Source organism: Candoia aspera, chromosome 6, assembly GCF_035149785.1.
Source record: "Candoia aspera isolate rCanAsp1 chromosome 6, rCanAsp1.hap2, whole genome shotgun sequence".
Classification (NCBI taxonomy): Eukaryota; Metazoa; Chordata; class Lepidosauria; order Squamata; family Boidae; genus Candoia; species Candoia aspera.
Window position 1 is genome coordinate 39250521 of NC_086158.1, and position 128690 is coordinate 39379210.

At 40.8% G+C, this 128690-nt stretch overlaps 1 protein-coding gene and 1 long non-coding RNA gene across 2 annotated transcripts; both read right to left on the reverse strand.

The window, feature by feature from the left end:
• Positions 1–17551: 17551 nt before the first annotated feature.
• Positions 17552–20560, reverse strand: LOC134499454 (uncharacterized). The gene is made up of 2 exons (XR_010068146.1): positions 20426–20560; positions 17552–17794 (listed from the first exon to the last, which is right to left on the reverse strand). It is a non-coding gene; the product is annotated as an uncharacterized LOC134499454 (long non-coding RNA).
• A 509-nt stretch (positions 20561–21069) lies between these two features.
• Positions 21070–101681, reverse strand: SLCO2A1 (solute carrier organic anion transporter family member 2A1). The gene is made up of 14 exons (XM_063306796.1): positions 100968–101681; positions 60659–60796; positions 54573–54735; positions 50617–50829; positions 47742–47840; positions 44836–44969; positions 40609–40687; positions 37742–37906; positions 36047–36236; positions 33658–33814; positions 31184–31353; positions 30415–30479; positions 26169–26292; positions 21070–23145 (listed from the first exon to the last, which is right to left on the reverse strand). The coding sequence occupies exons 1-14, from the start codon at positions 101160–101162 to the stop codon at positions 23025–23027; spliced, it is 2013 nt and encodes a 670-aa protein (XP_063162866.1). The 5' UTR covers positions 101163–101681; the 3' UTR covers positions 21070–23024.
• Between the last annotated feature and the right edge of the window lie 27009 nt (positions 101682–128690).

Sequence of the window (128690 nt, forward strand, 5' to 3'; positions counted from 1 at the left end):
GGCCTAACTGCTTCTGTCGCCTCTCATTCATACCCAGCTGGTGTCCTCCCTCCCCCGCACCTAAACGGCACTTGCTGGACTGAGCAGGTGCGACGGAAGCCACAAGTGTATCTCTTGAGTAGGAAAAGGCAGGCAAATTGGCTGGCTGATGATGAATTTTCCCCACCCACGGACTTGGCACTAAACAATCCGGAATTCTAATTCTTTTCTGGAGGTTTTAGCATCACCAGTTGCTAATGGAGATTCACACTATCTTTGAGCATCTGCCTACCTGTGTACCTCTCTGTCTCTCTCTCTCTCTCTCTATCTCAGGAACAGGGAGCAAGAAGTGGGCAAACGGGTGTATTGGTAACACTTAGTAGCACGCCTGGAATTGCCTGGCTGTATTATAGTTGTTGGGTGTAGCAATAGAAATTAGAGGTAAGGGAACAGACCAAGAGATAGATGGGCTAGTGACCTCATGGATTAGGGGGTAATGCTTTTTAAATACATGCACATACTTCTGTACAGCCTGTTTGAGTACTCATATTTTATAACCGCCCAGAGTCCCCTTTTCGGGAGAGATGGGCGGTGATAGAAAATTGAAATATAAATAAATAAATAAAATATTTGTCCAATGATATAAAATCCGTTCACATTTTTGCAATCAAGTAACATGAAATAATAACCCTATATTATTCATAATGAGATCCAGTCTGGTGTAGTGGTTAAGGCACCAGGCTAGAAACCAGGAGATGGTGGGTTCTAGTCCCACCTTAGGCACAAAGCCAGCTGGGTGACCCTGGGAGAGTCACTCTCTCTCAGCCCTGGGAAGCAGGCAATGGCAAACCACTTCTGAAAAATCTTGCCAAGAAAACTGCAGTGACTTGTACAGGCAGTTGCCAGGAGTCAACACTGACAGCCTCCCCCCCACCCCGCCTCCTCAAAAAAATCCTAACTAAGGAAAAGAGACTGGGCAGTATTTTGCATTTTAATAGTCCAAACTGACTCAAAGTACCTGCTTTATTGAACGTGATGCACTAGAGAATGTTCTTCATCAGCTACATAAAGTTTTATTTTGCAATTGGCAGATATATGTAAAGATGGTTTGGAATCACCTGAATACAGAGTCCTGTTGAAACTAGTCAGCTATAATATAGTTGCAGCTATAAAATAAGTTCAGATGTTAGCTCACTTAAGCTTGCTTCAGTGAGTTAATGGTGGCAACCAGAAGAAATCAGAGTCAGGTCAAGTATGATCTGTAAAATGATGAAAACATGGAATCAGCAATATCTAGGACTGATTCAGTGGGACTAGATTTTGTATTCTTATACTCACTTGTGTGGGAATAAGACCTACTCCATAAGGCTTCTGAGTAGATATGCATAGGGTTGTACTAACTAAATCTGGATCCAACTGATGGATATGGAGGGGAAGGTGTCTAGTCTTACTGATTGTACTTAAGGTGGAAAATGAAGTAGTGGCTACAGAGGTGAAGATAGAGACCCAAGTATCATAATACCCTTTCATATCCTTTTTAGAAAGATATATCTAGCCTGAAGTCTATGTTATTAAGAAACACTTTATATGACATGGTGAACACTGGCTGTCTACATAAATGGGTTTTTGTTGATTTGGTGAATTCCTTAGTAAAGTTTGGTTTATTCACACACTCCCATGTGCATCAACACCATGCTGCTGTTTATGAGAAAGACATGTCTATACATATTCATTTAGTGGTTAGAATCAAGCCAGGAGCCTTTTAAAAAATCTGAAAGGAGGCAGGAGAAGAGTGAGAATGATCATTTGAACCATACATGCATATTTCCCCACTTCATTCTTTGGCAATCTGACTATTTGTCAACTGACGTTAGTCCACCAGGATAATGTAGTGTGGTGAGAGAAAGTATCAATCTGATTATTTCAAATAATCATACTCTGAATGGGATCAACTCCATGCATTGAGTAGGGCAATTATTTAAAAAGCCCAAGTCCAAATCTGTGAGAGCTGGTATATTTTTTCATTATATCTCAGTGGCATGTGTGCGTTTGTATGTGCACGTCTATCTATGAAATTAATCCTAAATTAAAAACACAAGTCACAGCAATGATAGCATGTGCTTGACCTAGGTGATCTTGAAAAAGCTAAGCTTAGTCAGACCTGGTTAATATTTGGATGGGAGACTACCTGGCAATCCCAGGGTTATAGACTAGACAGAGATGTTTAAAAAAAAAATCTCTGAAGAACGTAGAAGAGAAACCATTTCCATATGGTTGCCAAGAATACAACACAGACATGACCATAGAGCAGGTCTGCAACTAGGGGGGAGCAACCGGGGCATGTGCCCCGGGCGCTGTGCTGGGGGGGGCACCAAAATGAGCGCTGGGGGGGCACCTAAATGGGCGCGGAATCCATGTTTGCCCCAGGTGACACAGACCCTAGTTGCGGCCCTGCCATAGAGTCACCAGGAGTTGAGTTTGATTTGAGGGAAATGTTACTTCTAAGTGCAGAGCTCACTGAGTCCAGTTCTGTGCTATCTAAAAGTATTTGAGCCAAAGACAGTTGCGATTACTATATAGATCCCAGACTTATGAAATAGAACAATGTTTCTCAACCTCAGCAATTTTAAGATGTGTGGACTTCAACTCCCAGAATTCTTGGCTTGGCTGAGGAATTCTGGGAGTTGAAGTCCACACATCTTGAAACTGCTGAGGTCAATACCAACACAGATGAGAATCTTGTGGGATATTTTATCTTTACAAAAAATTATTCATAATTCAGAAGTGACATGCACTTTTTTAGCAGAGTGAAAACATGGCCTATGTTCTGTATCTATCCATGAAACCTTGGCAGTCTTACCACACTGGGCAACAACTAATAAAAAAAAAGTATTTTAACAAAAGGTGAATGCTTCTGGATAATGGACAATTTATCCAATTAGTTTTAGATACACTATAAGAAAATCTAAGTGGGAGCAGTCTATGCCATCTGAAGAGAGTTAATGGATCTCTCTTTCCAGTAAATGCATAGAGAGGGCCAATAGATATTTTCCTTCATTCTTTTTGTGAAACAAAAATAGTTTTGTTTCCTGCAAGTGAAATAACAAATAAAAACTTCTTAACAGAAAAAAAGCACTAGCCAACATATAAGGAAACAATATTGTAAGGTAATCTTATCTGCAGTGAGCATAAGAGTCCAACATTTCTGAGCAATGTTTCAGTCAGTATAATTGGAAATTGATTGAGTGATCATTCCTCCACCCCCACCCCAAGCCTCTTGCAGACTGTGTTCAGCGGCTTAAGTGAATTTTGGAGCCTGACAACAAAATCCAGGATATTCACCTTAACGAGAATTTCTCCCCATTATCACTAGTGCTGCATCAGTTCTAAAGTGCCTTGGCCTTCACCCTATGTGTGGGCTCAAAGGGGTGCAGTAGAGCCCACTAAGCAGACAGGAACTGGGGAAACAACAAATCCCAGTTATTAGAGTGTTCATTAATATTTTTGTGACTCATAGGCCCCATAATTCCATTTTTTTTAAAAAGTATGCCATTTGTGGGATGATAACAACAGACAGGCACCGAAAATTCAACTCTGTCGGATATCCTAACCACTGCATGCTTCCTATCCACATTCTGATTATCCTTTCCTTTTTTTAGGTATCCAGATCATTTCCTGAAGTATATGAAGGTGCATCCTCAGTCTGTTGGATTTCATACCCTTTATGAACTTTATTTACTGACTGGCAAGATGACCATAGAATAGTGAAAATGTATCAAAAGGAGGCAATAAAAGAGAGGAAAAAGTGCTACTCTCAACTTCTTTTTAATATTCCAGCTTAGAGTTAAAAGGAAAACAAGAATGTGAAAGAATTTTAATTTCTAGTACTGATTTGAAAGCCAACAATGGGATTGATTATTTCTTGCAGACACACATAGCAACTTTTCTCTGTTCTTGCATGATTGTATAACAAATTCTGTTTGACATCAGGAATTACAATTGGATCTGTATTCTATTAAACATAAGTGGTGTGGACTGCATAAGTAATGGAGCTCTGTGGTTCCCACCTAGGTTGCTGAACATTTTTTGTGCTTTCTTCTTCCTTCCCTTTGGTCACTGTTGTCCTTCTATTGTCTCACCTGCTTCTTTTCTTCAAAATTGTTGTTGGAAGGGAGCCACCTACTAAGGAACCAAAATAAAGTATAGGTGAAAGAAATATGGTGGACTTCAAGAAGTGTTTTAATACAGCTTCCCTTCCCTCAGTCACGTGTGAGGTTTTTTGGCTACTGAGCTTACTTATTTCCCACTGGGCGTCATCTGGGGTTTCTCCCCACTTAATCTTTCCTTTCAAAGCATTTTTGTATTTATAGGGCTTAGATGCAAAAATTCCATCAGTCTGAAGGCTGCAACATATCTTGCACAAGTGTGTTAAGGGATGGGGTAAGATCTGAAGTCTTCAGCAAAGGATCATTACCTTGTCATGGTGCTGGAGCTTGAGCACCTCAATGACACCATGAGCTAAACTGTGAAGGGCCACCCAAGATGGGAAGGTCATGACAGACAGGTCAGACTAAATGCGATCCCTGGGGAAGGTAATGGCAACCCACCCCAGTATTCTTGCCGCGAAAACTAAAGATGAGACCCCCAGGTCAGAAGATGGTCAAAATGCTACTGGGGAGGAACAGAGGATGAGTTCAACTAGCCCCAGACATGATGATGCAGCTAGCTCAAAGCCGAAAGGATGGCTAGCGGCCGACGGTGCTGCTGGTGAACGGCGAATCCAATGTTCTAATGATCAACACACCATTGGAACCTGGAATGTAGATCTATGAGCCAGGGCAAATTGGATGTGGTTATTGGTGAGATGTCAAGATTAAAGATAGACATTTTGGGCGTCGGTGAACTGAAATGGACTGGAATGGGCCACTTCACATCAGATGACCACCAGATCTACTACTGTGGACAAGAGGACCACAGAAGAAATGGAGTAGCCTTCATAATTAATAGTAAAGTGGCTAAAGCAGTGCTTGGATACAATCCAAAAAATGATAGAATGATCTCAATTCAAATTCAGGGCAAGCCATCTAACATCACAGTGATCCAAATATACGCCCCAACCACAGATGCTGAAGAAGCTGAAGTAGAGCAGTTCTGTGAGGATCTGCAGCACCTACTGGACAACACGCCTAAAAGAGATGTTATTTTCATCACAGAAGACTGGAATGCTAAGGTGGGCAGTCAAATGACACCTGGAATTACAGGTAGGCATGGCCTGGGAGAACAAAACAAAGCAGGACATAGGCTGATAGAATTTTGCCAAGACAACTCACTCTGCATAACAAACACTCTCTTCCAACAACCTAAGAGATGGTTTTATACATGGACTTCCCCAGATGGACAACACCGAAATCAGATTGACCACATCCTTTGCGGACATCTATACAGTCAGTACAAACAAGACCTGGAGCTGACTGTAGTTCAGATGATGAACTTCTTCTTGCACAATTTAGGATCAGACTCAAGAGATTACGGAAGACCCACAGATCAGCTAGATATGAGCTGACTAATATTCCTAAGGAATATGCAGTGGAGGTGAAGAATAGATTTAAGGGACTGGACTTAGTAGATAGGGTCCCGGAAGAACTCTGGACAGAAGTTCGCAACATTGTCCAGGAGGCGGCAACAAAATACATCCCAAAGAAAGAGAAAACCAAGAAGGCAAAATGGCTGTCTGCTGAGACACTAGAAGTAGCCCAAGAAAGAAGGAAAGCAAAAGGCAACAGTGATAGGGGGAGATATACCCAATTAAATGCAAAATTCCAGAGGTTAGCCAGAAGAGATAAGGAATTATTTTTAAACAAGCAATGCGTGGAAGTGGGAGAAGACAATAGAATAGGAAGGACAAGAGACCTCTTCCAGAAAATTAGAAACATTGGAGGTAAATTCCAGGCAAAAATGGGTATGACCAAAACAAAGATGGTAAGGACCTAACAGAAGAAGAAGAGATTGTAGTGATTGCCTATCCTGATATACTCAGACTCACAAGCAGATACTTAATGAAATCTGATTTATTGGTAGAATAGTATGCAAATACAGAGAAAGCTGAGAATGACTAAAAGCGCGCCAAATACAAACTAAAAACCCTTGGCTCCAAACGTAATCCCTCCCCTCGCCCGGCCATAGCAACCACCCCCCTCCCAGGTGCTGTTAACCGTTTTACACACATCCTGGGAAAGCAACCTTGAACACATGAGATAACCCAAACACATTCCAACCCAGCAGCCAAGACATTCCAACCCAGCAGCCAACAGATAACAACTCCCCAAAGAGGAATCCTCCCTCCCGAGACCAAACACATATCAGGCAAATGACATGCGAAACGTTACGATGTACCAGGAACATCGGAACAGTGAACATGACATACCGCCCCCCCCAAAATACTAAGGAGCAGGTTTTAGAGGATAAGCAGCGTGAAAACGCCTAACTAGAAGAGGAGAGTGAACATCGTGGGCAGCCACCCACTCAGGGTGGGGGAAATGCTTCTAGCGTATAAGGTACTGCAGGGTATTACAAAGCCTGCGGGAATCAAGGACCTCCTTCACTTCAAAATGCTGTTGTCCCTCAATCATAATGGGTGTAGGGGGTGTAGGTTGGAGATGCCAGCGATCGGAGTGGTGAACAGGCTTGAGCAAGCTGCAATGAAAAACAGGATGTAAGCGTTTCAGGTTGTGTGGCAGGTCCAATTTGAAAGTAACAGGGTTGATAATTCCAACAATGGGAAAAGGTCCAACAAACTTAGGAGCCAATATCTTAGAGGGCTGAGGAGATTTAATGAACTTGGTGGAGAGGTAGACCTTATCGCCAACTTTGAAGGCAGGCCGAAGCGCTCGCTTCTTATCAGCATGCAGTTTGTAGGTCGTTTGGGCATCTGCCAGCGCTTGTTGAATTACCGGCCAGGAATCGCCCAGGTGCGCAGCCCGGTCAGGAGGGGGAAGATGGTGAAGTGGGTTGAGGCAGGTCAGAAATGGGCACGAAATCCCGCCCAAACACAGTACGGAAGGGGGTGTGTCCTGTGCTTTGATGTACTGTGTTGTTGTAAGCCACTTCGGTGAAAGCAGAAGATCAACCCAATTGTCCTGCTGATAGTTTACAAAGGCTCTCAAATATTGTTCTAATGTGGCATTAAGAACCTCCGTAGATCCGTCAGTCTCAGGATGCGACGCAGTGGACAGCGCCTGTTTGGTGCCCAGCAGTTTTAAAAATGCCCGCCAAAACTGGGAAGTAAATTGTGTCCCGCGGTCTGTGACCAAACGGGCGGGGCATCCGTGAATTCTGTACACGTGGATTAGGAAGAGGCGGGCTAGCTGCTGAGCCAATGGGATAGAGGCACATGGAATGAAATGGGCTTGTTTAGAAAAGTAGTCTTTCACAACCCAAATCACAGTCTTTCTCTGGCTTGGCGGCAAGTCGACAATAAAATCCATGGAGATTTCCTCCCAAGGATGGGAGGGGCTGGCCACCAGCTGCAGCAGCCCTTGCGGTTTACCCCCCTTCCGTTTTGACATGGCACAGACAGGACAAGAGGCAACATAGCTTTTACATCACGCCTCAATGTGGGCCACCAAAATTGGTGCCACACCAGGTGTAAGGTTTTTACAAAGCCAAAATGACCAGCCAGTTTGTCATCATGAGACCTGAGTAGGACCTCCTTTCGCAAACTGTCAGGGACATAGAGACAGTTTTGCTTCCATGCGAAGCCTCGGTCAAATGTAACATTGTCTCTATTTGCTTGCAACCAAGTGTCAGATTTCAGTTTGGAGAGAAACTGTTGTTGCAATTGGGAAGGAATTGAGAGCCTCCCCACAGCTGGTGAAACTGAATCTGAGGGCGGCTGTGCACAAGTCTGGCTGCGAGTGACAGCCTGCATACCCAACTGCGGTTCAGTCCACAATGTACCCACCACGTCCAGCACCGAAGTCGAATCCTGGGGCAGGCGGGAAAGCGCATCAGCCAGGAAGTTCTTCTTACCCAGAATGAACTTCAACTTAAAATTAAAACAGCTGAAAAACTGAGCCCACTGAATTTGTTTGGGGCTGAGCTTACGGGGTGTGCTGAGCACTTCTAAATTCTTATGGTCCGTCCAAACTTCAAAAGGATATTTGGCCCCCTCTAAAAGGTGGCGCCATGCCTCCAAAGCTGCTTTGACTGCAAAAACCTTCTTTTCTCAGACATGCCATCGTCTTTCTGTCTCATAAAATTTGCGGGAGAGATACACACAGGGTTTTAGGCAGCCAGCAGCATCTGCTTGCAACAAAAGCGCTCCAATGGAGAAATCAGAGGCATCCACTTGAACCACAAACGGTTTAGTGGGATCAGGGTGTTGCAGGATAGGCTCAGCCGTGAACAGGCTTTTTAGCTTGTCGAAAGCCACCTGGCATTCAGGTGTCCACTTGAGCACCGCTCCTGGGTTCTTTACCTTGTGTGTGTCCCCCAGACCCTTTGTGCGCAATAAGTCAGTGAGAGGCAATGCAATTTCTGCGAACCCCTGGATAAATTGCCGATAATAGTTGGAAAACCCAAGGAAACTTTGGAGCTGCCTGCGAGTACGTGGGCGCTCCCATTCTAGAATGGCTTGGATCTTTGCAGGGTCCATTTCGATGCCCTTGTCAGAAATTCTGTACCCTAAATAATCAAGTTGAGTCTTATGAAATTCACATTTAGATAGTTTAGCATAAAGCTCAGCCTTCCTCAGTTTGCTGAGCACCTGTTTCACCAAACACTCATGTTCTTCCATCGTTTCAGTGTAAATTAAAACATCATCCAAATATACTAGAACCCCCTTGAACAAATGGTCATGTAGCACTTCACTGATCAATTGCATAAATACCCCAGGTGCCCCCGCCAACCCAAATGGCAACACCTTGTACTGGAAAGAGCCCAAAGGACAATTGAAAGCAGTTTTCCATTCATCCCCCTCCCGTATATGGATACGGAAATACGCCTCCCTCAAGTCCAGTTTTGAGAAGATTTTCCCCTTGGCCAGATGTGTTAGCATGTCTTTTATTATTGGCAAAGGATATTTGTTTAATATCGAAACTGCATTCAATCCACAATAATCTGTACAGAGTCTCAATGTCCCATCCTTCTTTGCTCGGAATAAAACAGGTGCACCCACCGGGGAGTTAGCTGGTTCGATAAAACCCCTTGCCAAATTTTTATCCACAAACTCCCTCAGTGCTGCCAGTTCTTTTTGGGTCATGGCATAGATTTTAGGCTTGGGCAGTTGGGCATTTGGGACCAACTCTATGGCACAGTCAGTTTTTTGATGCGGTGGGAGCTGGTCCGCCTCCTTTTCGCCAAACACATCTGCAAAACCCTGGTATTGCTCCGGTAAGCCTTCTAGTGGGGCGGCTGCAAAGTGCGGAGTTGTGGCTGCCGCCCTCCCCACTGCAGCCTCTGAGGCGTCTTCTTCTTCAGGAGCTTGATAGAAACCATCCCCAAAAGTCAAAGTCCTGTGCACCCAGTTTATATAGGGATTTTGTTGGACCAACCAAGGGATCCCCAAAATGACCAAAGGGCCCCCCACTGGCGCTACTATGAAAGGCAGCCCCTCCTGGTGGCTACCCATTTGCAATGCCACCATACCTGTGGAATGGGTGACTGGCTTCCCCCCCGCCGTAGTTCCGTCCAGCTGGGTAAAGATCGTGGGCCGTTTAAGCAGAAATGTGGGTAGCTCCAAAGCGGCCACCACATCAGGGTGCATTAGGCAATGGGAACACCCTGAATCGATCAACGCCCACACTTCCACCGTTTTTGTATGGGAGCCCAATTTCACCTTCACTGTCAGTGTGGGGAAGTTGCCACTCACCGAAATATGATCGCGCCCCTCCTCTACCACCTGCCCAGCAGCGCCCTTTAAGGCAGGTGGCTGGTGTTTCCCGCCGGCTGGACCAGATCAGCCTCCCCATCATCTCCAAAGAAAGGGATGTCCTCCGTCTTGTTCTCAGCCAGCGCTGCCTTCATCTTCCTGGGTGCGGAGGGGGATTTCCCTGACGACTTGGCCGGACGCTCCTCAGTCTTTCTCTGTGGGCACGCTGCTGCTCGGTCCCATTCCTTCCCACATCGGAGGCATTGCCCTTTTGCAAAACAGCTCTCCTTCTCCTCCTGCCAGGCCGGGCGCCCCGCTCTGCCGGTGGTGCCCAGTGGCTTGGCCGTTCTTGTCATAGCCATTTGCTTAGGACCCTTCCTGCTTTGTGCGAACTTGGCGTGGGCTTGCTCGACATTCCCCGCCAGTTGAATCCAGTCATATAGGGTAATCAGATCTGCTCTTCCCAATGCCCATCTCAGCAACTCGGGTCTCAGTCCATCTTTGAACATTTCTATTAAGGTCGTTTGCAACCAATCGTCCACCTTTGCAGCTAAGGCTTGGAATTCTAGGGCGTAATCGGCCACGGACTTTGATCCTTGGATCAGTTCCCTCAGAGCCACCTTGGCTTTCTCTTTAGCTAACGGGTCAGCAAAATGCAACTTTAGTGCCCACAGGAAGTCTTCAAAATCCTCCAACTCCATGGCTTCCATCTCCAAACCAATCAGCTGCCCTCCCCTTCAGTTTGGTGGCCACAGCATTTATCTTAGCCCTTTCCGAAGGAAACAGCCTCCCAAACTCCTCCATATAGCTTTTAGCATTGGTCAGGAAGAATGACAGCTTCATGGGATCCCCATCAAACTTGACAGTGAAATCCCTGTATCTTGCCCCCTGTGGGCTCCTCTTCCTCTCCTTCTGCCCAGCCCTTCTCCTGGACACCGGGGACCTTTCCTCTCGAGGGGGTGGGAATTCGAAACCCTGACTTTGGGATTTCTCTTCCCATCCCTACTTCTTCCCCTTCCTCTGTCCTCCGAACGCCGAGGGGGCGATGGGTACGCCCGCCAGGGGCTGCGCGGTGGTGATCCCCCCCGGTTCCTCCTCTGGTCCTTCTTCTTCATGCTCAGGGAGGGGGGAGAAATAGATGGGGACGACCGTCTGTAGCGACGTTCCCTTCATCCCCTGTCCTGGCCACCCCACGCCAATGACATCTTCGCCATCATGTCTTCCAGGGACCGTATCCTGGCTTCCCACCCTTGTGATTTCTCAGGGGCCTCAGAGTCCTCCGACCCTTTCTTCTCAATCCTGACCACATTCGGGGACAGCGGATACCTTGGCTTCCCAGACGCCTGGGGCGTTCCTGGTAGGGTTCCCTGTTCCTCACCCCGTGTCACCCGATCGCCCGGCGATTCCTCTGCTTTCTTTACCACTTTGGATTTTACTGCTTTTCCTGTCACTGGGCTGGAACCCGAGGTCTCCAACAGGTCCTCCGATTCCGGAGTGGGGGTCCTTTTCCTTCTCTTTCCCATGGAATCTGGTTCCCCCGCACTGGAACCTTCACTTTCCCCCGAGCAAGGAGTAGGTTCAGTCACCACTAACTTTATTTCCTCACAGATACTCTGGAAGGATGTTAGTGGTAAAAGTTTTAAGTTTCTCAGCTTTATGTAGTGATTGCCTATCCTGATATACTCAGACTCACAAGCAGATACTTAATGAAATCTGATTTATTGGTAGAATAGTATGCAAATACAGAGAAAGCTGAGAATGACTAAAAGTGCGCCAAATACAAACTAAAAACCCTCTGCTCCAAACGTAATCCCTCCCCTCGCCTGGCCATAGCAACCACACCCCTCCCAGGTGCTGTTAACCATTTTACACACATCCTGGGAAAGCAACCTTGAACACATGAGATAACCCAAACACATTCCAACCCAGCAGCCAAGACATTCCAACCCAGCAGCCAACAGATAACAACTCCCCGAAGAGGAATCTTCCCTCCCGAGACCAAACACGTATCAGGCAAATGACATGCGAAATGTTACGATGTACCAGAAATATTGGAACAGTGAACATGACAGAGATCAAGAAAAGGTGGCAAGAATATACGGAAGACCTGTACAGGAAGGATAACAGTATTGGGGATAGCTTTGATGGTGTGGTCAGTGAGTTAGAGCCAGACATCCTGAAGAATGAGGTTGAATGGGCCTTAAGAAGCATTGCTAATAACAAGGCAGCAGGAGACGATGGTATCTCAGCTGAATTGTTCAAAATCTTGCGAGATGATGCTGTCAAGGTAATACATGCTGTATGCCAGCAAATTTGGAAAACACAAGAATGGCCGTCAGATTGGAAAAAATCAACTTATATCCCCATACCAAAAAAGGGAAACACTAAAGAATGTTCAAACTATCGAACAGTGGCACTCATTTCACATGCCAGTAAGGTAATGCTCAAGATCCTGCAAGGTAGACTTCAGCAATTCATGGAGCGAGAATTGCCAGATGTACAAGCTGGGTTTAGAAAAGGCAGAGGAACTAGGGACCAAATTGCCAATATCCGCTGGATAATGGAAAAAGCCAGGGAGTTTCAGAAAAACACTATTTCTGTTTGATTGACTATTCTAAAGCCTTTGACTGTGTGGACCATAACAAATTGTGGCAAGTTCTTAGCAGTATGGGGATACCAAGTCATCTTGTATGCCTCCTGAAGAATCTGTATAACGACCAAGTAGCAACGGTAAGAACAGGCCACGGAACAACGGACTGGTTTAAGATTGGGAAAGGAGTACGGCAGGGCTGTATACTCTCACCCTACCTATTCAACTTGTATGCAGAACACATCATGCGACGTGCTGGGCTTAAGGAATCCAAGGCTGGAGTTAAAATTGCTGGAAGAAACATTAACAATCTCAGATATGCAGGAGATACCACTTTGATGGCTGAAAGCGAAGAGGAACTGAGGAGCCTTATGATGAAGGTGAAAGAAGAAAGTGCAAAAGCTGGCTTGCAGCTAAACCTCAAAAAAACCAAGATTATGGCAACCAGCTTGATTGATAACTGGCAAATAGAGGGAGAAAACGTAGAGGCAGTGATAGACTTTGTATTTCTAGGTGCGAAGATTACTGCAGATGCTGACTGCAGTCAGGAAATCCGAAGACGCTTAATCCTTGGGAGAAGAGCAATGACAAATCTCGATAAAATAGTTAAGAGCAGAGACCTCACACTGAGAACAACGGTCCGCATAGTTAAAGCAATGGTGTTCCCCGTAGTAACATATGGCTGCGAGAGCTGGACCATAAGGAAGGCTGAGAGAAGGAAGATAGATGCTTTTGAACTGTGGCGTTGGAGGAAAATTCTGAGAGTGCCTTGGACTGCAAGAAGATCAAACCAGTCCATACTCCAGGAAGTAAAGCCAGACTGCTCACTTGAGGGAATGATATTAAAGGCAAAACTGAAATACTTTGGCCACATAATGAGAAGACAGGACACCCTGGAGAAGATGCTGATGCTAGGGAGAGTGGAAGGCAAAAGGAAGAGGGGCCGACCAAGGGCAAGATGGATAGATGACATTCTAGAGGTGACAGACTTGTCCCTGGGGGAGCTGGGCATGTTGACAACCAACAGGAAGCTCTAGCGTGGGCTGGCCCATGAAGTCATGAAGAGTTGGAAGCAACTAAACGAATAAACAACAACAAAGACCTGAAGTCGGTAGAACCATTTTTATTTCTTTTTAATTCTTATTTATTGCCTTTATTTTGGAACATTATTCCTAATAGCAAAATTCCCATCTCTCCAAAAGTTGCAACTTTCTTCTGCATTAGTAGAGGGCAATGTAGACTTATTTCAGCTCCTTCAGTGGTTGAAAAAACAGGGGAGGTAGGGTGGCTGTTGTCATCCGGGAATCTCTTGTGGCCTTCAGGGGCCATGCTCCACAAGTGACTGGGTGTGAGGCCCTGTTTTTCAAGATGGGTTCTCAGGAACAGTTGGGGGTGTTGCTAGTGTACCAGCCTCACTGCTGAGTAGCAACCTCCCTGCCTGAGCTGCTGGAGGCCATCTTGGGGTTGGCAGTGGAGTTCCCCAAGCTTATGGTTCTGGGGGACTTCAACCTGCCATCCCTGGGATGGACCTCAGAGGCACCTCGGGAGTTCATGACCACCATTGGCAGCCATGGACCTGATTCAGATCATTCGAGACCCAACTCCTCACCCCAGACTTAGTTTTCTTGTCGGAGCAATGGCAACGTGATCTGAGGGGAGAGTTACAGCTATCCCCACTGTCATGGTCAGATCACGCCCTAGTGAGCCTGAGATTCTCCTATGCCACCCCCCTCCGCAGGGAGGCAGGACCTATTTGATTGGTCCACCCCCGGCAACTAATGGACCCAGCAGGGTTTCAGAGGGAGCTGGGGGTTATACCCAGAGATCTGCTGCACGGTCCAGTGGAGGCCCTGGCTGCCGCCTGGAATAGGGAGGTGGCCGGGGCCTTGGACAGGATCGCGCCTGTGCGGCCTCTCTTATCCCATCGAACTCGATACTCCCTGTGGTTCATGGAGGAGCTGAGGGTTCTGAAGAGGATTAAGAGATGCCTAGAGCACCGCTGGAGGAAGACAAAGACTGAATCTGACCGAACACAAGCTATTAAGGCCTACCTTGTGGCAGTAAGAGGGGTGAAACGCTAGTATTTCTCTGCTCTTATTGCATCCTTAGAATGCCGCTCGGCGGCCCTGTTCAAGATTACCCAATCCCTTTTGGGGAAAGGGGACCTAGAGATCCATCTTCAGGGCTGAGCTGAGGAGTTTTCCAGGCATCTGCAGGATAAAATCGCTCAGATTCACTCCAAGTTGGACTCTGAGTGTGAGGCAGTATCTGGGGAGATACCTGGGGAACGTTCTTACCCTGTAATCTGGGAACAGTTTGATCCTGTTGGACGTGAGGAAGTGGATAGGATCCTCCGGACTGTAAACACCACCACTTGCCAATTAGATCCATGCCCCTCCTGGCTGGTGAAGGCAGCTCGGGAGGGGACATGTGGCTGGGTCCAGGCGATGGTAAATGCATCCTTGAGAGAGGGGGTATTTCTGGTAGCCTTCAAAGAGGTGCTGGTGCACCCCTTCCTCAAGAAACTATCACTGGACCCCAGCATACTGGACAATTTTCTCCCACCTCCCCTTTTTTGGGAAGTGGTTGAGAAAGTGGTGGTGTTGCAGCTCCAGAGGATCCTGGATGAAACAGATTATCTAGACCCCTTTCAGTCAGGTTTCAGACCCAGTTATGGGATGGAAATGGCATTGGTCGCACTTATGGATGATCTTTGGCAGGAGCAGGATGGAGGGAGTGCATCCATCCTGGCTCTTCTTGACCTCTCAGTGGCTTTCGATACCATCAACCATGGTATCCTTTTGGGTCAGCTCAGGGAGTTGGGGGTGGGTGATGTGGTCTTGCTCTGGTTCACCTCCTTCCTCCAGGTCCGGTCCCAGATGGTGTTGATAGGGGAGGAGAGATCGGCCCCACAGCCCCTCCTTTGTGGGGTGCCGCAGGGATCAGTACTCTCCCCTCTCCTTTTTAACATCTACATGAAACCGCTGGATGAGATCATTTGCCACCATGGGATGAGGTATCATCAGTATGTTGATGATACTCAATTGTATATCTCCATCCTGGGTGAAGTAAGTGACATCATGACCACCCTTTCTGAGTGTCCGGGGGCTGTGGGGGCCTGGATGGGGAACAACAGGCTTCAACTGAACCCTAGTAAGATGGAGAGGCTGTGGATTAATGGCACCTCATGTGCCAGGAACTTGTCATCTTTAGTGCTGGATGGGGTTGCACTGCCCCAGACAGATCCAGTGCATAACTTGGGGGTCCTCTTGGACTCATGACTCCTGCTCGAAGAGCAGGTGGCAGTCGTGGCCAGGAGGGCCTCTGCGCAACTTTGTGTTGTGCGCCAGTTACGCCCTTTTCTGGATCGAGAGGCCCTCCGAACAGTCACTCATGCCCTGGTCATCTCCCATATAGATTACTGTAATGCGCTCTACATGGGGCTACCCTTGAAGAACATCTGGAAGCTACAGCTGGTGCAGATTGCGGCTGCTCGGACAATCTTGGGTGCTCCAAGATTTGCACACATAACACCTTTGTTGCGTGAGCTCCACTGGGTCCCAGTTTGCATCTGGGTCGAATTCAAGGTGTTGGTTATCACCTTTAAAGCCCTACATGGCATGGGACCAGGATATCTGAGGGACCATCTCATCCCTATTACATTGACCCACTCCATCCAGTCATGCAGGGAGGGCACGCTACAGGCCCCATCTATAAAAGAATTCCATCTAGCAGGGACTCGGAAGCGTGCCTTCTCTGCTGTAGCTCCCACCCTTTGGAACATCCTTCCCCCAGAGGTGAGACAAGTCCCCTCGCTCCTGGACTTCCACAGAAGATTAAAGACCTGGTTTTGTAGGCAGGCTTGGAATGGGAGGGCAAGTAATTACACCTGGGGATGGCTAGCACCATGTAGTGATTTGGAGGGACCTACCACACTGAAGGACTGTAAGATCTCTTTGCCATGTAGATTTTATTATATTTATATTTTTATTGTATTTTGTAATCATAATGGTTTTATATTTTAATCTTATTTTATTGTAAGCCACCCAGAGTCCCCCCATAGGGGAGAGATGGGCGGTGAATAAATTTATAAAACAAACAAACAAATAAATAATAAAGATGTACAGTAGCCTTGGGAACTGGCAAAGAGTAGCATGTCTGGAAAGGATTGGATGAAAGTTGAGAGATCCAATGTAGGAAGGCTGGAGGAAAGTGGGCAGGTGAGAACTTTGGAAGCAGGAAATTATTGGGCAGGGGTTTGGAGAAACAGCACAAGGAAGATAAAGGAGAACAGGGAACAGGTAGGGAAGCAGCAGAGTAGTAGAAAGGGAGAAGAAAGGGAAAACAGATAAAGTGAGAAAAGAACATAGGCAAACTCAGGGAAGGTCAGGCAGTGAAAAACATGTCAATAAGTGGAGGGAGAAGTGGTGGGTTATGGGGGTATGGCAATTCACTTCAAGAGCATGATGGGTTGTGTGTTGTTCATGGACCACAGTTTTTTGCACTCCTACGAATATTGCTCTCATATTCATGTGTATCCTAGTTAAAATCACCAGCTCATTTTTAACACAATTCTAATGGTTTGGATAGCATGCTATGCCCAAACAAATAAGCCATATAAGCTTATCATGATGGTCTTGTTTGTATAAGATGCTAAGAGGATGGGTGAGTTTCCACATTGCTCTGAACCACAGATTATTCCTTCTCTTGTTGTGCAAACCCAACCTATTAGTATGTAGGCTAATTATGAGTTAGAAGCTGGTCCTAGATGGTCAAGATTTCTAAGGAGGCTGATGGTAGCCTGATGGGAGGATGAGTAAATCAAATTGAAGTCCTGGCCTGCAAAGATTGTAGTAGCCTATGTTTTTCAAAAAGCCATCTAATTCAAATATTAATTCAGACCCATCTAGCTGAATTCTAATCCCTATCAGCTCTGGGCAGAATTGCCAACTAACTGGGGATACAAATTTCTCTAGCTTAAATTATTTGGAGTCATTAGAGTATCTGAGAGAATAGGACTGTGAAATGTGTTATTCTGGATGTTTAAAAAACATAAGCATCAACTGAGTGCACCTGGAAATAATAGCCGTAGGAAATGAGATATTGGCTAAATGTTTGTGTCTCTTTGATTTTATTTCACTTGCTTTGCAGCAAAGATATATAACAGTACTGAGCGCTCATGGGGTGGGAGAGCAGCCATTCTCAAAAAAATCATACAGAGGCAAGTAAATACAAACAAATTTAGACAAGCTAGCTTAACCAGTTCTTTACAAATGTCTAGCTAAAAAAGTTTCTGTGACGCTCAAGAGACAAAACTCTGCTGTTTGGATGTGAAGAATGCCAGTGTCTCACAAAGTCTGAAAGAAAAACCCAGTAGGAGTCAAAAAGTCTACAGTGGCACCTAACCACAGCACAGACCTGCCCTGGCAACATATTTTTTGTGATGTGTTGTTATGAAGTTGCCTTCATCTTGCCCATCTGCACCTGGGGCAGCCTTAAATCATCCTTAGCTGTTTTGATTTTAAAATATTTTCCCCCTTAAATTGGCCACTGCCAAGGTAAGTCCAAGGTGTGAACAATCTGACACGCTTCCCAATCATTTTTAAAACATTTTTTAAAATCCTGCCTTTATTACTTTATAAGTAACTCAAGACAGGGAACATACCTCGTACTCCTTCCTCCTCCTCTTTTTCCCACAACCACCACCCTGTGAGGTGGGTTGGGCTGAGAGAGAGTGACTGGCCCAAAGTCACTCTGTGAGTAGCACAGCCAGGTGACCAGGAGTGGGTACAACTAAACATGTAAGAACTTCCAAGAAATATGGAGGCCATTAATTCCCAGCCTCTTGCATGGTATGTATACTATTAGTTTACTACACTACTAGCAATCACATAGATGCATTTTCTGTTTCCCTCTTGCTAAGCTTCTTCAAGTTGCCTTCTTTCACACTGATTTTCCTTGGCCCATTGTTTGCATGTGACAGAACTGACCTCACTTCCCCCCTACCCCTACCTGCCTGCCCTCTGCCAAAAGCAGGCTTTTGATGGCATGACATCTAGAGAAATTAGATGAGATATGAACTTTTCCTAGTTGGAGGACCACACTTGCCTGTTAAGTGGTATGATGGGGGAACCATACTCTAAAGCAAAGTTTCTCAACTGGGGTTCCATGGAGCCCTAGGGTTCCACAAGTGGTCACTAGGGGTTCCCTGGGAGATCACAATTTATTTAAAAAATTACTTCAAATCTGGGCAACTTCACATCAGTGAGGTAAGTTTCATTCTTTATTTTTAGTTTAAGAACATTGTTAATGTATACTGTACATACAGGCCTACACATGAAACAATAATTTTTTAACTTGTGGCCTGTATTTGAGCCTGAATGTGCAGGGATTCCCCAAGGCCTGAAAAATATTTCAAGGGTTCCTCCAGGGTCAAAAGGTTGAGAAAGGCTGCTCTAAAGAAATGTGGGATGGAGCTAGGACAAAAACTAAATTGTATTTCATTTCATTTCATATTTCTAATTTAAGTTAAATATAATTTGTATGATTCCAGACATGTATTTAATAATTCTTCCTTTATGGCACATTAAAGAGTTATAATTTGGGAACAACTTTTGGAAGTTTCTTTGGACCCACATGATACCTTGAGGTCTCAGGTTGTGAGCTTCTGATTGTGCTATTCTTTGCAGGAAAAAGCATCATGCTCTGCTGTGATGTCACCCACGCACCACTTGTATTGGAGTGTATTAGAGAAAGACACAGGTTTGTCTCCCAGGAGATGACTTCCTCACAGGTCACATTGGAATTCTATTGCTCAGTGTGACCCCCCTCTCAACTTCTAGCATTTGCCAAGTTTGGGAATGAGAAATGTCACTGCCTGCTTGCAACAAACTCCTGAAGCTGCTCCCCCAGGGGCTAGATCAAATGAAAGTCTTCCCCTTAATCAGCTGAACTAAGATTTCTTTGCTGAGCTGGCAGTTTATTTCAGTTACTTTTTGGTTATCGATGAGATAAAAATGGCTCTGCTGAACAGCGAATGGCGCAGTTATCAGGAGAACATTGAAGAAAGTTAACGAAGCACCTTACTGAGCAGACGGCCTCTTATCTTGATGCTACAGACACTTCCATACAGATTTGTCACCTGCAGTTTTATTAGCTCCCTCTGAAATACTCACTGGAACAGGAAAAATATGCTGGATATATATCACAACCCACCCACCCCTCTGGTAATGGAATCATGGATGTTGTAGACTGGTTTGGGGGCCACTGAAGATGGAGGCAGTCCATAATTCTGAATGAACCAGTGGCCAAGAGCTTTCCCCTACCCATTTAGTTTCAACCCCTGACTTTCCCCTTTCACTCTCTTTCATCACCCCATTCTTATTCTTATTCTTTCTCCTCTTCTCTTTTCCATCCCTCCCTCCCTCCCTCCATCTTCTGGACTCAGATTTCCTGTTCCTCACACTACAATCCGTAAAATATGATTTACAGTTGTATAAAGCTGGGGGGGGGGGCTGTTGTATGTTAAAGTGATGGAGAGGGATTGCAGTATAATCAAATTACCTGCTCTCAGACAGCAAACACTTAAAGCATGGTTCCCAACCTTTTTGGCACCAAGGACCGGTTTTGTGGAAGACGATTTTTCCACGGACCGGGGAGTGGGGGGATGGTTTCGGGATGATTCAAGTGCTTCCTCTTTTTCTTTTATTATTTTTTCTTCATGCTGTTTGGAGATAGCAGCCAATGGGCTTGCTTTCTCTGACAGGAGGCAAAGCTCAGGCAATAATGCAAGCAATGGGGAGCGGCTGTAAATGCTCAGGCTGTAAATTCACTTGCTCGCCCACCGCTCACCTCCTGCTGTGCAGCCTGGTTCCTAACAGGCCACGGACTTGTACGGGTCCAGGGCCCGGGGGTTGGGGATCCCTGACTTAGAGGAACAGTAGGAAGACATGAAAAATATAGAATTATGTTATACAACACAATTTAACCTACATGGATGCAGGGATGCTGTTATCTTGGACTAAATTAAGATACATCTGCCAATCCAGTGGGCTTCTATATAGAGAAAGGGAAGGAGCATTGCAGGCCTTTTAGTCACATCTCATATTTACTTGTACAGCAACAAGGTTTAGTTGCAACTTTCTTCTCTGACGTAGCACTCTCTTAATTTCTGCTCACTGAAATCCATCTGGAATCTTCCAATGATCTGAATTTAGAACTACTAGAATTTAGACCTCATAATTTTATAATTTCAGTTCCCCAATCCTCTAAAATCTGCAGTTCAAGCTATTTGCTGCACTTGTCACAATCCAGTTGCAAGAAACATATTCTTGTACTCCTATCTTCAGTAAAACTGGTTTGCTTTTTTAAAATATGATTTAGGCATGCCGTAAGAGTGCAGAAGACTGAGCTAAGTGTGTAATGCTAGAATTATTATAAGCAGTAGCTGAAATAGTGCTTTAGGTGCCAGTTTTAGGAACCCCAAAATGTGGCAAATTGTCAGTAGTTCCATATTCTTTATTACATTGGTTATTATTTAACTTCCCCTCAAATGTCAAAAGTTCCTTTACTGTTTTTAAATGTGTGGATTTTGCAACCATCTACGACATGCAATAAGTAACTACCCAGTTCCTTTGCTTTTAAAACAAATTTATTATGTGTATCAAAAGTGTATGTTGTACATGTGTGTGTTTACAATGGCAGCAGAAGGAATGGTGTACTTGAACATACAAATACAGATAACTCTCCAAACCATCTTCCTGTTCAATTTGTACTATTTTATTTTGCCATCATTGGGTTCTCAAATAAATGTTAAACTTGGTAGAAACTAGGAAAAGGGGGGAGTTTGGGTACAACTGAAAAGCAAGTAATGTTTAAGCACCATTACTCCCACTGCCAACCCAGCACTTAAATCACACCTTCTTATGCCTTGCAAGTTAAAATGGCTCAGGTGCTTTTCTTTCACTGGCTTTGTTTACAATATGTATTTCATCTTCATACTGTTAGTGAAACTGGAAATAAACAAAAGCAGCTATACTTTAAATTGCTCCATCGCTCAGCCTTGGCATACAGTATACAAAAAAGAAACTCTGAGAACGTTAAGCATAACAAAATATGTCTGTCATGAATCAATGTGCCACTAGGTGGTGGTACAACATTTCCTTGCGGTAGGTTTTTATTCTTTTATGCAGATGCTTAAAAAATGGTTTGAAGGTGCCACACAGTAATCCCGGAAATTGGACAAGATGGCCTATAAGTCCTTCTAACTTTATAATTATATAAACACATGCACACAGTTGTTTACCACAGTGTATCTCTCTCCTTAAGGCATGCTTCATAATCAATTTATTGATCCAGTCGTTCATTTGCATCTTTCTCTTTAGTGTCCCTGAGCAGAATAGAGACCCATGAGATAAAAAGTAGAAGTGCCACCTTTGATTATGTGGGTCAAATTTTAACATACCTAATTCGTCATCAGCTAAATAACATATTTAGTGGTTTGTTTTAGATTTAAGAAACTCAACAGATTTTCTCTCTCTGTACCCCCAAGTACTTTTCTTTTTTAGGGAGTTAGGGAAAGACCCAAATAATGAGATACACTTTCTAGTTAAAAAGAAAGTAACATAAGAAATGAATTATTTCTTGATGAAAAGTCATATATTTTTGTTACTGTAATTAAAAGCTGTTGCATTACTAACAAGATTCACAGAATGAAAATTTGGATTAGTACCATATTAAATAATCCCAAAGTCAAACACAATATGCCTATAGCAACAGGGAGGCTTAAAAGCAGGGAAAATATTGGCAAAGTGGTTTCTTCAAAATCTGTCAGTAAAAAAAAAGAACAAACTAGAAAAATGTTTTTTATTTAAATGTCAGCATGTCACAACAATCAACTTTATATACACTGAGTGGCATTTATATCCACTCTGGCCTGTATAGTAAAGGACAAGGAAGAAGAAAAGGCAGAGAGGGAGCAGATTGAGTGGAGTTATAATTTGCTTCTCCCTTAGTTCCCTCCCTTGGCCATGTCTGGATAATGCAACAAAGTTGATTGAGTTGAACAGTCCAAGACCCAGAGCCAAACTGGAATGCTTCCCCCTTAGCAACTTCTAAGCGACTCATAGGGTTCTTTTAACCGTAACAGCTTTCACTTGCCATTTCCATTGTTTTGACATAAAATCAAGAGAACTGGTTGCTTCCTTCCAACTGTCTGTCTGCAGGATGGGAGAGATCCATCTCTTGCCCAGTCCTGAAGTGCTTCAACCGCTGTAGCTTGGGGGCTCCCTTTTGCTGGCTGTGGATGTTTTCATTTCAATTCCTCTCAGTGAGATGAGTTGGCTGTGTAATCTCTTTTAATACTGAGTGGATGTTTGACTCCTTCATTCCCCAACACAAACATGTTCATTTGGCTGGACTATATGCAGCAGAAACAGGTCATGTAGGAGTTAAAGTTCGGCTGCTAATATGAAATGGTGCCTGTATTGTTAAAAAAACATATTATAAAAAAGAAAGGCACAAAGGCCAAGTTAAGTAAATACAACCATGATACAAAATGATGCTTCAAGCTGGTCTTGTAGTGCAGAGCTACACTAGGGCAGCAGCTTTATCTTGCACATTGTATTCCTTGTTCTTGGTCAGCTTCCAGCTGATAAAAGATAATAGCAGGATGCCAATAATTTTGTAGCCAACCTGGAGGCCCAAATACCTGGGTGGGGGGGGGGGGAGAGAGAGAGAGAATGAATTTATTTTGGAATGAAACATATAGAATTTGTATGGCTACAATAACAAGATTTAGTTGAATGACTACTGAGAAAAAAATGAGTGGTTTGCAAACCATCATAAACTAAATAATGCTGAATTTGAAACAACTCATTTTGAACCTAGAACAGTTGCCTGAGTGCAAAGCAAATGTTTCACTCTTGAAATTGGCTGTTTCAATCATTTTTAAGTGTTTCAAAATGCTCTGTTTTAAGCTCTGAACACTTCCAAAACGATTGAAGTCAGTTTTGAATGCAGAAATATGAACTTCAGGAATCTTTAGGTTTCTATAAAAATGTAAATTCCAGATTTGGATGTGAGTTTTGATCTTGGCAAGAAAAGGAGGCATTAGCAGTGGGGGAAGATCCTCTTTCAGGGACAAGAAAATAGTTTCCTTCCAATAGTTTCCCCAAAAGTGTTGTAATATTTCTTCTGGAGAATAAAAAAGAGGTGGAGATAAATAGTAATTTTTCAATCATCTTATGAACTGGAATGTAACACCTGGCTGGTATTAACAAGTCTTCCAGGCTCAAGCTGTACTGAGCTTGCAGAAAACTCCTAGCCATATTATTTTTTAAAAAGAAAAAGGATTGAAGTCATAAGATAACAGCAATAGCTTACAAGTGAGGAGTTCATAATTACTCACGTGGAGCAGTTCCTATCATGGCAGATAGGGTTAGTATGTAATTCAGTGTGCCCAAATATTTTCTGCTGTCTGTGAGTCGTAAGATGTGCAAGCCAAATTAATGATTTTTTAAAAGGCAGGAATATGCCTGCCCCAGACTGGTTTTCCTTTTATTCTCATTTTAAGACAAAACTCCTTCTCTCCTTGAATCCATACAGCAGTCTTCCCAACCACCAAGTGTACTGGGCTCCATCTTCCATTATGTACAAACTGGCCCTCCTAGGTGTTGGAACTGCAAGCTTTAAATTTCTGACAGTTTATGTCCCATCTGGAAGCAGCAAGTTGGAGAAGCCTCCTACAGATGGCTCAGACTCAAGTTCCTACATCCTGAGTAGCTGTTGAACTGTGCACAGCTATTTCTTCTCCTATCAGTTAGCCCTGGCAACTGCTCTAGTCTAGGAAGGGAAATCACCTCCACCTCCCAGTTGTTCCTTGGGAGGAGGAATGAGGGAACAAGCTGAAAATCAGGGTCTTGCCTGAGGCTGTACTCTATGGATGCTTAATTCACTCCCATGGCTGGAATGCTAGGAAATATCTGAGACTCCTTCTGAGGTGAATCTCCTGAGGCACCAACAGAATAGCCATTGGAGAATGTGGTAAGAGATGCCAAAGTGACATTGCCAAGAGTTCCTGTATTGCTGATTAAAGTCTCAAGGTTTTACCAATTCTGGAGTTGCTGGAGCCTTGTTTGGTGAGATGGATTCAGTGAAGGAAAGCCCAAGACATCTGCATCCCAATGAGGAAACTGTGCTAATGTATTAGCAGCCAAACATGTGTTCTTAACTTCACCTAGCCAGTAGCAGGTGTGAGTCAAGGGTAAAAAGGATATGTGTTCCTGCTCTTGAGCCAGACTTCATGGAACAGATTACTGGGGATTCCCTGGAAAGATGCATTCCATCTCTTCTGGTCTATTTGTGTTAGTCAGACTCTCTGTTGAGGTCCTTCTTTAAAATGTGTGCTTGTAAGTGCTGTGCCCTGCAGGAGCTTACCTCCCATGATGATGGCAGGAAGCCTGAGATCAAGGGGAGGGAGCCCTCATCCTCCAAATTAAACTTTTGGGAGTCTACTTTCCCAGCATCCGTAAAGGGCCTGTCTTGGAAATAATTTCTCTTCCCCTTCAAGAGGTGAATAGCCACAGCTAATTAACTTTCATAATGCACAGTACTTTCTTATAGCCTTCAATATACAAACATTTCCACAAAAAGCCAATTTATTTCAAAGTCATGCAAGGGGGAGGGGTGGTCTTCTCTCATTTTATTCAATAACCCTGTCAGATATTTTGAGTCAGGGAGAATGACTGACTAATGTCACCTAGTGAACTCTAACTTCATGTAGGAACATGAATGTGGGTCTCCCCAGACTCAGTCAAATACGTTACCAATTACACTACAATGGCAGTTCCTAAATTTCCTTTGAAGCCTGCACAAATGTGTTTACAAATAAGTGAAAAAGGTAGTATCTTTGAGAAGGCACTAGCCTTTTGCATTAGGATGGGGGTCCTGTGAAGAGTGATATAAGGAGATTGTGCTTACAGAACAGGGATGATGGCAAAAGTTCTGAGAAAGTGGGAGGGGGGAATTCCTGGGCATTCCCATCCTCCTCAAAAGTCAAGTCAAAACAAGTTTTCTTGAAAGATTGTCTCAAACAACAACAACAACAACAACCCTAAGCTGTTATAAAGGAATGCCAAGACATTCACACACTAGGCTGCAGGAGCTCAAATAATTCAGTCTCCCCAAAACAACCAACAAAACAATAAATATACTACCTCTTAAGTGAATTAAACAACAACAACAACAACAGCCTTCACATTCAGCCCATTCAGATGCATAAATACAGCAGCAATCAAAGCATGGGGCTTAAGCATGAGAAGAAGAGCCAAGCAGATCCAGGCATCAGCCACCTTTGTTCACACCTTTGTTCCTGCTACTGCTTTAAGCTTTGTAATTATTAATTTTACTTCTAGTTTGCATGGCTTAAAAGTGATTTTAGTGCAGCAGACTTGCACTCTGATTGCTAAGCACAATACAGAAAATGTTGGGCAAGTTACTCAGTCAGATTAATGTATGCTGCAAGATTGATATGAGCTTATGTTTGGATTAATAGGAATAATAATAATAATTTATTAACTGATACCTTGGAGGGCCCAAAAAATACTGGTTTAATGATAAGATTTATAGAAGGCAAGCAATCCATCAGCTTTTTCTTTCTACCACAGGTAAGAAAAGCCCTCATCTAATTCAAAGAACTAGCACTATTCCCATCTCAAGAAAGAAAAGGGTTACCTGCTGCGGAAGAAGCTATTGTTATAGTAATGGCAGGATCCACTCCTATTGCTGCAGTCTTTCTTCCACCATATGCAGGAGGAGTCAATGAGGATGCCAAAGAAGGTAGGAGCTGGCAACCAGGCTTGGAAAGGAAAAAAGAAAACCTAGCACTTCACACTCCAGGCAAACAACATGTTACACATTTTTCACATTCACAAAAGACCCAAAGGGCCAAGTCTGACTGAAATCGTTTATCTCTTCCAAGGAAAAGAAAATCAAGTTATCATCTGAACCAAGATTGGATCCAGATTACAATTAATTTAATATAACAGTTCATATTGCATTTTCAAGGATATGAAAGATCACACTTTTTAAATACCTTCCTCTATTTTGATCTGAAATTACAGTAAAACAGAACAGTAAAAATTCCCCCAAATCCAGTAGCAAAATGTAAATTACACTGCATATTTAGTTAAATATTTGGAAGCATAATGGGCCATAAATCCCTCTACTTTTTCTGTCTGACTCCCACCCCCTTCCTGATGCTTGAATGAGAATGCAGTGTCCTACATTCTAGAGATCCTGGGAAATGTACTCTTCCCCAAGTATAAGGACTTAGAAAGCTAGAAAAATTACATTTTCCAGAGTTCTTAACTCTCTCTCCCACTATTGCTCAGGAAGCTGTTATTTCAGGTACCTTAACAGAGCTGTTGAATTAATTAAAATTAGGATTAGAGCAGAATTTTAAAGTTATGTGGCATGTAATTTGTATTGAAATTGAGTATTGTGGACTTGAAAGTTCATGTTAAAGGATAATTACTGTATTACACAGTTGAAGGGCAACGTCATAATAGTTAAGACCATTTTCTAAATGTGCTGATTGTCACCTTTATAGCCCTATATGGTATAGGGTCTACTTATTTGAGGAACTGTCTGTCTCCCAGGGTTTCTGCCCACTCTGTACGAACTGACAGAGCTGGCTCATTCCTGGTCCTGTTTATCAAGCAATGTCTTCCAGGTGGACCTGGGAGATGGGCCTTCTCTGTTGTGGAATCTGCCCTCTGGAATTGCATCCCCCTAGAGATTTGCATGACCCACCTTACCAGTCTTTAAAATAGCAATAAAAACACAACGCCTCACCAAGGCCTTGGAGTAGGGTGATTGGGAAACCTTTTTGTCTATTTTTATCTCTGCTAGTGGGGCAGAGAATTGGTTACTGTTCTTTCTGAATGACACTGGGTTTTATTTTTGATTTTATTGTTCACATATGGAACTGGGCAGCCTAGAAATTTGGTAGGTAGGTAGGTAGGTAAGTAAAGAAATATGGGAAATATGAAAACATGAGCTCACTCTTCCCAAAGCAGAGGGCACGTAGTCCATTACATAGGTGAGCGAAAGAAAGAGGTGCAAATGGGTTTGAATACTGAATCCCAGAATCATAGGGTTGGAAAGAACCACTGGAGGTCCTCTAGTCCAAATCCCTGCCCAGGGCAGGAATTCTCAGGCCATCCTAGACAAATGGCTGTCCAACCTTTGTTTGAAAACCTCTAGTGATGGGGCACCTATGACTCCGGGGGCAGGCTGTTCCACTGTTTAATTGCTCTCATAAATAGGGTTTATGCTTAAACCATTCTAGTAGCTGAAATTCATTTTTATGGATTAAAACTTTTCTATAGTAACATTTACTATAATAAACTTTTCTATAATAAAGATTACCTATCAGGAACTTTTGGATTCTTGTGAGCTTGCCTAACTGAGTCCAGTCCTACCTGCCAGATGACAATTACAAATTTTAACAACATCATTATTTGCAGAAGTTAGTAACAAACTGATCTCCCTGGAAGATGAAGCATAACAATGGACATAGAAACAGCACAGCTTTGTCAGACATGTTATCTAGTTTAAGGGACTCAGCTGCACACCCATCTAACCTCCATCAGGGGTTAAGCAACCTGTGGACACTGGGCAGGTTTATGTCAACCTTCATAATAAAGGTGCCTCAGCAAACTTTATTCTGCTCATCCCAACTGAACGCTCTAAAGAGCATCAGTGGTTGGGTTAGGGTTATTGTGTTCAACCATGTTTATTGTGTTATTGTGCTCAACCATGATTTTATGCCATGGCTTGTGTTGGTATATTGTTTTCTGCTACAGAGATTAAGGTTACTATGGTAACTAATCATTCTGGCCAGGTGAAGAGGTCAAATTTAATTGTCCTCAGTTTAGGTGTTAATAGTTGCATTGCCTGAAGGGAGGGCAGCTTGCTTGTTACTTACTTTTTCTTTTAGCCTTGCAGCCAGTAAATAGCTCTCTGAGAGAGCTCTCTCCTCTCTGAGAGCCTGTGAGAATGCACAAGCCTGTAAATATGTTTTTGTGCTTTCTGTAAATAAATTTATTTTTATAGAAATGCCTGGTGTGTGACTTTTCTGATCTCTCCTGGGCCAAATGCTTTCCAGCACTCTGCCAACAGCTTGCTGACTCAGCTATAATGGTCAGATTCTTACATAAAATGTAAGATTCTTTTTGTGTTTACTGGACACTACAGAAAATGTGTAGCAAGAGCTTCAACTTCTGTATTGTTGAAGTGAATGCTTTGGAAGGGGGACTGACTCATTTTGTGCTTATTGGTTTAATACTGCATAAAGCTGATAACAGAGTGCTGGAAAAAGAAATAAGACCTAATTTGTAAATGTGATGTTAAATTACACTGCATAAGTGTGAAATTTATTGAAATATGAAGAATGATGTATTTAATATTAATTGCACCTGATTTAAATCCTTGGAAGTATGCCTTTGCATATGAATAGGCTTTTTACCAATATTATGCATATAGTATTTACCAATACTAATAATATTATCATACTGATAAAATATTATCAGTATGATTTTGTGTGATCAAAATTTAATTTGTTGTTTAAAACTTGAGTTTATTATAACGTCTGTAATGGAATGTGTTCCTGAAGGAGGGAGTGATGTGGTGGAATTTGGTGCTACTGCTGATTCCCAGGAAGAAGTAAATGCATTCCAAGCTGATAAGAGGACTCACAGTTTGGAAAGCCTTGGCAGGGGGTCAGAGAGAGTCAGGGTAGCCCTGCCCTAGACTCTCCTGGGTTATTTCCCAGTAGGTTAGTTAAGACAGCCTTAGTCTGGCAAGATTTTATTCAATGAGAACAATAAAGAACTAGAGTTGGAATGCACTGACTCAGCGTCGTTTCTTGGTCCGGTCCTGACAACATCTATGTTTCAATTTTTGTGTTATTCTTTTTGTGTTGTTGTTTCTTAAAACTTTTGTGGTTAGCTACTTTCCTCCCTTTTATTGGTAGATTAAAGGCAAATAAAATATTAAAAAAAGAAACCTTATCACAGCTAAGTGCAGTGTGTACATCTAGCCAATGAGTCCCTGAGTCGTCATCTTCTCCATTCAGAACACAGTTTTCATCAAGTCCTTTGGGTCCTTTATTACCAATCCTACCTCAGCATTATATTTAGCATAGCAAAGGAAAGGAGAAATTACTTAAGGATTCCCTTGGTAACTGTTGTCCTAGGTAGAAATAATTATGTGTGTGTGAGATGGGGGGAGGGGAAGAGTTATCTAAATGTTGCTGGACTCCAACTGTCATCATCCTGACTGCTAAGCTAGACAATTGTATTTAATTAATTAAATTTATAAGGCTACCCAACCTTACAATAACATTGTATTTGAAGGAAGGTACAACCCAACAACATTTGGAGAATGACAGGTCCCTGTTCTGAACTAAATGTGATGTCTTAAAACAGGAATATGAAATTTCTGCTATCACATTCTAGTTCTATTCAGCCCTGTGGACTGTGGCTGATTTCCTAACACTAGACACAGTTCAATCATGGAATAAATTATCCAGAGAACTCCCTTTTACCTGATACATGCAAGCATATGGCTAGCCAACCATCTGTTTGGAATGCTTTAATTTTGATTCCATGAGTCAATGGAACCCAAAAACATCTGGCGGGCAGAAGTCCTTCAATCCTCATTTTTAAAAATTCTCCTTGGAAAAAAGGCAGATATAACTACTGTAGTGGGGTTTTTTTTCCTTTTTTAAAACCTTAGTTCAACTAACCTGGAATGATCATGTGAACTACATATTTCTGATAAACACCTTCAAATAGAGTTACTGAGTATTACCAACACCTTTGCATGTTTACTCAGAAGTAAATTCCCACTATGTTCAGTGTAGGTTATTGCTTTATAAATATCTTTAGGATGGCAGACTCAGGCTGACACTCACCTAGTAATCTCATCAATAGGAACTGGACTCCAATAGCAAAAGACTTTTCATCATAGGACACCACTCTGTTTACAATCAAAATAAAATATATATCAGAAAGCAAGATATGGGGATCAATGATTTGTTCCTGCTCTGGGAAAAGCTAAGAAGCTTGATGATGATTGTGAATTATTGTGGATGGCCATAGTGGATTAGTTACATAAAAAGAGGATTAAAACTGAGAAGAGCCTATTAATATATAAAGCAGAACCTTTTTGGTGGTAGCACTCCATAAATTCTATACTTTGCATATGAGACCAGATGAAACCTAATCTGTCTTACTTTTAGGAGGCATTTAAAAAGTCTTCCTCCACCTGGGTGCCCGGCTGATGGTTAGACTTCAATTCCAGGATATTCAGCAATAGTTAACTGGCTGACAAATTTTGGAAGTTGGTCCACATATTAATAGAGCACACAGTTTGGGAAAGGCCATATGAAAGCATATTAACGCAAGATTTTAGAATTTATTTTAATTTACTCCATGTTGCTAGGCTACAGTTGGCATTTATGTTTATTACAGAAGAAATGTAATTCTACTAAAATAGAAATAGGCAACATGTAGCTTTCCAGGTATTGTTGAACTCCAAATTCCTAGCCAGGATGGATAATAGTCAGGAATAATAGAAATTACAATGTAACATCATCAGTGTTACATATAAAAGCCAATGATGCCTGCAAATGACAGATATATTGCATGGGATCATCCACTATGGCCCTAGCCCTTTCTTACCGTAATACCATCATGTAGAGAGGGTTGTGAGATAGGCAAGCAATAAATGCAGCAAATGAGATGATGAATATAACAGGCAGCAACAGATGGGCACAGCTAACAGGGCAAGATCCGGTCTTTGCTGAGGACTGTCCATTCTTGGTGGAGATACAGGAGCAGTTTGTGTAGATCTTGTTGAAAGAGCAGAAGGGAAATCAATTTCAGGAAATCAATTCACTTTAAGGTGGGACCATAGCTCAATAGTAGAGCATATGTTTTGAAATCAGAAGTTCCCAGCTTCAGTCCCTGGCCTTTCTAGTTAAAAGGATAGGTACCAAATGTTGAGAAAACCTCTGACCTAAATACCCAACTGGTCAGAATCTACAACACTGAGATGAGCAAACAGTTTGATACAATATAAATCAGCTCCCAGTAGTCTGTGGCTTAATCTCTTCATGGCCAAGGTAGATTTGCTGTTTGACTGCTGAGAGACACGTTTGAAGGAAAAAAGGACAGCATGGAATTCTGTTGTAGTACTATTGTAGTATTATGGACATTGTACCCATCACATTTAAAATTATATACTGATATTACATTTGTGGTTCAGTATCTGAAAGTTTAGAGCAGGAATTAATAAATTATTACAATCACACAAGTAGATTAATAAATTAAAAAGTACAGTGCATCTTGATACTGCATCTTAAACACTTAACCTTGGCCACAAAAAACAATTCTGAATGTAAAGCAGGGCTTCCAAAGCTAACTTAGAATTCTGCACCTTTTGAAGTACATGTGAAAATCCAGTGGTAAACAGCAGGTATTATAAGAAGGCCGTTTAGCACACCAACATACAATCTGTGGTCTCAGGCCTATAACTATCTAAAAGTTGTTATATACTGTAATTTTTAATGTGAAAGAAGGAAGAAATGATTAAATATATGGACAAAAAACATATTTACAATTTTTAATTTACTGATTACTTTTTTAGAAGTGACAAACAAAAGGATAAACTTTACCTAATGGACATACAAAAGAAATCTGTTAAAGTTTTGAACGATTTTTGCCTGATACACAGATGACCAGCAAACTACCTCTGGGACTTTTTTTGGAAGGGGTTAAAGAATAATTTTAAAAGTTCAGGGAAGGTTTATAAGGTTTGTTTGTTTGACCAGGGCTAAAAGAGGAAAATAGTTATATCTGATTGCCCTTACTGGACTTTTGCTGACAAAGAATGATTGATGAAGTGTTTGGATTTTGTTTTGTTTTTTTAATCTAAGAGATGAGCTATGTGAAGAAGAGAGATTATTTTTTATTTACAGACGGTGATAAGGTACAGGTAATCCTTGATTATCAACCATAATTGGGACCGGAATCTCAGTCATTGAGCGAATTGGTCATTAAGTGAGACGCCCACATGAATTCTTTGCTCAACGACCACAATCCCAGAACTCCCAGATGCAATTATTAAGCAATCTCCAGGGTCTCTGCTAAGCAGAGCGAAAGAGCTGCCTGCCAAAGGGATTCCCCTCCCCTCTGCATGGAGGGGAAATCCTTGGTGGGGCTGGAGGAACGAAGCAGAAATTTTCAGGATTTGAACTTTGTTCCTGCGGCTCCATGAAGGGTTTCCCCTCCCCTCACAACCTTCCTTGCCGGCTTCCCCATTGACTTTCTGGGGAAGCTGGCAGAGAAGATTGCAAATGGTGATCACATGACTGGGGCGCTTGGTATCTGGTCGTAAATGTGAGCCGGTTGCTGAGCACCAGAAATGTGGTCATGTGACCACGGCAGAGTGGTACAATGTTTCACGATGGCCAGAAGTGCTTTACAGGCCATAAAGCACCACTTCCAAGGCTGCTGTAACTTTGAACTGTCATTGAGCGAGGACCATCTATACTACAATTGTTTTTACCTGCTGGGTTGAAGGGGGAAGCTATTTCTTTTTTTCTTTCTTTTTTCTTTTCTACACTCCCTCCCCCTCCCTTTTTTTGTTTGTAGTTTTTGTAGTTTGTATTGACTTTTATTCTTTTAATTTATAATTCTTAATAAAATTATTTGGAAAAAAAAAAGAAGTTGGACAGGACTCATCTTGAACCTGGGAGACAATAAAAAGCTAGGTTTCTCTTGATACTACTAGTTAAGCCATCTTACATGCTATTGGATCACCAATTCATATAGTCTTTATTATTTATTTTGAATGGCAGTATTTCTTCACATTCTTTTTCCTGAGAAGTATCTTTTTTAATGAAAATACTCAGAATTAAAATTGGGATTCTCTACATGGAAAGCACATGTTCTTAGACTTAGCAATGAATCCTGCTCTAAACACTATCATTAACAAAAAAGCATCTGCAGCTCATGTAGAATATATGGCATATTGGCCTCCTTACTCACAAGTGACTTGGCCATACTCCCATCCTGTCTACACGGTGCATACTAGATAGATTTGAACTCCATAAACAACCCAATAGAGCCCCTCTGCATCCTTAAGCTCTTACAATTCCAGAGATTGAAGAATTAGAGAAGAAACCAGTACAGCCAGCGTGACAGGGAGAGAGATACTCCACACCATCATCTCCGCAGACTGGATGGAAGAGATCCTTTGAGCAGGAGCACTGATGGTTACATGGATCCTGTTCTGGGGAACTTGATGTACTGCCAGAAAAAAGAAGATGAAATAACATGAAATCAAAATGAGTGAAATATGTTTTCTTGAGTGCACTGGTGATTCCCAGACTATTATTGTTGGGTTCTTGCCATCTTGAACCTTGGCCTATTGCCCTCTGAAGGTGTCACTGATGTTTTTCAGTTAATTCGTTTACTATTATTACACATGCAAATATGCAAACACATGCAGATCATTTGGATAGAAATGCATCTGATGCCTGAAATAATCTATCTGATATAAACCTTTCAGTAGAAATCAGGTGGAAACCAAGGAAAAAAATGCCAAAATGAGACTGTACTGTAATTAAAATGGGAAAGCTTCTAAGGTCAAAGTACATTCTCAAGGCAGGATCACATTCATTGTGTTAAATATTGAAAGCTGCTATCTAAACTAGTACTATGAATCTGGTCTTACAACACAGGTGCATAATCTAAGGCTCAGAGTTTTATGATGCAGCCCTCCAAAACCCTTGGGCACAATTTCCAGGCTGCAAAAAATGGACAGTTATAATTTTTAATGTGACAGAAAGAAGATATTGTTAAATACACAGAGAAATGTAAATGAAGTCAAATCAAATTGTTTTGTTTTTACTCTGACCACTTTCTTACCTTGGCTCAACGTACTTTCTGAATTGCACCCCTCATCCCCACAAAATTATGACCCTTGACCTATAATGATTTTACAGTATGAACCAATGAAATTCATCACATAAGCTCTCTCAAAGACTAAGAGCCACTTTCATCATAAGCACAGATCATGTATTCTGTCTGTGAGTTTTCATCTTTCTAAAATATCATGGGAAATGCTTATTGAATATTGGGATTTGCTTAAAACTCTTCTGGGAAGGAGTTTACAATCTTTTGAATGAATAAGACTTCCATCGTTTTACAGCTTCTCTATGCTCAAGTTCTTGCATGGAGAGTTAGTGAAAATTGATATTGCTTTCATGCCTCCAAATACTTAAAAAAAATAATTTGGAACTTTTTGCAGTAAACAATATAAAAACAGCTCAACTGTCATGAGTGCCGTTGAGCTGAAGACATCAGCACAACGGCACACATGACAATAACGAGGAAGCAGAGGAAGGGGCTCAAGATAAGCATAACAAGCATGACAAAAGCCACAGACCCTAGCCAGAGGATGCAGCCATCAGAACACAAAAGAGAAGGAAGAAAAGACAAAGGCTAGGCGGATCGCGAGGCACACCCAAGCCGTTAGCACGAGCGCAACGGAGATCGCCCAGCTGACAGCAATCACCGGCTGAATGAGGAAACCGATGATGGGCGATCCCGGGGCACCAGATGGGGCCTCGCAACCCTTCACCTACCGGCAAGACAGCATGCAGGACAAAGGGGGGGTGACGTGACCCAGGGTGAGGGGGCGCTGACCGGCGCGGGGTATTTAAACCCCGCACCGGCGCGCTCCCCTCACTCTCAGCTTTTTTCGCAACTGACACTACGTATGAAATAAACCAGAACCTGCTCTCCTAGGAATCAGCGTCTGTGTTTTACTCTGCGGTAGGCAGTGCATGACATCAACTAAATCAGGCCAAAAATTCATCTGAAGCAATATCCGGTTTACCACTGGGAATACTGGGATATTCACAGAGCAGACTTGGACAGTAGCCCTCTTGCATGATTATCCCAAAGCAATTTGCATTAATTGCCATCATGTCCTGGAATTGGGAAGACCAACTTCACCATCCTAACTAACAGTTGCAGCTACCTTTTCCCCATTTTCCTTTTAAAGCCATCTAAAATAGTGGTAATTGCCACCTAATTCCATAGCTTAATTATGTGTAGTCTGAATTTGCACTCTATTGAGAAAAGTTCATCCCAAGCAACATATAGTGCTAGAGGTACAGCCCTATAACATGCAGGAAAGAGATGCGTAAAGCATCCTTGGAAAACCAAGGAGATATTTTTGGTGCACAAAATGATTCAGCAACACGTAGGCTTCACAAGTCAGCACTGTGAACTAGCAAAAACAACAAAACCACCACAACAAAACATGGGCTAAAGAATCCATGTTAGGGTTCATCACCATAATTATCATATTTGTTAGATAAGGAGGACAATGAAATAAAGGTCTGAAGAAGGCCAGGACAAAGAGAGATTGTGAATACAAGATAAAGAGAAATCTCTGTGCCATGATTTTAGAGCTTATGGCACTGAGTTCTAGCTTCCACAGAATACTGCAGGAAGAATAGAGCATATTACCTGAACAGATGAATTCCAGCCACGTTCTGCGAGGAGCAGCCCATAAAAAAGAGAGGAAGATAGCAAAGGGTGGAGAAAAGTAACACCACAATGGTGAAACGTGGGATGGTTTTGAGTGAGAAACCAAAACGCTTCATGAGGAACCCTCCAAAGAGCATCCCTAGTGCAGCTGCAGGTAAATTCACAGATCCTGAAAAGGAAAGGGTGGAGTTGAGGATTGTTATAAATCCTTAACAATTGGAGACAGCACTACATAACTTAAGACAAAATCTCCTGATGGCAACAGAATGGAATCAGTCTTACAATTGGCACAGAAGGGACTGCATGTTCTTTTTGCATACAAAAAACATCCTTTCTTGTTATTGTGTAGGACTGAATAACTGATTTAGGTTCCTAGCCTTTGCACTTGGAAATTTCTATTGGGATTTTTTTTTCTGCATACAAATCCTGCATCTTGCACACTAAAGGTAGACAATTTCTAGAGGAAAGGCAGCTGCAACACGGGGTGGGGGTAGGAGGCGCAACTTTTTTGCAGACAATGCTGCACTTATGTTTACCCTTCCAGGGTTGCAGGTAGAGCTGTTCTTGTTTTCATGACATTACTAAAAGGTGATAAAGCAAAAATGTTAGCTCTTCCTTTCCCCTCAAAGGAGGGGAAAATATATGTGATTTTTTAAAGAAGTGAAATGGATGCCTTAAGGTTTTACAAATTAAATGCAGCACGTTGAACCCCACCCCCCTCATAAAACCAAAGGAAGAGATAAATATGGAAGCTCTTCCCTCCAAAAGTGTCTTGGGAAAGTACAAAATGGTTACTGGAAGCTGCAGGCAACCTATGCATGTAAGCCAGGGGGAAAAATGACACTGTATCCTTCCAACATAATGTTCTCAGTGACAGGGAAAACAGTGAACATGCTCCTGTCATCAAAAGAGTCCTAGTCCATTGTTGCTACATGGCAAAAGAGAAGCTGTACTGGAGCCAATTATTTTTTTCACAACAACAGTGGCAACATAGAGAACCCTGGGCTCTGACCTTTTATACAGAACCTATTTGCTGTATACAAGGACATTTAATGTATCACAGGGATATTGAGTTATGCCATCCATTTCAAGCAAAGTGCTGCTTAACCATTTAAGCCAGCAATACAGGTCTCAAAGGTGGAGTTGCAAAGCCACTGTATCTTAAACAAATAACGAACATAACATAATGAGAATAAGGGAATGACTTTGGATGGATTCACAACTAGGATGGGTAGAAGTGCTTGATAGTCACCTGCATGACATCTGTCAACCACTGTACTGCAGATGCACTCACAGCAACTTTCTCTGTGAGAGAATTTTTGACTTAAATATAAAGAAGCATGGTTTCAACCCCACATATTTTAAAAGATTGGTCAAATCAAATTCTGCCTCAACTTCTAACTAATTTTCATTGCTTTCAACTTAATAAGGGTCTTCTGTTTGTTGATGGTACACTGCTGGCAACCCATGGAAGACTATTTGCTGATTCTTCTATGCCTTCCAATTTTTCAGAAAGGATCTTCAATTGCAATAGTGTGGTTGCTGTCTGGTGCATTACCAGATGAACTGAATATGGAGAACATAGCCAAGCACTCTATCTAGGTAGCCAGTACTTTGTTCTGAGAAAGCCTCAGCCACTAGCTCAAATTAGATGGGCTGCTCTAGTTTTCTCACCAATGAGGAAATTAGCATAGGAGGAGGTAGCACCAAATTGTTTTTCCAGATACTTGTTGAGGAAGGTAGAAAGCCCAGCAAGAATAGAGGAGAAGCTGCACTGCGTCAAGACCAACAAAATGAAGAGTGGATTGAGGAGCAGTCTTAGGAAGCCTTGTGGGAACTCTGAAAATAAAAACAGAAGAGTGTGAAGACCAGAAAGGAAAGGAAAAGGACTTCAGGACATGAGTAAACGCAAAGAATTATTGTAGCATCTTATTAAGGATGTCAGTTGCAACAAGAAGGCCAATTCTTAAGTTAGGTCTATTTGGCATCTATTCTTAAAGATGCTGATGCTTTCCTCGACTAGTCTTTCTCAATCTGATATTCTCCAGATATGTTTAACTAGATGAAAATGTAGGGTTGCAGTTCAACATATCTGGAAACCACCAGACTGGGGAACACCAGGCTAGATTGATTTAGGCCTTAATTGCTTTCTGCTAAATGCTCATAGAAAAAACAAAAGACAAGAGCTGTTTAAAATCTCTCTCCCCCTCTGTCTCCCTTCCTCCCACTTCACAATAGTTCAAAAGAAGTTTGTAAGACAAGTAATACAGATAATATTTACTTATGCTTCCACTATCTTATGCTCAGACCTATTTCTGAATTGGAGCCTCAGAGACTAAGTCTGAGATTCTCAAACTGGCAAAGCACATATTTCATTCAGAGCTATCCTTGTGGACCTTTCCCTGTGCACACCAAGCAAAAGCCAACAAGCGAAATAAAAATCAACAAGATACAAAATTACTTTTGGAAAACAAGCTTTGGATGGAAAGAAGGAACCAAGGTTGTAGAGTGATCTGTAAGATTAGTTCTCTACAGCTTAGAATTTCAAGCTCAGATGCCATATGGAAAGTTTTCAGATTAATCATATGGAATTTTCCATATGAAAAGTTTTCAGATTATTATGAAAAGTCACGAGCTACATTCATACAGCTACTTTGCCATGCTCCCATCCCATCCCAGAGCCATCAAGATATCATGCTGTGCTAAATCTTGCTGACACCCCACATGCTTGCTGTGCTGGCCCTCACTTCCTTTTCTCACCTTAGGTACACAACAGGTACAGGCTGCACTGATATCTATTTATTTCTAATGCAAAATTGTAGGGGCTGTGATTGGTGGTTCCTCTGGCTGAAATTCCAGCCCTGCCCAATATAATTCACCATGTGAAAAGCTTCTTTTAATTGGTTACACAATGCTCTAGTTACTCCATGCCCTGATTTTTTTTCTTTTCTGTCGACCAAATGAACTATTCTTTTCTTCATCTGTGAAACTATAGGTGAACTCAACAAGTGTTCAAGCTACCGACCACTATATTAATATTATTTCTATCAAGGCAATCAAGTCACTAAAACCCACAATTAAAGCTTCATTTTTTTCCCTCACAAGCAGATTATATTTTAAATTGTATTTGTATCTGTATTGGAGAAGTCGGAAACTATCATTTCTTCACTTTTATAGTCCTTTCTTTTTTCTTTAGGTCTATCTTCTTGCTTTCCTTTATTTCCTATATTGTATTTTAACTATATATTTTGAAATTGAATAAAGTTCTTATAAAAAGGAAAAAAAAACCCTACTGACCACTAAATGGCAACAACGAATTAGAATTGTTTATATCTATTGGTTCTCATCTAGTGGTCATCTGTGTTTGTGCAGTTGCTGTATAAGTGCTGTTGGAAAGCTGGAGTCTGAATAAGCAGTTTAACTTCTGGGACCCTTGTGAGACTGTAACCTACCCCAAGAACCTAAGGTGAGGAGAGGAAGTGAGGAGGCCGGACTTCCTTGGGAGCAGCAGCCACTGGGAAAGGAATTCTCAAGCCCACAGGCCACAAAAGTATAAGAGATAGTCCTTTTAATTACACTTCCAATTATGTAGGTTAAGCAATTTGTGGCAGAACCAATTGGAGCCACAAATTTGTTGATATGGAACCTGTCATTTCAAGCCATCTTCCCCATGAGTATCAATACATCCTATATTACCTATCTGCAGGGTCTGAAGGTGGGATAATAGAGAACACACAACTTCCAGAGTACAGCACCTTAAAGCCATCCTTGGATTGACTCAGCTGCAGATGCACAACATGATAGGGATGTTGGCATGCAGGCTTGTCCTTGAAACAGTAAGTGGGCCAGCCTTGAAGTTGGGCAAGGACAATGTGTGGATTTGCCCATTGTACCACTGTAGGATGAAGAGGGAAACCTAGGATTTCCTAATCAGTTCCTAGTTTGTAAGCAACATCTTGTACATAAGTGTTAGCTTACAAAGAATTGAACTTTTGACTTGCCAGGGAAATGAGGTTCCTATTAAAAAAAAAATCCTATTTGCAGGTATATGCTAAATGGCTGAGTTAAGTAACTAGCCATCAGTTGGAACTAGTAAACAATTTTCTAAGATTACTATATGCCTAAATTATTATTAGAAACATTTTTTCATCATATTTCAAACAGTTTGGAATATCTATTGGCTCCTAGAGTAGAATTTGAGAATTCCTATAGCAGCCAGGCCAGCTATAATGTCACCTAAAAACATTTAAACATATGTCCATTAGGTGGCTAACTCAAATCGTAATAGAATGAGTAAGAAATAAATAGCCATTTTTAGTTATCCAGCTTTTTACGTATTGCTGCAAAAATTGAGCAAATCTGGTGTGGGCTGACTTGAAACATCCAAACAATAAATCTATATTGAACTTGCAAAGATTAACAGGTTGGTTGCTATAGTGGCTGTTAAAAAATCTTGTTTTTTCCCCCTAAATAGGTGTAATTATTTAGCAAAACCACCATTTACTTTTACTGGAAATATACTTTCATTAAGATCACTTTACTTTTGATAAAAACCATCAGGGACTCTTCCTCTGCCTTTGCTTTCTCAATCTTCTTCAGGATATCCACCTCAGATGCCTCCTGATGGAAGAGAAAGAATTTAAAAAAAAAGTCACTGTTGGGAGCCCAATGAATATTTTTCCCCCAGGCTCTGTTTTAAAGCATTGCAACATTTTTGATACTCTTCCTGAAGACCTGAGATTGGTAGGGAGGACTCTTGAGATGTGAGTAGCAGAAAGTGAAAGAGAAAGAATAGCATGAGTGAAGATGAAAACTAAATTGCGAATAACAGTGCTGGGCATGTGATGGAAAAAAGATTAATGAATGAGCTCACAGATGAAGGAAAGCTTTTTTATGTAAGAAGACAGAAGGTGGCTGAGAAGGTCATAGAATGTGGAGGGGTACAGCTTCAAAGGAGATGATATGACAATCCCTCCTGAAGAAACCAATACTAGATCCTTTCCTTTATGATAATGTCAGGCCAATTTCAAACCTTCCATTCATGGCTATGGTGGTTGAGAAGATGGTGATGGAATAACTCCAAGGACTGTTTCAATCTGATTTCAGGCTGGGTCATAACACAGATCTGGCTTTAGTGGTCTTGATGGATGATTTGTTCAGGTGTGCAATAGATGAAATTTGCCTCTCCTTGTGTTCCTAGATATCTTGGCAGCTTTTGATACCACTGAACATAGTATCCTTTTAGACTGCCTTTGAGAATTGAGGATTGGGAGCATAGTTTTGTCATGGTTCTGCTCCTACCACAAGAGTAAGTTTCAGGCAGTAATCAGGAAGACTGTGGTCATTAGACTATAGGGTACTTCAGAATTTAGTTCAGTCTCCCATGCTATTTAACATCTTTATGAATCCACTGGGAATGATCATCAGGGACTGTGCAGCTTTATGGCAAATGACATCTAGGTCCACTTCTGTTTTCCTTGCTCATCGTATACCAGGTTCCCTCACAGGCTTCTGCCTGGACTAGGTTGAGGTCTGGATGAAGTATAATGGATTGAAATTGAATCCAGACAACTTTGAGAGTATGATGGTTATGGAGAATCTCAATCAGTTGGAAAAGACTTTTCTGTCCCAGAGTGGAGCATTCTTCTTCTTAGTGGCCAGGCATATCGGTTGGGGGTGATCTTAGACCCTGCACTGTTCTTTTGTGCTCAGATAACTGCAAGGGCTAGGAACACTTGTTACCATGTAAGGATGATTTACTATTGACAGATTAAGGGCTGACCTAACTACCATTAATCATACACTGATTACATCCCACTAAGACTATTGTAACAGATTATATATGTAGATGCCCTTGAAAAAGGTACAGAAATTGCAGCATATCCAGGGTTGTGTTGGGAATCTCCTGGTGGTATTATATAATAATGGATGGCTAAGCTGCATTGGCTTCCATTTGCCTTCCATGCCAAAATAGGTATCTGTTTTACTTATAAAGTTCTATATGGCTTTGTCACCTCCTGCCTAAAGGAAGAGCTTCTTCCATAGGTTGTTCCCTGGAGCTGCATTTGGCACACAATGAACTTTTATGGGTGCAACCCCAGAAAGAAATCCACTTGGAATCAACTAGGCAGCTAGGCTTAGGACATTTTCAATGGAATTTTCAGATATCCAGTTGGCCTCTTCCTTATTCCATTTTAAGAAAAATCTTAAAAACAATTTTTTATTCTTTAGCTTTATGCCAGAGCAGCCATGCATTTTTGCTGTGTGTGTTTTTTTAGTTGTTAACACATGGTATCATTTTTGTATTTTCATTATCTCTGGGTCTATTGTTTTGATTATGTATATCAAGGTGTTTGTCTATGGATTCAAATAGTTTTATTAAATTCCTTTTTTATTCTTTTTTCCCATGTTATTATTAGTTCCACTGTTAGCCACTTCAGGCTGGCCTGTAGGTTAGGAACATGATTTATATAAATAAACAATACATATTCTGTTCTACTGGGATTGCAATGTTTGGTACCAAGCTATAAGGACTGAGAATGTCATTGGGTAAAATGGGAACTATTCTATAATCTATAGCACCAGGACAATCAATAAACATCTAATGGATTCCAGAGGAGACCCAGTTCTACTTATTTTTGTTGATTTACATTTTACATTTTTTCCAGAAGTCAAGGCAGTCTACCTACATTTCCTTTCCTGATTTTTCCCACAGAAACAAATGTATGTGAGAGTTAAATAACGACTAGCATACAATCACCCAACGGTTGAGTGTGGATCTAACTTGGGCCTCCCAGTCTTCCTAAGGCCAACAACTTAACCACTATACCACATTGGCTCAATACAAATTTAACCCTACCCTTTCTTCCATTTCAATCAGTTCTGTCATCAGGGCACAACTGTGCAGCATGTGCTTTATTCTTGTCCAGAGACTTCCTCTCTAATGCTAGGAACTGAAACCCAGCAACATTTGGAGGGTCACGGGTTTCCCATGTTTGGAGTAGCCAGGCCCCTGGAGCCATCTTCAGCTTGGGCTCCTGTTGCTTACAGAGAAGGATGCTGAGAAAGTTGGCAACTGTTTTCCTAGTGAAACATTCTGCTGCCCAGAAGAAGAATGGAAAAGATGGAAGCACCATAACAAATTTGGTCTGGCAGGCTGAGTATGCTACAGGTCCTGTCAGCTAAGGAATGTTGACTGGCGGGGAATAGCAGGCATGCCTTCTCTGCCATAGTCCTTGCCCTCTGGAACATTCTCCCTCTAGAGATTAGGATGCCTGACCCTGTTGGCCTTTCATAAGGCCTTGAAGACCTGGTTATGTGCCTGGGCCTGGGCTCCCAAGTTGTTAAGGGCCCCATTTCCTGGTTATATTGATATTTATGGTTATAATTTTTCTCGGTGTGTGTGTATGTATGTATATATCTATATCTATCTAATTTTTATCCTGCCTTTTTTTTTTTTATAAATAACTCAAGGTGGCGAACATACATAACATTCCTTCCTCCTCCTATTTTCCCCATAACAACCACGTGAGGTAAGCTGGGCTGAGAGAGAGTGACTACCCAAGGTCACCCACCCTAAGGCCGGCTTTCATGCCTAAGGCGGGACTAGAACTCACAGACTCCTGGTTTCTAGCCCAGCTCCTTAACCACTAGACCAAACTGGCTTATATATATATTTGTATTATGCTTGTGTTTGGTTTTAACTGAATTTATGATGTAATATGTTATTATCATTTTTATTTCCCTAATTTGCCGTATTTTTAATATGGGGAGTATTTTCAGAACTGCACTGAAGTTTATCTGGCAATGATAAGGTTATTTCCCATATCTGTCTTCATCATTTTTGCAGGTGGCTGTGGGAAGGTGAGTGGGGCCAAAGGCACTTCTTGTCTTGGTTCTGCTCCCTGTTTTGACATATGCCCCGGCACACCATTAAAAAAAGGTTGTCTACGCCTGTCTAGAATAAGAAGGAAAACTTCTGTGTCATGATGCAACCAGCTTTATTCATTCAGGATCACTTGCAGCGTTGCTGGGAATCCTTCCTTTTCACTGTAAAAAGAGAAGCTCTTGCTGCTTCTTTTAATGGTTTAAAACTCTGCCCACTAGGAACACAGCTGCTCCTGAAAATCAACTATTCCTTCCCTAGAATTTTTCTTCATAAGAACTTTGGTAACATCCAAGAGTTCTCATCCAGGAGAACATCAAGAAACCAGGGAAGTAAAATGCCAAATAAGATAACCAGAGGGATTTTAGGGCAAGTAAAAAAGGAAGAGTTTGTATTTTTTAAAAAATGCTTAATCCAGGACAAGGACTAGTCACTTCTCACCTGGCAAAACTGAAGTAAATTGTTTTTTTTCTCTTACGTAACATGATAAAGGGACGCGGTGGCGCTGCGGGTTAAACCGCTGAGCTGTCGATCGGAAGGTCGGCGGTTCGAAACCGCGCGGCGGGGTGAGCTCCCGTTGCTCGTCCCAGCTTCTGCACACCAAGCAGTTCGAAAACATGCAAATGTGAGTAGATTAATTGGTACCGCTTCGGCGGGAAGGTAACGGCGTTCCGTGAGTCATACTGGCCACATGACCCGGAAGTGTCCTATGGACAACGCCGGCTCCAAGGCTTTGAAACGGAGATGAGCACCGCCCCCTAGAGTCGGACACGACTGGACTTTACGTCAAGGGAAACCTTTACCTTTCTAACATGATATACTCCATTATGAATAGGACTCTTTGACAGTGACTATTTAGAAAGCTCATCCTCTTGAGACTTACCTTCCCTTTCAGCATGTATCGAGGGAAGAAGAAATAGGGAATGGAATTGAGTAGCAAACACGCAGAGGCAATGAGAAGGCCCAACCACCATGCTCCAATCCAACGTGGGTCACCTGGGGTCAAGTTTACATTCTCTAAGAGACATAAGGAAAAAAGGGGGGGACCTATTATAAATACCAAGAAGTGAAGTCACCAGGCCAGACTCCCCAACCTGGCATTTTTCAAATGTTCTGGATCTGCAACTCCCAAAATTCCCAGGAAGCATGACTCAGAGCCACCTTGGGAATTGCAATCCCAATGCACCTGGAAGGCACCAGATTGGAGAAATCTGCACTGGGTAATGCACATAGTAAAATGTTACAGTTCTGCCAATACTGAAAATATGATTCTTCCTCCAGAGTGAATTATTTTAAATGCCATGAAATCCTAATTATTTCTCTTGTTAGAATCTATTTTCCCAGAGGCCAATCTTCTCAGGATTTCTTTAAAAAAAAACCCAATACTGCCACTCTTGGTCTATGGTCCTGTTTTCCCTCCCCCCTTCTTTAAAGCTACTGTCAACCATAATTATATACTATTTATTAACCCTAACCCTATTTCATTGTTGTAGTTGGTTTGATCACAATTGTCATAATTCCAACAAATCCTAGCAGGGCTTCAGCAAATATGAGACTTAATATAAGTTAGCATACCTTTACATTCTTGTAGTGTTTTACAAATCCTAGTATTACTTATGTCCCTTTATAGTTACCTATCTTAGTTATCTATAGCATTTAGATTACTGATTGTAAAATTGATTGTAATTTTAAAGGTCTCTCTTGAGTTTTGATTCCTGTACTTTTTAATTTTACGTTAATAATTTTATTTTCACCTTATTTTATTATATCAGTATGATTTTTAATTTTTATTTCTATTTCTATTTTAGAATGACATATATTAGTAGTTTTATGCTGGTCAATAGCTGAAATAAAATAAATACATATTATTTAGTATCATTTCATTAAGTTGGGTTGAAGAAGATGTTTACAATTTTTAAGGAAAAACTGATCTGAAATCATTGGTAAGATGTATGTTTTTCAGTCAAAGGCAGGAGATATTATCTAATGACAATTTCTTATAAGAAACAGTCTCCAATGGAATTGTGAATAAAGAGGCCTAAGTGATGGGGAAAGAGAAAGGAAACCTATCTATAGGACTGGGCACCAAACATGAACTTCTAGTGAGGCAGAGAACCATGGAAACTTACTAGTATCATGTGGTGAAAGGCATTTGTTTAAAATGCAGACTTTCAGCAGCCTATGGCTGAAGTGTGGGGCTAAGGGAGGCAACATGGCATATCCGATTCATTTGTAGAATTGTAATATTAATCACAGAAACCATTCCATTCCAAACTCTTTTTTCTAGAAACCTAATGGTCTTTGAAACTGATTAGCCAACAATGTGTATAGTCAAGGTAGCTGGAAATATTAACTGGCCTTTCCTGGAAAGAATCTTGTGTTCCATTGTTCCCCCAAAAGATGCTTGGCTAAAGTTCAGGGACACTTTGGCTACTGATCTCAGTGGAGCAGCTAACTTAATACGGCCAGCATTTGGAATCTGTACTCTCCTGGGATCTCAGAGAAGAGACCCCAAGTCAGTCTACTTTGAGAACGGACATCCGCCCAGCAGGAGGTCTTGCTTCAAGGAGTCAGCAGATCACCGAGGCTGGCATAGAAAGTGTCGCTCCACATTGTTAATGAGCAGGAAGGAATAAACAGCAATCTTCAGACTTTTCCAGCTCCGTCCAGACTTCCTGTCCTTCAGCATTAAAAGCATGCAGACAAGAGGAGCCCACGCCCCATTTAAACAATGGCATAGCTTTCCTGGATGTGACTAGCCCACTCAAGATCGGGTGAAATCATCAAGGGGCAACTGCTGAGAAGAAACCCATTGCCACTTCCCGCTCTCAGCTCATTTATTTGCTTAATGTTGGACCAGATGTGAGCAACCATTCTGAAATCCCACTAGTAAGAACACTGTGTACCCCACACATGTATATGTGTACTGGAAAGAACTAATATAAAGAGAGATCAAACCTAAGCTTGTAAACCCAAATTCTTAATCAGATGCACATTATTCTGCAAAACCTGTTATAATAAAATGTGAATTTCTCCCTAGAAACCCTGTGTCAGACAACAGAGATGCATCAAGAAATAATATTATGATATAGATTGGATATGGGGGAATGAGACAAGAAAGTATGGAAGCTGAACCAAGGAGATCCATCCATGCAAGAGATCCATCCAGGTAATTTGCATTCTACTATAATCTTCTGCCACTAGGCAGTAGGTATAGACACCAGGTCTACAATGGAAGCTATTGGTTTCTTTCAGTAGAATTCCACCTTCATGCATTATAGCATTATTTGTTTAGGAGAATTATCAACAAGCATAGACACATCGTTTCTTTAAATTTGATCTGAGTCCTGGCTACACATTACATGCCTGTTGTTATCCACCAGTGCACATCATAATCCCTCATTCAAAGCATTACACAAGCCTGAGTAGCTTATATATGCACATCCAATTGACTTCACCATGTGAACAGCTCAGTTAAACCCCCCATTTGATGATAGGGATAATATTCTAATAAACATATCTGCATACTTCCTACTGTTTCTGAACATATATCCGTAACAAGGCATAAATGGCTTTTTGTTTCAAGAATAAAGAACTGCAGAATTTCACAGTATCTCTAACTGAGGCAGGCTGTACCTCTGCCCAGCAGTGTCTCAAGAATCTGCCTGAAAGTGGCAAATGGAGACAGGAACAAATTCTGTGTGGCCGTAGTTTAATTTCCAAGTCTGTGGTTATTCAAAGTCTACATGTAAGAGTCCAAGGTTTCCCTAAATTAGACCAAGAACTTACTCAGGTTAACCCGTCCAAAATCCACAAATATCCTCAGTGCTGCAGAACCAAGTAAGTAGCCAAAAGCTGGGCCAAACACTGAGATGGAAAATAAGATTGCTGAAAAGAAAGAGTGAAAAAGTGGATTACCTTGTGTGGGCTAAATTTCTTCAATAATGATTCATGGTCTTAATTCTTCCAAGACTGTAATCAAGTTTGATCTGAGCTGAATTTCTAAAACCAGGGTTTGTTTTTTTTTACTACAAAGAATACTGTGTAAATCACTATTCAAAAGAAATTGTATAATTAAGACTTACTGCAGTAGATTGTTACACACCTTCTTTAGCAAAGCCACTCTTATTTGCCACTCAAAGAAATTCTAATAATCTTCCTAAAATAAAGAGCAACTCCCACTTTAAATGTACAAAATCATGCAGTGTAGTGCAGTGCAGAAACACAACAACCTGGAAGTATTTGGATCTAAAGAACACCTGGAACTCATTCATTTTCAGCTGCTAAATCTGTAATTTTTTGCTCATGAAGACTTTCAGACTAATCTTTTGTATGCAGAGGGACAACAGAATCCCTGAATATCCCAGAGCAAAAGACCCCATTGTCCTAAAAATGATATTATGAAATGGCATTAGAGCAGCAATAATTTATTTGATTGAGCTATTCAAGAACTTTTTTTGCATTGAGAGAAGAAACAACTTTATGCTATGCCAAATAACCTTTCTTCACTTACATCTAACCGCTGAGCACACATGCCCTGGCAATCTCTTTTTTTCTGCAATATCTGCCTAACATTGCCTTCATCTACTGCAGCCTTTCTCAACTTTTTGACCCTGGAGGAACCCCCTTGAAATATTTTTCAGGCCTTGGGGAACCCCTGCACATTCAGGCTCAAATATAGGCCAGAAGTTACAAATTATATTCATTTCATGGGTAGGTCTGTATATATGCATTAACAGTGTTCTTAAACTAAAAATAAAGAAACTTACCTCTTTAATGTAAAGTTGCCTAAATTTGAAATATTTTTAAAAAAATAAATCGTGATCTCCCAGGGAACCCCTAGTGACCTCTTACAGAACCCTGGTTGAGAAACCCTGATCTACTGTAATGCCTAGCCTCCTGGGCCAGCCTTAAATCATTTTTAGCTGTACCATTGTTACAACAGTATTTGTACTCAAGTTTGTATTTAGGTTGTGGATACAATCTGATGCAATTCACCAACTATCTGCTGGTGGTGCAGGAGATGTATGCAACCCAGCACCTATTAGCCACTCTATAAACTGGACTGTCCCAGTGTACTTGTACTTCATCAGCCTGAACAGCAGCTGAAGAGCAAGTAGGGGGAGGAACTACACAGTGAAGCTGGAAAGAGATGGTCCTCTCTCCTCTTCACAGTACAACCCTCCCACACCTGTCAAATGTTGTTTTACTGCTTTTGAACATTGGTTTAATGCCCTTCTGGAAGAGGGATAAGCCTGTGTCTAAAAGGAGCTTGACTATCAGCTGATAGTTGGTCTTCCTTTGAACACGCATAGGCCAAACACTTGTAAAAAACAAACAGAGTATTTTGACAGATAGCTAAACATTCTGGTCTATTATCTGTTAAAAACTCGCCTTCTCCATGTAAAAGAAAGTGACTAGTAATGTCTTCCCACTGGGTCTGGGTATTTAATGGGAGGGGAAGGAAATGGCTTGGGGAATCCTCCAGGCACGGCTCTTAATAACTCCAGAACATGAATAAGGACCATACCATACGCTAGTAACGTGCTTGTGGCAGGACAGGAATCACCAGTGGGAATAGCAAATGGTACAGGAGTAGCAAATGGCTGGTATTGTTTTCTCTTGGCATTAGGACTGGCAACTAACACTGGTATAACAATATTAAATAAAGATGAGATGATAGGTAGATGACCAAAGAATCATAGAAACAAAACCAGGATATAACTGGTTTTATCAGTTTCCATCCACACCTACTGTATTCTATCCCATTTTAAATCCAATTTTTAAAACAGGGCCAAGTGGTTTTTGGAGGAGCAAAAGCCTTTCACCTGAGTTTCTTGTAAAAAAAACCCTCCTCAAACTGAATCCAAACAACAAATAAGTGCCTTAGTTTAATAAATAAATAAATGCCAAATTAAAACCTGTGGTAAAATTGCTTAAGAGCATTTAGTTTGACTGGTGCCTGAGCATTTCTACTATGTGTTTTGTGCATGCAGGCTGACATTTTGGCTTCTAGTTTCTGCCCTTCCTCTCCATTCTTGCTTAAGCTTACCAGACATTGCACCTGGCAAGGATGCTCAGGAGATTGAGGCAGGCGGGCAGCTTGCTTCATCATATAGGGTAGAGGGTTATTTTATAGTGATAGCAACACTGGTGCTACAATGCAGCACTATATTGCTGCAACTGCTGGATAAGCTGGGATAAGGTGGTGTCTGGCAATTGCCCCAAGACTGCTACCAGTGAGGGCAAGCAAAGCATCAGCTCTGGAGGATCCTATTGGATGTGCAGTGACACTGAAAATACTGCCAATGCCATCATATATCATGACAGAAAACCTACTGCTTAAGTTTCTTTCTATGAGAGAAGTTTATTAGGCAAAAACTGCCATTACCCACAGGAACAGACCTTAAGTCTCTCCAATGCCACCATGTCATCAAAAGTTCCCACAACTAAATATTGGTCTTAAGACTTCCCAGGACAGCAATTTTTATTACAAGATTGCCACACAGACTTAAGTTACATCAGAAGTAGCTCTTCAATATCAGTGATGCAGTGACATTTTACTTAACGGATTCCTTCTCAGCCAGCACCACAGTGATATTAAAGCAATGCAGATCAGACAGTAAGGATGTTATAACAATATATTTTTTGAGCAAATATTTACCTATGTACAAGGGAGAATTGTTTGGCTCAGCAAAGTCATCCACATAGGAAATTCCAAAAGGCTGGATAGGGACTGTCCCAATTCCAGCCAAGAGTTGGGCAAGTATCATCAGTCCCCACATGATGCTGGCCTCTGCCTGGATGTTCACAGTGGCATTGGAACAGTTAAATTCCCCTTGGCAGAGCTCTAATCTGGTGTGGCTGCTCTGGTTATCTGGAACAAGATCAACAATAATTTCAGAGGAACACATCGGAAACCAACTCCTTATGATAGCAAGTTCTCATATCAAATCCAGTGTTAGCAATTTTGTTTGAAAAAGAAAATGACTGCTGTATATATAAAAATGGGGAAAGAGCCAACTTGAGAGTCAATTGGCAGGTAGGTTATCCATACATAATCACTTGCAATGCAAATGTAACTTCTGTCTTTCTTGGGACTCATTATGGAAGCTCCAGGAAGAAGAAATATGAGGATCGAGGAGGGGCCCAAGCCACATTTCCCACTGGTATTTGTATGCATAGTTAGGATGCACAAAGAATCATTTAAGAACAGAGGATGTAGGGGTACAATAACTTAACTGGGACCCAAAGGTCCACATACAAAAGGAAACATTCACACGTACCCAAAGACACACCCAAAGACAGACAGACAGAAAGACAGACACACACACGTGTCAGTGAATTGACTTTTCTTTCCAAATGGTCTCTTATGCTTTGGGAGGGCCTCACAATTGGAGAGTGAACACTTTCAAGTGGTGAGAAAGCTAAAAAAAAAAAAAAAACTCCCACGAGCACCTGAAACACCTTATGCTGGCCGATGTGTTTAGAAGTCATCTTTTGTAGATCAACAGCAACAACATTGGTGGCAACAATTGCAATTCTTGTAATCTCAGGGATATACTACCAAGACCAGCTAAAAAACCAAAAGTGAATTATATTCTTAAGCTTCCTTAATGTTTTCTCATTCCTGGATTGCTGGAGAGTTGCCAGACCTGTAAACTTCCTCAGTTTAATTAGCAGCTGTCATCACTTTTTCTTTCAAGATATGACAACACTGCTTATAGGGATATATTCCGAAAGATCTTTGGAACCTAAGTTCTAAGGGTGGAGGGAGGAAAAGGAGAGAGAGAGACATCAAAAGACAAGTGGATAGTTATGAAAAGAAACATTGTTTATGCAGGAGTTTTAAGTGCCTCCAAATTACCCATTAACTTTAATGGTGAACACATTGTTCATGGGTGTACCATGAAACCAATTCCAATCTATTTATCAAAGAACTTGCAGTTCTTATGAAAGGAGAACAAAACAATGTTTAAAATTTCAGAGCAAGTTAAGAATATAGGACCTGAGCAAAATTAAAACAAACACAGCCTCCTTGCTCCTCATTCAGCTTTCCCGCATCTTGGACTTTGTTATTTCTATTTTTTCACAATTGGTTCAGATATTGCCACGAACTTTCAGCACTTAATGAATTCCCTGCAGGCTTGGGTACTTTTATCAATTTGCTGAGCAGTTAATTTAGGGATTTCAGTTAATACATTGTACTGACATTTCTATATAAATTCATTACAGCAACAATATTACAGTACAGGAAACCAGAATGTAATCCCAAAATGCAGGAGCCTTCCTATTCCTTCATATTTATTTGCATAATTCAATTGCCAAAGGACCATATTAGAGATGCATCTCATGCCAAAGTACAATTTTTAAAACTGCAACCGTTTGGAGGTAAATGAGAAAAATAATACAATTCAACATTTTTTCTGTTTTGTTTTGTTGACATAAATGCTCCCAATTTTCACTTCCCATCCCTTACTAAAGAGATGCCAAGCAGATCAGAGAGGACTACTGGAAAAGAAAATGGTTTGGAATTTCCTGCCTTCACATACATACAGTTGGGGTAAAATATGTTTTAGCTATACATGTGGAGTCTGAAATGAATTTACAGATGACATATAAAATGGTAATTAGGGATTGTTAATTAGAAACAAGGGGCAACCCTAATCAGAAAAGTATACTGGAGGCAAACTTATAAAAATGAATACATTTCATGATGATGAAGTACATATGTTTAAAAGTGCCTCAATACGCTTAAGAATATATTTTATTTATTAAGAAGGTATGATCTGCAAGATCATTTAGCCTGAACATTTCTAATAAACTTAGCTAAAAGATGCCCAGCCTCAATCTGCCACTAATAAATTACCAAACCCCCAGAAATACCCAGAAAGATGAGAGAAGTCTTCATGGCCTTTACTATTACCAAGCGAACCTTGCATAATAGCTTTGTTTCCAAAGAACTGATTACGTCTTCCTTAAGATCACCAGAATCTCTTTATTAGCTTTAATTTTTGTTTCTAAGGATTGTTGGTAATATCACTTGGATTAAGATCTTTTCTCTGATTTTATCTAGTGACAGCCCATGCTGCACAATACCATAACGACATTTTGGAACCATTGCTGGTAGGCTGAATATACAGAAGTACAGTTTTTCATCCAGTCTGCCAATATTCTTTTACTATGCTCTCCTTAAGCTTCATGCAGATGCTATTGAAGCAGCAACACACAGCCACTTTTCTTTGCATTTCTTAGCTTCACATTTTTCTCAGTAACTCGAAATGGCCATACATACACATACACGCAGAGGCAGCTGGGAGCCACTTTCAAAGCAATTGTGCAGGCTTAGAAAAAGACTGAGCTTCTTTAATGACTTGAAAAGAGGTACTTCATACATGTTCTCACGTGTTTGGAAGCAATCTTTTGATGGATTCACAGAGCCAAAGTAAATATCCACAAGCTAGGTAATAAATTTTTGCTGAATCTCACTCTCAAGATCTTTCTTGCCAAATTCATATACATTTTCAAGATGATGGCATTTTCTATAAATTTACTTTCCAGTGACCCTGCTGCTCCTGCCTGATATAAAAATGAAATGTAGGGAATGCCTGGAAGCCAAGTTGACTATATAACAAATCAGTGTAAATCAAGAGTTTCCTTTTAGGTTAAACAGAAATGAGCAATAATACAGAAGTTTAAAGCATAGTATAACAATATTCAAGTAGCAGTTAGGGGTCAGAAGGAAAAAGAAAACAAAAGAAGGAAAAAAGAACAAAACAGAGGGGGCAGTTTCAATTTTTTTTTCTTAGAGACACTTTTTTTCCTCTTTTTAAATTAAAAAAAAAATTTTTTTCTAACCACTATATCAAATCTCATCTTTTGAATTTTCACTTCAACCCTCATGTCAGTGTAAAGTTTATGCAACAGCAATAACGTTAATTTTAAAGAAAATAAATAACAACATAGATGAGTTAGGGATTATACTGTTATGTATGTATTTATATTTATTCCTTCTCCCTTTTTTTCTGTTCCTTTTTAACTTAATTAATACAAATAAAATACTGTATCGTATATACATTGAAAATTCTCTTTTTATGCTATGGGACTTTAACTAAGGGAAAAACATGTACTGTACAGCAATGTTCTGCTTACCATTACAGTACTTCTCTTTCAGCAGACTGAGATTCTACTCATTTTGGTAGCATCAAAGGACACTGATACTTTCAGAGCAGCAGTTCAATACACAGAACAACACCCACTGACACCAGACATGAACCAAAACTTGCACTGCTGCAGATTCACCTGGCCCTGATCCAGCTTGGCATGCCCACAGCAGGCAAGTCATTACACAGAGACTGCACACATCCTGCAGGGGATGTTGGAAGGTAGGATGGCCAAAGGCCAAGTTACTTTAATGTGCAACTAACCTTCCAGACTTACCTGCTGGGGAGAACCATATACCTACCACACAGGATCTAACAAGAACAAATCAAGAACTTGGGGATCCTTCCAAACTGAAGGTGGGAAAGAAAGCAAAATAAACAGGGCAGGGGGCTCTACCAAGCTTTCAAATGTCTACAGAGGGCTTGGGGAAGAAGAGAGTTCTGAAAAGATACATACAGATCTGTGCTGAGGAATATTCATATGGAGCAGAAAGGAAATGTGGAAGAGTCAAAAGGAAGGCCCCTAGTGCCAACAGCAAACCTCCCAGGCCAATGATCCGAGGTCGATGAATTCGACTGCCAAAGTAGCTCACAAAGATGATGAGGACGACATTACCAATCTGTGGAGAGAGAAAGGTGCACAGATGCATTAGGAGAGTCCCAAAGGAGGGCATAGGTCAACGACTCCACAAGACAAGGATGATCATCTGTATCTGTTCTTTTCATTCTTAATATGCTTGTTTTCTGTCTAGTTCAGATAGAACTAGAACAAATAGTAGAGTGCCAACATCACTATTCTAGTTTCCTTCTCCTGCAAAAGAAGCCTTCCTCTGTTTCATTCTTTGGATGTGTCAGAATGTTGGGAGCAATGTGTTTTTAATTGTTTTGATGTTGAGAAGTGACAGGAGCTACTTTTTCTCTCTCTTCTCTCTGCGTTTATTTTATTTTCCTGATTATATTACTCTTTTTCTGAACTTGGCATAACATTGTTTATTCTGAAAGGAAATAGCATGATGGATAAGGAAGTATATATGATTCCTGAAGGACAGCAGTGTTAGGCTTTCATGGTAAAAATAACAAAGAGTTTTATGGCACCGTAATGTGAACAGTGCATATGCAACAATTGGTTAGACCTTGAGGTGCTGCAAAACTTTGTTGTTTTTTCTGTTTGTTAGATTTATATCCCATCTTTCCTCCAGAAGCTCAACTCTGCATACATTGCATTCCTTCATTCAGTTATTCCCCCACAACAACAACCCTGTGATGTAAGTTTAGTGGACAGTATCTTGCCCAATTTGGCAACTGAACTTTCATGGCTGAAGGTGGACTTGAATCTGTGTCTCCCCAGTCTTAGGCCTGTTCCACACAACCTCTCTGCCCTAGGTCTGAGATGCCCTCTTACCATTTGTTGAGGACATATCCTCATAAAAGAGATTCTGTGTTGTTTCCAGCCTTCTACTGAGGCAGGCTGAAGCTGGGCCAAAGTGATCTGGCAGGAAAGTGTTGTTTTCCATGGGAAACAGAAGGAGACCTCCTGTGCAGACATTCCAGTGCACATGGATGAAGAGTTTTCAGAGGGTCAGCAAACTGCTAGACTTCAACCCTCCCATCTGGAGTTCTCTGGACCTCCATAGACATTTAGTTAAATGTACTTTCCAGTGATACTATGCCATCAGAGTTTGTTGCATGGTTGTATTGTGGCTGCCAGAGAGACCAGGCAGTGCTTGTGCAGCCATTTTTCCCATGGTTTGGTTAAGGGAATATCAACCTACATAAGGTTATTATTTCTCTACCTGAACCAGAAAGAAAAGAAAGGAAATAATGGTGGAGTAGCATAAGGCAACTCTAGTCAAGGACACAGGGGAAACAGCTTAGGAAGATTGCAGGAAGTGGCTGTGGTTACCTCATATAATGCTTGAAGGAAATGTCCTGCACTTGATCAACAAGCCTAACAAGCTCTTGGTCTAGGAGAACAAAATCAAAGGAGGACACTGAAACCCAGCACAGATCTTACCTGTGCTGGAGGTGTGTCCTGTGCAACTCTGTTGGCCTATGAGTTGTGGGTAGTGATCAAATGATCAAGCAGGGAAAGTGGAAGACAGGCTGGAGGTGGCTGCTGCCTCTTCTGGCTACCTCAGTTCCCCCTCCACAAATCACTTTACTCTAGAGCCACGATTGGCTCCACTTGAGGCCCAGTTCACTTTATTCAAAAGAGCCATTCGAATACAACAGGAAGGAGTTTCTACATTCTCCTCCACCCCCTTAACTTCTCACTGGGAAATAATAGGTCTTGGGGTCTCCAATGGGCAGGCCTATTGTACTCTTCTTTCCTGTCCCTGAAGAAAAACTCAGTGAGCCTTTGGTAGAGAGAGTTCCTATAATCTGAGCCACATTGTTTGGGTTGGGCAGCCATATAAATGCTTTAAGTAAATAATAAGGCCTCTCCCTCCACTCTTCCCAGTTTACATAGCAACAAAACATTTTGGAAACTCTGGAAAAGGGCCATCTTTTCCACTGACTGGATATTTTTTCTAAACTGGATTTCTGGACTGTGGGGTGTGTGGTCAGGGTCAAGAACATCTCCTCTGTCAGAAGCTTATGCTCAAACCACACAGAGTATTTTTTATTTTTCCCTGCTTCCCTTTTTCTTTTTCCTGTCAACCTCCTTAGCTCCACTCACCAGTCCCTCCAGCCTTCCTGCTTTCTTCCAAAAAGTTGCTGTCCAGAAAGCAACCTGTGGTATTTTTGTCTGGGCAGTAACATTACTGGCCTCATTGTTGAGGTGCACTGAAAGGAATGCTTTGGGTGCAACCATTTTAATATCAACATCATTGGGACTGTGTGGAAGAGTCCTAGTGCAACACTTGAACCACTACACCACACTGGGTCTATACGATACTGCATCATTCTGGTCTTTCATGCTTCCTTATCCTGTCTTCTCTTGGCATTTAATGAAAGCATGGGACGTGCACGTTTCTGGGGAGATAACTGAACAGGACAGGTCATTAACCTATCATTTACCAAGATAAACAACAACTGATAATTTCACCAACATTTTCATTGGAAAAAGGAATCTAAAGGTAGTAAGTATTGTTATATGAAGTAGTCACTGGAGAGTTGAGAAAGTCCCCTTGGACCCAAGTTCTCCATTTTGTTTTCTTGCTCTGCATAATGTAGCTCTTCAGAAGGCATCAAATCACGTAAATGACGAAAACAGGAATAGCTAACAGAGTAGTGTATACAAAGGCATTGTAATTTTGTCTTTTTGTGCTAAAGTTGTATCTCCTCAGCATCCTACTCTATCCAAGAGCAACTGAAGCACTAGAGTGACAAAATACAGAATGGTGGAAGGTGATCAGAACATGTATCAGAACACATAGAAAGAACAGTGGAAATACAGGTAGTCCTTGTTTAGTGGCTGCCTCTACAGTGACCATTTGCAGTTACAATGGTGATGAAACAGTAATTTTGCAACCAATCCACTCATTTATGACCTTCGCAGGTCTGTAAAGCAAAGGAAAGCTGAAGTAAGATCATAAGCACAGTCGCAGTTTCACTTAGCGACCACTTCGCTTAATGGCCGACTTTGCCAGTCCCAATTGTGGTCACTCAACAAGGAGTACCTGTATAATTCATATGATAACACTGGACAGATGATTACAAAAGTCAAGGCCAGTTCATATATCACCAGTATTTGACAATTTGACACTAGTATTTGACAATTCACAGCTGAATGATTCCAGTGAAAAGCACTATTTGAAGCAATTTGATTATTTAATCTGTGAGGACTCATTTATACACGCATGTAACTGCTTGATGATGTCATGATCAACATGCACGTACTCAACTAGTGAATATAGACACATGATTGATCTACCTCTTCATTCTATGTCCAGTCTAATCCATTTGGCTCTTATGATCTTAATTAATACTTCCTTCAGTGAAGTCAAGAGCTGTTAATTAAACAAACAAGCAGTCAGGCTGATGTGGCTCTTTTAAACAAATGTGCAGATGGGAAGGTTTCCAATTGTTACAGCTAAAATACCTGATTTGCCTTTAATGGCTGAAAAGCATGAAATTTTCATGCTGGGACAGAATGAGCTGCTCCCCCCCCCCCCCTAAAAAAGGGCAAATCCATGTCTGACATGATACAATAATGATCATTCAAAAACATTTGTATCCTTGATCATGCTTGAACAATACAATTTTCCAAGTTTTAATTCTCTGTGTAAAATGCTTCAGAGAATAAATTAGTAAAGGATAAGGATTTATTAAGGTAGGAATAAAATTAGAGTGTAAGACATCATCAAGAGACAGAATTGGAGAGATACTGAAATTATTTGATAGAATACAAAATAAACCAACAAAATATTGGTAATACATTTTGTGTTCCTTTTAGTTACAGCCAGATCACGTTCTCATGTAGGGATTTGTATTGAACAAGCTCAGTGATTATGCAAGTGTCACTTTAATTGCAGGTTTCCTCAAACTGTCAAGTGTTCAAGTATTATCAAGCTTAGACATTTTAGGTTGCCCCATTCCAAGGAAAATATGTTTTGTTCCATCTTCATAAATACATAATGGCTCAAAATATGTACAGATGCCAAAGGATCTAGCATTAGGTCATGCTGTATTATTTTTTCCTAGTACAGATTAGCAAGTTTAATTGAGGAGTTGCTCATGCCAGGGAAGAATATGCCCCATGTATATTTCAGCAGAATCAAAATGCACTGAAATTGAACATTCTTTAGTGGTTAGTTTTGTGCAATAATCTGGACACATGATTTAAATAATACTTCTTTTACTATCTCTTAAGGAACCTGTATTTTAGAATTTATGTATTTAGAACTACATGGACCTTGGTTCTAGGTATGAGTCCGTTCCCATCTGTTGTCACAAAATATCTACTGCATGAGATCTAACTATTAATCATAAAGGGCAAGTTACATTAAATCACAATTACACAGATTGAATTATATCTGGAGGCAAATTTAATATTTTAGGTTACTTTAATTGTGCCCCAATTTCTTTTCATATACTGTATATCTACACTGGCACCTCTTCCTGGTTTTGTGGCTGCTGGAATCATTCTAACACATAATTGCGAAAACCTACAATCCCAGTGAGTCAGGCAGGGGAGCTTGTAGAAAAAACATGAAAATGGTTTCAAGCAAAAACATATGTACTTGGCAGGACAGTAATGATAGTTGTTTGTGGGTTAGAATGAATGTGACCACGAGGAAATGTTCAGGGAAGAACATCACAAAGCAGACACTACGGTGTCCCTCAAGAGTAAGACCACATCTTTTTTATATAAAAAGTACTTGAAAAGTTCTTGTATTTACCACTGTAAATGAGGCAATGTGCTTTAGAGTTCTGTTGGAGCAGCTTTTCCCAACCTGGGTGTATTCTAGGTATGTGGACCAGCTCTCAAAATTCCTTGCCAGCATGGCCATTGCTGGGGAATTCTGGTGTCGGAGGTTTTGGCAAATCCAGCACGCCTCATTAACATGTAAGTTGTCCCACAATGCAACTCAGAGGAAGCTGTTTGTTGCCACCCTCTCTTTCTCTCTCCATCTTTTCCACCCAGGGGGAGGCAGCATGGATGCTGCTCTCTTCATCAGGGCCATGTGCTTGGGCCTTGATGAGGGATTCTGTCCCTTTCTTTCACACACCTCTTGGCAGCTGTAGGGCTGAGAGTTTAGGGCAAACTATGTAATTAGAAAGAAAAGAAGAACAAAGGAACTTCATCTTTTCCACCAAGATGGATGTAGCAGAAGCAACAACGAATAAAGTCAGTCAGCTTCTTTTTACTTTTTAACCTAATGTGTCTAAGTGTGTGATTCTTTATGCTTGGGAGGGCTGAATGTGTAAGAGCAATAACCTGTGTTTCTCTGGCATGCTCACTGAAACTATCTAAGATAATTTTCTTTTTCTGTCCCAGCTTCTGAGCTGTGTTAAGCTCTGCTCCATTTCAGTGGTTCTAGCAGGCTGCTGAATTGGCTTCATCTGGGAGTTGAAGTCTACACATCTTAAAGTTGCCAAGTTTGAAAAACACTGCTCTAGAGTCATCCAGTCATTGCTTTACCAACCTCACTTCATTGATGGCTGGATGATGCTACACATATACTATAATTCACTAGCATAGAAATGGCCTAAGGCCCCCATTCTGGATGCATTACCCAGAGTGGAGCTCACATACTCCACCCTATGCTTCCCAGTGCACATGTACACATAGACACACATATTTTGCAATAGTGCTTATTATTCCTTATTTCTAATGTAGATGCCATAGAAAGCATATGGTATATTAGACACTCTACATATTTATGTAGATAACATGTGATACATACTGTACTCACTATTCCTCATTTTATATGCTCACATTAATGTGCATTAAAATTTGAATATCCTATATATAACCTATTAATCCAATGTAATTCAGTAGATACTGGTACAACTGCATTTCCATGACTTTTTGGAAGTTCAGCTAAGTAACCCTACCACAGCCTCACCCTGAAGCAGCTCATCTGATGCAATTACCTCATGTAAACTGGAGATAAAACCAGAGGACAAGCTGGAGAGGCCAAAGCGCTTCTCGATAGTCGTCAGGCTGCTCTTAAAGTAAGCACTGTAGAGGAGCTGAGACAACTGCATCAAGCCATGGCAGATCACAAACACCTGTTAGCAAGAAGATGCACAATTAGGTGTATTCCCATGATGGAGGGCTAGAAAGTATCAGTATGTATCTGGAGCCCTCTTGTTGGATGATTCTGAGATATAGACGAAATAGTAACCAAATATTCATGTAAACTTAAAACCAGAGTCACAAACATCTGAATAGGATTGATCTGCTTATCTGAAAATCAAGCTTTTTTTATTGGGATCTATTACCATACATGCTGGTTTCAAGGCCAATATGCTCACATTTTCAATTCCTGAAGGGTTCAATTTTTACTCAAAGTGATTTCTACAAATCCAGGTACTTGACTGTTAATGTTGGGATTCTTGTTATATTATATGTCCTTCCAAGAATTATGGTATTCCAAGAAAGGTTTAAATATTGTAACAGGAATTATGAAGAAGATGGGAGAAGTCTTTCTGCTTTTGTGATTTGTGTAACTTTTTGTAGCGTGTTAGACTGACAGTTAAGTTACACAGTACACAGACTGTGACTGCTGAAAGCATTACTTTCTGATGGGCAAGGCTTTCTGCTGCAATCATAATTTAGCTCTTGTTTGACATAGGGATCATGTCTACATGCTCTGCTTTAAACATGAAATAAATGCTTTTTAAAACAAACAAGGGAATAAATCTGGCATTAGGCTAAAGAAACGGGACCCATGCTTTCTTTCACTCCAACTCTGTGATCCAGCCAGCCATATTTTTCCTCTCCTCTGCTACAGGATTAGTCTGAGTTTGGTTTTTTATTCCCTTTGGAGTTTTTCTTTAATACTGTTACTTTTTTTGCATTTCTGTACACTTTGAGCTAAATTTCCTTTTCTTTCTTAGTGGTCTCAGGAATAAAAGTGAAGTGCAGTTTCTAATGAAGGAATACAGTAACAGGTAGAATAGAACCACAGAATCTGAAGGAGCCATTTGTGGTATCAAGTCTAACCCCTGTTCAATGTGTGAATGCAAAGTAAAGCACCCCTAATATCTGGCTGTCCAGACTCCACTTGAACACAACCAGTGATGGTGAGTCCATCCCTTAACTGCTAATTCCTTCCACTGCTGAATTGCTCTTACTATTACCATTTTTAGTAACATTCAAACAGGATCTGCCTTCTTGTAGCTTAAATCCCTTCTTCCTTGTCCTGCATTCTTAGGTCTTGATCTTTTTCTGTGTAACATTCTTTCAGGTTTTTAAAGAGTGCTATTGTGTTTCCTCTTAGTCCCTTTTTCTTAGGTCTAAATATTCCCGGTTCCTTCAGACCTTCAAGGTTCCTTCAAGGTACACAGGTACACATGTTTGCTGTTCTACCTGATCAGCCCTCTGCAACAGTATTCCCTCCACCTTTCAAATGAATCCAGCTGTGTTGAGCAAATACCAGCTTTTTGTTTTGCCTAGCACAGTGCTATATAAGTTTAATGGCCAAGTACACTACTTTTCTTCAATTTCTTTCTGGAGCTTTTATAAAGAAAACAACTGTGGGAATATTCGATAAGGAGATTAGTGAACTCGTTAACTGAAAGCTGGCTAATGGAAACTGATCTCTCTGGAGGGCAGCATTAGCTATTGTTTGTTTATTTAACACTTCTACAGTATGGCTGTTTGCTCATTATATTAGGTATTATGATTCTGCTTGGCCAATTATCGTAAGGAGCAGCACTCACGTGTGTATTCTTGAGTAAAAGAAAAGAAAGCCAAAAATGATAAAAAACATAACCGCAGGATAAAAATTGAATAAATCAATAAATAATCAGTACCTGAAATATAAAATGCAAAACAGATTAAAGACCATAAGTTAAGAGCCTGTACTGCCCAAACAGATAGTAGGTTAATATTTAAAAAAAATATTAAAATGACAAATACAAATTAAGCAAGAGTACACTTTTTCCAACTCTCAGCTTTTCTAATTCTCAATTCCCCATTGTTGCTGACTGGTCTTTGTTAGGAGGGTTATCATAAACTTAATTTTTCTAGTATCTGTTTATGCTTGACATAGAACAGGTATTCACAAGATCCTTGGACCTCTGTTCCAACACCAAGCTGGCAATAATAATTTCATTTTATACACATGTGTGTGTGCGCACGCATACATGCAAACTTAATTTAAGCATGACATTTTTGTTTAGGCAATGACAATAAAGAACAGTTTCTCAATCAAGGCCACCACTGGAACATTCCTTCCCCTTTTGCAGCTCTTAACTCAAATAATATTTAACAAATATGACAGAAACACATAGAAAAGTGAGGGGAGAGGAGGAAGGGGCAGAGTAAAGAGATTTACAGCTTGAAGGGAGAATGAGAAATGCATGCCAAATCCTCCATATATATTTATATTTTAAATTCTATACTGTTTCTTATTAGAACACATCCCAAAAATCTTTTATATGTGATAAAAATGGATGTGGCGGCTGATCATTTCAGGACATAACTTATTACCTTGCATCATTAAGTGCAAAACAGGACACTCCCTGGCAATATCCACAGGACTGTAATCTAAGAAACTGTTTTATTCATCAAAGAGAGTAAGCTATTACTCTATTCCAATCTGTGTTTACTGAACTTCTATTATTTCATGAAAATGTTCCATCTGTGCCAGTATTATTTACACATTACTTACGAATGACAAACAGGGAAGTGTACAGTTTACACTCTAGAAGAAAGGCTGCATTTGTGAGCTTCCCCCAACCCCCATGTGCCAAGTATACATGAAGAAACAGAGGTAAAAAACATTACCCTTGGCCCAGAAAACAGTGTTTCTTAAGATAACATAATATGGCCTACAAGAATGAGACACATTGGGAAGCTAATTTATGTATATAAAAAGGGAAATCAAAAGCATCTCCAAGATCTGGACCTAGATCAGAAGAGCAGACACTAGAATTTCATAATGGTATCCAGATCCAATTCTTGGTTCTTTTCTTTGGAATTCAGACTGACACCACAGGAACACAGCCTACTGTTCAGCACAGTATGTTTTCTGTATGGATTTTTAGCAATTGTAAATGAAGCTGCTGTCTTTTTACTGGCTTTGGTCAAGTTATAAATACATTAAAACTATCTGACAGAGACTTAACCTACCCTCTGATTTTTTTAAAAAAACACCTCCCCTTTTCTGTTAGAACAGCAGTGACAACAAATCCTAAAACAAATATTACATTTCTTAGACGACAATAGGCTGCATCTGAAAATAATTTTTCTTAGTACCAAGAATGATCAAGCAATATAACAACTGTAACTGTTTTGGTAACCATTTCATGAGAATGCTCATGAGAATGCCCTAAAACCTCAAATGTTCCCCATAAAAACGCTACTTAATCTTTCCTCTGAGATAGTTCTCCCTGCTCTCTGCACTTCCCAAAATTTCTTAGCCAAGCTCTAATAATGCTAGTGAGCTCAGCTAGAGAGAAGCACTTTAGGAAGCAGAACATTTATGAAGTGAGCATCAAACAAGCTTAGTTCTCCTTTTTAAAAAAATTAAAAGCAGATTGCCTTCCACACTGCTTTACACCTTACAAGGGCAACTAGGCCTTAAGCTAATAGATCTCTATTGTTTGAGCTGAAAAGAGCTCTGTAGTGCTAAATGATTCCATCAACATGCTCACTCACTATGAGGTCTGGTGGTAGGGCAATAAGCTATTACAAATGCTGAGTCCAAGTAGCTCACAGTAAAAAACAGCATTCTCCAACATGGCACCCACCATGCATTGACACTTCAGTTCCCCAGCCAACCTCCATGCTGCTATGCATTCTGGAAATAATATTAATTCAGGTCTCCACAAAAAATGCAGAAAAGCAATTAAGCCATAGTGTCCATAGGAAGGAAATCCAAACCCCTTACCAGGAAAATGCCCTAATATATTTGTTCAAACAGCCCATTTCTTGTGGTTTTTGTAGCCTTTGAGTTCACCTAATTAGGCTGCCATTTGCTTGCTTGCTTGCTTGCTTGCTTGCTTGCTAAATAAATAAATAAATAAATAAATAAATAAATAAATAAATAAATAAATAAATAAAGCATGTTTACTTTGGTCCTTGGGCATTGTATGAAGACCCAAGATGCAATATGTGATTGAAGCAGCATATAAACCTGTGTAATAAGCAGAGAAATAACTGTGCTGAAGGGAAGGCTGTGACTCTCAGGGGGCTGGGTGCTATCCAGCATTACTTTATGCCCATTCGTTCTGGAAAGGAAGGCAAGATATAAATGAAATAAATCAGGGCATTCAAAAGTCCCATTCTGTACATACAGTATTTATGTTGACCGTAAGCTGATTTGTGACTGGGGGTGCTGTTTTCTGTTTATGAACTTTCTGATTTGCTAATCTGAACTGGATTTCAATTTTTATTTTCACAGCTACACTTTTAAGATGGTATTTGCTGGTGCCATTTTTTTACTTGTCTACTCAGTCAAACTTAATGAATTCAAAAGCATTTATTCTCATGTAAGCATGCAGAGGACACCATGTGTTCTTATAATAAGCAACATAAAAATAAAAAAGAACTGTTTTAATCCTACATTAGGAATTAAATATATTTCCTCCTACAGGGAAAAAAAGATAATGCAAGCAATAATGGGAAGTACAATCCATAACAGTTAAACTTTTCCTGAGAGTAAGTCAGATGAAATCAACCAAAAGAAGATTACTGAGGTCAAAAGTGGCCTGATCTTAGGCAGATGCATGTTAGAAGATGAGGAGAAAAGAAAGGCTACCTCTATCGCTACCCAGATGCTCCGTTTAGGCCTTAAGTGACAGAAGAGGACTTGCCATTAAGATACATCTGGCTAAAATCAGCGAGCTAGACAGGATTCTCAACAGGAAGTGAGACGCTGGCTCCTGCTGAGATATATTAGCATTTTTCCAAGAAGCTTGTTTCTTTCCATTAATACAAACAACTGCAGAACATCATTTGTGGGTCTCTGAATTGAATGGTAAAAATAAGTCAGCCTAGTTCCAACACATTAGGAGGGCACTGTACTGGGGAAGAATGATCCTAGAAGGCCACAAAAGTTGCTCGCAAGGCCAATTCAATCTGCCATTCAGCTCTGCAAGTGTGGACAAGTTCTATAAGCCTATGACTTTTCATATGAACTGACCCAGGAAAGCTAGAGTTGTCAAAAAAGTATGGTAGCACTAGTTCATTCTTAGGTATCCCTTGTACAGCAAAAGAGCACGTTCCCAGGCCAAAACACCGTTTTCCCCTTGACGTATTCTGGAACATTTTAAAAGAGTCTCAAACATTGTCACCCAACATTCTGCTTCTGTGTTTTCTGAAGTCCCCTATTCATCACCTGGATGTTTATTTGAAAGTTGGACAAATGACCATGACTGCAAACTGTTTATAGAAATGGTTTAATTCCAACCAGAGTTTACTTTTAAAATGCCTATTCTCCCATGCATAACTCATATAGGAGAGAGAGGCTAGAAAAATCCATCACAGATTTATTTTCAAGTAAATGATACAATTTGCCAGAATGGAATCTGGCATAGTATTAATGGGCATATAATCTACCATAATATATATCCGTCTTCAATGATAGAAAAAGATGCATCTCTTAGAAAAAGATGCATGCGTAGAAACTTACATGCCAGAATGACTGTATAGGCAAAAATTCTGTGTACAAAATACATAAATAAAAATGTAGGTATTAAGGAATAGCTGAATATAGTATTAGGGATAGTTGAATAAGAAAGGAAATGAAAACTTTCAGAATACAGAATTGATGGAGTGGTCTACCTTCTAAGCGTTAGTTACAGAAGATCTGCAACATGGCAAAGAGAATTGGAGAATGCAGCTGGTTTTTGTTTTCTACCGTTCTTTCACCAAGCTTTAAGTGAAACATACAGTATATGGAGAGAGATCTAGGTCACTGCTGGAGTTTTTATTTAAAAAAAAGGGAATTAATCATTATGAGCTTTTGTGTTATAGCATATCTTGATATCTGAAATGCATAGCGCCTAGGGCATAAAGCAATGAAGTCTGTTTCCTCGATGGTGTTGGATATCAAAACAATTAATGCAAATGTATCTAGTCCACATTAGGCAACCAGAATAGCTTATGTAAAATAACACAATCAACACAATCATCAACTAACAACAATCAACAACATTCAAACATCTGCTATAAAATATAAGCACTGTTGAACGTTTCCAGAAATTTGGCAGAAGAGAGTCTGTGCCATTGTTGCAACATTAGCTAACAACTCAAAGTGCAAGTATATAGTAACTCCCCTGGAATTAGTTATCAAGAAAATCCTGTGGTTTAGAGATAAGGGCCGTTACTCTATGTGTTTCCAGGAAAGCAACTTCCCTTTCTTACCTTTATATAAAATCAAGGATCAAGAGCAAAACACAGACTCAGCCTATCATGCAAGATGATGTCATGAGACAGAACAGTCCAGAGCTAATCTCACTCTGGCACAAAGCCTTCATTGGAAGGAATCCTTTGTCAGGGGAAAAGTAGAGGGGTGGTGGTGGTCTGAAAGACTTATCATCATCCTGAGAAAAGGAAAACATGAAACCAAAGACAATCATCCTTACCTGCACTGTAGTTTTTCCAGTTCAAAAATGTCTAAGTAGTGCAAAGGGAATTGTTGAGATGTGACTGGCTACCAAGCTGTGGGAAGGAGGAGCTGAAGCAGAATATGGCATAAATACTTCGAGTTAAAAGCTTCAAACAGCTAAAACCTGTGATCCCAAAAAGATTGGAATAGATGATCCACACTTAAATGGAGTATTCAGGATGAAATTAATTTTTAAAAATGGAACGTTTTACCACTGGTAATTTATACCACATGTGGTGCTTCTTTATTGCTAAAAGGTTGTTGCATAAAATATAACACTGTACACTGTTTTGGAAGTTTACTTGGGAAAACTCTCCCTCTTGTTCTCTACTTAGGAGCTTTAATTGTCAGTTAAATCTCTCTGATTTAAGTGTATACCACAAAGTATTATACTTTTCTTGATTTAAATTTGCTAGCGGGGAACTTGTACTTATGGACAAACTTGGAATCTGCATATTTGTTACCTTATAAAACCTTCAGGGAGTTAGGGTCCAAATAGCTTGGAAAGTATGGCATTCCTCATGCTAAATATGGGTTACTAGAGAGGTATGGTGTGAAATAGTACACCAACTTGGGTTTGATCCTTCTTTTCATATAAAATTAACTTGATATGAAAATCAAAAATTAAAAATAGCAAGGCAGCCTTTCCACTGGAGAACCTAGGTCGCATGTAGAGCATGCATACCTTAAACCAGTTAATAGATTATGTAGTAACTGTTTTATTTTGAACAGCTGTAATAAGAGTACAGTATATATCAAAGAGTATGGACAACGCCGGCTCCAAGGCTTAGAAACGGAGATGAGCACCGCCCCCTAGAGTCGGACACGACTGGACTTTACGTCAAGGGAAACTTTTACCTTTACCTTTATATATCAAAGAGTATAATGTGGCACTCTTCTTTAATTAGAATGAGCTTAAAGTCCTACGTGCTTCAAAATTCCCTTTGGAACTACAGGATATACCATGAAAAATAGCTAAGTATAGTTTATAGATTGATGTTAGAATACAATAATTAGATTTCAAGGGTATAGGGAAGCCCAGAATAAGGAATCAAAATGTCTAATACATGAATGTCAAAGGAAGACATTTTGGCATCCATATATCACATATGTAAAATTAAATTAACTAAGCAAAAATTTCTAGATATATTTATTTATTAATAGAGTTTTCTGGTAACCTGTCCACCCTGCAGACTCTGGATGGTATACAACACAGTCTTTGTAAGAAGAAAGTGGGGAATGCATCTAATTATTGGCAATGCAGTGCCTAAAATGCGATGCTGTCTCATACAATCTGATCATGGGATAGAATGCTCCCTTTTGGGATACTTTATTACATGTGTTAACTTTGGCCAGGAAGACCTCTTTCCTTATTGGAACAATGATTTTGCCACCAGGAATCTTGTTGGGGGCCTACTTAGAAATTTGATTGCATATATTGGTTTATATGCTTCATTTTTCCTATTGTCATGCATACTGAAATGTTAATAATTCAATTAGTAACATGGTATTAATATACAAAGTAGGGACGCGGTGGCGCTGTGGGTTAAACCGCTGAGCTGTCGATCGGAAGGTCGGCGGTTCGAAACCGCGCGGCGGGGTGAGCTCCCGTTGTTAATCCCAGCTCCTGCTCACCTAGCAGTTCGAAAACATGCAAATGTGAGTAGATCAATAGGTACCGCTTCGGCGGGAAGGTAACGGCGTTCTGTGTCGTCATGCTGGCCACATGACCCAGAAGTGTCTATGACAACGCCGGCTCCAAGGCTTAGAAACGGAGATGAGCACCGCCCCCTAGAGTCGGATTCGACTGGACTTTACATCAAGGGAAACCTTTACCTTTACCTATTAATATACAAAAAAACTAATTTTGTTTAATTCATAAGAAATTATTCTGAGGATTTTTCTTTCTTTGAATCTAATTTTTAATTTTTTTTTAAAGATGATCACTGTTAAGGAGATGATTTCCCCCACTACAACAAGGCAGGGAGAGCATGGCAAGTATGGCTTCTAGAATTCTTTCCATACCGTTTACCAGGAGTGGCACAGGTGGTGTCTGTATTTTCTTCTATATAATGAAATAATGTATTGTGTGTCCATATACTGTTTCCCCAGGGACTAATTGGGTATACATTCATGTTGCTTGTGTACGTATGTCCGTGAGAATATAATCAGGCTGGGGACATGCGTACTGGCTGTGTTTCTGCTCTCCTCTAAAGTTACATTTGTGTGTTTGCGTGTATGTGTACCTAACACACAGAGAAAGATATGGAAGATTTAGCTATAACATTATTTTAGGCCCTATTAGTGGAAAGGTACACGTAGACAGCCAGTTTAATATGGTTTGCTCCTGTCTTCATAGCCCTTTTCTACTCTGCCTCAGTACAGAAGCCAGTGCATACAGTATATGGTCCTAAACAGTTTACTATGGGGTAATTTAAGGTACAACAATGGGTGGATTTCCTATCTGGTAAGAAAAATAACCACAAGAAGCAGGACCACTCTATAGCTTTCAGTAGCAACCCGGGTATTGCTAGAAAGAGTAGTAAATCAGGATCAGAACTCTTCTAAACAGTTGACCCCTCTACATGTTTACAAAGATCCTGGTCTACTCTCTTTCTCTCTCTTTTTTTTAGTGGCATCACAATCACTAGAAAAATTAGTAGACCAGGACCTCTGGAGCTTAGAGAGGTCTGGTCTCCTTCACTAACAAAAGCAATCTGTATAGCAACAATACCAATACCAAGGTAGAGAAAGTGCTTAGAGAGTCCTGGTCTACTGCCTTCTGTAGCAATCTTGGACTTCTTAATTATGTTGCAGTATGGCTGCGAGAGCTGGACCATAAGGAAGGCTGAGCGAAGGAAGATCGATGCTTTTGAACTGTGGTGTTGGAGGAAAATTCTGAGAGTGCCTTGGACTGCAAGAAGATCCAACCAGTCCATCCTCCAGGAAATAAAGCCAGACTGCTCACTTGAGGGAATGATATTAAAGGCCAAACTGAAATACTTTGGCCACATAATGAGAAGACAGGACACCCTGGAGAAGATGCTGATGCTAGGGAGAGTGGAAGGCAAAAGGAAGAGGGGCCGACCAAGGGCAAGATGGATGGATGATATTCTAGAGGTGACGGACTCGTCCCTGGGGGAGCTGGGGGTGTTGACGACCGACAGGAAGCTCTGGCGTGGGCTGGTCCATGAAGTCACGAAGAGTCGGAAGCGACTAAACGAATAAACAACAAAAATGGAGGATTATATGTAAGCAATATGATTTTGGCTGCTCTTGAGAGAAGCCAGCAGAGGTGTTTTCACTGCCTAAAGATTTGGGGTTAAGTGTGACATGTAGAAACAGTTGTGCAATACCTCCTTTAAGGTATATTTCATATTAAAGGACTACTAGGGCATCTAGAATGACACCGACTAGAGCCTGAACCATATAAGGAAGCTTCTGTTTCATAAAGTGTTAATGCAGGGATGTTTGCAAGAATAAGCAAGTAGTGCCCTTCTGAGGGTTCTGATGACAACCGCCATAGTCCACAGCAACACAATTAATGCTCAGAAATTGTGAGAATTGAAATCTGTAACATCTGGAAGTACTTTAAAATGATTCAAATACATTTTAAAAGTGTCTCACAGAACATAGCAAATCAAGCTTTTAAAAAATATAAATTGTTCTTTAAAATGTTATTGGCTAGCCCTAAATTGTGTTTACCAGCTCTTTCTGAAGGTCCAAAAATCCATCTAACAGCAGTACTGTTATTAGGTGTGCCAAAAAGTAAAACAAAAACTGTTAGAGCTGAAAACTTTGAACAGATTTCATGATGTTTTGTTGTTTATTCATTCAGTCACTTCCAACTCTTTGTGACTTCATGGATCAGCCCACACCAGAGCTTCCTGTCGGTTGTCGCTACCCCCAGCTCTCCCAAGGTCGAATCCGTCACCTCTAGAATGTCATCCATCCATCTTGTCCTTGGTCAGCCCCTCTTCCTTTTGCCTTCCACTCTTCCTAGCATCAACGGACCTAATTCACACATGGTTCTAAACCAGGGTGCACAACTGGCAGTGTGAGCCCCCCAGCAACCCACTTGCTCCCCGAGATTGCACTGCCAAAACATCCTTTGGTGGATTAAGAGCGGGAAGAACAGCAGTTTCCTCACAGAGGCAGGAACTGGTGACAGAGGTAGGGGCAAAAGAGGTTTCTTGAGGTTGTTTCACTCAGTTCCAGGCTTTTCAGTACTAAGAAATAGGCTGGGGCAAAAACAGCCTTAATTATTAATTGTACAATTATAACAATAGACTCTAGGAAACAGAGCGGAGGTTATATGAGGATCCTAGATCAGCCAGACCCTAATTTATACCTGCTGGCCCAAACAACTTCAATTATACTCTTTAACACGATTTTGGGGAAGCTTTAAAGTCTGTCTTAAATAATCAGACATGACCACTGAAGCAGAGGGATCAGAGAAAAATAAAATAAAAAGGATCACAAGTCAGATGTGCAGGAGAGCAAGAGCAACTCCAGACAGGTTATTATAGACACTCCCACCAGAGAAAGTTTTGGAAATGCAAAGTTCGTGCAAGGTATTTTATAACAGGCATGGTGGTTCTGTGATCCCTTTTGAATCAAAGAATCAAAACTCGAGATGAGGGTATTAAAACTTAGAATCCCTGTCAAGGGCAGATTTCGCCACCAATTAACTACTCCTGCCCAACTCTCATCAACCAGGTTTCAAAGTGTCACAAGAAGGAACAAGAAGGGGGTAGGGGAGAGAGAGATGGAGGGATGGTGGCTGAAAAATAAGATTTGTAAGTTTAAGCAATAACCATGTTCTCTGTAGTAGTTTATTAGTAGTTTATTAACTGATTAGTCTTATGACCATATCAAAGAAAATAAAATAAAGATAAAATAGAAGGTCTAATTCCAGGATAAAATAGGTAAAAGAAAATATAATAATAAAATACATATGTGGTAAATACAAAGAATCAGTGTTCAGATAAATCACCTTTACATGATATCCTGATCTGCTCAGTATAACAGGTTCTTAGCTGAAGTGTCTTGTCTATAAACATGGCAGTTCTGCTCACAGTGTATACATTAGAGCCCAGGAGGAAACAGGACAATCTGTGATTCAAGTCCCAGTGGGCTGTTCTTTCAAGTAGGGATGCTAAATATCTAAGCCTAAAAGGGCATAGAGTTGACAGAAACAAAACATGAGTGACACCTTCAATGGCTGGGGCACTGCCTATACAAGTCCTCTCATGATATGGCAGGTGATGGAAGCGCCCATATTTGGCCATGGAATCCACCAACTCAAATCTTGCTCTAGAATAAGCCCTTCTTAGGAACTGCGTCAAATTCATTGACAGGTATTTTTTGGTTTCAAAAAGAGTTTTGTTCTTAGCTAGCCAATTTAAAGATCTATTTTTTGCTAATAACTATGTCTCTTTGGGCACTGATATCTAAGACTCTCTGTTTAAACATTTCCTTTGCCTGGGAGGCAGTTGAGAGTAAATAAACCCATACTGTGAAATAACTTTGGTAAGTTGACTTATCCAGGTGGTGAGGTGAGCTGAGCCGTATTTATCTGTTCAGCTAAACATATTTTGGGTAGCCTGTCGGTCCATTGAATGGATCCTTTGCCAATAGGTAAAAACCTTAATTATTGAGTGGCTGTGTATGGAGTGGATGCCTGTTTCTGCTCTGACTGCGGGGGCTGACGTGTTCTTGTCAGTTCCAAATATGCTTATTAAAAAACGGGTCCAGACTTGCTCAAGTGAGGTAGCTTTTGTAAGTCCCCACAATTCTGGCCCCACAATTCTGCACCATAGGTCAGCATTGGGGCTATTTTTGCCCTAAATGCTTTCAATATGGGGGTCAAGGTACCTGGGTAATTGTAATTAAATAGTTTATAAAATATTTTGGTACTTGCCTCAGCCCTTGCCGAGCTTCTTTTAAAATGATTTACCCACGATCCTGTGTTGGTAAAAGCTAAATAAGTGAAAGAATTCGGTTGTTCAATAGGCTTCCCATTCAACTACCAGTTATATTTCACACCTTTTTTTTTGCTAAATACCATCACTTTAGATTTGGTTTTATTGATGTTTAGAGAACTGAGAACACAGTAGGTATTTAGATTTTGCAATGGTCCAGCTTTAGGGTGATTTGAGTTTATCTCTAACACTGTCTTTTCTAGGTACGCCCAAATATTAGGGGAAAAGGGAGGAGATGAGTGTGGGGATATATTCAGTAGCACCATTTCAGGGAATTTGTATGAATATTTAACAGCTAAGTAATGGGGAGAGTCATCTCTGAGTACCAACTCCAGCCCAGCTCTGCCTTGACAAGTGTAGTCAATCTTCCTGATGCCCACCCTTTGGTCTTGTATTTCCTTGCAGGAATCGTCCAGGATATAAAGCCTAGTAAATGAACCTTCTCCTCATCTGTGGTCAGCCATGTCTCTTGGAGTGCAATGAAGCCAAAGTCAGAGAGAAACTCTATCAGGTCCCATCTGTTACTCTGTTCTCCCAGCCAGCGATATTCCAAGTCAGTAACTGGGTAGAACCCTTGTGCTTATTATCAGTGGGGGTGGTTGGGAAAGTATTGGAAGTTTGGGTTGAAGAGCATGAGTCTGTCATTCAGCCGGAGTGATGTTATCCAAAATTCTTTCAGTGCTGAAAAAAACGCACTGGTTTGAAATCTGTCTGCCTTCACCATGGCCTTGCTGTTGTATGAACTCCAACAGGTTTTGAGGTGAGCAGCAATTTGGGTGGGGTACTTTTGCAGGTTGGCAGCTCAGAATAGTATCAACATCCAGAAGGGATGGCTGATCCCTGGGCGATGATTTGCCTGCCTCAAGTTCTCTCCTTAACCCATTTTGGACTGCTTCCCTAACAGATGATTTGGGGCTTGTGTCTATTTTTAGAAGCATTGAGCTAAGGGTGTCCTCCTTGTATCTCTGTCCTACTCCATGGCAAACCTCAGTTAGTAACTCACAATGATTTGGGCTGCATCTTGCTTCCTCTTGTCTATTGGCCTCAATTTTGTTTCCATTTCTTACATTTTCCATGTGCTGTAGTATTTTATCAGGAAGCAGGAAGAGTATGGTACAAATTACTCCCAAGGGCTCTTTGTTCTTCTTTTCCATGTCTATATTCCATGTTAAAATAGGAGGTGAACCAGCAGATGGCTTCTCAAGATAGGTACTATTTTCTTGGGCATTTGGGGTGACCAGCTCTATTAAACGTTTAGCAGCTTTATGTATTATTGCTAGTAATTCCCTCAGATCATCTAGCCTTTTTACAATACCCACTTGTTCAGTATCTGGCAAGGTACTGAAAGAGTTAATCATGTTTGTCTCCAAGGGTTCTTCAGAAAACTGACTTGCTGTTGGAGGTACAGATTGGTTGCTTAGGCTGTCTCTTCTCAAGGACAGTGGTGATAGAACATCCTTGGAGTTACCTACTTTTACAGTATGTTGCTACAATTAAACTTTAAAGTAAAAGCACTCTTAAGTTGAGTTATTAATGAGCTAACTCTATCTGTGTGAAACACACCAAATGGGAAGATCTCAAACTTGTTCAGAAAAGGCTTCATTTTGAACAACATGCTGGCAATAGTAGGATGTTTAAATGTTAGAAAGATTTGTTTAGAGTCTCTCCTGGATAGAAGCCATTCAACCTTCTGCAAATCAATCAACTGCCTTTCACAGCATAGAAGTGACTGAGGGAGAGAATGGCTGCACTTCTGGATCCCCATTTTCCTCTATTTCCTCTGTTATTTTGGATTTGTAGAGTGATCTGATTTGGCTGTATGTAACACTTATGATTTAATTGCCTTTCATTTGATAATTCCTGGGAGAGCAGTACTAGCCTCACAAACTTCTCTGGATGTAGGTTTAGATCCCTTAATTTATTCCTCACTCTCTTTTTAGGTTCCAAAATAGGATCCAACTCTCCACCACTCTTATCTGCTTTTGAGACACAGTTGTCTCTGGATGTGCTTGTTTTGACTGACTCAGCAGTAGTATTTGGATGACTGTGTTTAAGCTTAATAAAAGTCTCTTTTAGAGTGTCCACTTTGTTGTTAACTATGGTTAGAAGCTCAAAAATTGACGATAGTGTTTGTGCCATCAGTAGGTATTGTCTGGTTATAAAGTCAGTAACATTTTTGTTTTTCAAGTCCTCATCCCCTTGTTACATAAGCCTTGCAGCAGCTGGACAGACGGCTGCAATCTGCAAGGGGGGAGCTTCCTCAGGCATAGAAGCAGAAAGATCTAAAAGTTGGGAACTCTCGATCTCCACTTGTAGATCCCATTCCAGGGCAGCATATCTATTAGAGAAGCTATCAGGAAGAGGGGTGGGGTTACTTATGGCAAGCATCTGTTTGCTTTTTAAATATCTGTCAAGTTTGAGCTGTTTGGTAAGCTTGAATGAAGTCTGAGTAGCAGAATGTGAGCGCTGCCTCTTCTTCCTTTTCCCCATAGCAGAAATGGTAAAAATACGAGTCTCCAGCAAAAATAGTAAAAATACAGATCTCCAGCAGAACAAGAATAAAAAGATGAAATAAAAAATAATAGAATGGAATGGAATAAAGGCAACCATATTCTCAAAATGACGATCAGTGTATCCGAGCATAAAGTTCCAATAAAGCAGAAATAGGCAAGTAGGTAAGGTTCTACAAAGAGATCTTTTGGAACAACTCATGAAGCAATGCCATTGGCAAGGATTGGGGGAGCCACAACTCAAAACACTTGAAAAGCTTCAGGTGTCTGTGCCTGCAGTAATGGCAGATAGGTTAATTTTCAACTGGACAGCACCCATTTGCTACTTGACCTGAAGCTGGTGAAGTTATACATCACTTGAGAGAGAAAATCCTATTGTCCCTTTAGTGAAACTACAGCAATAATCCCTTTGTGGAAGGACAGACCGGACTAAAATTGTAGGCACCCTTTAAGCCTAACACCCCTTAGTGTAAGGAGGGCTGGGAGATGGTTAAAAGCCCTGGGTTTGGAACAGCTGGGTGTGGTGGTGGTGGTGTGAGTGTGTAGGAGAAGCAGAAGACAGAAGGAAGTGAGGGTGAGAGCAACAGTCAAGGCTTGTAGCAAAGGCAGAGAAGGAGCAAGTGAGACTTTGTCCTCTTAAAGAACTGGGTTCTAATGGTAGTAGTAGAATTGTTAGTAGTGTTTCATAGTTATAATAGAAATAGTATAGTGATAGAATAGCTTAGTGACCTACATGTATTAGTTAGAATAGACAGAGTAGTAATAGTGATAGACATAGGTTAGTTGGAAAAAATTGTATTAGTTGGGCACCTAGGTAAGAAAAAAGCACCTTTATACTGTAACTACTGGTTTTCTAAGTAAAAGAACCCCCCCAACATAAAAGGAGTGAACAAAAGGTCGTGTGCAGTGTCTCATTTGGGAACGTCTTGGTGAGTCTGAGTAAACAACCCTTGGGTATCAAACGAACCTGTGACATCCTTAAATAAACCCTTAATACTCTTCTGCCCCTTCATTATACCCCAATTCAGCTGTGCAAAGCAGCCGCCACACATAGTCAAATGACAGAGCCAGCTCTAGAGTTAAATAACAGACCATTCCTGGGATGCTATGTTACAAAGGCGCATCATCTATGGCCCCTGATTTGCATGTATTTCCAAAAAGTGCTCTAAAAGTTACTTTTTTAAATAAGAATTTTATTAAAGTTTCAGAAAACACTTAAAATAAAGTACAGAAAAACATGAATAAAGAACTAAAAGAAAAAAGAAAAACTAAAGTGCAAGAATAGCAAGAAAAAATAAGGAGAAAGTGACTTCTGACCTCCTCCAACAGAGATATAAATGCTTATTGTAATGACTTAATCTTACTTTTAATTATACTTTACTTAACATTGTGTCTATTACAAAATAACAATCATCAAAACCCAGAATCAAAACATCATTTTTTTCTGTTACAAGCAAATTGTCCAAAAGCAGTTTCCAAGTAGAAACAAATCCAGTCAGTTTTTTTTATCAATGTTGTCAGTTTTGCCATCTGTGCCAACTCCATTAATTTCACCATCCATTCCTCCACTGTGGGAATTTGTGCATTAAAACTTACCACTTCAAAATAATTATTAACAGAAAGGGAGATTATTAAATACATGAGGAGTAATCATGTTACCTCATTTAGGCTAACTTAATTTAATATTAATTAGATATACGTGAAATCAAATTAGTCCACTTTTTGGAGTGTATTCCAGAAACATCATCTAGAGACCAACTACAGGTCTTGGCTGGAGAAAAAGTTGCACATCCTTAATATACAAGACCATTGTCTTTAGATGAATGAGAAATGCCTAAGACAATCTGACTGCTCTGTTTGAAACTCTTTCCACCTAATTTAAGGCACAATTTATGTCTTGGCTGGGGATTGCTATTATTCAAGTGATCCGCTAGCAAACAATGAGTAATTTGGATGTAGTTAATGTTTGAAAAAGCACTGGCCTTTTTTAGGAAATTCTGCTTAAGTAATTCTCAGCATTCTCACTTGTCTCAATTTCAGCAGTGTCCTGAAAAGCACTAACCTTTCTCCCTCTCCATGGTTATAAAGATCTGGATAATTTTGAATAGACTACAAGTAAAATTAATATTTCAAATAATTACCTGTTTGTATTATTATTGTTCCCCCTACATACATGCACACACAAAGCTGAGGGGCTGCATGATGCCAGCAATCTTGTTCCTTCCTGTGGGAGACATTTACATTGAATGTATGAATGACTGCAGGGTGCTAATATAATTTAAGGAACACTGGCATGGGAACAGGACTTAGTAGGAGCTCATATTTTTCATGCTGAAATAGGGCTTAAATCTGTTATTGAATCACATGTAGTTCCTCCCATCTACTTTAATCACCTCAAAAGCCCTTAAAAGGGAGGTAAAACAGAGAGAGTGGCCACCCATCATCCAAACAGCTATCAAAATAATATATACAGTCCATCTTCTCTCAAGCTCTCAGACTAGACAGATAACAGATGTTGCATTATGTCATGCCATGTGTGGAATTTTACATGACTTCTCTATTTTACAGAGTGTATATTTATTTATTTATTTATATTTCAAATTTAGTCACTGCCCATCTCACTCAAAGAGCAACTCTGGTCAGATATGTATATATAGGATATATATCCTATATATCCTAGTATTTTCAGTTACACTGACCACCAGGATGTGCCATGTGACCAGTTTCATCCTATTGGAACTCATCAGATGTATCTCTTCCTGCAACTACTAAACCCCAGACCCTGGATAGCCCCTAAAGTTAATGTGTTGTATATACTGTAATCATTGAAAGTGCAGAGGTCTGTAGGTTCCTGGTAGAAGATTTGAACCTCACAGAATAATACCTGGCTATCCATGTCTGATGAGTCCCAATAGCATGAAACTGGTCACATGGTGTCTCCTGGTAGTCAATGTAACTATCATTCAGCAAATAACATAGCCCTGCTGGAGTATGAATCCAGGCTCCTTGGGTCAAAACCCCAACTTGCTACACTGAATTAACTAATATTCCAAATCAGATAGGAGCATTGGAATCTTTTCCTTGCCAACAAGCATCTTTTTTTCCCATTCAAGCTCTTGAAGCCCAAGCTTATTTGTTCCCTAAGGCAGTGTTTCTCAACCTCGGCAACTTTATGGTATGTGAACTGGCTAAGGAATTCTGGGAGTTGAAGTCCACACATCTTGAGACTGAGATTGAGAAACACTGCCCCAAGCCCTGAGATATTTCTGATTAGCACTGGCTTTCTTAGAAATGACAAGAGGTTTTGACTAGAAGACCTAGGCTGAAGTCTTCTCCCAGCCATGGGATTCACTGGGACAAGTTACTACTTTAGTCTGCACATTGAGCTATAGCAAAATGTTATTTGGGCTTGGTTTATAGTGTGCTCTGAAAATCCAGCCTTCATAATTTGTAAACAGAAGTTCATCCAAAAAATCAACCATGTGTTAACCCAGCCATTATTAATCTCCCCACAAAAAGGGAGGGAGGCAAAAGAAATCCATGCAAACCATCCTGAACTCCTTGAGTAAAGGATAGGATTGAAAACTATTTAGAAATATTCTACTGCATGCTGATTAGTAGAGTCCAAAGTTTCTTCCCGAAACCTGCAGGGCAAACTTCTCAGACTTGTTAGCAATTGATAAAGCAGTTCCCATAGCTGTTGTTAAAAATTGCCCTGCAGTTTCAGTTTGGTTTATTTACAAACTCACAGTTCCTCCCTGTGTAGGTTTTTATTCCATGCTGTCTGGATATTTGTACTTTCCCAGTTTCTATGCTTTTCCCCCCCATTTGGCAAATAAGCAGCACTGACTGATTATAGCTCCTCTTAGTCTATAATCTTCCCATTCACTTTCGCTTCTCTTGACCTAAATCTTATGAACCCTTCTTCTCCTACTAATAGCCTAGACCTTGCCCCAGCTGCTCCAGTATTAAACAACCTATCCTTGTATTCTTCTTAGGCTAACCTTATCTTTGAGGGGCATTCCTCGCTGAGATTCAAAGCATCAGAACCTGGAATCTGCCTTTAGGCAAGGAGGTCCAACCCTGCTCAACACAGGAATCCAAACTAAAGCATTCCCAGGGACTATCTTGCCTCCATTTGAACACATCCACCTCCCCCAGGAATTAGTTCCATTGGCAAATTGCTCTGTTAGAGTCAACTTCCTAATATACAATACAATCTGCCTTCCCGTAACTTAAATTTATTATACTGTGTCTGGCATTCTGGAATGGTAGAGAACAAGCCTTGATTTTTTTTTTTTTTTCCTGTTTGACATCCTTTCAGCTATTTGAAGTGTGTATCCTCTTCCCCTTCAGCAAAGGATCGTTACCTTGTCGTGGTGCTGGAGCTTGAGCACCTCAATGATGCCATGAGCTAAACCGTGAAGGGCCACCCAAGACGGGAAGGTCATGACAGAGAGGTCAGACTAAATGCGATCCCTGGGGAAGGTAATGGCAACCCACCCCAGTATTCTTGCCGTGAAAACTAAATGGATCAGTACAACCAGAGATATGTCGGTATACCATCGGAAGATGAGACCCCCAGGTCGGAAGATGGTCAAAATGCTACTGGGGAGGAACAGAGGACGAGCTCAACTAGCCCCAGACGTGATGACGCAGCTAGCTCAAAGCCGAAAGGACGGCTAGCGGCCGACGGTGCTGGTGGTGAACGGCGAATCCGATGTTCTAAGGATCAACACACCATCGGAACCTGGAATGTAAGATCTATGAGCCAGGGCAAATTGGATGTGGTTATTGGTGAGATGTCAAGATTAAAGATAGACATTCTGGGCGTCAGTGAACTGAAATGGACTGGAATGGGCCACTTCACATCAAATGACCACCAGATCTACTACTGCGGACAAGAGGACCACAGAAGAAATGGAGTAGCCTTCATAATTAATAGTAAAATGGCTAAAGCAGTGCTTGGATACAACCCAAAAAATGACAGAATGATCTCAATTCGAATTCAGGGCAAGCCATCTAACATCACAGTGATCCAAATATACGCCCCAACCACAAATGCTGAAGAAGCTGAAGTAGAGCAGTTCTATGAGGATCTGCAGCACCTACTGGACAACACGCCTAAAAGAGATGTTATTTTCATCACAGGAGACTGGAATGCTAAGGTGGGCAGTCAAATGACACCTCGAATTACAGGTAAGTATGGCCTGGGAGAACAAAACGAAGCAGGACACAGGCTGATAGAATTTTGCCAAGACAACTCACTCTGCATAACAAACACTCTCTTCCAACAACCTAAGAGACGGCTTTATACATGGACTTCACCAGATGGACAACACCGAAATCAGATTGATTACATCCTTTGCAGCCAAAGGTGGCGGACATCTGTACAGTCGGTAAAAACAAGGCCTGGAGCTGACTGTAGTTCAGATCATGAACTTCTTCTTGCACAATTTAGGATCAGACTAAAGAGATTAGGGAAGACCCACAGATCAGCTAGATATGAGCTCACTAATATTCCTAAGGAATATGCAGTGGAGGTGAAGAATCGATTTAAGGGACTGGACTTAGTAGATAGGGTCCCGGAAGAACTCTGGACAGAAGTTGGCAGCATTGTTCAGGAGGCGGCAACAAAATACATCCCAAAGAAAGAGAAAACCAAGAAGGCAAAATGGCTGTCTGCTGAGACACTAGAAGTAGCCCAAGAAAGAAGGAAAGCAAAAGGCAACAGTGATAGGGGGAGATATGCCCAATTAAATGCAAAATTCCAGAGGTTAGCCAGAAGAGATAAGGAATTATTTTTAAACAAGCAATGCGTGGAAGTGGAAGAAGACAATAGAATAGGAAGGACAAGAGACCTCTTCCAGAAAATTAGAAACATTGGAGGTAAATTCCAGGCAAAAATGGGTATGATCAAAAACAAAGATGGCAAGGACCTAACAGAAGAAGAAGAGATCAAGAAAAGGTGGCAAGAATATACAGAAAACCTGTATAGGAAGGATAACAATATCGGGGATAGCTTTGACAGTGTGGTCGGTGAGCTAGAGCCAGACATCCTGAAGAGTGAGGTTGAGTGGGCCTTAAGAAGCATTGCTAATAACAAGGCAACAGGAGACGACGGCATCCCAGCTGAACTGTTCAAAATCTTGCAAGATGATGCTGTCAAGGTAATGCATGCTATATGCCAGCAAATTTGGAAAACACAAGAATGGCCATCAGACTGGAAAAAATCAACTTATATCCCCATACCAAAAAAGGGAAACACTAAAGAATGTTCAAACTATCGAACAGTGGCACTCATTTCACATGCCAGTAAGGTAATGCTCAAGATCCTGCAAGGTAGACTTCAGCAGTTCATGGAGCGAGAATTGCCAGATGTACAAGCTGGGTTTAGAAAAGGCAGAGGAACTAGAGACCAAATTGCCAATATCCGCTGGATAATGGAAAAAGCCAGGGAGTTTCAGAAAAAGATCTATTTCTGTTTTATTGACTATTCTAAAGCCTTTGACTGTGTGGACCATAACAAATTGTGGCAAGTTCTTAGTGGTATGGGGATACCAAGTCATCTTGTATGCCTCCTGAAGAATCTGTATAACGACCAAGTAGCAACAGTAAGAACAGACCACGGAACAACAGACTGGTTTAAGATTGGGAAAGGAGTACGGCAGGGCTGTATACTCTCACCCTACCTATTCAACTTGTATGCAGAACACATCATGCGACAAGCTGGCCTTGAGGAATCCAAGGCTGGAGTTAAAATCTCTGGAAGAAACATTAACAATCTCAGATATGCAGATGATACCACTTTGATGGCTGAAAGTGAAGAGGAACTGAGGAGCCTTATGATGAAGGTGAAAGAAGAAAGTGCAAAAGCTGGTTTGCAGCTAAACCTCAAAAAAACCAAGATTATGGCAACCAGCTTGATTGATAACTGGCAAATAGAGGGAGAAAATGTAGAAGCAGTGAAAGACTTTGTATTCCTAGGTGCAAAGATTACTGCAGATGCTGACTGCAGTCAGGAAATCAGAAGACGCTTAATCCTTGGAAGAAGAGCAATGACAAATCTCGATAAAATAGTTAAGAGCAGAGACATCACACTGACAACAAAGGCCCGCATAGTTAAAGCAATGGTGTTCCCTGTAGTAACCTATGGCTGCGAGAGCTGGACCATAAGGAAGGCTGAGCGAAGGAAGATCGATGCTTTTGAACTGTGGTGTTGGAGGAAAATTCTGAGAGTGCCTTGGACTGCAAGAAGATCCAACCAGTCCATCCTCCAGGAAATCAAGCCAGACTGCTCACTTGAGGGAATGATATTAAAGGCCAAACTGAAATACTTTGGCCACATAATGAGAAGACAGGACACCCTGGAGAAGATGCTGATGCTAGGGAGAGTGGAAGGCAAAAGGAAGAGGGGCCGACCAAGGGCAAGATGGATGGATGATATTCTAGAGGTGACGGACTCGTCCCTGGGGGAGCTGGGGGTGTTGACGACCGACAGGAAGCTCTGGCGTGGGCTGGTCCATGAAGTCACGAAGAGTCGGAAGCGACTAAACGAATAAACAACAATCCTCTTCCCAATCTTTTCAATTCCCAATTTCTTCACTCTCTCATCATAACTCTTAGGATATAGTCTCTATTACTTCTCATGACTGGCTACAATATTTCTGTTGATGCAGCCTAGAACTGCTTTGCCATTTTTGCAGCCATATTACACTTCCCATTGAGTTTGAAATCTATTACTATTTCAAGATTGTTTTCACAAGGCATCTCCCATTCTGTACTTCCACATTTCATTTTTGTTTCCCAAATGAAGAATTTTGCGCTTGTTTCATTCTATTTTCAGCTAATTTCTCTAACCTATTAAGATTTTAATTTTTATCTCTGTCTTTGAGGTTTGCTATCCCACTCAAATTTATATCTTATATAAATATGGCAAGCATTCCCTCCACATCTTCATCCAAGTTATTAAGAAAAGGACTGAACAGTACAGAATTCAGGAGATCTTTGTGGAATCCTACTTGATACCTAAAAAAGTTACAATTAGACAAGCCCTCTAAATGTAAGTTTCAAGCCAGCTATATATTCACTTAATTGTGATGCCATCCTGACCACACTTAACTAGTTTCTTAATACGAGAATTGTGGGATACACTGTCAGATGCTTTGCATAAATCAAGATTATTAGATCTACATTAGAGCCAGTTTGGTGTAGCGGTTAAGGCAGCAGGCTAGAAACTGGGAGGCAGTGAATTCTAGTCCTGCCTTAGGCACAAAGCCAGCTGGGTGACCTTGAGCCAGTCACTCTCTCTCAGCAGTGGAGGCAGTGGCAAACCATTTCTGAAAATCTTGCCAAGAAAACTGCAGGGACTAGTCCAGGCAGTCGCCAGGACTGACTTGAAGGCACCAAAAAAACCACACCCTACAACATCACCACAGTTTATTAAGATAGCTACTTAGTCAAACATTTGATAAGGTTAGTCTGGTCAAACTTGTCCCTGACAATCCATGCCGACTAATGACTAGGTTGTTTTCAATGTGCTTACAGCTCAATGTCTTTATATCTGCTCTAAAACCTTCTCAGATATTGCTGTCAGACTGATTGGTCTGTAGCTTCTTAGATCCTTCTCTCTTGTTTTGAAGGAAAACAATATGCCCTCCTCATCAGCTCTATGTGATTTCTCAAAGACAGCATAGAAAGAATTAGCCTTTGTGATCTTGTTTTCCCAAAATGAAGAATAAGAACCATTTCATTGCTCAAGGGCTGCCCTCTCTCCCTCTCTTTTTCCCTGGACAAGGGCTGCTTTTGCGTACTGGGTAGGATTTGGTGACAGAGGGGGCAGAAATATGATGCTTAGGTGGGCAGGGCAAGAAACATTCTTTAAAGCAGTGTTTCTCAACCTTGGCAACTTTAAGATGTGTGGACTTCAACTCATAGAATTCCCCATGGCTGGCTGGGGAATTCTGGGAATTGAAGTCCACACATCTTAATGTTCCCATGATTGAGAAACACTGCTTTAAAGAAACTAATAAAAACAGTTTTACAATTCACAACAGGAGAAAACATTGTTCTTCTTTTCTTGTTCTTTATTCGTTTAGTCGCTTCCGACTCTTCATGACTTCATGGACCAGCCCACGCCAGAGCTTCCTGTCGGTCGTCAACACCCCCAGCTCCACCGGGGACGAGTCCGTCACCTCTAGAATATCATCTATCCACCTTGCCCTTGGTCGGCCCCTCTTCCTTTTGCCTTCCACTCTCCCTAGCATCAGCATCTTCTCCAGGGTGTCCTGTCTTCTCATTATGTGGCCAAAGTATTTCAGTTTGGCCTTTAACATCATTCCCTCAAGTGAGCAGTCTGGCTTTATTTCCTGGAGGATGGACTGGTTTGATCTTCTTGCAGTCCAAGGCACTCTCAGAATTTTCCACCAACACCACAGTTCAAAAGCATCTATCTTCCTTCTCTCAGCCTTCCTTATGGTCCAGCTCTCACAGCCATTAGTTACTACGGGGAACACCATTGCTTTAACTATGCGGACCTTTGTTGTCAGTGTGATGTCTCTGCTCTTAACTATTTTATCGAGATTTGTCATTGCTCTTCTCCCAAGGATTAAGCGTCTTCTGATTTCCTGACTGCAGTCAGCATCTGCAGTAATCTTCGCACCTAGAAATAAAAAGTCTGTCACTGCTTCTACATTTTCTCCCTCTATTTGCCCATTAACAATCAAGCTGGTTGCCATAATCTTGGTTTTTTTGAGGTTTAGCTGCAAGCCAGCTTTTGCACTTTCTTCTTTCACCTTCATCATAAGGCTCCTCAGTTCCTCTTCGCTTTCAGCCATCAAAGTGGTATCATCTGCATATCTGAGATTGTTAATGTTTCTTCCAGCAATTTTAACTCCAGCCTTGGATTCCTCAAGCCCAGCATGTCGCATGATGTGTTCTGCGTACAAGTTGAATAGGTAGGGTGAGAGTATACAGCCCTGCCATACTCCTTTCCCAATCTTAAACCAGTCTGTTGTTCCGTGGTCTGTTCTTACTGTTGCTACTTGGTCGTTATACAGATTCTTCAGGAGGCAGACAAGATGACTTGGTATCCCCATACCGCTAAGAACTTGCCACAATTTGTTATGGTCCACACAGTCAAAGGCTTTAGAATAGTCAATAAAACAGAAATAGTGTTTTTCTGAAACTCCCTGGCTTTTTCCATTATCCAGCGGATATTGGCAATTTGGTCCCTAGTTCCTCTGCCTTTTCTAAACCCAGCTTGTACATCTGGCAATTCTCGCTCCATGAATTGCTGAAGTCTACCTTGCAGGATCTTGAGCATTACCTTACTGGCATGTGAAATGAGTGCCACTGTTCGATAGTTTGAACATTCTTTAGTGTTTCCCTTTGTTGGTATGGGGATATACGTTGATTTTTTCCGATCGGATGGCCATTCTTGTGTTTTCCAAATTTGCTGGCATATGGCATGCATTACCTTGACCGCATCATCTTGCAAGATTTTGAACAGTTCAGCTGGGATGCCGTCGTCTCCTACTGCCTTGTTATTAGCAATGCTTCTTAAGGCCCATTCAACCTCACTCTTCAGGATGTCTGGCTCTAGCTCACTGACCACACCATCAAAGCTATCCCCGATATTGTTATCCTTCCTATACAGGTCTTCTGTATATTCTTGCCACCTTTTCTTGATCTCTTCTTCTTCTCTTAGGTCCTTGCCATCTTTGTTTTTGATCATACCAATTTTTGCCTGGAATTTACCTCCAATGTTTCTAATTTTCTAGAAGAGGTCTCTTGTCCTTCCTATTCCATTGTCTTCTTCCACTTCCATGCATTGCTCGTTTAAAAATAATTCCTTATCTCTTCTGGCTAACCTCTGGAATTTTGCATTTAATTGGGCATATCTCCCCCTATCACTGTTGCCTTTTGCTTTCCTTCTTTCTTGGGCTACTTCTAGTGTCTCAGCAGACAGCCATTTTGCCTTCTTGGTTTTCTCTTTCTTTGGGATGTATTTTGTTGCCGCCTCCTGAACAATGTTGCGAACTTCTGTCCATAGTTCTTCCAGGACCCTATCTACTAAGTCCAGTCCCTTAAATCTATTCTTCACCTCCACTGCATATTCCTTAGGAATATTAGTCAGCTCATATCTAGCTGATCTGTGGGTCTTCCCTAATCTCTTGAGTCTGATCCTAAATTGTGCAATAAGATGTTTGTCATCTGAGCTACAGTCAGCTCCAGGTCTTGTTTTTACCGACTGTATAGATGTCCGCCACCTTTGGCTGCAAAGGATGTAGTCAATCTGATTTCGGTGTTGTCCATCTGGTGAAGTCCATGTATAAAGCCATCTCTTAGGTTGTTGGAAGAGAGTGTTTGTTATGCAGAGTGAGTTGTCTTGGCAAAATTCTATCAGCCTATGTCCTGCTTCATTCTGTTCTCCCAGGCCATGCTTACCTGTAATTCCAGGTGTCATTTTACTGCCTACCTTAGCATTCCAGTCTCCCATGATGAAAATAACATCTCTTTTAGGCCTGTTGTCCAGTAGGTGCTGCAGATCCTCACAGAACTGCTTTACTCAGCTTCTTCAGCATCTGTGGTTGGGGCGTATATTTGGATCACTGTGATGTTAGATGGCTTGCCCTGAATTCGAATTGAGATCATTCTATCATTTTTTGTATTGTATCCAAGCACTGCTTTAGCCACTTTACTATTAATTATGAAGGCTATTCCATTTCCTCTGTGGTCCTCTTGTCCACAGTAGAAGATCTGGTGGTCATTTGATGTGAAATGGCCCATTCCAGTCCATTTCAGGTCACTGACGCCCAAAATGTCTATCTTTAATCTTGACATCTCACCAATAACCACATCCAATTTGCCCTGGCTCATAGATCTTACATTCCAGGTTCCAATGGTGTGTTGATCCTTAGAACATCGGATTCGCCGTTCACCACCAGCACCGTCGGCCGCTAGCCTTCCTTTCGGCTTTGAGCTAGCTGCGTCATCACGTCTGGGGCTAGTTGAACTCATCCTCTGTTCCTCCCCAGTAGCATTTTGACCATCTTCCGACCTGGGGGTCTCATCTTCCGATGGAATACCGACATATCTCTGGTTGTACTGATCCATTTAGTTTTCACGGCAAGAATACTGGGGTGGGTTGCCATTACCTTCCCCAGGGATCGCATTTAGTCTGACCTCTCTGTCATGACCTTCCCATCTTGGGTGGCCCTTCACAGTTTAGCTCATGGCATCATTGAGGTGCTCAAGCTCCAGCACCACGAGAAGGTAACGATCCTTTGCTGAAGGGAGAAAACCTTACCAGGGTCAAAGTGGTGATAAAAAGTTTTACGGGAGGAGGCTACAGGAGTGCATACATCCTTCAGGCTGCTCACATCTACTCTAAGTGATCTGACTAAAACTACAGCAGCACTTAGGGGCTTGGCCTGCGTCTTAATTACTAATGGTCCATTAAAATAATAACTCATTAAACAGAGCCGGATAACAAGCTAACAGAGCAAGACAGCTTCTCTGGCCAAAGGAAAACAGGAAATTCTCTATATCAAGTCTTTCTCATTTGTACAAATCTTTTTTGCTATGAACCATCCTTTCTGTTAGCAGCGCTGCCAAGTCAAACACATGCCACATCCTGACTCAGTTTCCAGCGATCAACACCCTGTTTTCCTACTAGCATCTCAAAGCTAGGTAGAAAGGCAGTGGCAGACATGCCTTGCAACATATTTTAAGTACTGAGGTTTCCTCTAAACTAAAGGTGGCATTTTCAAAACCTCCAAGGAATTTGATTTCAAAGCCTCATGAATTTGCATACAATTCAAGGAATGGTATCAGAATCAGCTACAAAAGTTAGGTATATAGCTGGTTGCAAAGACTTCATTGCATGCCAAATTCTGCTCTGTTCAGTTTGGATTTTCTTACTTTTTAAAATATTCACTCCTTCCTTAAACTGAGCATTTTCACAAAAATCAGTGAACTGCTTTTGTAAGTACTTTATATTTGAGCAAAAAGTTTAAGTTTGCTATCCTTGCAAATACATTCAGGAAACTTTCTAGCTTTCAAAGGTTTCCAGCAGGCTATCTGTTGAGAAAGCCATCTAAGCAACATGGCCTTGAAGGCACCCCCCTCTCCCAAATCATGTAGAGTCCCGTAAGATTTTTTTTGCCTAATTTTTCACCCCCTTTGGTCAATTCTACTCTAGAGTTATTTCTTTAACTTGCAGTAAGAACATCCCATCACATTTGCAGCATTACAGATTTTTTTTTTTAATTCTGACTTTCCCTATCTAAAGTTCAGGAAATCAAATGCAGTTTTGGAGAAAACCAGATAAAAATGGATTTGCTGGATGATCCAAAGTCCACCTAATGTAGCATGCTGGTTTTGACCAGAAAGGTAAGCTTCCTAAAAATATCAAAGCCTTATGGGGAGGAAATGGGTTCAGAATAAAAAGACATTTGGATACCACTTTAACATTAAATTCATTATTTATAATGTGGTTACACATTAAAATTTTAATCTTTAGCATTATTTAAGAAATATAAAGAAAAATCTTTTCTTTTAGTCATTTATATTTCTGTAAGCCATTCAGGGACAGCTGACATATACTGTTATAAATAAATGAAATGTGTTATGCCTTGGAGGCAAGAGGAGAGAGGATTGCTTACAACTACTGTACAAAAATACACTTTGCATGGATTTTGCATCTGCAAAAGGAGGGTGAGTTTTGGTTCTGCTAAAAAAAAAAGCACTCATTTTGATACCATCAGCCATGGAGGAATATTAGCTTCTTTAATTTTCCCATTCTGTCCTTGCAACATAGTCCAAACCTCTTAGTAAACCTTCCCAGGGCAAAGGAAGTATCTGGAGAGGCCTTCTTGGTCCTATCCTAATACTCATGAGTATAATACCAAATTGGTCATATAGACTCCGAGTGATGTCAGTAATGGGTATTGATTCACGCAGAGTTGCTACGGGCAGTGGCTCTCCCAATTGCTGAACTCTAGCTTTCAGAAGCTGCAGCCAGTCTGGTCAGCAGAAAGTTGTACTTCAGCAATATTTGGAGATAACCAGCTGTTTCTGCAAACCACTTTTTGGCTTTGATCTAATAGTTCATACAACCTGTAAAGCATAAAGTGGTTTGCTAAGGTGTTGTGTAAACCCAAACATAATGCAAAGCATTGCAAAGTATAATTTATGGTTTAGTATAAACTGAAGTTTAATCTTTCTGTATCATCAAACACCACAACCTAAACAGCTGCCTTTTCCTTACCCACCTCTTTATTGTCACAAATACCTTTCCCTGTGTTTGCAAAACTCTGAAAGAGAACTGGACTGCATTTTCTATTCTCTGCTAAATTCCTGCAAAATTGTTAGCATCACATCTCTTAGACAGGATAAAGTAAATAATTACTTTCTACATTACTTCATTTTCCTGTTTTAAATGCTTTCAATCTTTTTGCTGCCTCTGTAACTGATATTCCAGCACAGCCTAAGAGATCTTCAGATGGGTAAAGAAACATTTTAAGAGTTTTCTTATAATGGTCCTTTACTTATCCTTGCCATGAAGTTCAGTTGTGAAATCTTTCATCATCCAACTTTCACAATCACACCATGGAACATATTGGCCTAGGAGATTATGACCAACCCAAAATCATTTAAGAACTACCATGGAGTGGACAGATTCTTAATCCAGGTCTCCAATTCTAGGATTCCAGCAGTATTTATATGCCTTGGGGTTTCCCAAGATACATTTCAAAATTAATTAATACCACACAGCCAGCATGATGCTGTGTGTAAGACTGATTCTGCTATGAGTCCAGCTAGATGCAATTCTAACCATCTCTTAGTCTTACAATTTAAATTCTTTCAAAACCTTCAATTTGTAAATTCAACAGTTGCAAAGACCCCAATCCAGATGATGCCAATGTCTCCAAGGAGGGATTCTTTCAAAGCTTATAACTCTGGGTCGTTTTTTTAGCTGAAAGTTCCATGCTCTCAACCCCCAAGGGTATCTTTTAAAGCAAGTTTTTAGTTCTTGTGACTAAAGTTACATTTGAAACCAGAGGAAAACATCTGGTAAAATTCAAGAAGCTGAGAAGAGCTCCTTGACTATTTCTAAGCCTAGTAGAAGCAGACTATATCAACATAAAACAGATTTCAATTCATGTAAAATACCAAAGTCACCTTTCTTTGACTCAGAATTGGTACATTTTTAGTATGAGTCTGTTTATGCTGATTCCTATTAAACAAGGAAGGTAGTGTTTCCATCTTTACTGCTGCTGTGATTGATTACAACTGAATGGTCATTTAAGTAAATGGTCCCAGATAGCACTGTTTTTGTTTCATTACTATATTATTTAACATTTTCTCCCTCTAACACCATGCATACCAAGCACGGAGGACACACCATTTCTCTAATCAGCTCTATACTCCCCAAACTGAGATAAGTCCCAGATTCCAGAATAGTAAAGGTTTCCTTCATGCTGTGGAGAACTTCTGAGAGTTAATACTGTAACACACCTGAAAGGCTGTTATATGAAAGCCAACAAAGTGATTTATCTTTTAAAGTGTGCTTAACCTACTGTTCACCCAACTCCTGTAATCAGCTGGTAATGGGTGTTCCATGATATTTCATTTAGTCTGCCTCTCCTCCTCTTAGTGCTGAAAGGCAAAACTGGTATGACTTTTTCATCATCAGAACTTGTTGCTTAATAACTGAACATTCTCAATTGTCAATTCCCCACCCTACATCTCTCTGTGACACCCATGATTCCATAATTCAGACAACAAAGAAGAGATAAGAAAGCTTAGCTTCTTCCTTCTTTCTGAACAACCCAACACAACAACCACCTTAAGAGTCATGGGGAAGTGATTCAACCATATAGTGAGGCTCATCCGTAAGTTTAAAGAGGGAGGGGCAGGGGAAAAAAAGCTCCCTATGCAGGGCTCTATGCTGAAATCCATGTTTGTTATTGCTGGAGTAGCTTAAGAAAGGCACTCTATAAACACTGCTGCAAAACAAACACAAACTCCATTATCTTTTGCTAACAGTCCTCAGATTGCGGGTACCTTTAGAAGTAGCACTGCTCTGTATTGTAATGAAAGAAATGGGTTTATGACAGCAATACTGTTTGCTTAGGTTTTGATAGAGCCAACACATTCGGTACAGGTAGCTTCTTGATGCAGCTCCATATTTTGCACTGAGCTAACAATGCAGAGCTGTAGGTATCTGTACGGCATGCTCACATGCAAGTCCAGATATCACTCCCTTGGAAAATACGATTCCTATAGGATTAAGGTTATTGTACCAGGTATACAAGCAAATGAACTGAGTGGACAGAACCTCTAGAATCAAGCCAAGCTAATGATAAGCAATTATTCCATTCTAATAGATAAATATGAGAAACAATATGAAAATATTTGCATAGTTTCTCTTGACAGCGCTACATCCGAATACACTAGACTACAAACTGGATATAGGTACAGTACACTTTTGCAGAGAATCTCATTTGCTGAGAAACACCACATGCTCCTCAAATATTTGTTATGAAAAAATGACAGCATTAAAATTCCACTGATCTAGTACTTGCAGCATAAATGGGACAGACAAAGCACTGGATTACCCTTAAGACCCAGACTGAAGTGCCCATCAGCTACAAAGTCATAGGTGACCATAGCAGCCTACTTTCTTGAGTTCCTTAGAAGAAATATTGCATGACTACAATAGATTTTTCTCAAACTTCAAAATATTGTTCAAAGACTGTAAATCTCATCATGTACATCATTAAAACATGCAAGTCCACACAGAACACTACACTAGTGTGCTTGGTAAAAGAAGAATGCAAAGTAACAGAGCAGTGTTTCTCAACCTCAGCAACTTTAAGATGCATGGACTTCAGTTCCCAGCATTCCTCAGCCAGCAGTCCACACATCTGAAAGCTGCTAAAACAGACAAACAGTGAGTTAGAGCAATGGTATTTTTCCTGACAAAGAAAGGTGTATCAGGCTTTACTGGTGCTGCCTCTTTTAGCAAGCCAACTTTGCATTCACAAAAGTACATCTCAGTTATTGGGTCAATTCCAACCCTTGAGAATGCTGGGGAGGGAAGAGATGTTTGCTTTTGACCTAAAATAATTCAAGACAAGAAACTTTTTGTTCTATTGCTTATTTGCTAGTTTGGAGAAACCAGCTTAGTAAAGTCCATGCAAAGTCTCAAAGTTAGATCTGCCCCATTCCTGCTTGCATGCCTTGATTGGTGGGTATTTTCTTCACTGGCTAGTGACACTTCGAGGGAACAGCAGCAGCAGAGCCAGAGGATAAAGCCACTCATCATGCCAATAACAACTATCACACAAGACAACACCAATCCACAATGACTTAAAACTATGCAACAGAATAATTTAAAGGAAAACTTTTATAAAATGATGTACCGCTGGTACTTAACACCTGACAAGTTATCGAAACTGTTTAAGAACGTAACAAATGTTTGCTGGAAATATTCACAGGGAGAAGGAACTTTCTACCACCTTTGGTGGACGTGTGAAAAAGCAAAGAAATTTTGGGACCAGATATGTATTATTCAAAAAATTCTTCATGTAAATATAAAAAAACCAGAATTGTTCTTACTAGGTTTGATGGAGGAAGAATTGGAGAAACAGCATGGAAATTTATGATTACTGCTGCAAGAATACTCTATACTCAATGGTGGAAGGAACCACAAATACCAACAAGGGAAGAATGGATAATTAAATTAATGGATTTGGCACAAATGGCGAAGCTAACTGCTCTAATAAGAGATAATACTGTTTCCAGATTTATAGATTCATGGCAACCATTTTTAGACTACCTGCTTTTGACGGAAAAAAATGAAGTTATGATTATGGGTTTTACTGAATAGTGGGTTTGTTTGGATAGAAATAATGTTAATATGGATATATTAGTAAAGGTAAAGGTAAAGGTTTCCCTTGACGTAAAGTCCAGTCGTGTCCGACTCTAGGGGGCGGTGCTCATCTCCGTTTCTAAGCCTTGGAGCCGGCGTTGTCATAGACACTTCCGGGTCATGTGGCCAGCATGACGACTCGGAACGCCGTTACCTTCCCGCCGAAGCGGTACCTATTGATCTACTCACATTTGCATGTTTTCGAACTGCTAGGTGAGCAGGAGCTGGGATTAACAACGGGAGCTCACCCCGCCGCGCGGTTTCGAACCGCCGACCTTCCGATCGACAGCTCAGCGGTTTAACCCGCAGTGCCACCGCGTCCCTTGGATATATTAGTAGTAAGAGATTAATTTATATCAATTATATGTATATCTAATTGGGATAGCCGGAAGTCATTTCTTTGTTCTTCTTTCTACTTTCACATTTATAGTTTAAGTCTTTTTTCTTTTAATGCTATCTTCTATCTTTACTGTATTTATTGTTTTGTATTTTAACTATATCCTGATTGATAAGATAGATAAAGCACGGAAACTATGCAACAGAGAAAGATCAGCAAATGGTTTGTTGGAATTGTTTTATGCCAACTGAAGGATAGAACTTGGGTGGTTTCTGACTATACCAATTTGGTAGTAGGGAAAGGTCCTAAGTGAACTGTTTCCATCCAGCCTGATTGTGGATTAAATTATTTATTCTAGCATCTATATAGCTGTGCTTGCCTTTTGCTTTGCCTTCTCTAGGACTTCCCCTCTCCCAGTTTTGATTCATTCAAGCAAGCAAGAAACAAAAACTTAGATTCATTTCCCTCTTGATCAGCTATGCAGACTTTGATCTAGAATCTGTCCTCTCAGATTAGACCCCTAGGCTCCCAAAAATTGTGCACATGATTTTGTTTCTGGTATTCCAGTGCTTGCTTGCAGTGAGTCTGGTTATGCAGTGATCCATGCTATAAAGATCTGGAAACAATTTATGTAGAAAATTGCAACTTTGCCTTTGTTTTCTTTTCTCTTGAAGAGAATTAAAAAAATTACTGAATATTAAACTTGACATGAAATGGTTTCAACTGCAAATACTCATAGTTATATACACTCTACTTGAAGTTGCACCACCTGCCAGAATTCAGGAAAGGCAGTTTGTGCAGGTGCCTTTAAAGAAGGAAGAATGGTAAAAGGTGGGGGTTGAGAGGTAGAATCTAGGTAAAATCTCACACGCAGTGACATTCATATAAACTGCAAAATTTAATCAGCATGTAATCTGCACATATTTTCTTTCTCTGATGGAAATCCTCTTTTCTAACTTCCTTTCTGTTTCACCACTTCTGTCTCTACTTCATTCATTACCAGGTGAATGACCTAGTCTCTTTTTTGCTTCTCCCAGCTGCGATGATTACCCCAGCTACAGCAATCTATCAAAAAATAGGGCTATACATGGCAGAGACTACATCCTTCATCCTTTTGACATTCTTCTATCAACAAGAGCACCAATGTGTACTTTCTTTGAATGCCACTGTTAATTGCACATAAAGAACAGGATGCATACACTTAGAAGTGGTGCCATTGCATCTAAAGTGCTCCAGGAGACTTTCAACCATTTACAGAGGAGAGCCATCACTGTCTAAAGAGCATATGTGAATAATTCAAACTTTCTGAGTTGATCAATACCAATACAAAGAAAACAGAGGACAAGACATCCAGATGGCAAACATCCTGAAATCTTCAGTTCTACAGATAAAACCATAATTCAACCTGGCAATTTGCCATTCAGTGAAAACCCAGTCATTGGGCAAAAATAAAAAAACTACTTAATGTATAAGTATTTGCTATCTCTAAATGTTTTCTTGTTGTTACTAATCCATCTCAGAACATTAATCCCAGGGGATTACTACTACAGCAAAGGAGATGCTGCTGGATCTCTAGCCTTTTTCTCTCACTAAAGCTACTGAACCTTCCTACAACACCCATGTCTATTCATGTGTTTTCTTGGTAGGATGTAAGACTGGTTTACCATTGCCTTTTTCTATGCAATATGAAATGATGCCTTTACCATTGTCACTACAATTATCATCCACCTCCAGCATCTTCCTATATTGCTGCTATCCAATATACAGGTAGTCCTTGCTTAACTACCGCAATTGGGACCAGAATTTTGATTGCTAAACGATGCATTCATTAAGCATCACACGGTCATTAAGAGAATCAATGGTTCCATTGATTTGGCTGGTCAGAAGCCAGCTGGGAAGATCGCAAATCATGTTCATGTGACCACAGGATGCTGAATCTGGTCATAAATGTGAGCTGGTTGCCAAGTGCCCAAACTGAAATCACATGACCTCAGGGGTGATGCAATGGTCGTAACTTCAAGGAAGAGTCATAAGTAACTTTATTAGCCTGGTCATATCTCTGAACCATCGTTAAATGAATGGTCATTAAGCAAGTACCACCTGTGCCTGTTTGTTTTAGCTGGGCAACTGGGATTATCTTCATTCCTTGGGTGATCCTACTGGGAATATATACTCCTGGTGTGTACACCTAGCATTCTTTGCTCATACCTCCCAGGCATGCTCCCCCACCATGATGAGGCAGCATAGGGGACTGGGGGGGTAAATGGAGGAAGAAAGGTTAATAACCTGCACTATGATAATGATACTACTCAACAGCTGAAAATGTAAATGATGTGCAAGCTCTACTCATGAAAGTCAAGGAGCACAGTTAAAAAAATGGGACTATGGTTAAATATAAAGACCAAAGTAATGAAAAGAGGTACAACAGCCATGAAATTATTGAAATGGTGGATAGCTTCTGCCTTTTAGGATTGACTATCAACAGTAAATGAACCAGCAGTCAAGAAATATGCTGTAAACTAGCACTTGGTGGAGTAGCTATAAAGGTCTTGGAAAAGATATTCAGATGCTGGGATGTGTCTAACCTGCAAAGGTCAGAATTGTGCAGGCAATAATTTCCCCTGAGATATTCCATGGAAGTGAAACTTGGTCTCTGAGGAAGCAGGATAGAAAGAGTATTTATATTTTTGAACACTGGTGTTCGAGAAGACTTCTGAGAATATCATGGATAGCCAAGAAAAATGCTGGGAAAGGTGGAAGGAAAGAGAAGAAGAGGATGACTAATAGCAAGATGGTTGGACTTGATTACAGCAGTGATAGGTGCACCCATGGAAGACCTGAAAGGCCAAGTTGGGGATAGATCCTTCTCAAGAAGTATTGGTCTTTGAGGTTGCTAAGATTTGACACTGACTTGATGGCACATAATCAACGATCAACCACATCAGTGAAAGAAACAGGCAGGTTTCTTTCAACTTCCAAAAACAGATCTAGAAATGATGACATGCCCAGCTACAAGAACGTCTGGTTACTGATAGTGCTAGTAATGAAAGACTTTCTCACTTTACAAGGAAACATAAAACTGAATCAAAGAATTTAAGAAGTATTTCAAGAAAAACTTACATTGTCAAAGGGGAAATAAAGCAGAGATAAGTAAACGTAAGAGTGGACCAGAATGGGCCACTCTAACTCACATGATTAAATGATTCAGGTACTAAAATCATATGAAATAATGGAGTGGCAATGATGGTCAAACAGAATGCTTGGTCATAACAACAGGCTTTATGACACACGTGATAGAAGAAAACATTGAGGAATTATGTGGCTAATTGCAAGAGATGTTGCACTATCAAGAAAAGGCATGATATTACTAACTGGCGATTGTAAGGCAAATGGGTAAAATGGAAGAACCTGAAATAACTGAAATACTTGGACTGGGTAAATCCAACAATGCACAAACACATTAATAGAAGACAATTCTTTCCTTCTTGTCAACACCTGCTTCAAGCAGTGTCAATAACTCTATTCGTGGGTGTCACTGGATATACAAAATCAGAATCAAATAGATTATATAATCAAAAACAAATGCAATCCAGTCATCCAAGACACTACTAGGGGCAGATTGTGAGACCATGAATTATAGATATCAAATATATGGGCTAAACGTAGAAAGCTAAAACGAGTAGGTATGCCAATAAAATGAAATCTAGAGGACATGCAATCAAAATATAATATTCAGCACACTTAATTTATATGAAACTGGAGCTGAGGAGCTATGAGTAGAGTTAAGGACATTGTGAAAATTAAAGTGGAAAAACAATATTCTCAAAATGAAAAGATTAATGTTGCTTTCAGAACAAGTTATCCAGATTGCCTTCGGCAAGAAAAAGTGTGTGTGTGTGTGTGTGAGTCTCAACTGAATGTGTATTTCTGGTATCAAGCTATAAAAGACAAAGAAACTTATCTCAGTAAAAATGTCAGCTAATAGAGGAAAATAAAATCAGATACTTTTAGGATAAGATGATAAGAGAAATCACAGCAATACTCAAGGATAATTGTGGAAGAATCCAATATAAACAAATGTGATTGAAAGAAAATGAAAAAAAAAACTGTACTCAAGCTGTTTATGGACAAGGATTACAGAATGACAGAAAGAGAATATGTTCAGAAACCTATTCCACAAAAAAGTGAAGTATGATAGGTGGTCAAGTAAGAAAGCATGACTGCAGATCAAATAACCACTAAATTGTTTAAAGCTACAGGATAAGATGCTGCTAAATTGCTATTCAGTTTATTTCAACAGACACTATACAGCCTAGAGATAGGAAAAGGTTAGAGTTTACACGTATGGCAGAGAATGTGCAAATTACTGAACTACTGCACTAATTTCTCATGCAAAGAAGTGTCTTATAAATAAGCCATACAGGGACAAAGAAATGCCAAATGAATAGGCAGGTTTCAGAAAAAGCAGAGGGACCGAAGAACAGATAGCTAGTATAAGATGGTATATTCTACTTTATAGAGTAAAGTAATACAAAAAGATGGTTTATCTTTGCTTTATTAACTACAGCAAAGCTTGTAGTTCTTGTCAGAATAAGCTAATGAGTGTCAGAACATGTAATTATTTTTTTGGAGGTACCTTTACAATGTACAGAAAGTACTATAAGAACTGAATTTGAAAGGGTTCAGAATAGGAAAGGGAGACAAGAATCACTTCCATGTCTGGTACAACAATATTTATTAGCAAAATAGGAGGCTGAAACATTAACAGTTTAAGAAACCTTGATAACCCTACTTCATTTGCCAGAAGAAAAGAACATAGTAAAAGAGCTCATGATGAAAGTAAAAGTGGGAAAAGCAATACCTGGGTTTGTGTTAAATATTAAGAAGAACACAGTAATGCTTAGTGGATGTATAGCGGATGACAAGAAGTATAGTAGATGAAGATGGACAACCTGCTGGAGGAGGGATATTCTGCAAAGGAAGGCAATGATAGATTTAGGCAAGATCATGAAGGATGTCCCCAAAGATCAAAAAAGCTAACGTGATTATTTTCTAGAGGTAACATAAGCTATGAAAGCTGGGCATTAAGTAAAAGTCAGAGAAAGAAGTTAAATGCCTTGTAATCTAGAGATGGTTCACATAAGAACAACAGACTGCAAGAAGAACCAAGCAATCAATCCTGGGATAAGTAAAGGCTGACTGCTCCCTTCAGGCAGTGACCAGTGGGCAGAAATTCATACCATTTGGACATGAGATGCAAACAGATGATGAACACAAAACAACTATACCTAGAAAAAGGAAAAACCGGGGAGGACAGCAGATACGATGGATGGATGCTGAAAAAAGCCTACAGGACGGCATTTGGAAGAGCTATGACTAGTACTGGAGACAGGCTGAGGAAGTGAGCATTTGTCTGTATGCTCACCAGAAGGCAACCCCAACTTGATGTGTCACCTACCTACTGCACCTTAATTAAACTGTGAATCAGACTGGAAGCACATAGGTGTGGGCAAGCAAAGCTGTCTTTTGTTGAAAGAATTTTGTTTTTCTGCAATCCACAGCATAGGCTTTAGCTAGCAGTAAAGAACTGATGATAATTATATGACATCCTAACCCAATGTTTTTCAACCTTGGCAAGTTTAAGACGTGTGGACTTCAACTCCCAGAATTCCCTAGCCAGCCATGCAATTCTGGGAGTTGAAATCCACACATCTTAAACTTGCCAAGGTTGAGAAACACTGTCCTAACCAGATGAGCTACATAGAGAATAACACATCCATGGTTGTTTATTCAGAAATGAGCGCCACTTGTTGATTTCATCCCCGGTATATCAATAGGCTTCCTACCAAGTAAATTGCAAAGGATAGTCTAAAACTTACTTGCCATGCAAGGATTATAATCTTATATATTTCCTTATTGATTTACTTCCTAGTAAATTAGGAACATTGCTCCTTACTTCTCTTTCACAGCACCTGTCCTTCAGAACAGCACCCCCCCCAGAGATCTGTATGGCACCTACCCTGACTGTTTAAAGACCTTGTTCTCCAGGGCTTGAGCTGGAATGGGTGGCAAGCCTCTTACAGTATAAGATTGTGTATGTTGGCTTGCATTTTTTTCCCCCTGGGGCATGCATTGTCCTTATCCCTGTTTATATTGTTCTTTGCTGTTTTTAATGCGGTATGTCATATACATACAGACATAAAGACATTAGAGTCAGGTGACCTTATAAATGTGGCAAATAAATAAGTTCACAGAGAGGACCACAGTCTTGATATACCCAGTTCAAGGGCTGCACACAGCCTCCAAGAAACCCATTCGGTTTGGGAATCTGAGCTGAATACAGGTAGATTTAGTCTAATTTATTTATTTTATTTTTTATCCCACCTTTATTATTTTTATAAATAACTCAAGGCAGGGAACATACCTAACACTCCTTCCTCCTCCTATTTGCCCCACAACAGCTGCCCTGTGAGGTGAGTTGGGCTGAGAGAGAGACTGGCCCAAGGTCACCCAGCCGGCTTTCATGCCTAAGGCAGGACTAGAACTCACAGACTCCTGGTCTCTAGCCCAGCATCTTAACCACTAGCCAGTTTGGAAAGTAGTTTCACAGTTGAAACCCTGCTAGTTTTAAATGAACTTGAAGGTGGCTTGGATGAGGCGCCAAGTGAGCCAGGCAAGAGGCAAGGGCTTCACTGACCGCAGGCGGACAGCAGCTGGTGCATCTCGACTCCGCTCCGTCCTTGGAAAGAAGAAACACGCGGCCGTCCGCTGCGAAGCAAGCCTGGAGTGAGGCGGGCTCCTCCCCAATCACCTCCCACTCTTCCTCTCGGAGCGAAGGTCCTTCTTACCTTAATGTTACAGAAGACCTTGCCCGGGCAGGTGTTTAACTTCGGAGGCTTATCGTCGGTTTTGCTGTTTTCGGAGTGAAGCCCCATTGTCTGACCGCACGACTTAGCTCCGAGTCCGCGCTGCGCCTCCGTTGCCGGCCGAAGAAATCGCAGCAGCAATTGGATACCGCGTTTGCTTTTATTCACCCGTTCCATAAACCTCTACGGAAACAGCGGGAGCTGCACTTTATAAGCCTGCCCTACGCCCCGATGTGATGAGGAAGTGTGGCTTTCCCCTCCCTCTTTCCTCGGCTACGTAAAAGCGGTCGGGTGCCCGGCGGCTACTCCGGAGAAGCAGGCGTGGGTTCCAGTCCCGCTCTCTCTGGGGACTTTTCTTAGCCCCTCCCGGAGCCCCGCTTTGCTTTGCTTTGCTTGCAGAACGGGGGCAAAAGTCGAGCCAGTAGGAAGTCGGACGGACCCTAGTCGGAACGTCAGCAAATTTTTCCCCTCCAAGTCCCAACTTCAGATCTGCCGAGGGGAGATGCTGCGGGGATCCCGCGGGAGGGGGGTTCCCTCTAGTCTGCGGGAAGCGCGGTTACTCTGCGCGCACACCTTACGACTTCCAGCCGCTTCGCCGACAGGCGCATCTCAACGTGCGCCCCGTTTTGCTGAACGGGGTTTCCTTGCGAACAGAGCTCTACATGAGGCAGCGCGCGTTACTGTCCACTTAGCCCGCGCACATTCCGCGCTTCCTTGCCTCCGCTGGTACGATTTCGGTCTGTGACCTGTGACCCGTTTTGTTTCTACAAACGGCCCGACAGGGGCACTCTCGCTTCTTGGGGAGTTATGCAAAAATATTGATTGAAGCCGCTTTCCGCGAGGCCGGCGGCTTCGTGTTTCACCAAAACGCCTCCAACGATAAAGTCCGCGGAAAGAGAAGTGTCTAAATCAGGAGACCCGCGTGGCTTTCGGAGGTTCCCAGTCCCTACAGAGGAAGGCGACCTGCGTTCTTACAAAGCTGTTTAATGTTTGATGGGTACATGATACCTGTAGATAGTTTGAAATCCCATTTTTGCCACTGTTTTCCTTTGTTTAGTTTGTAATTGCTTTTTCTTAATATATTTATCTTTTGTTTGTTTTTTACCCATTTTTGTGGGGGGGGGTTGGTAAAACTTGTATATATATATTTAAACGTATATATTTTAGCAATAGAACAACTAACAAGGATAGAAATCCTTTTGTGCCTTCCTGGAAAGATGAGAGGTCATTGGCTAACAGATACTTTGGACCTAACTTGCCAAACCTGTGAACTGCTGGGCAGATGAATTTATTTGGCTCTAGCTCAGGGTTTTTCATGCTGGCTGGGGAATTCTGGGAGTTGAAGTCTACACCTTAAAGTTGCTGAGGTTGAGAAAGGCTGCAGCTGGTTAGTAGCCTATAGGAATAAAGCAGATCAATTAAATATTATCCACCCCTCCCTCAGCATGGCTGGAATCTAGGCCTTATCATCTCAGCCAAATGAGATAACAGGAGGGACTCATTCATTTCAGGCACAAAGAACAAAAGAACAAAAGCCTGCAAATCAACAACCCAAACCAACTTCTTTTTATACTATTTTCTACTTCCAGGAAGTTGGAGTATGTTAAAACTACTTTTAAGCTCAGTACACCCACATGTACTGCCTAGCATTTTGTCATAACTTCCGTGGTTGTGCTTCTTCCTATCCGCTGTAATCACAGCCACTTTCCATAGTCTCAGTAAGCACATTCTGTTCTCCAGGTCATCCTTTACCAAGAAGAAGCCTACATGAGACTGAAAATATTTTATAATTGTTGGCAACCTTAAATATTTCAGTGAATAGAATTACAGGCTATCAAATGTGCACTGCCAAATTGCCAGGTGTACTTTGTTGTTTGTTTTGTCTAAAGCAGCCTTTCTCAACTTTATAGGCCAGAAGGCTCAAATATAGGCCAGAAGTTACAAAATTATTATATTAATCAAATATAATATACAGGCATGGGTAGGCCTGTATATACAGTATATATACAGGCATGGGTAGGCCTGTATATATGCAGTAACTGAACATATATACAGGCATGGGTAGGCCTGTATATATGCAGTAACTGAAAATAAAGAATGAAACTTACCTCTTTCATATGAAGTTGCCAGATTTTGAAATATTTTTTTAAATAAATTGTGATCTCCCAGGGAACTGCTAGTGACCTCCCATGGAACCCAAGGCTTCCACAGAACCCTGATTGAGAAACCCTGGTCTAAGGGGCTCTGTAGGGAATGTCAAGATGGCATCTGCAAATGTTAAAAAGGGGGCTTTGATGGAGTGGCAGCAGTTGCCATCTTTATTTTTTTCTGACACTCTGGGGTTGCCCCTGCTTGGTGTCTAGCATTTAACTTTTTAACTAGTGTCACTTTACATAAAACAGCACAATCATTTTAAAAATTAAGTTTCACTGGTGAACATCATCTCTAAAATGTACACTGTAGACATGATGTCCATCAGTGAAATTTGAGTTTCTAATCTGCCTTCTAAACAAAGGCTAGAAATATTTTACCCATTTTAGAAATGTTTTATTTCTTGACTATAGAGTGTATATATATTGTGAGATAATGTGGTTGAAATTGATTGGGTTCATGTAAAGTTTTGATGTTATCCTTGTGATATTGAACTTGTCTGGATTAATATAGCATATCAACAGTGAGGGCCTCATCTGTGGGGCCTTTATCTTTTATCTTTTATTGATTTTATTGTAATTTCTTTGATTGTTGTGAGTCGTTGGGAGCCAGGCAGCATACAAGTTAAATAAATAATAACAACTATTATTACTATTATTTCTTTCTTGAATTAGAGCACCACCCATGGAGATTCAGAGTAGGATCCTAAGTAACACAGTTTAATTTTCCCTAATGAAACCAAGGAACAAATTAGTTCTAGCTCAACTTAATTCTTATAGAAGTTATTGAGAACTAACTACAACTAACTTATTTTAGATCCAGCCTATAAATAGAATAATTGCTTCCCTGTTCCTTTTTCTCCAACCCCCTTGACTCTCCCATCCTTGTAATAAAACACAATAGAAACAGTCTCATATTCAAATCCATTCCTTATCCTGGATAGGATTGGGAAATAGTTATGTCATATATGGAGCTCTGTGTGTTTCTTCTCCCTTTTTTCTGAAGAAAGCCCATCCTATCAACCCTATAACCCTATAGAAAAGTTATTCTTGAGAAACCTGGTGAAATGGTGCCTAGCACCTTGCCTTCAGCAGGGATGTACAAGCAGACAAGAATTCTCACCAGTGAGAAGGCACTCACCACTTCACCCTTTCAGTTATATCTGCAGAACTGTCCTTGCCTGTCCTTCTGTGCTACTGTTGAACTGGAAGTTCAGCTGTGGAACCTGAGCAATGTTATGGAAACACTGTAATGCTAAGGAGTTTCCACAGCATTTTAAAAAGGCTATCAAGCTGGATGTGATGTGATAGTTGAATGAAAACATACACAAGTAGATGAAAAGAACTCAGATGCACATGGCACTAAGCTGTGGTATGCTTCACCATGGTTTATTAAATAAACCATAATTTACTGTGTTCATATAACATTCAGCCAGTATCCATGGTTTATTTTATTTTATTTATTAAATTTTAGACTGCCGAACTCCCAGCAACTCTGGGTGGTTCACTGATAAAAACACATAGACCAATAAATTGATGCAATAATAAAACCTAAGCAGGATATGGCAAAGGATGACACAAAGCAGACAATAACCAAAGCAACCCACATTACTCAGAAAGAGGCTTCAATCATCCTTGCCAAAGGCCTGGGCTAAGAGCCACAATAGCTGAGCTCACATAATACTGTAAGCCTATGATGGCTTACTGTCCAGTATGAACAAGTCATAAGTCTTGCAAATTGTCAAGGATAAAAAGAAAGAACTGTTTGAATTTGATTATTTTCCTGTTTCTTTATCCTCTGCCATCAGGTATCTTAAATGGGAAGCTATTCTTGCAAACCATACGAAATATTTTTCAAAAACTAGGTCTAAGTATCTGGGCTGTAATAATCTGGATGACCACCAGAGGTGTGGAAAGCTCTAATCCCCTACTCCATGCTGGAATCCAAATTAAAGCATCCTTAACAAAAGGCTGCCCAGCCTCTTAATGCTCAGTCATTAATAAATCCCTTATTTCATGTCCTGCACTCTTGGCCATCTGCATGTCATCTTTTCAGAAATTTGAAGGATAGCATATCCTGCCTCAATTGTTTTTCTCTTGATGAATTCTAAAATTTCATTGGCCTTTTTTGCAGCCCTAGCACATTGCTGACTCATATTCATAATTAACTGCTAGTATAAGAACTTTCTTACAAGTGTTATTGTTAAGCCAGGGATCCACCATCCTATGCCTGTGCATTTGATTCTTGTTTCCTAACTGAAGATTTTTGTACTTTTGTGTCTATACATTTAATTTAATTAATTTCATGCCATTTCTCTAGGCTTTCAAGGTTGTTTGAATGTTATTTCTGACTTTGAATAGCTGTTCCATCCAGTTTTCCGTCAGGATATGTAAATGCAGTCAGTCTTAAGCTAGGACCTAATATCAATACCACCACCAAAAGAGCAGGGTGCAGTCCTCATATCTCAACAATTCTCTGTCCCAATTTCTTTGATCTCATTTGCAAATCCATCTAACCCAGCCTTTCTCAACTTTTCGACCCTATTTTTCAGGCCTCAGGGAACCCCTGCACATTCAGGCTCAAACATAGGCCAGAAGTTACAAAATTATTATATTCGTTTTGTGTATATGCCTGTATATATGCTTTAACAGTGTTCTTACTGTAAACTAAAAGTAAAGAATGAAACTTACCTCTTTAATGTGAAGTTGCCTGAATTTGAAATATTTTTTAAAATAAATCGTGATCTTGCAGGGAACCCTTAGTGACCTCTTGCGGAACCCTAGGGTTCGACAGAACCCTGGTTGAGAAATCCTGATCTAACCTGCAGTGAACTGAGTTAACTTTTCAGTTTTGCTAGCCAGTGCATGCAAGGCAATAATTTTAGTTGTTGGGAAGTCCCATAGCATCCATAGAAACCATGATGATTTCATGTTTTTCATACTATCATTATATAATTTGCATCAGCTACATGATGCAGTTGGCATACAGTTTATCATTCGTATCATTTGTGCAACAATGTAATGGCACATGTAAAAATACTTGTCCCCCTTCTTTTCCTTGGAATGCTCATGGGGAAACCATAAGTAAAGAGAGCCAGTTTGGTCTAGTGGTTAAGGTGCTGGGCTAGAGACCCGGAGTCTGTGAGTTCTAGTCCTGCCTTAGGCATGAGAGCCGGCTGGGTGACCTTGGGCCAGTCACACTATCTCAGCCCAACTCACCTCACAGGGTTATTGTTCTGGGGAAAATAGGAGGAAGAAGGAGTATTAGGTATGTTCGCCACCTTGAGTTATTTATAAAAATAATAAAGGTGGGATAAAAATAAATAAATAAGTGCCATAATAGGACTTATTTTCTGTTGGAGTTCCTGAAATGCATATTTTTTTCAAGAAGATATAACATGAGTGTACACATGTTGATCTACAAATCCCATTAGATTCAGCAGTATACATGTGCTTTGAATTTCAGCTTTGAAAGCAGAGGTAGGATAAACATTGACTGTCCCCACGCAGCGTAAAAATCGCCTATCTGGAATGAGGTCTTTAAACAAATAACTTAAATAATTTATTTGACAATAGGATTTTTCAATAACAACTAAATATGCAATTCAATAAAATCTCAGGATGGGGCGCTGTTGATAAGAAACTTCTGTTTCTAAGAATCTCAGCATACAACTTCCATTAGCAAGCTCTTAGTCCTCATGGTTGGGAATATAGATATGGTGGCCTATGCGGAATGATGTATGAAATGTCAGCAAACAGCATTATTGCCTTATAGATTTAAGGCCCTTTGAGTAGAGAATTGTCAAACCTGTTCTATGTAAACCACCACTTTTCAATTGGCTCAATATAAATTAATGATGGCAATAAAAAATGGTCGATATTTCCATATACTTTTTGCCCATGCTATGACTGGAAGAAAAAACACTGTGGGACAAGAGTGGAAAATATGCTGAATAGCAGTAACTTTTAGGGCCGCCTTTCTTCTATTGTTTCTGCATGCCCCCACCAGAGTGTACCCACTAGAGAGGGGATACTCCAGGTTTCTGCTATTAAACAACAACATCTTGTTGGACCCTGGGGTCATGCCTGCTTAGCAACAGCACCTGCCCTGTGGAACAGCATTCCCCAAAGATTCGGATGGTCCTACCCTGTTATCCTTTTGCAAGGCATTGAAGACCTGGCTGTTTCCCCAGGGATCTGGGTCAAGGGATGGATGGGCTTTGCCACTATCGGTGATGAGTGGGGTCAACATTTTATCCTTGGGTGCTGGGGGTTATGTTTGGTGGGTTGGTCTGTTTAATCTTGTAAGCCACCCAGAGTCACTTGTGTGAGATGGGCAGCTATATAAATCATATAAATAATAAAAATTTCACCCCTCTCCCATGCCAGTGCTCAATTTAGGACATGCATGCACAAAATGATGAATGTGGTGTTTTCTCATGAGAAAAATGGTCTTACTACAGCCTCCTTTGCACTTGTGCAAAATAGCAGCCATGGCACTGTTAAACCTTTTGTGTGTCAGCTGACAAGCTTCATTTCTGGTTTTATAGTGGGGTGGGCATTCTGGATACCAGTATACAATCCCCATCTTTCCACTTCTGCCCTTCTACCATGTATAGGATTCATAGTTAGGGATGATTGGTTGACTCACATTTGTGCATCTATAGCACATAGTCTGGGATAGACAAGTCTGTTAGCTGCCAGCCATCTTGATTCCAGCTCATGCAATAAAGTTTAAGAAACAGTAATTTCCTCTTCATCATTTTCTACTGCTTAATTGTTTTATTTATTTATTTATTTTGAGCCAGTTTGCTGTAGTGGTTAAAGCATCAAGCTAGAAACTAGAGACTGTGAGTTCTAGACCTTAGGCACAAAGCCAGCTGGGTGACCTTGGGCCAGTCACTCTTTCTCAGCCCTAGGAAGGAGGCAATGGCAAACCACTTCTGAAATCTTGCCAAGAAAACTGCAGGGACTAGTTTAGACAGTCACCAGGACTTAACACTGACTTGGAGGCGCACACACACCGACACACACAATTTGTCTTTGAGGGACATGACATTAATGAATATCAGTGTCACTATGAACAATCTCAAGGGGCTTACCTACAGTATATAGCTCCTTTCTGCTCTTTTTCATTCCCCCATCAACCAAGAGGGTAGAACTCTAAGGGTAGCAAAGATGGAGTGTTGTAGAGCAGTGATCTTCACACCGTGTTCTGTGGCTATCCACCAGGAGTTCCACTGCAGGCTTACCACATTCATTGCCAGTCAGTTGACCAGGCCAGAGCCTCAGTCCTGCCTCTACATTCTCTGTCGGTCAGCTGATCCACAGCAGTTTATCAAGGGCTGAAAACTGATCTTCCACAAGTACAAGATTCATCCCAGGCACCCTGAGACTGTCAGGAGTGGGAGTATGTTCAGCCAAGTGTCCAAGCAGTGATCAGGTGCTCAAACAATTGGTTCTTTTAGATCCAGAGACAATAAGCATGCCAGTGTATAAAGAGACTTTAATAGGCTGACCATATGTCCTGTTTTGAACAGGAGAGTCCCATTTTTTTAACATTTCCCGACCATCCCGTCGTTTTAATATAAATGTCAATTTTGTCCTGTTTTTTTAAAACGGAGCTGTTATTGAGAAAAGCGGGAAAAAATTGAAATTGAAATTGAAAAGGAGGCTGACTTGGCAGTAGTTCTCAATCTGGTGGGAAACCTAGAATGGAACCACAGGAACAGCTGATTGGCGGTGACCAAAAGGAAGAGTCGCTGCCGCCAATCAGTGCAGTGGAAGACGGTTGGAAAAGCGCGCCGAGCAGAAAAGAAGCAGATTGGTTCTCAGGCCAAAACGGCAGGAAGAAAATAAAATAAAAGGGCGTGCCGGAGAGGAACAGGTTGTCAGGGACAACCGTTCACTAGACTCCTCGGTTCCTGTTCTCCCGTCCCAGCTCGCCGCTGCCCTCAGCCCTTCTGCTCTCCGGCCAACACCACCCCTGTACCAGCCTCTCCGGACCCAACCATTGCTGTACCTCCCCCTTCTGCACCTTCCCATATTACTGTCGATAACGTTTTTTATCGTCTTTTTCATGAATACGGAAAATTACATAAGTTTAACCCTGTCCCGTTTTGCCATTCCAATGCCCCATTTTGTCTCAAGGAAATATGGTCAGCCTAGAGTTTAAGCTTTATTATAAACTTAAGCAAACAAAGTTAAATAGAAACACAGTTTAAACCAGAAACAGGCAGATTAAACAAAAGCATAAAAAGCATAGCATAAAGAAAGAAATCATAACATACCTAAGCATTGGTACCCAATCCCTTTTATACCCAATCCCTTTTATGTTGCCAGGAACCTCCTGACCAAAGCAACAGGGACACCCCAGGGTGGCAATATTCCACAGCACCCCACACGCAGGATCTGTGCAGGTCCAAGTCTGGCCCTCAAACCTCATGACCATGTTTCCATGGTTGCAGGCTATGAGACCTGACCTTGACTAGGAAGCTTCCCAAGGCCCCAAAACACCTGTCTATGACATCATCCAAGAGCCTGGGAAGCTTTACAGGTAAGCTAGTGCTTAACAAAATAATCTGGGGTTTTCTCTTATCTCTCACCCCCCACTCCACACTTTCTGGAGGGCTGTTGGAGGAGTGGGCTTGTGCTTAAACTAACAATCTTTGGTTTTTCTCTCCCCCTCCTCATGCCAAACAGAAATAAAAACAAGCAATTAAACATCAGCATAACTCAAAATAAATTCTAATCTTCTTTGTGTGAGGGAGAAAATCAACATATGTCATTAACTCCTTGAGATAACAATGGTCTTCTGCATTGCCACTACAGAGTAGCAGTGTAGTATATATAGGACTGGAACAGGGTAACTCAAGTTCAAGACCCCTTACAACTATGGAGGCTAGGGGCTTTTATTAGTGTTTTTCTGAGGATAAAATGAGAAATGATCCCACACATGCCAGCTAAATCTCCTTAGAAAAAACAGTGGGATATAAAAGTAGGAAATAAATAATAAGCAATTATTTGGTGTATATCTGGTGTTATTTTGTGTGTTATATTGTGGTGATGCCTGTTGCCATCTTCATGCCTTGATTGGCTAAATAAATAGCTTCTAGGTGTCATTGTTGGCATTGTCTGAGTCCTCACTGGAAAGGAACAGGAGGACGTCTGCTATTTTTATACCATATTTATATTATCAAAAGTTGCCCCACCTAGGCCGAGTAAGCACTGAATACATAGGCTGTTCTGTGGAAATAACAGCAGCCTATAGACCTAGTCAACTCTGAGTGGAGAATTGTTCTCTTCTTCTCTCTTTTATTTCATTTTGTTTAAATCAGGGAAGAGATATGTGGTTTCTTAAGTTAAGCAGGCACCTTGTTAAAATATTAACACAGGGTACAGTACAAACAGTTTAGATTATAGTAGATCACAAAATTTAAGCTGGGGTAGATGATCTTCATGAGCTTAAAAATTCATCCTTTGATGATAGGTGTTCAAACCATCATCATACATAGATGAGCCCAACCATATCACTGTCCTACCTTTTACACTGCTGTAGTAAAATTTCTGTGCAACAAATGTAATCTGTAACTTTGGTCAGTCAGGGGCCATCTCAGCAAAAAGGCAAGAAAATATCCCTGGAGGTCCAATCAATCCCCAAATGTTGCTAAATAACAACAACAGTATTAAGCGCTTACAAAACTGAGCTCACACTGTTCTTGCATTGTTAAAGAGAGAGAGATGTCTTCATTCCATTCTTCAAAAATTTCCTCCCTTTTAAGATCCACGTGTCACTATACTCAATATTAAAAAAATATATATTTTTAAATATTCTCTTCTAGGAACCTCAATAGGTTAAGCTCCATAGTCTGTGTTTTATTTGTTTGTTTTTGATTGATTGATCATATGCCATCAAGTCGTTTTCAACTCCTAGCGACCACATAGATAGATTTGTCTGTGGTATTAGGCCACAGAAAACATCAAACTGATTTATTGCAGCTATAGGATGAGTGGAATGAAGTTTCAGATTCTTTTTATTACTGTTTGTTAAGTTGTACTGACAGGGTATCTAGCAGCAAAAATAGATGAGCCCAATCATATCACTTTTCCATCTTTTACATTGCTGCAGGGACCGCTGTTTTTTGTTAAGTTAAAGATTCCATCTAAATGGAGGCTCTCTGTCTTGCCACAAGGGCAAATGCATCTTTATGTCTATATATGCTGCTAGCGCTCTGACTAGAAGGGCAACATCTTGCAGCAGTAAGATAAAGATATGATAAGAAAGGGGAAAAAAGAAAAGATAAGATAAGAAAGGAAAGGAAAGGAAAGGAAAGGAAAGGAAAGCTCCCTGCAACACGTAACTTATTTATTGGACTTCAGTAAAAAGCCCTCTGGTAAAAATGCAAAGAACAGAAACAGTATCTGGAAATTTATCATGTATTAAACTCTTTGCATTTTATAAGCTTCCTTATTCTGAGTGGCACAGAGAATAAAAATAGCAAAAATACAACAGTAAAAAATACAATAGCATTAGAACTCAAAGAATGTAGCAAAAAACTACAAGACTGGGAAAATAATGTTATGACCAGCATTGAAAATATTACGGTAAACACTTGGACTTCTTTAAGGCAACAACCTTGCTGCCACAGGAAAAGTTTCTTGTAGCCCTTACTTGACAGGAGTACAAAAAGGGTTCTCAGATCAGAGAAAAAGAAGATTTGCAGGGGCCCACTTGCCCAGCAGCTCACAGAGACTGACCTCTAGCTCTGGGATGCATTATCACTTCAGACCTACTTAATCTGAGGGACATGAAGGGAGCCAGACTTTGAGAAGTTCATTTGGGAAACAAGTTGCTCAGGTGTGTGCCATTTGCTGATTTACTAAATTGTGTGTGAACCCTCAAAATGACTTAATCTAGTAAGCAAGCTAAGGTGCTAATATAGGCCCTGTGCCCATAATTTATTTAATCTATTGAGCCATTATCCATATCAAATCTCCTTACTGGTGCTTCTGGCAGCACACAACCACACTAAGTCAAAGTCCCCATTTGAGAATACAGTGGCCCTGCCAACTTTATCCAGAAAGTGCCTGATGTCCCATGAATCCCTGTGCCAGGAGAGTCCTGGCAGAGTATTATGGCATCTCTAGTCTTCTCTGCCACCCCACCCCCCACCCTGGACAGACAGGAAGCAATAGACATTGCTTGGCTGCTGGGAAGTGGGCCATTCTGTGCTGCTAGGCTTTTCAGCTACTTTTTTCTCACCAGTTTTTATATTCTTGGAGGAATAGGCATGCAAAAACAGGACAATTCATTGGATGTTGTGTTCTCACACATGACTGAGGGCAATTCCTCCTGTTTTGCTCCTGGCTGTTCTGAAGGTGGCTTTAAACATTGTACTCCAGGTTGCAGTGGATTGGCAACAGGGCCAGGCAGATGCTTAGTCTGGACAAGGGCAGGCCCTGATTGGTCGATCCCCTGCTTCCTGCTCTTCCCATCTAAAACCAGACTTGCAATCCTCTTGAAGCATAGACTCTAGGAGTGTGTGAGTAGGCAATAGGTTGCCAGCAAGGCTTGTACAGGGAAGGTATTGGGGCAGGGGGGAGGATTTGATGGATTACAAATTCTTAGAATATTCTCTTTGTTTAGTTAAATTGTAGCCAACTTTGACAATACTGAATGTGGGCAGTTGCAAATGAATATTTGTTTATTAAGTAAAATGTAAAAATTTGGTTGAAAAATGAACAGTGTTACTAACATTCTGTTGAACTTGAGCTTCTTGTGCATATTTTAAGTAAGAATAACTGAGGTTAGCTAACATTCTATTCTACTTGCTTTTCCTTCAGGTGCCTCTTTCTTTGAGATGTTGGTTCAGTGACTCAGTGCTGCACACAGATTTCTTTATACAGAAGATGCTCTCACCTGTTGTGAGTCAACTGTTAGGAGGAAAAACAACTGCTTCAAGCACTCACAGCAAAACCTTGAACAAAAGTCTTCCCAAATGGATGCCTTCCAGGTGTTCTGGATTTCTGTTCTTATAATCTACAGTCAGCATGGACAATGGTACATCAAGTTGGAAAAAGGTAATCTAGAATAAGCTCTTTGGCTGCCCAGGTAGATGATCTGTCTTTTACCTGATAAATCATTAATATAGGACTTTTACATTGTTCATAATGATTCCATTATCCTTAGTGTAGAAGGAATAAAAAACAGTTCAATGATCTGTGCATAAAAATACAAACAATGATTGAACTTTGTGTTTATTTGTGCTTCTATACTTGCAAATGTTTTGAATTCTTATTTTATTATGTAAATAGAATTATCAATATACATGTACTTTTGCAGACTGGATTTGCACTGAACTATATTGTGGTTGATTTTCATCTTTGTGTGTTTTTAAATCTATCGGTTCTGGTTTGCAACTTAGTCTGGTGTGTGTATACCCAATTAAGGTGGTTTAGTCAACAAAAGACCATTTAAAAAAAATATTAATAGTGAAATACAACTACAACACCTCCCCACCAAGAAAGGAAAGAAAAAAGAAGAAAACCCCACAAGAAAAAAAGATAATTAGTGGCTATATAGTGGAGAAAAAAATCCTTAGATATATTATAGTGATTAAAATTACAGTAAATGTGAGAAAAAGATAGAAAAAGGCTAAAATTATCCTCTTTACTGTATCCCAAGCTCAATTAGAGCTAAAGTTCTTAATGAAATGACAAATGTGATTGTTGTAAGAATATAGGTCATCATTACATTTCTATTACTTTCCAAAATTGTATTGACATATGCAATAATCTGAGTTTTTAAAATTTTATTTATCCATTTATTATTATTATTATTATTATTATTATTATTATTATTTCAAGAAAAAAGAAAAAGAAATAAAAATGATACCAATATACATTTAAAGGAATATAGAAAATATATTAAGGAAAGGAAAAAAGGTAGGAAATACAAGCAATATAATAAGGGTAGATAGCCAACAAATCACAATCAGTGAACAGATCAAAGATATCATATGGTTACTGTAATATATCCCGGTATACCATTAATGATGTAGAATACTATAAAATATTTCTTACCCAATTTCTGGTCAAGAGATGTATCTATTGAACTATAAAATATCTGGCTAAAACAATTAAAATCAATAAGAGAAAAAAGTAAATAGTAAACAATACGCTGTTGGAAACATCAAATACCATGATGTGTCAATACCTATAAAGATCAGAATCCTGCAAGCCATGGTATTCTCTGTGACACTCTATGGAAGCAAAAGTTCTACTTTGAAGAAGCAGGATAGGAAGAGTATTAATGCCTTTGAACTTTGGTGTCGGAGAAGACTCCTGAGAATACTGTGGACAGCAAAGAAAACAAACTGATAGATTATTGAACGAATCAACCCAGAGATCTCTCTCGAGGCACAAATGATCAGGCTCAAATTATCCTACTTCAGACACATTATGCAAAGACCCAGCTCCCTGGAAAAGTCTGTAAGCTGACAAAGGTGGAAGGAAAGAGAAGAAGAGGGTGACTAGCAGCAAGGTGGATGGACTCAGTTACAGTGCAATGGATGTGCCATTGGGAGACTTGAAAGAACAGGTTAGGGATAGATCATCATGGATAAAATCTATCTATGTGGTCACTCAGAGTAGAAAACAACTTGATGGCACATAATCAATCAATCAATCAATCAATTAGTCAAAACAAGAATCCTGTAAATAAAGTATAGACTATATGTCTGATTAAAATATAAACTCTGCAATCTGAATTTGGAATGCGGCACAATTCCATATATACTGTAGAACTGTAATCCAAAAATGGCTTCCAAATAAAATTAAATTTTACATCAGATTTTTTTAAGATATAAAATTATTCTAGGTATTGAAGCAGAAACAGTTTAATTAACCACTCTTCCATAGAAAGGATCAGAGTCCAATAAAGGAGGAAGGTGGATGTGCCTTTGAGTCAGCATTAATTTCTGGTGACTGCCTGGACAAGTCCCTGCAGTTTTCTTGGCAAGATTTCAGAAGTGGTTTGCCATTGCCTCTTCCTAGGGCTGAGAGGGAATGACTGGCCCAAGATCACCCAGCTGGCTTTGTGCCTTAGGCAGGACTAGAACTCATGGTCTCCCAGGTTCTAGCCTGGTGCCTTTACTACTACACCAAACTGGCTCTTTTCCAATAAAAAAATTCCTTGCAGCTGTTACTATATACAGTACAATGCCAGTTCAGTGTATTTTGGAGGAATATGAGGTTTGGTGAAATTTGATAAAAATATCTCAGGTTGAACTGAAATTACTGTTGGCAGAATGCTGGGAAAGCCTTTAGCCCAGGAGAGATCAGAAAAGTCACACACCAGGCATTTCTATAAAAATAATTTATTTACAAAAAGCAAAAACAAAAGCAAAACATATTTAAAGGACTTAGCTCTCATTGAGAGCAAGCCTGGCTTGCTACATATCGGCAGAGAGAAAAAAGAGGAAGTAAGAAACAAGTCCGGGCAGGTTTCCTCCCCCCAGGCAATTTGCATGAAGCACGTGCGAGGAGACAATCAAATACAACCTCTTCACCGGGCCTAAATGATTAGGTACTATAGCAGTCTTAATCATTAGTAGGAAAACCTCAACAATTACAACTTTCAAGATTTGTTCCATTTTATGATGAATTAATTTTCAATATTGTTGAGCTTTGCAACATTGTTACCACATATGGAAGAAACAGCGACTGGAGTCACAATTGTGATAAAACATCTTATACTAGTTCTCTCTAAGTATAATATTCAAGGTGAATGTAATATTCTTTTTTTCCACTGAAATTCCCACTGTTCGATGTCTGTAACTGTATTGAAATTTTACATCCATTTAATCATACACTCTTTAACTTGTTCAGATATTGAATTGTATTTCACTAATAGGTTATAAGTTGTGCCCAGAAAAGTTTCAGTGTTATGGGTTATACGATTTCCAAATTCAGCCAAATTCTTCAGTATTCACCCTTGTTTCCTATAATTACTTTCTTGCTGTGCTGCTTACTTGAAAGTATTGGAACCAATTGAGTGTGGGAGAGCATTGTGCAAAAAAGCCTTGAGGGATCTTAATTTTGTCCTGTTAATAATAAAATCTTGTAATCTAAACATTTTTTTAGCATTTTCTTCATCATAAAAGTAAATATTCAATAAAGAAGCAAGAGGGGAGAAGTCTGGACTTAGTCGTTTTTTGTACTTATCCAAGATGTTCAGTAGGTTGCTTAATATTAGATAGTCTCTTGAAAATTGTTTACTTCTATATATATCAACCGAAATACACAGTCCCCGTGTAAGTAAATGAGTTTATTGTTGTAACCATAGATCATAACAATGTGACATAGCATAAAATACAATAAAACAAAATCGCAATAAAATAGAATAGAATAATAAAAAAGAGTGCTAGAGACAAAGAAGTCAAAACAAGATAAGGTCAGAGCTACAATTAAGAACTGAAAAAAAAAAATCTGAGTTTAAATAATGACAAAGCAAAAGTAGCAACCTGACTATGAATAGTTGGAAACACATGTGCAAGGAGATAGTTTAACCATTCAATGTCCAAGTCCTTCAATTCACCTACTTCCAATAATTTGGCCCTAATTGCATTGTAAATGGGGCAGTAGTGAATGAGGCCCCCAGCTTGACTGGTACCACAGGGACAGAGACACTGTGCATCAGGGTGTTTACAAAATCTCTCTTTAAGATATGCTGACAGCATGGTCTTCAAGCAAAGGAATGTAAAAGCCTTTCTTAGTGGGGCACTGGTAGTATTAACCAGATGCTGGGAAAAGCTTCTATGTTTTTATAGTGATGAACCCATGATGAAAATCCTTTTCAAAAAGCCTATCTCTAATATTTTCTCTTTTCCAAGAGCTAAATTCCTCCAAAGGGGATAGTGAATACATTTGTAGGATAGGTGAGAGACATTTACTGTATTGATTCCCAGCCGATTAATGGAGAAAATAAAGTTTGGCAAGGTGGGATTCTTGAAGGCTTTCTAGTTTCTTATAGTACCCCAGCAATGCAATATGTACTCTGATGGTGATGGAAGTTAACCCTACCTTCATCCTTAGATAAGCAGCAGGGGTGCCCTGGGGGAGTCCCAAGGTCTTCCTTATGAAGTTGTTTTGGACTATTCCAATTGGCCCTTTCACCCCACCACCAGATCTTAGCCCCATACAGCAACATCTGGGCTGGCTATCACCTTACCATGGAATATTTTAAGTGCAGGGACTACCACTTCCATTTCTACTCTGACCATGATATCATTATTTAGCTCAATTATTAGTTTGAGAAGATGCTTACTGATGTCTGTCCTTGCAAGTTTTCCCCATAATTGGGACCTGCCAGTTGAACCAAAGGCAGAAGTGAATTCAATGAAGGTAACAGAGTTGTTTTGTATGTCTGCTAATATATTTCTGAACAAGAGCCTTCAGAGTGGCACAGTGATCTACAGTGCTATGTCCTTTTCAAAAACCTGCCTGTCCAGATGGAGAAGTTTTGTTTCTTCCTCCCAGTCTTCTAATATATTCAAAAGATATTGGAGGTAAAACTTAGATGAAATGTCTAACAAGCTAATTGGTCAATAATTGGCAGACTCCTGCTTATTGCCCTTTTTGAAGACTGGGCATATAATCCTTTGCTTCAAATGGTGAAGTACAACACATGTTTTATCCTTTTTTGAGAAAAGTCTAGTCATGATAGGAACCCACCAGGAATCTTCATCTTATGTACATCTGGAGGTATCATATCATCTCCAGGGGATTTCCTGAGGGCCAGGGTTGAAATCAGCTGCTTACACTCAGATTCTGTAACAGCTGGCAACTCTGGTAATATACTTGATTCCATGTAGGCTGTTACTGGCTCAGTGAATTAACAGCTATAGATAGAGGAAAATATTCAGTCTAGTTCTGAGCTTAAATGCATGCGTGGGCAGGCCCGCAACTAGGGTCTGTGTCACCCAGGGCAAACATGGATTCCACGCCCCCAGCATGGGTTGGTGAGGGAGGTGTTAGCAAGTTTTATTATTCTATTATACATTAAATTAATAAAACATTCAGTATACAAATACTATTTTGTCATTTTGGCGCCCCCCCCAAGCAGCACCCGGGGCACATGCCCTGCTTGCCGCCCCCCCAGTTGCGGCCCTGTGCATGGGGAGGGTTGTTGTATGTAGAGATATAATTACCCACCAAGTCCAGTTCTGTGGAAGGCCTGCCTCTTCCATTAAGGCACTGGAACCATAAAGAAATATAATCCATTCTGAGATCCACGTTAGGTGACTCGCATGACAGTACAGTATGAAATTCGGAGCTCATATGTGATGTCAAAACAAAGCTACACCTCTGCTATTTTCAAATTTAGGTTATTTCACAATGTCAATTTCTCATGTGATTTGGGATCAAAATGTAATCACTTACCTGTTAATGACAAAATGTGCCTGGTAGCTTTCAAGGCTGAAAACCATGGTTAACAAAATTGTGACTTAGTATGAATCTTGCCACGGTCCTAGCCCTTAGCATTTTATAATCTAATAATTGACACAGAGAAAAACAACAGATAAAGTAAAGTATGGAGTGCACACAGGGAAACATGTGACTGTTGCACATGCTTAGATATAGGCTATCTTCACACCACACAAATGTGGTTCAGTTTTGTGTCAACACAATTTTATGGTTCAATCTGTAGTGCAGATCCAGGCAAATGGATTAATTCAGTAAATTAATCATTTCTGCCCACCCTGTACGTTCTGGTATTGTGGGTGCAGAGTGGGTGCACTCCAGGTCCTCTTTATTAAATGTCATCTTCTGGGACCGAGGAAGTGTGTCTTCTGTTGCGGCCCCCACCCTCTGGAATAGCATCCCCCCAGAATAAGGACAGCACCTTCTCTCCAAGGGTCCCAGAAAACTCTTGAAACCTGGCTTTGGTTTTAATGCATTTCTGGTGTCCTTGTTATTTTGATTTGTGTTGTTTATAAGATCGTTTTAGTCTGGGCTGTCTGTTTGGTTTGATGTTTATCTGTTTTTATGGATATTTTGTTTTGTATGCCTCCCAGAGTCCATTGGACAGCTAATAAATTCAAATTAATTAATTAATTAAATGTACCATTACAGAATATCATGGTATATTTAGCACAAGTAATTAGCAAAACCTTTGTTATAGGCTAAATAGTAACAAGGACTGGAGACTAGTGGATTGTTTCAAAAATTTCATAGAAAAACAGGATTTGGGGAGGGATTTGAATGAGATGAGAGGAAGCATCAAGCAAATGTTCCAACAGAGAATTCCAAGCACAGACTAAGCAAGAATAAAGGACTCATTTGTGGGAGTATCAGATTTTGGGATGGTTAAGAACAGTGGAGTATGAGGAATGAGGACTTCATGCTGGAATGTACTGAGGTAAAAGTTAAGAGAGAGTTTTGGGGTGAAAGGGCAAATGAAGGATCTAGGAACTTGGAATGCTTGTATTTTCCACAGTAGATTAAAGAGAGAGGTGTCTGTCTGTATTACTATTTTTATTATGTTGTATATCTCGCAGGTTTAACAGTTTTCTCTGAGAAGCTTTAATAATAACCAGATCTTGTTCTCCCCCCTCCAAAGCTGGGGCCTTTTTTCATTCAATCCCCACCAGCATGTACCGAAAGATTGATTTTAAGGCTGTCCATTTGCTTTCGATCATCCAATAGATAATCACTTGATGTGCCCATTCTACTCCCTTCTCTGACCTGATCTCTCTTTCTGAATGACTCATGGCCTTTAAGGGTTATTTCTGGGTTTGCACATGTGTTACGCAAGCAGAGCTTACCAGTTGTTAACTGCACAAGCTGACACTGTCCCTGGAAAGAACAGGGACATCAAGACAATATCTCCTGCTCCTGAAGCAGAAAAGTTACTGATTTTTTTCTCTGAAGGGGAATTCAAGCTGTCTTTGCACACTGGCAGAAGCAGTTTCAAGGTCATGTTGTTTTATGAGCCCATAAATACATTTTTGGAAACAAAAATTGCAAATGCTCCTTCTTGCTATTCTTTGTTTTTTAAGCATATTGCTGTTTTATTCAATGAAACCTTCCAAATTACTCAGTGCTTAGTATTAACAAGGCTCTTCCAACTCTGAATAAAGCCAGTTTGATTCCCCCCCCCCCATGTTTGGGATAAAGTCATGTAGACCATGTTGGCTGGGGAATTCTGAGAGCTGAAGTCCACCCATCTTAAAATTGCCAAGGTTGAGAAACACTGATGTAGACTGTTCAGAGAGCTGGGAAAATGTAATAGGTAACAGCCTTGCTGAATTTTGTTTTGCATTATTTAATTTAAAATGCTTATGAACTGCATTCCTTTTCACAAAAGAATTCAAAACTGACAACAGGCAAAACAAAAATCATACAATCAGTAAGAATACATTCATCCTAAAAGCAGATAAACCAAGGGATAAGGAAAAAATGGGCAAAGCTGAGTTAATGTTAAAAATGTAAACAAAACAAAACAAAAGATAATCTTGGCCACATCAGAACTGGTGAGCATATCTGGAATTTTTTAAGAAAAGAAAACGGATACAATTACAAACATCTGTTCTTTCTTCATATACCTTCTCAAAGGGTCACTCCCCCCCAACCCTTCCCTTCCCTTCCCTTTCTTGCTGGCATCTCTCAATTCTGTCACACACATCCCAACCATTCAATAAGTTATTTATCAACATATCTACAGTTCCATGGGAAAGTATTTTCTTTTTCCTTTTCCTGCCACTGAATGTTATCAGAGCTTCATGTGGATCACACTGACATATAAAGTTTGTCCAAGTAAAGAAATAAGTCCGAAGTATGGTATTTGTTTAAGTTATTTTATAAACAAAGCCATTCAGGATGTGATGTCCCTTAGATTCAGTAACAGGTTGTACCACTTTAGCTTCAAGAACTGCAACCAATTGCTTCCTGTAATTGATGATCAGTGTCTCACATTGCTGTAGAATAATTTTGGCCTGTTGCTCTATGGCAACTTAATCACATTTGTCTATTTATTTATTTATTTGATCATATTTATAGCCTGCCCCAATCCTAAAAGATTCTAGGCAATAAATAAGAGGAGACCACAACTACAATAGAGATACAATTAAAACAATGAAAAAACCCCTTGAGGTTTCTTTTTTAGCATGACCTACTTGTTTGCAGCATTGCCACAACATTTACTGTATGTGGGGTTTGGATTAGTAATATAACTTGATTACTCCAAAACATTGAATGTGTTCTTTTTGATCCATTCTCTCATGTTTTGGATCCTTAACTTGCTGCATGACCATCCCTCTTGCAGCTTGAACTGAGAGAGAAAAAAGCACTGGGGCAAATGCTGGACCAATTGACAGGCCAATCTAAATGCAGTATTAACCGTTTTCTCTATGGAAGCAGAGGCAAATTCATGAAACAAGGTGGAAGAGGGTGAGCATTTACATAACATAGAAGAAGGGCACTTCACAAATGAGATGTGTGTGTTTTTGCTTGGTGTGATATGCACATGGAGGTCAGTGAATATATTGCAGCTTGTTGGCTTTCTTTGTATGTCATATGAAATGTGAATGGGGATTCATGGTTGGCTTCTGGGTTTCTGTATTAGTCCTGATTTCTTTTTGTGACTTGTCCAAGATCATAACCAAACCATAGAACTAAAAGGCAGAAACTGCTTAAAAAGAATGAGGCTTCACATAAACACCATGATTATTTATTTATTTATTTATTTATTTATTCAATTTTTATAGCCACCCATATCAGACCAGTGACTCTGGGTGGCTTACAATAATAAAAACAATCAAACAATAAAAATGATACAAAAAATTAAACAAATATAAATACAGCTGTTGTTGTTTATTCATTTAGTCGCTTCCGACCCTTCATGACTTCATGGACCAGCCCACGTCAGAGCTTCCTGTCGGTCGTCAACACCCCCAGCTCAACCAGGGACGAGTCCATCACCTCTAGAATATCATCCATCCATCTTGCCCTTGGTCGGCCCCTCTTCCTTTTGCCTCCCACTCTCCCTAGCATCAGCATCTTCTCCAGGGTGTCTGGACTTCTCATTATGTGGCCAAAGTATTTCAGTTTTGCCTTTAATATCATTCCCTCAAGTGAGCAGTCTGGCTTTATTTCCTGGAGGATGGACTGGTTTGAACTTCTTGCAGTCCAAGGCACTCTCAGAATTTTCCTCCAACACCACAGACCAAAAGCATCGATCTTCCTTCTCTCAGCCTTCCTTATGGTCCGGCTCTTGCAGCCATATGTTACTACGGGGAACACCATTGCTTTAACTATGCGGACCTTTGTTGTCAGTGTGATGTCTCTGCTCTTAACTATTTTATCGAGATTTGTCATTGCTCTTCTCCCAAGGATTAAGCGTCTTCTGATTTCCTGACTGCAGTCAGCATCTGCAGTAATCTTCGCACCTAGAAATACAAAGTCTTTCACTGCTTCTACATTTTCTCCCTCTATTTGCCCATTATCAATCAAGCTGGTTGCCATAATCTTGGTTTTTTTGAGGTTTAGCTGCAAGCCAGCTTTTGCATTTTCTTCTTTCACCTTCATCATAAGGCTCCTCAGTTCCTCTTCGCTTTCAGCCATCAAAGTGGTATCATCTGCATATCTGAGATTGTTAATGTTTCTTCCAGCAATTTTAACTCCAGCCTTGGATTCCTCAAGCCCAGCATGTCGCATGATGTGTTCTGCGTACAAGTTGAATAGGTAGGGTGAGAGTATACAGCCCTGCCAGACTCCTTTCCCAATCTTAAACCAGTCCGTTGTTCCATGGTCTGTTCTTACTGTTGCTACTTGGTCGTTATACAGATTCTTCAGGAGGCAGACAAGATGACTTGGTATCCCCATACCACTAAGAACTTGCCACAATTTGTTATGGTCCACACAGTCAAAGGCTTTAGAATAGTCAATAAAACAGAAATAGATGTTTTTCTGAAACTCCCTGGCTTTTTCCATTATCCAGCGGATATTGGCAATTTGGTCCCTAGTTCTTCTGCCTTTTCTTAACCCAGCTTGTACATCTGGCAATTCTCGCTCCATGAATTGCTGAAGTCCACCTTGCAGGATCTTGAGCATTACCTTACTGGCATGTGAAATGAGTGCCACTGTTCGATAGTTTGAGCATTCTTTAGTGTTTCCCTTTGTTGGTATGGGGATATAAGTTGATTTTTTCCAATCTGATGGCCATTCTTGTGTTTTCCAAATTTGCTGGCATATAGCATACATTACCTTGACAGCATCATCTTGCAAGATTTTGAACAGTTCAGCTGGGATGCCATCATCTCCTACTGCCTCGTTGTTAGCAATGCTTCTTAAGGCCCATTCAACCTCACTCTTCAGGATGTCTGGCTCTAGCTCACTGACCACACCATCAAAGCTATCCCCGATATTGTTATCCTTCCTATACAGGTCTTCTGTATATTCTTGCCACCTTTTCTTGATCTCTTCTTCTTCTCTTAGGTCCTTGCCATCTTTGTTTTTGATCATACCCATTTTTGCTTGGAATTTACCTCCGATGTTTCTAATTTTCTGGAAGAGGTATCTTGTCCTCCCTATTCTATTGTCTTCTTCCACTTCCGTGCATTGCTCGTTTAAAAATAATTCCTTATCTCTTCTGGCTAACCTCTAGAATTTTGCATTTAATTGGGCATATCTCCCCCTATCACTGTTGCCTTTTGCTTTCCTTCTTTCTTGGGCTACTTCTAGTGTCTCAGCAGACAGCCATTTTGCCTTCTTGGTGTTCTCTTTCTTTGGGATATATTTTGTTGCCGCCTTCTGGACAATGTTGCGAACTTCTGTCCATAGTTCTTCCGGGACCCTATCTACTAAGTCCAGTCCCTTAAATCTATTCTTCACCTCCACTGCATATTCCTTAGGAATATTAGTCAGCTCATATCTAGCTGATCTGTGGGTCTTCCGTAATCTCTTGAGTCTGATCCTAAATTGTGCAAGAAGAAGTTCATGATCTGAACTACAGTCAGCTCCAGGTCTTGTTTTTACCGACTGTATAGATGTCTGCCACCTTTGGCTGCAAAGGATGTAGTCAATCTGATTTTGGTGTTGTCCATCTGGGGGAAGTCCATGTATAAAGCCGTCTCTTAGGTTGTTGGAAGAGAGTGTTATGCAGAGTGAGTTGTCTTGGCAAAATTCTATCAGCCTATATCCTGCTTCGTTTTGTTCTCCCAGGCCATGCTTACCTGTAATTCCAGGTGTCATTTTACTGCCCACCTTAGTATTCCAGTCTCCCATGATGAAAATAACATCTCTTTTAGGTGTGTTGTCCAGTAGGTGCTGCAGATCCTCACAGAACTGCTCTACTTCAGCTTCTTCAGCATCTGTGGTTGGGGTGTATATTTGGATCACTGTGATGTTAGATGGCTTGCCCTGAATTCGAATTGAGATCATTCTATCGTTTTTTGGATTGTATCCAAGCACTGCTTTAGCCACTTTACTATTAATTATGAAGGCTACTCCATTTCTTCTGCGGTCCTCTTGTCCACAGTAGTAGATCTGGTGGTCATTTGATGTGAAGTGGCCCATTCCAGTCCATTTCAGGTCACTGACGCCCAAAATGTCTATCTTTAATCTTGACATCTCACCAATAAGCACATCCAAGTTGCCCTGGCTCATAGATCTTACATTCCAGGTTCTAATGGTGTGTTGATCCTTAGAACATCGGATTTGCTGTTCACCACCAGCACCGTCGGCCACTAGCTGTCCTTTTGGCTTTGAAGTAGCTGCGTCATCACGTCTGGGGCTAGTAGTAGCATTTTGACCATCCTCCGACCTGGGAGTCTCATCTTCTGATGGTATACCGACATATCTCTGGCTGTACTGATCCATTTAGTTTTCACGGCAAGAATACTGGGGTGGGTTGCCATTACCTTTCCCAGAGATCGCATCTAGTCTGACCTCTCTGTCATGACCTTCCTGTCTTGGGTGGCCCTTCACGGTTTAGGTCATGGGATCATTGAGGTGCTCAAGCTCCAGCACCACAACAAGGTAACAATCCTTTGCTGAAGAAATACAGCTGAGACATTTTAAAAATCATTGGTGTTAGCACAACCATGAAGTGGGGCCCTTTGCACACTCAGGGCCCCAGGCCCAGGCACAAAGCCAGGTCTTCAAGGCCTTCTGAAAAGCCAGTAGGGTCAGAGCCATCCTAATCTCAGAGGGGAGGATGTTCCAGAGGGCAGGCACATGGCAGAAAAGACACGTGTCCTGGTCCCCGCCAGCCAACATTCCTTAGCAGATGGGACCCAGAACATGCCCATCCTGCCAGACTGGATTGGATGGGTAGAGACAACTGGGAAAAGACAGTCTCTGAGGTAACCTGGTCCCAAGCCATGAAGGGCTTTAAAGATGACAAACAGCACCTTGAATTGTACCTGGAAACACACCGGCAACCAATGCAGCTCCCAAAGCAGAGGTGTTACGTCTGCTGAATACCCACACTATTTACAACCCGGGCAGCCGCATTTTGTAACAGTTGAAGCTTCTGAATGCTCTTCAAGGGCAGCCCCATGTAGAGCACATTGCAGTAGTCCAAATGGGAGGTCACGGGGGCATGAATGACAGTGAGTAGTGCCTCCCGGTCCAGGAATGGGCACAACTGGCACACAACCCGAAGGTGTGCAAAGGGTCTCTTAGCCCCAGCTGCCACCTGCTCTTCCAGCAGGAGCTGTGAGTCCAAGAGCACCCCCAAATTGCACACTGGGTCTGTCTGGGGCAGTGCCACCCCATCCAGGACCAAAGATGCAAAAACCGTGGTACTGGGAAGCCCAAACATCCAAAGCCACTTAGTCTTGCTTGGATTGAGCTAGAGCCCATTGCGCCCCATCCAGGCCCCCAAGCCTCCAGGCACTGAGATAGGACATCCACAGCATCACTCAGACAGCCCAGGGTGGAGATATAAAGCTGGGTATCATCAGCATACTGATGATACCTCACTCTGAACTATCGGATCACCTTACCCAGTGGCCTCATGTAGATGTTAAATAAGAGGAGTGAGAGAACTGAGACCTGCAGCACCCCACATGGTAGGGGCCATGGACTGGACTTCTCCCCTCCCACCAACACCGACTGGAACCGACCCCGGAGGAAGGAGGAGAACTAGCACAACACAGTGCCACCCACCCCAACTCCTGAAGCCGGTCCAAAAGGATACCATGATTGATGGTATGGAAGGCTGCTGAGAGGTCAAGAAGAGCAAGGATGGTTGCACTGCTGCCATCCCGCTCCTGCCAGAGGTCATTGAAGAGTGCGATCAATGCCGTTTCAGTCCCATATCCTGGCCTGAATCCAGACTGAAAGGGTCCAGATAATCTGCTTCATCCAGAGCCCTTTGAAGCTGCCGTGCAACCACTTTCTCAACAACCTTCCCTAAAAAGGGGAGGTTGGAGACTGGATGAAAACTATCCAGATTGGTTGGGACGAGCGATGGCCTTTTCAGGAGGGGGTGCACCACCGCCTCTTTAAGAGATGGTGGGACCACCCCCTCCCTCAAAGAGGAATTAACCACCGCCCAAACCCAATCACGTGTCCTCTCCCAGGTAGCCTTGACCAGCTAGGCAGGGCACGGATCTAACACAGAGGTGGCCGAACTAACAGCTAAAAGAACCCTGTCTACTTCTTCAGGTTCAATGGGCTTGAATATCTCTCAGATAACCATACAAGACTCAGCCCCTGTAGTCCCCACTGGCCTTACATCAAGGCTGGAATTCAACACAGAGCAGATGCAAGTGATTTTACTCACCAGATGCTCAGCATATTCCTCCCAACAGCCCTGAAGGTAGACCCCTGAATTACTCCCTCCAAGGAGAGTCTGGGTCACCTGAAATAGGGCCACTGGGTGGCTATCTGCAGATGCAATAAGAGTGGAGAAATAACCATGTTTCACTGCCCTTACCACGAGGTAGGCTCTAATAGCGGCTCTAGTTTGTTCAATCGTATTCACTCCCCATCTTCCGCCAGCGGCACTCTAGGCATCTCTTAGCCCTCTTAAGCTTCTTCAGCTCTTCTGTATACCATGGGGAGCCATGGGCACGGAAAGGCCACTCAGACGCGATCCGATCCAAAGCTGTGGCCGCTCTCTCTTTCCACGCAGCAGACTTTCCAGAACAACCCCAAGCTCCCTCTGAAACCCAGTTGGGTCCATCAGTGCCAAGATATTCTTTCCTTTCCAGTTTGATAGCCCTTTTCTTTTCTCAAATCTATGTTGTATCATCCATTCCTTACCTGAGGAATGATGCTAAGGATTCTCTGGTTGTCTTCCAAACAATGTACTATTTTACATTTTATTTTTATTATTTTGATAATGCCCTGGGGCAGGCTGATCAAATAGGCCCAGCTTCCCTGCGGAGGGGGGTGGCGCCAGAGAATTGAGGCTCACCAGGAAGTGATCTGACCATGTCAGGGGAGAAACTAGGATCTCCCCCAATTCCAGAACGCACTGCCACTGCTCTGACAATAAAACCACGTCAGGTGAATGACCACTATTATGCGTCAGGCCCTGGATGACTTGGGACAGGCCCATGGCTGTCATGGTGGCCATGAACTCCCAAGCTACTTCCACCCCCACCCCCAAGGAAGGCAGGCGGAAATCCCCCAAGAGCATAAGCCCAGGGAACTCCACTGCCAGCCTGGTTAAGGAGTCAAGGAGCTCAGACAGGGAGGTTGGTTACTTTGTCCATTGGCAAATCTGGCTTGTTTCTGGGTATGTTTAGTTAATCCTTAATATGAGCTAGATCGCTCTGGATTCTTTGGGAGGAACAGCATTATCTACATAATAAAAATAAAATATAAAATAGTACATTGTTTGGGAAGACAACCAGAGAATCCTCAGCATCATTCCTCAGGTAAGGAATGGATGATACAACATAGATTTGAGAAAAGAAAAAGGCTATCAAACTGGAAAGGAAAGAATATCTTGGCATTGAATAGGCAGAATATCTTGGCATTGAATAAGCAGAAATAAACCATGCCTACTGGCTTTATTTAAAGAAATAAAAGAGAACTAAATGAGTAATTTATATTATTCCACATATGAAGTTATTGGGCACCCTTTGCTGAGGGCTACACCTAGCATTTGAATGGCATGCCAAGAGGTCCATTCCAGAAAATGGTGGAGCCAGGACTAAGAAGAAAATTCCAATTCAATTCAGGTCATTTGTTTGTTTATTTAATGCATTTACTATGATTGTTCCTTATGTCTTTAATAATTTTCCCTTTCAGTCACATTAAAAGTTTAACTGAGGCATTTCTGGGGACCCTCAAAATTACCCTTGGAAGCAGTATAAGTCCAAATATCAGTGATTAGGGATCATGAGAAATGGAAAGGTTCTGGACTTCTGGTGGGGGAATGGCGGACTGAACAGCTGTGCCCGTGGGCTTAGTGGGCAGAGCTGATAACGCAGTAATTTTTTTCAGTCTCAGACAGGTTTTCCTGAAGCCCAGAAACATTCTCCAGATAAAAGAGAACACCTGGAATCATCCCATCTGTCCTACGGACAGCTGCTTG

Bases quoted from the DNA above. Each gene is read 5' to 3' on its own strand.
- SLCO2A1 (XM_063306796.1), bottom strand. From the start codon at position 101,162: ATGGAACGGGTGAATAAAAGCAAACGCGGTATCCAATTGCTGCTGCGA. The intron at 40,688-44,835 runs GTAAGTCTCAAG...CTCTTCCATCAG, and splicing joins GATACATGCTGAAAGGGAAG to GAGGCATCTGAGGTGGATAT. The intron at 26,293-30,414 runs GTGAGTGTCAGC...TTCCTTTCCAAG, and splicing joins CCTATTGATGAGATTACTAG to CCTGGTTGCCAGCTCCTACC.